Genomic DNA, 115,862 nt, shown 5'->3' with positions numbered 1-115,862 from the left:
ATAAATCAGGTCAGCTGCAGTTTTAAAATTTCCAAATGTCTCAGACCTTTGTTGTTGACATTAATTCTATTTAAATTTTAGCTACTGCTGTTTCCTAAAGTCATGGGAGAAACCCAGCTACCATGTGTGAGTTCAAACCATAGTGATATAACAGATAACATAATTACAGTGTATTTTCTACCAAGGCATTTATCAAAAGCATGAAGCCATGTTTCATAACTGATTTTCTTAGCCCAGCTGAAGAATCTGTCCTATCTCGGGACCTCTTCTTCTGCCCCTCCACCCCCACGAACAGGATACAGTTTTATGGTGACCTAGAATCCTATTTGCGACGTCTCTGACTCAAGGAATATTTCCAACACATCTCTGAACAACATACTAACCCACAGAGATCTTCCTACCAACACTACAAAAAGAGGGATTCTGGGTGGATTCCTCCTGAAGGTTGAAACAACAGACTGGACTTCTACATAGAGTGCTTCCGCCGACGTGCACGGGCTGAAATTGTGGAAAAGCAGCATCACTTGCACCACAACCTCAGCCGTGCAGAACACAATGCCATCCACAGCCACAGAAACAACTCTGACATCATAATCAAAAAGGCTGACAAAGGAGGTGCTGTCGTCATCATGAATAGGTCGGAATATGAACAAGAGGCTGCTAGGCAGCTCTCCAACACCGCTTTCTACAAGCCATTACCCTCTGACCCCACTGAGGGTTACCAAAAGAAACTACACCATCTGCTCAAGAAACTCCCTGAAAAAGCACAAGAACAAATCCGCACAGACACACCCCTGGAATCCCAACCAGGGGTATTCTATCTGCTACGCAAGATCCATAAACCTGGAAATCCTGGACGCCCCATCATCTCAGGCATTGGCACCCTGAGAGCAGGATTGTCTCGCTATGTAGACTCCCTCCTCAGGCCCTACGCTACCAGCACTCTCAGCTATCTTCGAGACACCACTGACTTCCTGAGGAAACTACAATCCATCGGTGATCTTCCTGAAAACACCATTCTGGCCACCATGGATGTAGAAGCCCTCTTCACCAACATTCCACACAAAGATGGACTACAAGCCATCAGGAACAGTATCCCCGATAATGTCACGGCAAACCTGGCGGCTGACCTGTGTGACTTTGTCCTCACCCATAACTATTTCACATTTGGGGACAATGTATACCTTCAAATCAGCGGCACTGCTATGGGTACCCGCATGGCCCCACAGTATGCCAACATTTTTATGGCTGACTTAGAACAACGCTTCCTCAGCTCTTGTCCCCTAATGCCCCTACTCTACTTGTGCTACACTGATGACATCTTCATCATCTGGACCCATGGAAAAGAAGCCCTTGAGGAATTCCACCATGATTTCACCAATTCCATCCCACCATCAACCTCAGCCTGGACCAGTTCATGCAAGAGATCCACTTTCTGGACACTATGGTGCTAATAAGCGATGGTCACATAAACACCACTCTATGCCGGAAATCTACTGACCACTATGCTTACCTACATGCCTCCAGCTTTCATCCAGACCAGACCACACCACACGATCCATTGTCTACAGCCAAGCTCTGCGATACAACCGCCTTTGCTCCAACCCCTCAGACAGAGACAAACACCTACAAGGCCTCTATCAAGCACTCTTACAACTACAATACTCGCCTGCTGAAGTGAAGAAACAGACTGACAGAGCCAGAAGAGTACCCAGAAGTCACCTACTACAGGACAGGCCCAACAAAGAAAATAACAGAACACCACTAGCCATCACCTTCAGCCCCCAACTAAAACCTCTCCAACACATCATCAAGGATCTACAACCTATCCTGAAGGACGATCCAATAATCTCACAGATCTTGGGAGACAGGCCAGTCCTTGCTTACAGACAGCCCCCCAGCAACCACACATCACACTACAAAAACACTAACCCAGGAACCTATCCTTGCAACAAAGCCCGTTGCCAACTGTGTCCACATATCTATTCAGGGGACACCATCATAGGGCCTAATCACATCAGCCACGATATCAGAGGCTCGATCACCTGCACATCTACCAATGTGATATATGTCATCATGTGCTAGCAATGCCCTCTACCATGTACATTGGCCAAACTGGACAGTCTCTACGTAAAAGAATAAATGGAAACAAATCAGACGTCAAGAATTATAACATTCAAAAACCAGTCGGAGAACACTTCAATCTCTTTCGTCACTCGATTACAGACCTAAAAATGGCAATTCTTCAACAAAAAAAAACTTCAGAAACAGACTGCAACGAGAGACTGCTGAATTGGAATTAATTTGCAAACTGGATACAATTAACTTAGGCTTGAATAAAGACTGGCAGTGGATGGGTCATTACACAAAGTAAAACTATTCCCCCCCCCCCCCCCCACTCTTCCTCAGATGTTCTTGTCAACTGCTGGAAATGGCCCACCTTGATTATCACTACAAAAAACTTCCCTCTCCCCCCCATCCCCGCTCTCCTGCTGGTAATAGCTCACCTTAAGTGATCACTCTCGTTACAGTGTGTATGGTAACACCCATTGTTTCATGTTCTCTGTGTATATAAAATCTCCCCACTGTATTTTCCACTGCATCCATCCAATGAAGTGAGCTGTAGCTCACTAAAGCTTATGCTCAAATAAATTTGTTAGTCTCTAAGGTGCCACAAGTACTCTTTCTTTTTGCGGATACAGACTAACGTGGCTGCTACTCTGAAACCTGATTTTATAACATAACAGTTTCATATGTTTCATAACACTGTTTCATAAGTGTGTCTGATGGATGCTGGTACAATGATGGTTGCTCACTGTTGCACTATCCAATATACTGACATTCTGACTAGCATAGAGATCACACCTGTTTACTTCGTTCAGTCACAGCAAGTCATCTCTGGAAAGTACAGTCTTTTAAAAACATATTGTGCATCTATGAATAAGCTGGTTTCTGAATGGTTGAAATTTTATTTTTAACCTTTTTGGGACTTAATGGTCAGTCACACAGCAATGTAAGTGGCTGACACAATTTTCGGGTGGTATAGCTGATTGTTACTTATTCATATTATGTGTGTTTGTTCCATTAATTAAAATATTAAATGTACCTTTTAACGTTCATTGAACTGATTTCAATAATACTGTGTACTATTTAATTATGTGTTTCCTTCAGACCTTTCACAAAATAAGCTGTTTTGTCAGAATCTCCATTCAGATATTTGAACTGTACAGTTTATGCAAATGATATATTCCTCTATAACAGAAGCAAACTTGTATGTAACATTGATATTTATTATGCAAAGCTTCTAAAAATCATCTATCACAGTCAAGGTAAATTACCATCAAAGTAGCCGATAGCTCACCAATGCTGTGGCCTTAAAATCAGCAGGTTCCTTAGCAAACGACTATGGGTTTGTACCATGCTCATAAATAAAGCTTTTCTCTGACTGTGCTCTTGATTTCAGTGAATTATTTTCCTAGTCCCTCTTTTGTTGTTAGAGCCAACTACTTACATGCGGTTCTTGAAATTGGCCTCACACATCTACAAATGGGCAATATTAAAAGGAGAATACTGGATTTTATTGCACAGCTTTCCAGGATAACCACATAGCTACCCTTGGCAGAATGTATTTCTCTATATAAAAATACAATTTCAGTGCATAAGACGGATATTTATTTTTAAACATTGGAGGGGATTTTCTATTTCCATTTGGTCAGTTGCACAGAAGTGCCCGCACTAGCCACACTCGTGCTCTCTTTCTCAGACGCTTTTATTGAGCGTGGGGGGGGGGGGGGCAGTGCGCGCAGAAGCGCGGCTTGGCGCGTAGAGCAAGCCCCCCACCCCGGTGTACAGGCAGAGAACAAACAGCGAGGCGCCTGCGTCCCTGGCCGGGCCGTTGAAACATGCGCGCGCTCCCAGTGGCAGTCGCCAGTGGCTTCCGTTAAAGCCGTTACTCGCTGCACGGGCTGGGGGGGGGGGGGGGGGGGGGCGCTGCACAGCTGCGCGCGGGGCTGCCTGAGAAGTAAGAACGGGGGGAATGGGCAGGCGCGAGCCTCCCAAGCCAGGAGTCACGTCCGACCCCATCAGCGCGAACCGAGCCCCCGCCAGCCTACTTTGCCACGTGCCTGCCCGCGCATCCTCCTCGCCTGCCCATCTGCCGCGCAGGCCAGTGCGGGGGGGGGGGGGGGGGTTAGGAGGCGCTCCGCTGCCGCAGGGAGGGGCGGACTTGAGTCCGGGAGCGGAGCGGGGCCGGGATCCAGCAGCAGCTGAAAATCCAAGGAGCACCTACCCCTTGAGCCGTGCAACGTAAGGGTGACGGTAACTGTGCTGCGGGGAGAGGGGTTCAGCCTCACACCTACACCCCAACCATATGCATCCCCGCAATCTACACCCCACTCAGACACACGTACACCCCAACCATATACAACCCCCCCACCTCCCACTCACCTACACCCCGTCTGCACCACAACCATCTATACACCTACACCCCAACCATATACAACCCCCCCATCTACACCCCACTCATACACACCAACCATATACAACCCCCGTGCACCCCACTCAGACACACCTACACCCTGTCCGCACCACAACCATCTATACACCTACACCCCAACCATATACATCCTCCCATCTACACCTCACCCAAACCAGATACCTCACCCCACCCATACACACCTAAACTCACCATCTACACCTACATCCCACCCATACACCTATATGTACCCCATACACATCTAACCCAATCTATACCCCACAAATACATACATCACACGACCCATACACAACGGCACCCCCATTTACACCTACACCCCACCCATACAACCCCCCCATCTACCCCAACCACATACAAATATCCTTTCAGAGAAGCTGTAGAGAAAGTAGATAACTCTCAGTCCCTTTATAGAAGTGTTTTTAGTTCTCATTTAAAGTAAAGTTAAGTAGTAGTAAATACTGTGCAAAAAATGGTCTGTATGAAAAGCACTTCAGTCAATACAACATTACAAATATAAATATATACTCAAATTAAATAAATCACTGTAAAACAATTGAGTCTTTATAACTCTTGGTTTGGTTGATTTATTTTTAGTCTCATTACCATTTCTTTACATTGATTTATATAAATCTATAGACTCCACATGCAAGTGCTTCCTTCAGCTGGAGGAGGTTCCTGCGGGTGGAGGTGAGTCCTGTCTGCCCTGTGCTCTTGGGAGCCCCAACGCTGAGGGCTTATAGCTGCTAGTCCCTGCCAACGGTGCATTCAGTCTTAGTATGCTGTGATTGACTGAAATCTTGCTGTTACTGTATAGTTGATTTTTTTTTAAAAAAGAGGAATCAGTAGGTTATGAGAGTGTCCCATGTTACCATACATGTAGGTTTATCCCACAACAAAACATTAACATTATATTTCAGCTACTTGTTTCTATTGATTTTATATTGTGAATGCGCTTATGGTAACTTTTACTATAAGTATTTTTGTTATAAACCACAGAAGCATCCTTCCAGAATGACAGAGAACCAGCCACACAGCAGTATTCAGATATCAGAACCAAGTACCAATGGCTTCCCTTGGAAAAAACTGTCCTCTATAGAAAAGCGAAAGTTTCCTGCAGAAGCCACTGTGACCTTTCACAACATCTGCTACAGAGTGAAAGTGAAGAGTGGCTTTTTATGTTGTCAAAAAGCTGTTACTAAAAAAATTTTGAAAGATATCAAGTATGTATTTAAAAAAAATATCTAGTGTACATTAATTTTCTTTTTCATACAACTTAGTCAACAACCTCATGTCAACGTCCATCAGATAGATTCAGGAATGACTGAAGAAATTACTGTAAGAAATACAGTTTTTGAATTCACACTTTGGATGTTAACTTTTGTATTTTATAAAAAATAATGTGATAGATACATTAATACATAAGAGGGTTACAACATCAGTTGTGTGTTATTTAATTTAAACTTAATTCTGTACAAATATATTACTAGTTGGATGCATTATTACTTTTATAAATGTTTTATGATAATTTGAAAAAAAAAGTTAATTATCTGAGCTGGTAGTTTAGAACCCTTATACAGAAGCATTGTTTGCAGCACAGCAAAGAAAAACCTCAGTTCAGTTAGAATTTGTGATTCATATTGAAACTCTGATGTATTTTTTTAAAAAAAAAAAAGTAGTACTTGTGGCACCTTAGAGACTAACAAATTTATTAGAGCATAAACTTTCGTGAGCTACAGCTCACTTCTTCGGATCCATACAGTGGAAAACCTTATGCTCTAATAAATTTGTTAGTCTCTAAGGTGCCACAAGTACTCCTTTTCTTTTTACAGATACAGACTAACATGGCTGCTACTCTGAAACCTGACGTATTTGAGAGTTTGAAAACCAGTTTGCAGGTGCTTAACTCAAGGCCCATCTTAGTTCTGATGGCAAATAGCTGCCTAGTCAGGTTTGTGTACAAGTCACCAGTTTGTAGGCACAACTGTAAGTTCGTAGGAAAAATGTGTAAATGTCCATACTAAAGTAGGTATGCAATTGGATCTGAACTTCGGGAGAAAAAGAGGAGCTTAATGTGGCTTAAAAAAAAAAAGCCTCTAAAATTGAAATATAATTTTGTATATTTGAAAACTAAAAAATTATAAAAAAAATTTTTTCTAGCAAGTAATTTTATTTCACATAGCTGAGGAACTTCACCAGTTCCCAAAGGATTTTGTTTTTACAACAACAGACAAACAAGGCTTTCAAATTAAATGAATTAGTCTACAAATAAAACAGTGACTTCAGGAAATGTTGCTTTTGTTTGCAGTGGGATTATGAGACCTGGCCTTAATGCAATTTTGGGACCCACTGGCAGTGGCAAATCTTCGTAAGTGTTGAAGCAATGAAAGGACTTATTTTACGTTATCTGTATTCCTCATGTTGAGAAACCATGCCAGACAGAAAATGTGCCTGCATACTTACAGTACAGATGATTAAGAACACAAGAGCCAAGTGTTCAAAGTGGCTTCAACCCAAACTCTTAATTAGTATGCCCCAAACTGTATCTTTATCACCCAAAAGATAACTCAGATTTCCATGCTCAAAAATAAGATATCTGGAGTTCAGCTACTTGATTTAGGTGTACAAACAAAATCTGTCATGTAAATCTAAGTTTTGGAAACTTTTCCAGCTGGCATAAATTACAACAGCTCATAGGCTGCTCAAACCTTTGCCAGGGCCAGCAAAAAGGCTCCCTAAAAATCAGGGAGCCCTAACCCTGACAGTTCCACCTCTGCTTATTGGGTGAGCAGATCTTGTCACAGGACACAAACTGAGCTTGCATTTCAGCATCAAAATTGCGTGTGCAACTCATTTTGTTAACTGGATTTGTATGCCAAATTTATCTTCCACCTACTCCACTGTTCAAAGATTTATTCTTCAGAACCCTTTTGGGAGCCTGATTTTTCTTTTTCTAGGCTATTGGATATCTTAGCTGCAAGGAAAGATCCTCACGGACTCTCTGGAGAGATTTTGATAAATGGAGCTCCTCGGCCTGCCAATTTTAAATGCATCTCTGGATATGTGGTACAGGTAAATGAGCCTGCAGTTACTACCTGCCTTTACTGTTTTAACCTCCCTCCAGAGAGAGAGAAACAGACAGACGCAATCTGGATTAAAAATAACCATTAATTGATTCATACAGACCCGTGATGAGAATTATGGTATAAAATTTACTGACAAAAGAACCTGATACAAAAATGTAGAAACCAGTGTAGTGTTTCTTACTCCTTTTCTAGTGTCCCAATTTTTGATGATTTTTTTCCTATTGTAACGAACACCTCATGTGATGTTCGGTAGTTTTTCCATTTTCTGCTACACTTTGGTTATTATATTGGATCACCCTGACTGAATTTCACCTGAATTTGAATTTGTTTTCATTGGCCTCAAAGACTACAAGAAGATTTTAAAAACAATGAAATCCTTCTCTTATTTTCAACCCAATTGTTATGTTTTTAATTGTTGCTGAAAATTTGCAGGAAAATGACCTGCAGCTGCTGATTGTTTCAGATGTGTCTCCTTTACATTTATTTCAATATTATTTTTATTACAGTATTGTCTTGAGGTGTCAGTCAGGGTAAGGGTCCAACTGTGTTAACTTTGTACAAAGTTATCTACATTATACATTTTTTTCATTTGTCCTGTTATTACTTTTGTATTCAGATTTCTGCTTTGCTCTTTTTGCCTCCAAGTGCAATATCCTAGAGAGAGCTTAGGGTATGTCCACGCTGCTACTGGGAACAAGCCTCCTAGCTAGCTTCACTCAAGTTAGTGTGCTAAAATAGCAGTGTGGATGTTGCAGCTCTGGACAAGATTCAGACTAGTCACTTCAGTTCAGACTGAGGGGGTCAGGTGATCTTGAAAGCCTGAGCTGCAATGTCCACACTACTATTTTTAGCACAGTAGTTTGAGCAGAGTTAGCTCTGTCTGTCTACCCTGACTGGGAAGCTCACTTCCAGCTGCAGTGTAGACATAGCTTTTCAGGTCTAGTTATGAGGAGAGGGAGTGTGACTTGTTGTAGGGACTGTCCAGAGTAGGGACCATATTGGAGTTATAGTTGACTAATTATTCCCAGTAAATTTGGCGGGGAAGGGGGGTGTGGAGGGCTGACGGGCTGGCTTGTGGAAGAGTAGTAGCAGATTATGGATCAGCCATTTATGACCAAAAAACTAGCTTTGGAAGCTTGTAAGTTATCTGAATTTTCTTATTTAAAAAAATTATTGATCTTAAAGAGACTTAAAATTCAGCAAACTCCTGGAGTCTTATTTGAGAGACCACCATTTAAAAAGACTTTGTCATATAGTTCAGGCTCCAACTGTTTGCTATCTTAAATCTGAACATTATCCTACCTAGCTAAAATACCATCTGGATACTACGTGCCAGATTGTGGGCCCAGATATAACGGTGTAAACCAGAGTAACTCCATTAAAATCCATGAAGTTATTTTGACCAAATGCTACAGCGATCAGAAAACATACTTTACCTTTTCTGAGAAATTACTCCTCCCAGAGTCAACATTAATGTGGGATCAGCACAAAACCAATGTTTTGTACCCCATCTTTCCTATGCTTCTCCACGTGGGGCTTGTTCCATGGACATTCCTCCATCTTTTCAGCTGATATCATTTGGTGCTAGCCAGCTGGCCTTTTCCATCTTTGGGGAGCTGCCACAGAGGACCACTCTCTCCCGCAATTCCAAACTAGGTACCATAATCTTTTAGGGAAAGACTACTGCCCTCCCCTCACTTTGCAGAGATTAGGTCCAGCTGGCAAACTGAGTCAGCTGGGCTCTGACTTTATAGGCAGAGCACAGGAAAACTCCATATCCAGTGGACATCATTTCCCTTCCCTGGTGAATCCATACCATGTATAGCCTTTGATTCATCAGCACAATGCATTCCCACTCTTGGGGGTGGCGCTTCCTATCCTGGAGAATACCTGCCAGACATGGTCTTGGATTCCCTAACGTGGTGAAACTCCATCCATTCAGAGGATGGACTTTCCCTGTCCTGGGGTTTCCCACATAAGAATGGCCATACTGGATGAGACCAAAGGTCCCTCTAGCCCAGTATCTGGTCTTCTGACAGTGGCCAATGCTAGGTGCTTCAAAGGGAATGAACAGAACAAGTAATCATCAAGTGATCCATCCCCTGTTGCCCATTCTCAGCTTCTGGAAGACAAGCTAGGGACACCATCCCTGCCCATCTTGGCTAACAGCCATTGATAGACCTATCCTCCATGAATTTATCTAGTTCTTTTTTGAACCCTCTTATAGTCTTGGCCTTCACAACATCCTCCGGCAAGGAGTTCCACAGGTTGATGGTGCGTTGTGTGAAAAAATACTTCCTTTTGTTTGTTTTAAACTTGCTGCCTATTAGTTTCATTTGCTGGCCCTAGTTCTTGTGTTATGAGAAGGAGTAAATAACACTTCCTTATTTATGTTCTCCACACCAGTCATGATTTTACAGACCGCTATCATATCCCCCCCACCCCAAACGTGGTTTTAGGTTATCTAGCACTGGGAATCCAATCCACTAAGGGTTTGGGCTTCTATTTCCTGAGAGATTCCCACAGACAGGCATTCTCCAGCACAAGGAAACAGACCACTAGATGTTGGGACTTCTCTGTGCTGGGGAATCTCCAGAGTTCATGGGCACGAAATCCCTCAGCACAGATAACACCGTGAGAAGTTAAACAATGTTAATAAGATTTCAAAAGTAAAAACAGCATTTAATTGTAAAGGATGAGGCATAAATCTGAAAAGACGTTGCTTGTTGATGGAAAAGCTCTGTTGGACTCTTGCATCACAGGTATCATATTTGTGAACTTTGGTCTTGTGTAGTTTTCCTTTCCTGCAGATGTTAATCCTTATTCGTTACAATAGTGTAGCATGGTATAAATAAAGGAAAATTTAAGCCTCACCTCAGTCCCTGGAAAAATCATGGAGCAGGTCCTCAAGGAATCAATTCTGAAGCACTTAGCGGAGAGGAAAGTGATCAGGAACAGTCAGCATGGATTCACCAAGGGCAAGTCATGCCTGACTAATCTAATTGCCTTCTGTGATGAGATAACTGGCTCTGTGGATGAGGGGAAAGTGGTGGATGTGTTTTTCCTTGACTTTAGCAAAGCTTTTGACATGGTCTCCCACAGTATTCTTGCCAGCAAGTTAAAGAAGTATGGGCTGGATGAATGGACTATAAGGTGGACAGAAAGTTGGCTAGATTGTCGGGCACAACGGGTAGCGATCAATGGCTCCATGCCTAGTTGGCAGCCGGTATCAAGTGGAGTGCCCCAAGGGTTGGTCCTCGGGCCGGTTTTGTTCAATATCTTCATAAATGATCTGGAGGATGGTGTGGATTGCACCCTCAGCAAGTTTGCAGATGACACTAAACTGGGAGGAGAGGTAGATACACTGGATGGTTGGGATAGGATACAGAGGGACCTAAACAAATTAGAGGATTGGGCCAAAAGAAATCTGATGAGGTTCAACAAGGACAAGTGCAGAGTCCTGCACTTAAGACTGAAGAATCCCATGCACCGCTACAGACTAGGGATTGAATGGCTAGGCAGCAGTTCTGCAGAAAAGGACCTAGGGGTTACAGTGGATGAGAAGCTGGATACGAGTCAACAGTGTGCCATTGTTGCCAAGAAGGCCAATGGCATTTTGGGATGTATAAGTAGGGGCATTGCCAGCAGATCGAGGGATGTGATCGTTCCTCTCTATTCGACATTGGTGAGGCCTCATCTGGAGTACTGTGTCCAGTTTTGGGCCTCACACTACAAGAAGGATGTGGAAAAATTGGAAAGAGTCCAGTGGAGGGCAACAAAAATGATGAGGGGACTGGAACACATGACTTATGAGGAGAGGCTGAGGGAACTGGGATTGTTTAGTCTGCGGAAGAGAAGAATGAGGGGGGATTTGATAGCTGCTTTCAACTAACTCAAAGGGGGTTTCAAAGAGGATGGATGTAGACTGTTCTCAGTGGTAGCAGATGACAGAACAAGGAGTAATGGTCTCAAGTTGCAGTGGGGGAGGTTTAGGTTGGATATTAGGAAAAACTCTTTCACATAGCAAGTCTCTGAGTGTGACCCCCCTTATAAATTAAAAACACTTTTTTATATATTTAACACCATTATAAATGCTGGAGGCAAAGCAGGGTTTGGGGTGGAGGCTGGCAGCTCGCGACCCCCCATGTAATAACCTCACGACGCTCTGAGGGGTCCTGACCCCTAGTTTGAGAACCCCTGCTGTAGAGACAGTGGTTGGCATGTACTGAAGCATGCAAGAAAGTACATAGGAAAACATGCAGAGGGACATCGTGACTACAGGGGTACTGGAACGGGGGGCTGAGAGCCATTGAACCAAACTGTAAAGCCTGTTTATGATGGAAACTGCTTCAAGCCAGGGGGTGCTCCCACACCCCTAGTTCCAGCACCTATGTTTGACCAGTACAGTTATGCCAGTAATTTAATAGATAGAGGGTTGAATCCTGCAGTTCTCACTCAGGCAGTCAGGCAAAATTCCTATTTAAGTTTTGATGAGATAAGGACTGCACATTTGACCCATAGATAATTAGGGCCCTAACTTTCAAACAAAAGTAATTTTACTCACGTAAGTAGTTAGTGGAAGTCCCCTTAGCACTAGGAGAGTGGTGAAACACCGGAATGCATTACCTAGGGAGGTGGTGGAATCTCCTTCCTTAGAAGTTTTTAAGGTCAGGCTTGACAAAGCCCTGGCTGGGATGATTTAGTTGGGGATTGGTCCTGCTTTGAGCATGGGGTTGGACTTATGACCTCCTGAGGTCCCTTCCAAATTCATATTCTATGATTCTGAAACTTGCGAATATTTTTGTGTCTTGTAAGAATGATGTGGTTATGGGGACCCTGACAGTGAGAGAAAATTTTGAGTTCTCAGCTGCACTCCGTTTGCCAAGTACTGTGGCTGAACAGGAAAAGAAGGAACGAGTGAACCAAATCATCAGGGAACTGGATTTGGCCAAAGTGGCAGATTCCAAGGTATCTACACATGGCATAGCATGACATGGTATTTAATATTACAAAAAGCTGAGGTATGAGAAAGTTAGCATTGTAATTACATAACATTTAACAAACAAACAAACCTCATTAGAATGTTGTAGTTACAATCAACAAACATTTGAAAAGCAGGAAATTCAGAGTTAAGACTACCTTTACGTATACATCTACTCTGAAAAGAAACTTGAAAAATGGCATTGTGATGTTCTATACATAGTATCTCAGTGATTTCTATATCAAATGTGTTCAATTTAAAAAGTGTTTTTTCTAACTTCCATCTCTGTAGTTAAACCCTGGGTTCTGTAAATGAGGCTGAGTTCTTTCTTTCGAGCACATTATCACCAATAATAAAGATACTGCATATCAAATGGTGCCTTTTGATACTTCTGTAATCTCATTCAGTGAATGGGGGATGTACAGATGTCACTGATTGGTTGAGCAAATGGAAGTTAATAAATAATTCTGTTAAAAGAACAGATGACATCTCAGTCTCTCTCATTGGAGTAAAAAGCAGTGCAAATTATTTTTGTCCTGAAAGTAGCCAGATATGACTTTGCATACATGCAGGGAGCAGATCTTTTGACTTAGAAGGTGCATTTTTACCTACTCACTTTTCACAATAGAACTGCACTTTGCTCCCCGACATCCCACCATTTGTGGCACCATTCACACGCTGTAAATATGGGTCTATATGTATTTTTTTAATCCTGAGGTGCTTAGAAGTCCTGGGGATTAACAGCATAGAGACAGATTTTTCTTGTTTTAAATTTACAGCCTTCTAATAAGGCGCTTTTTAAAAAGCTACCTCAATTTACAATCTTAACTTGATCTTAATGGATTTTTTTGTTAGAAAACTGGTTCATTTTTGAAGCATTGCTATAATTTCATCTCTTAATCATGTGAATGTTTTTGTTTCATGTAAATATTTCTGATTTAACACCTGAAGTTAGCCCTAATATTTTCCTGGATTTTGAGAAAGTTAATAAAAAATTAATTAATAAATAAAGAAATCTCCTTTTAAAGGTCTGATGCTTCTTTTGCACTAGGTTGGCACCCTGTTTATTCGTGGTGTATCTGGGGGAGAGAGAAAAAGGACCAATATTGGAATGGAACTCATTACTGACCCTGCAGTCTTGTTCTTAGATGAACCAACTACTGGATTAGATGCCAGCACTGCCAATGCTGTCTTGCTGCTCCTGAAAAGGTGACTGCAAGATAATCACTGGGAAAGAACTATCTGGTCTTTGATAGAAGTGTACTCTCTAAACATATCTTAATTGAAGATACAGTATATAAATAGTCACAGCCTGATGTATTGGTTTATGATTGGGTTATTCCCATGTAAGGAAAGGGAAACTGCAGGCTTCCACAAATGGAATTTCCTTCTAATTCTGCATTCAGCTACTGTAGTGCGTTAGCGGTCATCCGTCCCTCTCTGGCTCAGTGGGAGGCCACTCCGCCTCACCACATCACAGGGGCACTGCCCCATTTCAGGGAAGTTGTGATTCAAGCGGTGGGATCCAGGCCCATCTGGCAGGAGAGAGTAGGGCAAACAAACAGTCTCGGGGCTCCAGCCCTCAGCCAGGACAGAGGAATCAAATAGTCTTAGAGAGTTCAGGCCTTCAGGCAGCGTGGAACACCAAACAGTCTGTCATCCTCATGCAGGCAGACAAATACAGGCCCCTTGGCCCAAGGTGGGGAAGCTGTCCACCCTACTGCACCAGGTCCTAGCCCAGGGCCCTAACAGTGCAAATGGTTCCACCGAGTCAGGGGGGAATCCAGTCACAACACACTGACCTGGATTCAGGCAACAATGCAACCGGACCATAGCTGGCCATCCCTGGGCTACTTTCTGTTTGCCCATTATCATGTACCTGCAGCTCAGGATTGTCCCTGGCCTCTTCGGCATATGTGGTGAGTGGCAGTCCTGGCAGTTCTTTGCCTGGGTCCGTCTCCTCCAGTGGCAGGACATGGCAAGGCACAGTGCAGGTTTTGCTCCAGGGAGCTGCAGCAGCCAGGAGACATTTGCTCCCTTCTCTGGCTCAGACTCAACTGGGTTACAAGCTCTCCTTTTTATACTTCCTGCCCCACCCCTTAGCTTTCTGCAGGAGGGGGTGAGCCTAGTCTGGCTCCACCCACTAGGGATCACAGAGTGGCTCCTCTCCCTCTGACTCAGTGGGAGGCCATTCTGCCTCACTACAATGGGTCAGACTCTTGTCTCCTGTCCCACAACCCACACTGTGCCAAAAGGGGCAGGGAATTTGGACCAACAAACAAATCCTTTTGGAGGATCTGCCCAGGGAAAGAAACTTTGATATAGAAATCTCATGCATCCACAGTTACCTACCCTGCCAGGTCTCAATATCCCTGGGACAGCTCTCTGAACAGTGTGTCATGTGTTTGGAGTGGGTGAGGGAATGCCACGCCTCATGGAAGGAAGAGAATTGCTAGTTACTTTACACTTAAAAGCTTCTGCATTAACGTACATTACTTTGTCCTGTAGGTATGGGAGTTTAGAATCTGGCCAAGACTTGATGTTCCCTACTTTCTCTTTGTCCCACTTCCTAAGGGCCTTAGGATTTGGCCCTTTTAAACTTTCTTCTGCTTTGTTTGCTCCATTATATCTTGTAAAACAATATGCCACTTATCCCAAGAAGTTACAAATATTTGCACAAGAATTTATTTTCTATAAATTGTTTGTTGGAAAATATGTGGCCTTTCACCTCATTTCACATATCAAATCATCAAGAGAATAATGAATGCTTAGGTACACATCATGAGAATAATTCATTATAAGGGAATAATTTATGGATAGTGGGCCAAATTCTGAGGTCCGTATTCTTCTTTTACTCAGTTTTTACTTAAGCTACTACTGAAGTTAATGGGCACTTGCGTCAGTAAGGCTTGAGTAAAAATTGAGAGAGGACTCCAGGATTTGACCGGATATGCTTGTCATTACTTCAGATTGAGTGGCATTAGCCATTCACAGCAGAAAGAAAATATAAGAGAAAAGGAATAGTTGCAGATGTTTAATGCCTCTCCTATTTTGTGGTGTGGTTTTTTTTTTTTGCATTCAGGATGTCAAGTCAGGGGAAAACAATTATCTTTTCACTCCATCAGCCCCGGTACTCCATATTCAGATTGTTTGATAGCCTGACGTTACTGGCTGCAGGAAGCCTGTTGTACCACGGCCCTGCTCAGAATGCTCTGCAGTACTTCAAATCTATTGGTGAGCTTTCAAAGGGAGCTTTCAAAGTCACAGTGGTGGTCTTCCAGCACATTGTATTGATGTTGGCCTCTAGCCTCCCAGCATATTATACTGATTTTGACCCAGATTCTCAAAGGTAATTAGGCACCTAACTCCCATTGATCTCAGTGGAAGTTGGGCACCTAAATACTTTTGAGGATCTGGGCCCTACTGTATAAGTAAGGAATGAAATCTTGTTTAAAAATGCATTCAGTATTAAAACAAAGTAGCAAATATCGTTTATTTAAGACATGAGTCCCTGTCACTGTGGCCTCTGAGATGATGGACTATGATAAAAGCTTTATATCCCAAGACCAAAGTGGGCATATGTAATCATCAAGGTTCATTATCTTCCTGTAGCGCTTGCATCAAAAGTGGACTGTGAGATATAAACACTATTAAGATACAGCAATTTTTAATATTTTAAACCACCAAATGTTTTCTAACCACATATCCTAATTCAGAAGTCTTAGCAGTGTTGCGAAATAATGTGCTTAAAATGTTTATCTGAGTATTCTAATAGACTCTGTCAGAGCAATGGGGCAAGCATGTTCCAGAGTCAGTGGCAAACCACTAATAACATCCTGCCTGCAAATCCTGGATGTTTGTGTATAAGGACTTTTGAGCAAGAGCATCTCAGCCAATTGCAGCTGTTAAGAATGCACATAGAGAGAGACTTTGTTCATTAGGTAGCCAAGTCCCAAATCTTTGAGAATTTGATACATTACTGTTAGAGGGCTTATTCCTTCACCCACTTACTTCCCTGGTCCTTCTTGCATGAACAGAGAGCAACAATACCCGAAGTCCAAAGGTGCAAACAATTCAATGTTTATTGGGGTGAACTTCCAGCAAGCATGATTCCAGTTTCCTTCCTTAGTGTCCCCCTTCCCAGCTCTGACACCACAGAGCCTTACACCTGTGTCCCTGTTCCCATTCCTGCCCTTAGCCAAACATGATTCCAATTTCCCCAGCCCCATTCCCTGTTCCCATTTCCCCCTTTAGCAAAACATGATTCCAATTTCCCCACCCCCGTTCCCTGTTACCATTCCCGCCCCCCACACCCTCTCACTTCCTGAGTGACTGCAGACTATACAGTAAAACTTGAGTTCTGCTTAGCTATACCTTAACCAATCATTTTCCTGAAATTTAACTAACCAATCCTAACATATTGTAACATGATTATGATTACATAATTACACAATGTAACCCACCACCTTAATTAGGTTACACCCAGCAAAATTAATTATACAGCAGACAGAAACAATCACAGAACCAGACAGAGATTATACAGACAAACAATAGCAAAGTGGGAACTATAATGACAAAACAGTACAGAAGTCAGAATTTCACATCCCAGCTATTGATAAGTGAGTTCTTGCCAGACAGGATGCTATCAAACTAAGTTTCCTTTTACATTTTCTAGGCACTTCCCTTTCTCTGGAGGTGATAGGCACTATCAGGACAGGATTGTATTCCTAACAGTCCAACAGCACCTTCTTTCAATGTGACTAGTTTGGAATGTGAGGATGTGACCAGTCGCTTCCCAGCTTATGGCTGCCTCTGTTGCTTAGCCAAAGGCCTTACCCTGAGAACAGGGCCTGAGACTGTCACAGTAAGAGAAGGATCTTACACTGGCAGACAGTGATTTTGATTCTTTCTTTTATACCTCTATAACTAGCCAAGTGATAGGAATACACCTAAATTCTTAGAATACAGGCCTTTACCGACAGGCCTGAATATCTATATCCTAACAATTACTATCAATACCTTAATTGCATCCAGAAATGAACAGGAGGAAGCCTCTGCAGACCTTGGAGAACTGATCTAATGTTCTCTGTACAGCCTACGCTGCTAAATAAGTGAGCAGCTGCATTCTGAACAGAGTATAATTTCTGAATGGTCTTTATGGGTAGCCCCATGGGAAGCATATTTTAATAATTCCATAAGGAAATCACAAGGCATGGATAATTGTTATGAGATTCGTGAAAGAGAGAAATGTTCACAATCAAATGGAAAAAAGACACTTGAGGCTACTAATGCTTCCTGGGAATCCAGAAGGAGTCAGGGATCCAGCAGTACACCGATGTTGTGAAAATAGGGACCATCCCCTCCATATCCTTTAGATGCTTTATGCCACCCTAAATTTATCACTGTTTTGTCTGGATAGACTTCAGACAGCTCAGTTTCTCATTCAAGCCCCTATTTTGAAAGCACGATGATCATCCAAATCTGAACTGTGCCATTAATCCAATTTCCATAATGGAATGAACCAATAAAATTCTGGAACCAAACACATGTGAACTTTGTAGTTTTGGCCCATTCTATTTTTGTCTTTGGTGAAGCTGACTTGTTACATTAGATGGTACCTTTTGATGGTGGGCTATCTAATTGCTTTCCCTTTAAGACAGATTTAAGAATATTACCCTTAATATTGCAACATATTTCTCCCATCTATTGAATGACTTATTTTAGAGATCTGATATTATTTCTTTGCAGGTTATGAATGCGAGCCATACAACAATCCTGCTGATTTTTTTCTGGATATCATTAATGGAGACTCAACTGCTGTGACACTCAGCAAATCAGAATCTGTCAGTCAATGCAATTTATCAGGTATGGGAGCTAGAGGTCAAGTGATTGTCCACGCTGATCCCGCTCATGATGCACATGCACCCCATGTGTGCGAGATTGGATTCTTTTTGAATAGTATCTGTTATGGCCACACCTGAACCCCTAATGACCTCTTGGCTATTATAGGTGAAGGATAAGAGGTGGAGTGGCTGCAACCATTACTCTGTTCCTTCTTACTAACTGTGGTGCGAGCCGGAGCACCTGCAGCATGTGCCTCATGCAACATAGCTTCTCTTAACTCACTATGTGAGCTCGTTTAGCTTTTTAAGATTTAATTTATTAATTTTTAACTTTACTTTCTTTGCTTTGCCTGTTGGGAGGGGGACTTAAATAAGAGCTTTCTAACACCCCTCCTGTACACAAGGGTATTCCCACCTCATGCCAGATTCCAAGTCTCTGGGCTTCAAGACATGCCAGTTGTGCAGTTGTACCATGCCTATTAACAACAGGCACTCCAGATGTCTCATATGCCTGGGAGAGGAGTACATACTGGAGCATTGCTCCATATGACGCTTCTTGTCTAAAAGCGGAAAACTCTTTTGTTTCTAATTTTGTGCCTGCGGTTACTTGTGGGTAAGATTATGGCTAGATTGTGTGATTCAGCCTCCAAGATTTTAACATAGTTTTCTGCTTTACATTCTCAGGGAACTTCTTGGGGAGTTGCATTCAGAAAATACAAGCTCCCTGAGAACATGGAGAGAAAATTATGTTACAGTCTTGGCATCTGAACCACACAGTTTATTCTGGGACATGTTTGGTTTGCCATTAGATATTCTGGCCACCCTGGAAAAAAAGGTAGGAGGCAATAGATGTGGTTAAACTAGGCCACAACTGTATTCACTTAAAATACCCAGCAATAAATTGTACCCAGCAATAAATTGTACAGTGCATGTTATCATTTCCACAAACATTTCCACCTGGTCCACAAATTGGTCCTAGCTATCCCGTTGCTGGGATTCTCCTTTGTGCCCGATATGGAAATAAACTTGAGCTTTGAAGCTTGAATCCTGATCTGAATTGCGGTAACATTCTGTAGGTTTGGATGTGCGATTCTGGTTCAGTCTGATCTCTATTTATTTATGGTAAGAGATTTTGAGGATAAAATGTAGCCCTTTCGGGGGGGGATGGGGATGACTTCAGTATACCTAAACTGCCATGAACTAATTTGTGTCTTTAGCTTTCTACTGCTATTGCTCCTACAACAATATTTTTCTTTTTAATCTGAAGAAACCATTGAAGAGGTCGGTGGTGATAAGACTATTGCTGAGAAATTAGCGGAGCTGTTTTCCAGTTCCCCTTACTACAAAGAAACAAAAGCAGAATTAGAGAGGCTGTCTTTGGAAAATAAAAGGAAGATGAGTGCAGATTTCCAACAAATCACATACAGCACTTCCTTCTTTCATCAGCTAAAGTGGGTGTCCAGACGCACATTTAAAAACTTGATCTATAACCCACAAAGCTCCATGGCCCAGGTAATTGTAGTGAATCTTTAAAACATGAACAGTTATAGTCTGTTTCTTTCTGAAGATGAATTGGGTTGAAATATAAAATGTTGGCTTCTGATAACTAAGAAATGAGTGGAAAAACTTCCAATTGATTAGCTAACAATATGACTTTAAACAGTCTTTCACTGTGGAAATCACTGTGGAGATTTCAAGTGGAAATCTTTACATAGTCATAGATCATATTAACAGAGAAATCCATAGACCTTCATTCTTGTCCATGCTGCCCTTGGCATTTTTGCTAATTATCAAATACAGTAGAACCTCAAAGTTACGAACACCAGAGTTATGAACTGACCAGTCAACCACAGAACTCATTTGGAACCAGAAGTACACAAATCGTGAGCAGCAGAAACTAAAAAGAAAAAACAACAACAACCAAGTTCAGTAGACTACTGTGTTAAATGTAAACTACTAAAAATAATAAAGGGAAAGCAATATTTTTCTTTTACTTTTCAAAGCTGTATTAAGTCAATGTTCAGTTGTAAACTTTTAAAAGAACAACCAGAACGTTTTGTTCAGAGTTATGAACGTTTCAGAGTTATGAGCAACCTCCATTCCCCAGGTTTTAGTAACCATGGAAGTCTACTGTATGTGGTAAACAAAGGTTTTCTGCTACACAGTCCAACATCTCTTTATATTTCATCATTCAGTAATGTCAGAACGCTGTCTGTTTGATAACATTCATATCCAAAACAGAGGATTGTGTTTTCAGAAATAAATGAGATCTTGTAATCCTAACACAGACAAAATTCCTTTTGACTTTCGTGAAAATAGGATCAGACCCTTTGTGCCAGATCATGCCACCATTATTTACGTGGAATATCTTATATTCTGCATTTGGTCCCATTGATTTAAATGGGACAACTCACGGCGCAATGTACTACTCAGTATGAGTAAAGGTGGCACAGTCTGGCCACTAAATTGTCACCCTTGTAGAGCCTCTGTAGATTTATAGTATAATTGTCTTTGAATTGCAGTGATGATAAAGCAATATTATTTTACGTTTTCTTGATGTATTGACTATCATATTGTGGGTTCGAACTAGGATAGATCATATTGTTCCCTTTTCTTACCTTTGCTTCACATGTACACTTCTGGAGCAGCAAATGGAAGGATTGATAAACTATTTAGAATTGATAGATTAATAGCAACAAATAATATAAATGGTACGCACGGATATGCCCCACCCCTACAATGGTGTCCAGTGAAAAGACGGGAGCACAAGAAGCCTTCCCTCCCTCGCTTGGATAATCCATGTAAGGATCAGGCAGAATTGCTGCCCCGTAAAGTGGGGATTGCAGGGACTGCTCCCATATTACTCCCATTCCCAAAAGGGTGAGGAGGGGCAGATAGGAAGTGAGGCCATGACTCTGCCTTTTTTATGCACTGACCAATGTTGGACAGCCATACAGGGGAGTAGGCTTCGCCCTACAAAGCACTGAAGTACTGCATATGCAGAGTCCGCATGCCCAGGAGCTCCAGCACACATTCTATCTGAATGCCTTTTTGTGCTCTCATTGGCTCTGCACTGAACTATACTTAAATGACACAATCAAACCTTTGTGAGCGTTTTTCCAACAATGATGCAAAACTTTTCCAAAAAACTATGGTCACCAGCATACTGGAGAGCTGTTCAGTATCTCTCAAGTTAAAAGGTTTCTGGGTGTGTATCTGTATGTTGATATTATGGATATCCCTAATAATTGGTTTGTAAAAGCTTGACCTTGTGACAAGAATTATACTCTCAAGCTTTATAATACTCCAGGGTTAATGGTCCTGACTTTCATTCTCACAATCTTTTCTGTCTCCCAAACCTCATTAGGAATGGATTTCAAATAAATTCTATAAATGGTACACAGTTCACTAAGCCGTCTTTGCTAATCCTCTCCAAATTGGTCTTGATATGATCCTTGTTTTCCACTACAATTAGCTTAGTGGCTGAATTATCCCTGACATTTGGTCCTTTCAGCAGGTTCTTAGTGATACAGTACCACGTATGAAATGCTTTATAGTGTTAAGACTCATGCATCCCTCATGCTTAACCATGTCTGAACTGCCTGACACCATCATTTTTGCTGAGATTTTTTTTTGCTTCTACATATTAAGAAATAATCATGTACAAATTTTCATCATTCTGATTATGTCATTAAAGTCATTCATACTTTTTTATCTGTTGGAAAAATTCATGTTTCTGTTGACTTAAAACTAACAATAATTGGATTGTTCTGGAATCAACTAGGCTTTAAAAACCTTTCTATTGGGCTTTACTGTGAAATAAATTATTAATATGGTTCAATTCCCCTGCGCCCCCTAGATCCATTATTGAATAGACTTAAAAATACAACCCTTGTTACAAGCAAAAGGTTGCTACTTTAAAAAAATATTAAGTTTGAACCTAGCATTTGAAAGAAATAATAGTTTAGAAGTGATTTCTTTTCTGCTTTATTATTTCAGTACAAAAGGGAAGGAGGTTTCTCTTTACTTCAGCAATGTCTCTGTACCCTCCTCCGCACTTAGTTTACTAAAGATCCTTTTGCTATAGTTATTAAACTAGTTCTATTTTTGAATATATTTGTTTGAGCTGGAAATATTAGAAATACACATTTTGTAAAGCAAACTCTGAAGATATATTTGTTGTATAAAAGATGAGGTTTATTCTCACTTTGGTTTGTATTATGTTAGGAGTTTTTGGTTTTGTTACCATTGTTCCTCATCAGCAGAGCAGGGATGCTAGTTTTTATCTAGTACAAGAAAGCCTTTGTCAATCTTGAGTTCTCAGTTCTGGGCTCCTCAAATATGAAAATTCTCATGGTTTAGTGGCTGAATTATCACCCTTCAATCAGTCTGGTAGCTCCTAGAATTTCCCAAGTGCCAACTGTGTATTTAAACAAACATTTGAGGCTCTTTTAAAATAATATCAATAAATAAGACATTGAACAGGCAAGGGGCAACTTGTTTTTATAGGTATATTTCTAGAGGAGCTGCCCTCGTGCTTCTTTGGAAGCTAATGACTTTTGTGAAGAAATACATTTGACATGCTTTGGGGGAACTGACTGAAAAGTCCTATTGCCAGAGCAATAAAGGATTAAAAGATGGAAATATAAATAATGCCAATCAATATGCTTTTATCGAAAGTAGGTCTTGTAGAGGAATGTGATATCACGCTTTTAGACACTTTTGAGTTTGATTAGGCTGCTGCACAACCATTATGGATCAGCTTTTTTGTGGCTTTTTCCAACAGTTTCCTATGCTCAGGACCCGACCCTCTGGCCAGATTCTTTTAAAGTCCCATCCCTTCTGGGAGAGGACTTCTACCTATGCTCTCTTCTGGGCCTTTTTCCTCTGACTGCCCTGTACTCTTTCTTTTAATCTCTTCCCTCAACTTGATCACATCCTCCCCAGTTATTTTGTGGGGCGTTTTTACTGGGATTCTCCTGACATCAATTCTTGGTTCAACACTGTGCAAAAATGTTATTAATGACCTTAATTATTCATCATGAAGTTTGCAGATGACAAAAAGATTGGTCGAGTGCTAAATGATAATGAGAACAGGTCACTTATACAGAACAATGTGGATCACTTGGTAAGCTGGGCACAGTCAAGCAACATGCATTTTAACAGAGACAACTGCAGGATCTAGGAACAAAGAATGTAGTCTATACGTATAGGATGGAGAGCTGTGTCCAGGAAAGGCCCCTTAAAAGGACATACGGGTCATGAATGGAACCTCACAGTGCAGTGCTATAGTCCTCAACCATAACTATTTCACATTTGGGGACAATGTATACCTTCAAATCAGCGGCACTGCTATGGGTACCCGCATGGCCCCACGGTATGCCAACTTTTTTATGGCTGACTTAGAACAACGCTTCCTCAGCTCTCATCCCCAAATGCCCCCACTCTACTTGCGCTACATTGATGACATCTTCATTATCTGGACCCATGGAAAAGAAGCCCTTGAGGAATTCCACCATGATTTCAACAATTTCTGTCCTACCATCAACCTCAGCCTGGACCAGTACACACAAGAGATACACTTCCTGGACACTACGGTGCTAATAAGCGATGGTCACATAAACACCACCCTATACTGGAAACCTACTGACTGCTATTCCTACCTACACGCCTCCAGCTTTCACGCAGACCACACCACACGATCCATTGTCTACAGCCAAGCTCTACAATATAACCGCATTTGCTCCAACCCCTCAGACAAAGACAAACACCAACAAGACCTCTATCAAGTGTTCTTACAACTACAATACCCACCTGCTGAAGTGAAGAAACAGATTGACAGAGCCAGAAGAGTACCCAGAAGTCACCTACTACAGGACAGGCCCAACAAAGAAAATAACAGAACACCACTAGCCATCACCTTCAGCCACTAACTAAAACCTCTCCAGCGCATCATCAAGGATCTACAATCTATCCTGAAGGACGACCCATCACTCTCACAGATCTTGGGAGACAGGCCAGTCCTTGCTTACAGACAGCCCCCCAACCTGAAGCAAATACTCACCGGCAATCACACATCACACTACAAAAACACTACCCAGGAACCTATCCTTGAAACAAAGCCCGTTGCCAACTGTGTCCACATATCTATTCAGGGGACACCATCATAGGGCCTAATCACATCAGCCACGATATCAGAGGCTCGTTCACCTGCACATCTACCAATGTGATGTATGCCATCATGTGCCAGCAATGCCCCTCTGCCATGTACATTGGTCAAACTGGACAGTCTCTACGTAAAAGAATAAATGGACACAAATCAGACGTCAAGAATTATAACATTCAAAAACCAGTCGGAGAACATTTCAGTCTCTTTGGTCACTCGATTACAGACATAAAAGTTGCAATTCTTCTACAAAAAAACTTCAGAAACAGACTGCAACAAGAGACTGCTGAATTGGAATTAATTTGCAACCTGGATACAATTAACTTAGGCTTGAATAAAGATTGGGAGTGGATGTATCATTACACAAAGTAAAACTATTTCCCCCCCCCCCGCCCACTGTTCCTCACATGTTATTGTCAACTGCTGGAAATGGCCCACCTTGATTATCACTACAAAAGGTTGTCCTCCCCCTGCCCCTCCGCTCTCCTGCTGGTAATATCTCACCTTAAGTGATCACTCTCGTTACAGTGTATATGGTAACACCCATTGTTTCATGTTCTGTATGTATATAAATCTCCCCACTGTATTTTCCACTGAATGCATCCGATGAAGTGAGCTGTAGCTCACGAAAGCTTATGCTCAAATAAATTTGTTAGTCTCTAAGGTGCCACAAATACTCCTTTTCTTTTATAGTTAAAAGAGTTAATAAGAACCTTAAATTTATAAACAGGGCAATATGGAGTAGAAGAAAGGAGAAGATATTACCTCTGGAAATGGCATTGGTGGGTCCATCGCTGGAATGCTATCTCCACTTCTGGTGTTAAACATGCAGAATGTTTAGAGAAGAGCCACAAGAATGATTCAAAGTGTGAAGATACCTTATAGCTAAGAGTTTAAAGTGTTCAACATACTTAGTTATTGAAAAGAAGGTTAAGAGGTGACTTGAGCACAGACTGTAAGTACCTACTCAGGGAGAAGGTATCTACTACTTGTGATTGGAACAGATATCCAAGGAAAGTGGTAGATGTCACCGTGCCTCAATGGTTCACAGCTGAGAATACCAGATTCAAGACAAACGGCTGAGAAATAGGACAGAGTCACCCCCAGACTGGTGGTTATTCTTCCATAAAATATACCAAGCCAGTAACAAAAGTAAACTTCTGTGTCACCACACTGGTTAACAAGAAGTCAGAAATGCAATCTCCTTAGGCATTCCAGCCCTTCTGTCACCACCCAGACACCAGACTATATGATGAGTGGTTATTTAAAACCATTTTCATCACAGGGTTCTTCTAATCCCTTATAGCCAGGTCAATATATAACTCAGATCTTATCAAATAATCATGCTGTTGCCAATACTTTAGTATTTATATCTAAAGGTTTATTTCTAAGAGAAAAGAAAGAGGGGAGAGTTAAAATAGTCAAGGAAAACAAATACATACACTCATTGCAAAGTTCTTGGAGCAGGTTTGTAGCAGTGATGGAATAAACTGCTGGCTTGTAAAATCTCTGGTAACTTCCCAAAAGATTGGAAGGTCCTCAGCCCATTGTTTGGAATGCTCCTTTTAGTGTAAGTCCAGAGATCAGAGCAGGAAGGAGTCAAAATGGAGATGCTTCCAGGGCCTTTTATGCCTTCTCCCATGTGGAGGGAAAGCTCTCCGTCTTAATTTGTGGAAAAGTACAGGCACAAGATGGAGTCCAGGGTCACATGAGTTACTCACATGCCCTTTCATGCTTTGATGAGTCATAGGTGCAGTCATTACCCCATATTCTGGTTAAAATGTCATCAGGAAGGCACATCGAGTGGGGATAAGTTTTTTTTTTTCTGTGGCTCATTATATTAATTAATGGGCCATCAACTTGAATGGTTCATTCACAATGTGTTGGCTAGACTGAATGCCAGCTATCTTGCAGGTGTTACTCCAGGAGCAAACATATTTGTAATACAGGTATACAGTCAATATTCATAACTTGAGGTAAAAAGATACATGCATACAAACAGGATAATCATATTTGATAGATTGTAACTTTTCCATTGTTACTTTACATGGCATACCTGATATAAGATTTGTTACATTTGTGTAACAGTGAGAATGATATACGTGATCATATTTTAATCATACGTCACAATGAATTATTCATTACTTGTAATCTTTAAATCGAGATCGGATGCCTTTAAAAAAGTTACTGGGTTCGATGCAGGATTTGCTGGGTGATATTATATAGCTATGCAACGGGTCAAACTAAAAGATCATGATGGTCCCTTTTGGTCTTAAATTTATAAAACTATGAAACCGTTAACCATAGATATATAGAAAGCAAGTCTCCTTGTAATTTCCGTACTATATTCTGCTCTCTTTCTGATATAGAGGAAAGAATCACAACATAGACACTTGTCCTGACTGCAAATTCCCAAATAGATACAAATAACCATCAAAGACTATGTTAAATTCTTTATTTTCTTGATGAAGACATCCAGAAACCCTAGAGAGGAGTGACTTTTGAGCTGATATATAGACTTACTGATTTTTCTCAAAAAATGTTAAAGCTGGTTTTGTTCTATCTTGCTTATATGATCAGTTGACCTCTTAAAATGGTTGATGGCAAGCTTCTGATGTCATCCAAGAGAGCTCTCCAGGAAGACATAAATTGACAAATTTGAAATTATCTTCCTACGTCATCTTCTGTGCTGAATGTCACACTTTTTTTTTTCCTGGTCCACAGATGCACGTCAGTTTTTTGTAGATGCTATTCATGTTGCTTCATCTGCAAGATTCCAGAATGCCAACTATTTTCTCTCATTGCTGTCATAGTTTTCATTGCAGACCTGCTTTGGCTACTCTACAGATTAAGTGAATGAACCAGATGTTTATTTTCCAGTAGGGAGTATATCTCTAGATCTCTCTCATTAAATCAGTTTTAATATCTGTTTGAAGCAATCCTACCACCTTTGAGCTGTACAGTAGTTAGCCATACATCTTCTACCATTAAATTGTTTATAGAAATTGAACAAATAAAGTCTAAGAGTTTATTGAAATTTGTTTGAACAGTGACACAAATTCTGTGTTAATGTATAATTCTTGTTGGTTATAAAATCACATTACTCTTGTCAGAACTTTGAATGAAAATAGAATACAATAAAATACTGTAGAGTATTTTGTAAAAACATTTTTGTCACTTCACTAATGAGTAACTGCTGTTGCTGTTTAATTAGGTTATTACTGTAGTTATTATAATTTTCAATTATAATTATCTGTAATAAAATGCAAAATCTAACTTGATTTTTCTTTCAGCTGTGTATTACAACCGGTCTGGGAGTAGTTGTAGGAGCCATTTTCTCTGGAATAAAAAATGATTCCAGTGGCATTCAGAACAGGTTAGTAAACATGGGAACTGAACAATTTTAGTAGGGCATACACTGTAGTTCATTTTGTTTAGATTTTTACTTAGCCTCTGTTCTTGTGCTGAAGTAAGGAGACAGCTACGCACTGTAGAAAATAAATTACATTTTTAAGAAGTATCTGTGAGAGAGGAAAAACAGTGCTTGTTCGTATCATGGTAGCATCAAGAGACAGTTGAGGACCCCACTGTGCTTGGCACTGCACAGACACAAACAAAAAGACAGTCCCTACCCTGAGGAGTTTATAGGCTCCATAAGATTATGTTACATGGAGCAGTACCTAGGGTATATACAGTAAAGGTAGTTGATGGACTACATGGGAAGCAGCTTCCATCTGTCCTCAGCCAGAAGTTTGACTATTTTCTAACGTACGATCAAAAGGGAACTATTTCCACTAAACAATTTATTTGCTTCCTGCATCTGTATTCCATTTTCATGTAGTAATAGCATACCCATCTCCCTCTGATAAATTTTCTTCCTTCCTCATTAGCTAAAAAAGCTATTTGAGTAGCTAATTGTCTTGCTTTTGTTTGTTCTTTCCACAGAGTTGGTGCTTTATTCTTTTTGACCACCAATCAGTGTTTGAGCAGTGTTACAACTATTGAACTCTTTGTCACAGAAAAAAAGATATTTATGTAGGTAAATCCCTGTGTAATAGAAAGCTTTGAATGTTTTATTTGTTGCTGTATCAGTTTACCTTTAACTTATACACTAACTTCCCCATGTAGATAACCCCTTATCTATCCGTCATCATTAGGGTCTAGTGATGAATTTGTTACTGAAGGCACAGCTTAGCATTTGGTCCTAAGATAGATGTGAACTATCCCAGCTCTTTCTCTGTGGTATTAACTCAAAAGTTTAATGATAATGAGAATATGAGCATTGATAACTGACTGCTGATCATTTTAATAGAAAAACCCAACTATTCTGGAGCTGGAGGCAGAGCTTGAATAGATTACTACCACTTTGTCCTACTCAATGTTACCCCTGATTATTAGTCTCTCTCAATAGAAGTATAGCCCCCAAACCAGAAACTGGTTGTCATTGTTATACGTTTAATAGATACGGTCAAAAACTCTCCTGCCAGCTAGCATAAAAAGTCAGTTTTCACATCTGTGATGTCAGGTAATTGATTTTCACAGTTGAGAAATATGGCATTGTTAAAGTGTGAGAAACATAGAACAACATTTAAAGCTGTGGTGGTGTTCCTGTTTCTTGATTGAATAGGCAAAACACCTATCTTCAGGAAGAGGGATTGAAGAAAGTCACTGGGGCTATAAATCTTTCCTGGAGAAGTAGCAGTTTAAGGAGAAGCAGAATATAAACAGGATTAAGGGAGTTTTAGGAAATATTAATTTTTTTCACTTGGCCATTCAGGCCCTGTCACAGATACCATTTGAGAAGAGTGAGGCTACTATAAGATTTATTGGCTGGATGCAGAATTTAAATATAACTTTCTCTCGCCACAATCAGCAGCTCACATGTAAAATAAGCAAATGTTACAAAGTTTAGAGAAACTATTGCTTGATATTTTAAATAGGTGTTTCAGGAAATATTAATTTTTTTCACTTGGCCATTCAGGCCCTGTCACAGATACCATTTGAGAAGAGTGAGGCTACTATAAGATTTATTGGCTGGATGCAGAATTTAAATATAACTTTCTCTCGCCACAATCAGCAGCTCACATGTAAAATAAGCAAATGTTACAAAGTTTAGAGAAACTATTGCTTGATATTTTAAATAGGTGTTTCTTAGAAATGCTTATTCTGCGGCAGTGATTCTCAATCTTTCCAGACTACTGTACCCCTTTCAAGAGTCTGATTTGTCTTGAGTACTCCCACAAGTTTCACCTCATTTAAAAACTACTTGCTTATAAAATCAGACATAAAAATATAAAAGTGTTACAGCGTACTCTGAGGGCCGGATTAACTCTCCTGTGATTTTGTGGGGCCCCTGTATACAAGTCTTTTTCCTAATTTAAAACAAAATTATCACAATTATGGCATCGAGGCTATTAACGCTATACTAAACTTGCCTTTTAATAAACATAAAGCTGTTCTGTGGTTACATTTCCGTGTTAAAACATGTAGAATATAGTTAATTCAAAATGGCCTCCTTCTTAGCTTAGAACAGCTGTTATATTACTTTCTTTCTGGGAGGGAGTTTGGGTGAAGGAGGGGGCTCTGGGCTGGGGTGCCGGAGAGGGTGAAGGGCGCGGGCTCTGGGAGTAAGTTTGGTGCAGGTGGGGATTCTGACCTGGGGCAGGGGATTGGCCTGCAGGCTCTGGCCAGGAGGCACTTACCACAGGTGGCTCCTGGCCAGCGATGCAGCAGGGCTCAGGCAGGCTGCCTGCCTGCCTGCCATAGCCCCACGCCGTTCCTGGAAGCAGCCGGCTGCTGGGCACGTCTCTGCGTGCCCCTGGGGGGAGGGGGACAATGTGTCTCCATGCGCTGCCCGCGTTTGCAAGTGCCACCCCCTCAACTCCCATTGGCCAGTTCCTGGCCATTGGGAGCTGCAGGGATGGTGCTGGGGGTGAGGGTAGCACATGTAGCCGCCTCCCGCCCGCCAGGGGCTATAGAGATGTGCCAGCAGCTGGCCGCTTCCAGGAGCGGTGTGGAGCCACAGCAAGCAGGCAGCCTGCCTGAGTCCTGCTGCGCCGGGGCCCCCTTAGCCCGAGGCCCTGGGCTGCAGCCCCTAAAGCCCCTGCGTTAATCCGGCCCTGCGCACTATTACTGAAAAATTGCTTATTTTCTCATTTTTACCATATAATTATAAAATAAATAAATTAGAATATAAATATTATACTTACATTTCAGTGTATAGTATATAGCCTATATAAACAAGTCACTGTATGAAATTTTAGTGTGTACTGACTTTGCTTGTGCTTTTTATGTAGCCTGTTGTAAAACTAGGCAAATATCTAGTTGAGTGGATGTATCACTGCAAGACCTCTGTGTACCCCTGGTTAAGAACCACTGTTCTAGGGCACATGTAAGAAAGTCTGTGTCCACAGTACAGTCGGTGGGCTACCACCCTCAGTATTAACATTTCTGGGCTTTAGCCTATAGCCCAGGATGGGCCAACGAGCTCCCGTGTAAAGCGCTACCAACTTGCATAAGATGTTTCTGTTTGTGGACAGGAGCAACGCCCGAGTAACAGACCAAATTAACTCTGCAGCAAAGATAAGCCTAAACCGGCTTTTCTCCATTTAGTCCTAAATGAAACTCACAAGAGCTGGTCCAAGAAGTAACTATAACCAAACCACTACTAAGTCATAGTGACCACCAAAATAATTAAACCGAACATTTGTAGGAGAGAAATCATACCAAAAACTAGCACTGTGGCACTAAACTTGAGCAAGGAGGTGGGGGTTTTTTGAAAAATGAAGAAGATAATCAAAAAGACTCTAAAGTCAAAATTAAGGGATAGAAAACACTAGAATCAGCATGGAGCCTGCTTAAGCAGTTTATAATTCACAGAAGTGATGCATTTCCCTTTAACCAAAAGTAGTACCAGGAGGGCAAGAAAAAAGCAGTATGGTCAAATGGCAAAGTTCAAGAGGTTTTTCAGGCTAAGTAAGGTATGAATCAAAAAAATGAAAAGTGAAGTGAGTAAAGAGGAGCATACACTATGGAAGATAAAAATATAAGATATAAATAAGGAAGACTAAGAAGGGTTATGATGAGCAAATAGCTAAAGACACAAAATCAAAAAAGGAAATATGTAAGTATATCCTCAGAATCAACAAATCAACTAGACTGTCGGGGAAGTAAAGGGAACAATTAAGGAATATAAACACTGCAGAGAAGTTAAATGATTTCTTTGCATGTCTTCACCACAAAGGATGGAATATGGTGTTCAGTCCAGGTCATCCAATCTCAAAAAGGGTACAGCAGAAATTGAGTGGATTCAGAGAAGGTGATAACGATTTGAGGCACGGACAGAGTTTCATATGAAAATAGATTGAAGAAACTGGGATTGTTTAGATTAGAGGTGAGATGAATAATATAGTGCTTAATTAAACTATACAGAATAATGAACAACAAGAGAAGCTTAATCAGTACTCCAATGTACCCTGTATTATAAGGTTTCTGGAGCTCTTTAAAGTTAGTCACTATAGATGATGGCAGGGATTTAGGTGCCTAGATCCCATTAAAATTAATGGCGGTTGGGTGTCTAACTCCCTTAGGCTGCTTTGAAAATCCCAGTCTATATGGCTTCATTATTGAAATATAATCTATAATATACATATATTTTTCTGTGTTCTAGACATGAATATATCAGTGGTTACTACAGAGTATCTGCATATTTTTTCTCAAAGATAATAGCTGATCTAATACCCATGAGGACTTTACCAAGCATCATCTTCACCTCTATAAATTATTTCTTAATAGGCAAGTATCCTATAAAAGAAAGCTGCATCAAAATGAACTGTGGTCATTCACTCTTTCCTTTGGCAAATAATTCAGGTATCCATGGGTGGTCTGTTTGCACGTCTTCCCTATAGGGCTACGGTCCTTGTCCCCTTTTTTATTCCCCCCCCCTTTAGCATAAGCTCATAGAAAACCTTTATTCTGGGGGTAGGTTGGTAAATAGAATGTGTTGAAGCTACTTACTGTTAATACAAATCTGAAGTTAGCTTTGGTAAGCTTGTACACTGATTTATGCGTTCCTCCCAAATTCTGTGTGTGCCTTTTTATGATTTGTCTAATCTACTGCTCATGGAGCAAGAGACCCAAGGGTATTAATGAACTTGACTTTTCTACAAGTTAACTATGCTAACAAATTTATTGGACCAGATCTGCTGCTGAGGTAAATTGGCGTAGCTTCACTGACATTAATGGAGCTACACCAATTTACACCAGCTGAGGATCTGTCCAGTTATTACTGTTCATGATGATAAACAATATAGTACCATTGTACGGAGCCTAACAGAGATTAAAAACCCTGTCTTGACGAGATTACAGTCTAATACGATCAAATCAGTAGGACTGCTCGCCATGAGTGAAAGTAAAAAAAAAAAATTAAAAATCTTGCTCTAAATTAGGCAAACGTAGATCAGAAGGATATTAGAGAGTAAACCACATACAAATGAAAATATTATACAGTTGTTTATAGATTCTGATATTTTAAAGTATAGACCAGTAGAGTATATAGAGGAGCAGATAGCCTGAGAGTAAAAAATAAAGGGTGGAAAACAAGACAAAGGAAATGGTTTTTGAGGATGCATTTGAAAGAGGTTGTTGAGCGCGCAGGAAGGCAGATGACCCTACTACTCTTTCCCTGCAGCTGGACTACTTCTTTATTTGGCCTTTTAATTGACTCAGCTATAGGTGCAAAGTATATAGGTTTCCATTCTGAATTCCTGTTATAATCCAAGATATTCATTTTCTTTAAAGTGGTGTTCATGCAGTAGGACAGAACACTTTATGGTTGATGATACTCCCTTTCTGCAAATAAAAGCAAACTATGTACTGTGGCACTAAAAAGAGGTATGTGCATAGTATACACAAAAACCCTAATCTAGGAAAAGATACACTGAGACTTTTTTCCCCCCCATTTCTTAGGTTTCAAGCCAACAATTGGGGCCTTCTTTATCATGATGGTTACCCTTATACTAGTCGCCCACACAGCCAGTTCTATGGCTCTGGCTATAGCAACGGGACAAGATATTGTGACTGTCGCTAATCTCCTCATAAATATTTGCTTTGTTTTTATGATTGTGAGTGATACATTTTTCTGTTTTTTCCCCTTAAATTTTTGTTGTACAAAAGAAATGACAATGAAATGCCATGTGTAATTAATTTGTTTTTAAAAATCTATTTATATGTGCTTTGAAGCACATCAGCAGAGCCCTTTGGAATTTTAAGAATACTGTCTAATCCTTCCTCTTGATATCAGATCACATTATGAACACATCTCCTGTAAAGTGAGACAGCTCAAGTAAACACATGTAAAAAAAGCTAAACGGCCCAGAGCAGTGGGTTCCCCATTGCTTTGCAAGTGACTAGCGTTTGATAATCTGGGTAAGATTGGTCTCGGACTCCTTAGGTGTTATTACCTCTGCAGAATTACATGACTTAAATGGGACTATTTTGCATAGCCTTGGCAAGTATGGGTGTAACTGCCGGTAGTGTTGCAGGAGGGAGGAAAGCTTTTGGAAGATTCTATGGAATACACCAGAGCCAAGTCAAAGTCCTTGAACTCAGTGATTGTTTTTGTCCCCCTCCGATATGGATTATTCTTACCTATAAAGAGAATAATCTATTGGACTGCTCTTCCAGAGCAGATTACAGAGCTTTTCTTTTCCAGGGTGGTGGTGATTTCTGACAGCTTTGTTTATATTTTTTACCCCTTGCCTCTCTTGACCAGGATTTAGGCCTTTTAGTTCTATAATTAAGTCATGTCAGAGAATTGTTGCTGAGGAACTGCTGTATTTCCCCTCTTTTGAGTTCTTCCTATCTGAGGATGCCAAAGGTTAGAAAAGGAACGCTCCAACTATGATTTGAGGGAGATTCCAGGCTTTCCTACTGCTGGAGACCAGAGAAAGGCTCATGTTCCTTAGGACTCATATGCTTTAGGAGGAGGTTTAAGACCTGTGCTTCTGAGTGAAAATCCTGCCAAGAAACTAGTGATGGCCCAACAGGCCACTATTGCTCCAGGTAGAAAGAAACTGTCCTGTAAAGATTCTAAGTAAACTTCTGCCTCAAATACAACTCCATTGCATTTCGTCCCTTGCTGTCTGAGACCATGGAACAACTAAACATCTCGGGTAACAAAGGGCCTAATCCTATTCCTATTGACAGAGAGCAGGTAAGGCCTACGGAATCAGGCTCTGATTTAGGATTTTATACTCATCGTGCACGTGTACATTTAACATTAATGGGAATTATTTCTGTACACTGAATAAGACCTGGTCTGCACTAGAAACTTAGGTTGTTGCATGCAGGCTATGAAAAATCCAAACCCCAGAGCCATGTAGTTAAGATGATTTAAGTGCCTTCGTAGACAGTACCAACAGAAGAATTCTTCCGTTGACCTAGCTGCTGCCTTGGGGGGGGGGGGGTGCAAGGGAGGGAAGGATGTTTCAAGTGCACACAAGCCCTTAAGTGTGTCAAAATCTAAAGTGACTCAGGACTGCAAAATTCCCATGACATACTTTTGACTGTTTCTTTACTGTTTGTAGATTTTCTCTGGCTTGCTGGTAAATCTCACAAGCATCGAATCTTGGCTTGTCTGGTTGAACTATTTCAGCATCCCTCGCTACGGCCTGACAGTGAGTGCTACATTTTCTGTGCATTATGCTGGAAACATAATCTTGTTTGTCTAGTTCAAACAAGAATTAATTTAGGGAACTTCTGTGACCGGAGTATTTAGGTGGTCAGACTAGATGATCACAATGGTTCCTTCTGGCATTATAATTATGAAATTTAGTAGAGAATACACAGTCAATCTGATCAGTGTTTTGGGGCTGGTAGGGAGAAAAAAAAAGTGGCATGCCTCAGAGGCCTGTCATATAAAATAAAATAATCGAAAAAGCTGAAAGGAATAGATATTGTGGCTTATAGCATAAGAGAAATGAGCCAGTAGTATTATTTTAGTTCAAAGAGTCATTTTTGCTCTGTTTCAATGAATTTCCATCATGCAGGTCTCCTAATAGCAGTCTGTGCAGCAGCAGGCCCTGTGCCTATGGCAAAGACAATGTGTGCACTTACGTCACAAAGGGGGATATTTTCACAGTATTTTACCAATACTTTAAATGTGATTATCTGAAAATTAGACGAAACTGTTTTCATTGGAAGGATTTCTTCAACACTCTAGGAAAAAAAGCTTTGATTCCAGACAGTTTTTCAGATCTTGGCTTACAATTTTGATATACATTTTAAAGGAAACTTCTGTTGGTTTGTTTAGTATGTAGTAACTCATTAAACCTGCTTAGTGGCTCCCCCTTGACTACCTATTTTTGTTTTTATCTTTAAAGGCTTTGCAAATTAATGAATTTACAGGTCTAAACTTTTGCCAGAATGCCAATGTGACTGGGGTCAATGTAAGTTGCATCACTTCTAGTCCTTTTACAATGTAAGTATGCAGTTGTTATAAACAAGTTCTTGCAAGGAGCCCAAGTTCACTAAACTACAAATCTGAATGAGATTTTTTTGTTGTTTTCCTGGTGCCTCAGCTGCTAGAGGGTCTATGCTTTATAACTGAATACTTAGCTTCTGGAGCAGTCTCTGGTTTTCAAATATTTGCTGTTCATTTCAGATAAGTCATTTTAGACATTTTAAACTATTGAAAGTGCTAGAGAAGGTAGAGGGGACAATTTTTAAAGAAAGCGTTTGAGAGAACAGGTAGTGATCCTGGAGCAGTTTAAGATCTGTTTTTGAAAACCATTTCAGGACATGGCAAGTTTTCCTGTGTAGAAAAGGACCCAACAGACTATTTTTAATGTGTGCCTTATATTTGTAATATTAATTTCTTATTGCATATCTAAAATTGCACTTTGAAGAAGTTCTCAGTTTATTACCAAAGAATATTGAAGGGAAGAGAATTTTCCTTGGCCCTGGTACTCTCTGCTAGGTTCTGCTCAGTTATTCTCTTCAAATTTTTTTACAAAGACTTTTAAATTCAGATTTTTCTTCTCCACAGTATGCAACATGGTAACTTGCAAAATTTGCTAGCTTGAGGCCCTAAAAAGTATTACAGGTCCAAGGCCTCTTCAGAGTAGAGTAAGTATTTACGCAGGCTGATGCGCACTGAATAGCAAAGGTTCAAATTTAGTATTAGAGTTGAGGTTTGAATCTTTTTTTCCCCCTAACACAGGTTAATCTATCCTCAGTCACCATTCTGTTTGTTTGCATTGGACCAAAGCATTTTTCAGCAAAATTATGAAAACAGGGAAATTAAATATTCAGTTACAGATCTTTACAAAGGGTTAACTTCTTAAACTTTAATTTGTATTGACTAGCTGCACTGGAGAAGAATATTTGAAAATGCAAGGCATTGAAGTGTCTGCTTGGGGCATGTGGAGGAATTATGTGGCTCTTCTATGCATGACACTCATCTTCCTTACAATTGCATATTTGAAACTGCGCTTCCTGAAGAAGTTCTCATAATTCAGATGAGTTAACAAGCATCTAGTATAACACAATGCAATAGTGTTTGATAGTGAATGGACTAAAAATGTTTAACATTTTCAAAGATTAAAGATTTTGATAACTGATTTTGATAACTGTGTTCAGTTTTTACTAATACTGCTTGCTACTGAGCTATATCTTTTACAAAGGTCTCATGTGCATGAAGACAGCAGAGGATTGTTCTCAGCTTATAATTTAGGCCTGGGATTTCCAGGGACCACAGAATGCTGTAGAAGCCCCAGATCAGCAGTAAGGGAGATGTAAACAGAGAAGCATCTTTGACATCCTAAGGTGACAAAGGCTTAGTGTGCATTATTGATCGTGGCAGACAGCTAGCTGAAGAAAGCACTTGAAAAAAATATCTGAACAGGTTTACCTAGAAATGTAAATATATAGTTTAAAAACTATATAAAGTGAAGTTGGATGAGAATTTAGTTTTCTTATTTAATTAGCAGAGGCTTCTCCTTCATGCAGCAAGGCAGGGCAGTAAGTGAAACTGACTAGGCCTTCAGTTTCCTTTGGGTTCCACCAAACAGGAGCATCAGTGTGGTCCTGCAGCTGTATTTTTTTTTTTTTTAATTTTTAAAACAGTACAGGGCGATGGGAAGAAGCGGGAAGGGAGAAGCAACATGTCAAATACAGGACACTCACCATACGGAGACGGATTTAAATGCAGCCCATTTTTGTCCATAATTCTCATACACAGTGGTTTTCATATGTAAAATCTTTATTAGGAAGTAAAGTGCTCAGTATTATAGACCAATAAATCTTTGATAACTGTGGAAGACTTGCATAATTAACAGCTTCCTAATAAGACCAAATGTTAATGCAAAAACTTTACATTTACTTTGTATCGAGGGTAAAGGGTTTCTTCTATGTAACAGTTGCAGGAGAATCTAAACTTAAAATGAAACCATAATAAAAAATGTATAAACACATTTGTCTAGTTGCCATGTACTTATTGCATGACAAATTGTCAACACACATGGGTAGCCCATGAAAGCTTACTGCACTTCAAAATGAAGTTTGTTATTCAGTAACGACACGTTACAAATATACAGATGAACAAATATAGCTATGAATGCAAACATTTTGGTTTTCATAATTAACATACTAATAAAAGAAAAGCTTTGTTCGATATTAGTTTAGAAAAGGTACAATTTTAGGACACATTTAAAGCCACAATGATAGCTGTAGTGTCTTGAAAAGGCACAGCTTCACAAATGCAAATTTCCTTAGTTCTGCAGCATGATATTGCAGCAACATCCAACATGTCTTGTCTTTATAACAAAAGATCACTTTAACTGAGCGCTAGCAACCTCTTTCCTGTGAAGCCAAATCGTTTGGTCAGATGATTGGGTTTAAACTTTAACTACATGACATAAAATACTGTATCTGGCATTTTGGTATTCCTACGCCCCAACAGACCAAATGCTAATTTTTTAGAGCTTGCAAAAACAATCTTACCATATGTCAAACCATTAGCCAACTGACCCCTTGAAATATACCTCCTATGCAGTAATGTAACGGAAGGTTTTGTATACTATTAAGGCTTAGATTCTGTCACAGAAGTCCAGGAGTCCATGACTTTCAGAGACCTCCATGACACTTTCCATTTCAGCCCCATGGGGGCAGGGCTGAAGCTGTCAGGGAAGCTGGTGCTCTGAGCCGCTGTGGGCATAGGGCCCCCCCCCCCCCACAGCTTCCAGCTTCTGCAGGCAGCAGGGGGACCCCAGAGCTGTGAGCCACAATGGCAGCAGGTGCTAGACCCCTGCTACAGCAGGGCTCAGGCTTTCATCCCCCCATCAGCCCCATTTTGTCAGTTATTTTTAGTAAACGTCAGGGACAAGTCACAGGCTTCAGTGAATTTTTGTTTATTGCCAGTGACCTGTCCCTGCCTTTTGCTAAAAATAACTGTGATAAAATCTTAGTCTTAACTATTATGATGTAAATTCATTTGGATTAATTTCTTGTCCACTTGGCAGTGGTGGAGCTTGACCCATAGTCTATTGGGAAATTTCAGCTCTCAATAGGGGAGAAGTCCCTTCATCTAAGACTGAACATGCACTTTCTTGTAACTTTAACATATGAACAGTTTTGTTTTTATCAAGGGTAAGTGCTTTGATCATATGGAATGTGTCTTGGATGACACCGTAACAGGACAACAAGTGCTGGTATATATAGATATGGGGAAACTCTGCAATATTTGGAGGTGTATTTGATCCAATACCAAACAAAAAATACTAACACAAGAATATAAGGTTCTTAAGGTTAATTACAGGAAGCAATTCCTATAATAGGCACAACATGAAAGCCACCAGCATCAATAAAAAGGCTTCTTATCCTTTGGCATGGACATTTTCCTTCTTACATCCTACAAATCTATGCACTTAGAATACTGTGTACTTCATCTGAATATTAAGTTTTCCATTCCCCTTTAAACCTACAATAAGTCTTAAGGCAACTGTCATCTAAATATATACTACTATCAAAAATTGTACATATTTGCCTCTAATTTTCTGTATAGCAAACTCAAATCACTGTCAGTGCTGTTGCTGCTTCAAAGCTCTACCGCAATCTCAAATCCAACAAGTCTTGTACTAAAAAGTGCTGGTTATCATAAAGACTACAATTTCAAGTTGCAGTGAAGTTCCCTACAGAAAAAAGTGTACATGCAGAAATATACCTCCAATTGCTCATGCAGGTCAGGTAAGTGCATACATAAGAAGCTAATTAGGCCCCTGCCTTTGAATTGGAATGAATACTTGCTAGAGCTAGTCAGAAACGTTCAAAATGTCAGTTTCTCTCTACCCCTGCTTCCCCCAAGGTTCACTGATGTTTTTCACAACTTATCTAATGTTTACCTAATTTCTGCATGTAATTGTAGAAAGGGTAGGTTCAGTTTTGGACACGGAGCTCAGAGAACTTCCTATTTGGAAATTTGACCCTAAAAGCCAGCTATGGACAGACACAAAGACAACAGTGATCACATTAGTTAAGTGTAAACAGAAATTGATCCAATAAAAGATATTACCATACCCACCTTGTCTCTCATGTGTAAAGAAGTTCCCAAAGAACTACTTTTAAAACACTAAAAGTACGATGTCACTTGCATATGCTTCTACTTCATAATAAAAATGAACTAAACACGACCTTCTGTCAGAGAAAAAAGGCTCTAGTGCACTGATACATAGGGAATGTTACTTTAAAATTAATTCAAAAAAATCTTAGCACACTAAAGGAAAACTCCAGAAGAAGAAAGAGATTGTGTTACTTGTTTGTAAGTGGTGTCAAATATAATTAACGGGAATAACTATATAGGAAGTCACCTTATTAATATATTTTAGAATAGGAATTTAAGAATAATATTTCCCATTATAAAGCACTGGAAATCTAAGCATTTGAGTTGAGAAGTTAAATGCATTTTTGGCTAACTATTAATCCAAACTTTTAGAAGAGACTTACTTCAACAACTTTGAAACTAATTTCCAACATTACATAATGGGAAAGTAGATTCTTACAGTCCTATTTTACATAACCAAAATGAGCTCCTGCTGCATAGCAAGCATTAAGCTTTAAGGTGGGAGTACTTAGAAAAAAAAACAGCTGCATTTACTGAATGAAGACAGGGAAACTGTAAAATCCTCTGGGCACAGATCCTATAAGTGCAGCCACTTTAAGCAATGCTACTGGTGGATTATGATCCTAAAGCCAGTGTAGGTAGCAATGGGAATATCACCCTATTTAGTGGGGTAGGTAGGTAATGCCAACTCTACATCTGTCAGCTGCTGACACAGTGGTTGTAGATTAGATGTCCCTATGGCCTACTGATCAATCCCCAGGTGGGGACACTGGTAGCTTTAACATTCATCACTGTTTTTGGAAAACAAATAGTAAATAGCGTATTTGCTGTTATAATACAGGACTGAAATTTTAAAACAACCCATTGACAAATAATATTACACATGGATGTTGCTCCCGCCATTCCCTCCTCCACTTCCATCAATGCCTTCTATTGACTGAGAGGAGGATGGACGGGAATTCCTAGAACGAGGCTGGCTATTCAGTCCAAGTGGTGTTCCCAAGCGGTGGCTCATTTGGGAAGCTGTGTCATCCGATTCCCAACGCTCCAGTTCCTCTCGTACTAACCTCTCCATTTGTTCCCTGTGGATTTCATTGTCACGTCCCAGTCTTTCATCCTAAATACAAAGAAAGACAAACTCACAGTATAATCTTCCAGATTTGATTGTGAACAAAATCTGGAAGAAGGTATAAAATATTCTAAAAGACATCTCAGATGAATTCATACCATAGTATGGCTTTGGACTAAACCCAGCACTGTATCTTCTGAACAAGAGGTAAAGGTACTGTTGTAGCAGCTGCAGAATAGCAACAAGAAGTTTTTATACTGTGCCCATTACCATGGTATGACAGAGCTTTCACACAGGGATGTGTTAATTCACTATGATAACTAGTCACTGGCTGGACTTTGATCAAGTGCTTGTAAATAAACCCAAAATGGAGTCTGATAGTCACCAGCTTAACATTGCTAAGGTGTCTACCTCAGTTATCACAATCCTATGTGTGAAGTAGTAGAAAAGCAAAGTAGAAACAAATGAGCTCATCATCTTACATGGAAAACAGCTCTTTAGTTGATGAGCAGTCAACTGACTGCTCAAGTCAGACTGGGGGTTTCCTACCTCTGTAACTCCATCCAGCAGTCTTCCCAACACATCTCTCCTTTTTAGTTTGGCCCGCTCCATTGCCTCAAGCTTTACAATAACAGCATCAATTTTGGAAACAATACTGCCTATGGAATGTTCCATGCGATCCACTCGTCTCACCAACCTGAAGGCAACAGATATTTGCTAATTTTTATGTTACTGACATTTTCAAGTTATTAATTTGATTTTAGCTAATCGACGTGTAGGAAGTGGAAAGTTCATCAGATGACATTTGTACCGTTTTTATTAACCCTGCAAACCAAAATGACAATGGAATAATTTGTAATTTTCTCAGCAAGGGAGAAGGGCAATAGCAAGTGTAAAACTCCTAAATTATTTCCTCTGATTTCCTTCTCTTTGGGGGATATCCTGTCATATAAACTGTACAGGAATGGCAGGCCGGGTGGGGCTCATCCAAGAGCTGGTCAGTACCACTTGTGGGGTTTGCTACAGATTGTACAAGAGGCACTCCGCTTTCCACAGAGAAGAGAGCGCTACTTCCATAGCATCCTGGGTGGAAGATTTTTGGCCCAGAAATGAATCCCAGCAAACTGTCACTAGAACACACTCAGTTCTGCAACACTTTGAGAGAGAAGAAAAAAATAAGTAGAACCGTTGGTACTTCTTAAGAGAGACATGCATTCCCATGGCGAACGAAGGGTTCCATATTCTGGTCTGTATGTACTCTAACTGAGCTAGGTGTTTACAGGCTTGCATAACGCTTTATTTGTGTGTGTGTGTGTGTGTGTGTGTGTGTGTGTGTGTGTGTGTGTGTGTGTGTGTGTGTGTGTGTGTGTGTGTGTGTGTGTAAAAAAAATACAATCATTTTCTAAGATAATTTTCATCTTTGATGATGATTTAAGAGCTACTGATTATGAAGCCTATGTGGTCTACAGAAATACAGCATCTAGGTTTATTTATTTATCCCTAGACCTAGTTACCTAACTACTCACCCACCCTTCCTGTCAAACAAGTTTCATATAAAAACTAGTGAACATAGCAGACAACCTTAAAGTTAACGGAATGTTTTAAAAAAAAAGGAGGACTTGTGGCACCTTCAAGACTAACAAATTTGAGCATAAGCTTTCGGGAGCTACAGCTCACTTCATCGGATGCAAGAATGTTTACAAGTGAAGGGGATTTAGAAAGCAAGTGTTAATTTTGCTGTAATATGTCTAATGGAGTTAATCCCATCCCAAGCAAAATAACTGATATGTTCTACATCCTATATGGGGATAAAGAAAATACATCTGACACACAGGCATTTGATTGCAGACATATTAACTGGTAGTACAGTTTGGGATCATTACACACAGTTACTACTGAACAAGGAAGATGGTCAATCAGGTTCTAGCTACCCTAAGTCATATCCACTTCATTCATCCTTGCTGTGACTGGGGCCTACAGAGAGAGACCATTTCAGCCAAATATACAAACATAAGTAATACCAATTCCTGCCAATCCTTTAATTCTATTTGAATGTACAATAACCTCGATTTTTGTCTGATGAAAGAACAGCAGAGTAGACTTTTAGAATTACTCTAACATTGACAATGTTTCTTTCAGGTTGTCAGCCATTGTATGGGCATGGATGAAATTCTTCCACAAACACCTGAGAGCAGAGGTGTTAACTTGGACTCTGGTATGATATGGCTCATTCTTACTGTAATTACACCAAAGAGACTCAGGGCTTATCTACACAACGATTTAGTGTGTGGCAAGCCAGGATGTGAATCTACAATGCACAGCGTCCTGTACATTAACTGGATGCCAGTTAATGCACTGTAGAATCATGGCAGGGCTTGCTGCACACTAAATTGCCATACAGACATGCCCTCATTAGACACCAACCAAATTAAAGTAGGAAAAATCCATATTTCTTTGATTGTTCTTTGCATATTCCTACTTTTGGGCTGTGCCAATCGGTGCTGCACTGAATATGCAGAGTCCATCCTGAAGATCCTCAGTTACAGGTAAGTGACCTTCATTGTGAACCATTTTTTTTTTTTAGTTGCTTATTTATTTAAATCTGGGAGCTACTATTTCTTTTGTTTCCATTTTCATCCAGGATCCTCTAACAACTTAAAATGCAGAGAACAGATTTCAAGTGATAAACAGCTATTTACAGTTAGCTTTGTAACACATTTCTTAGATTTCATTTGGTTTATATCCAGAAATATATATTTAAAAAAAAACAACCCCACACACTGCAGCACTGCTTGCACTTACACTTGGAACTCTTCATATGAAACCCCACTAGAGCTGCTACCTCTTCTTCTAGAGCTGTGTCCACTGTCCTCATCATCGTCTTCTTCAGAGTCATCCAGACTGCGAGGAAAGCTTCGACCACTCATTGGACGTGGTAGAGAGCTCCTGTCCAGATCCAGATCCTCCTTCATGAAAAACAAACATGTTATCCATAGACTCTCACCTGTGTGCTGAAGGTCAAGGCTGCATGACCTCATTCACTGAGCTACCTCTCACCCTTTTATAGTTTTGTTGGGAGTGAATGTTAAACATAACAGATTAGTAAGTCTAAAACTAATGCAAATGAGAATTGGTGCTTAGGAACTCCAAGGACCCCACTGATGGTGTTCAAGGTCTTCCAATTGCCCTAAAGCACGACTTACCCTCTCTTTCTCTAGATCATCTCTCATTTGCTGATGTTCATGTTCTGTCAATTCCTGGTCCCCATCCTGGTCATACTTCGTAAATATTGCTTCAATCTCTGCATCTGTGTGACCCTTCCTGAAAAGAAGATAAAATGGACCCCCCGCCTTTTTTTTTTTTTTTTTTTTTGATGTTTTGCCAAAAATGTTGCGGAGAAGAAACAAAAAAGTCTTAACTACAGCAAATTCTCTAAAAGCCAAAGAACATGCTTAATTCAGTGTTGCCTACAAGCTTGCCCATCACAAATCCAAGTCCACTAATCATGCTGACAAAGCTTGGGTACATATCACCAACAGTCTTGGCCCCAGCCCATTGCTTTAGAGGTTTTTTCCCTGCCTAACAGCATCACTCTCTCTTCACTGGATTGCATTTAAGACAGTTTCCTCTTACCCACATCCCTAATTGTGACTAGCACTGAGAAAACAAAGAGAATGCAGTATCTCTGTATGATCAACAGGAGCTCTAGTCCTAACTATCATCTGTATAAAGGTGGCTCTGCAGACCAAAACATTTCATGAACTTTCCCAGATTCTGCTTAACAGGATAGGTGACATAATGAAACTTTACAGGACCCCATTTAGAAGAGCACTTGATGGAGGAAAGGTTCTTCATTTGCCTGTCTTTGGTGTCAATGAGAGAGGAACACATCTACTATGAGACAACCCCCTTCCATCCTCATGAAATCCTGCAGGCAAGTCACACTCAAAGGTTATTGAGACATCTGAAAAAAAAAAATCAGCTTGCATCCACCCCTGAAAAGATTGTTCTCTATGGATTTTAATATCACCTTCATACACACATATGCCTAAAACCCCTTGTCAGAATGGAGAACACATATTGAATCAAAAATGCAACTGAGTTGCTCAAATGCCAACTTCTAAGCCTTCCAAAAATAAGAGGAGGCTAGAAAGAGGGCAATAGTTGGTAAGCCTTTTGAGCAGGGTCCTACTTAAATGCAACCACCATCTTTCTCTCCATGAATTGTTACCAATCCTCTTCAATAATGGTGCCAAAACTTCTCCGCTGATCCTCACACACCATGAAGCAGAAGGGTCCAACTTATAGGTAGTACGATGCAACTAGCCAAGAAAAGTTAGTTACCTCACTCCAGCTCACACCATTAGCCATTATTTCTCTCTTCCTGCACCCCTCATTTTTTGGGAGGTTTGTTTCTGCAATGCCCTTGGACTTTCCTGAAACTCTGCAGATTTTCCAGCACCCTATTATTTACATAAAAACCCTTCTGTTCGCTACAAAAGGAAGTATAAGCTTTATTAGCAACCCACCAGACATGGAAGCATTCCTACATATTGTTTTTATTTGCATTAATGTACCTTAACAAGGACTTCCCTCCGCCTCACACCCTGCAGGCCTTGAGGAAATCAGACAGATGCTTTGCATCACAAGTCCCTTGGGAATATTGTTTAAGATACAAAATACTGGTTTCCTTACCCCTTGAGATCCTGTCGTAGTTCATCAAAGTTTAACTTGCCCCCACCTTGTTGCAAGTTCTCTGAAATGTCATCAACAGTAGTTTTTTTCAATTTAAGTTTAATCATGGCTTTATTGTATCCCTATCAGAGAAAATAAAATGAGAGAAAATAAAAATCTTTACTTCTAATGGCATACTTAATTTTGTTTTGCTTGTTATTTCATGTAAAGAAGATTGCCTGCATTCCTGAATGAAGCCAAACCTCATTTAATATTTTCTGACAAGCACTGGAGGAATCATATAATCATAGGAGTGGAAGGGACCTCGAGACATCATCTAGTCCAATCCCCTGCACTCATGGCAGGATTAAGTATAATCTTCTAGACCAGGACTTCTCAAACTTCATTGCACCGCAATCCCATAACAAAATTATATGACCCAGGAAGGGGAACCGAAGCCTGAACCTGCCCAAGTCTTACCGCCCTGGGCGGAGGGCAAAGCCGAAGCCCAAGGGCTTCAGCCCCAAGAAGGGGGCCTGTAACTTGAGCCCTGAAGTCCTTGGGCTTCAGTTTCAGCCCCAGGTGGTGGGGCTTGGGCTTCGGCAAGTCTAAGCCAGCCCAGGCAACCCCATTAAAATGGGGTGGCAACCCTCTTTGGGGTTGTGACCCACAGTTTGAGAACTGCTGTTCTAGACCATCCCTGACAGGTGTTTGTCTAACCCACTCTTAAAAATCTCCAATGACAGAGATTCCACAACCTCCCTAGGCTATTTAGCTCAGTGCTTAACTTCCCTGACAGGAAGTTTTTCAATCTAAACCTCCCTTGCTGCAATTTAAGCCCATTGCTTCTTGTCCTATCAGAGGTTAACGAGAACAATCATCCTCCCTTCCTCCTTTTAACAACCTTTGATGTACTTGAAAACGATCATGTCCCTCTCAGCCTTCTCTTCTCTAGACTAAACAAACCCAATTTTTTCAATCTTCCCTCATAGGTCATATTTTCTAGACCTTTAATCATTTTTGTTCCTCTTCTCTGGACTTTCTCCAATTTGTCCACATCTTTCCTGAAACGTGGTGCCCCAAATGGGACACAATACTCCAGCTGAGGCCTAATCAGTGCGAAGTAGAGCAGAAGAATTACTTGTGTCTTGCTTACAGCGCTCCTGCTAATACATCCCAGAATGTTTGCCTTTTTTTTTTTTTTTTTGCAATAGTGTTACACTGTTGACTCATACTTAGCTTGTGATCCAGTATGACCCCCAGATCCTTTTCTGCAGTACTCCTTCCTAGGCAGTCATTTCCCATTTTGTATGTGTGCAACTGATTGTTCCTTCCTAAATGGAGTATTTTGCATTTGCCATTATTTAATTTCATCCTATTTACTTCAGACCATTTCTCCAGTTTGTCCAGATCATTTTGAATTTTAATCCTATCCTCCAAAGCACTTGCAACCCCTCCCAGCTTGTATCATCCACAAACTTTATAAGTGTTCTCTCTCTGCCATTATCTGAAATCATTGATGAAGATATTGAACAGAACCGGACCCAGAACTGATCCCTGGAGGGCCTCACTCGATGTGCCCTTCCAGCTTGACTGTGAATCACTGATAACTATTCTCTAGGAATGGTTTCCCAACCAGTTATGCACCCACCTTATAGTAGTTGCATTTAGGTTGCATTTCCCTAGTTTGTCACGCAAGACAGTATCAAAAGGCTTACTAAAGGCAAGATATATCACATCTACCGCTTCTCCCCATTCACAGCTTGTTACACTGTCAAAGAAAGCTATTAGGTTGATTTGACATGATTTGTTCTTGACAAATCCATGCCGACTGTTTACTTATTATCCTCTAGGTGTTTGCAAATTGATTGCTTAATTATTTGTTCCATTATCTTTCCGGGTACTGAAGTTAAGCTGACTGGTCTGTAATTCCCCGGATTGTCTTTATTTGACTTTTTATAGATGGGCACCTGCGGAATCTCTCCTGTCTTCCATGACTTTTAGAAGATAAATAGCTAATGGCTCAGGTATCAGCTCAGTCAACTCCTTGAGTATTTCAGGATGTATTTCATCAGGCCCTCATGGCCCTGAATGGACAAGATAACCCAGTACATCTTTTTCATCTCATTTCCCTGTTTCTACGAATTATGGTAGGCATACTTGCACCAGTGGCTAGGATTCCAAAGGACCTAAGGGATTCAGATGCCCAACTCCCACTGAAGTCAATGGGAGTTGAGCTTTTAACTATGTTAGGCACCTTTGAAAATTCCTGCCAGTAGTTCTGGGTGCAAAACAACATATTTAGTTTATTCATTTTGTAAATCACTATCTAATTTTGAAACAAATTCTGGGGATGCAATTTTGTACCACTTCATTCCAACAACAACACAACACTTAGTTTTCTCCTCTACTTCAATAACCACATTCAAAACTTTGAAGTATGTTGGCTACAAATTTAGCCATTTTCTATATAGGACACAAATAAACAAACCTTGGTCTAGATATAAATCTCTCTCTACGTATTCACGCGCGCGCGCACACACACACAAGTAGGTACCTAACTTTAGGAGCCTAAACAGTGGCTGCAATCAGCAACTCCCAATATAGAGTAAAAGCTGTTTTATCCGGCATGTTGGGGAAATGAGGGGTGCCGGTAAGTGAAAAATTCCGGTTAATTAAGAGGGAGGGAGTTTGGGTGTGGGAGCGGGGCTGGAGGTTGGGGCGCAGGCTCTGGGAGGGAGCCTGGTGTAGCAGGGGGCTCACGGCAGCAGGTTGGGGCACAGGAGAGTGTGTGGGGTGCTGGATCCGGGGTGGGGGTGGGGGAGGGGAAGGGGTCACCTAAGGCAGCTCCCCGCAAGCAGTGACCTGTCCTGGGTGCTCTTAGGCGGAGGCGCGGCCGGTGGCTCCGAGCACGCTGCCCCCACCTGGCTCTGAGGGTTAGCTCCACAGCTCCCATTGGCTGAGCCACCTACCGTGCCGTGGTCTAGGAGCGGCTCAACCCCCGCCACGCCCTAACCCCCTGCCAGCCCCACGCCAACCGGACTATAAACTGGAATTTCACTGAAGATCAGAAATGCTGGTTTATAGAGCTTTCCGGTTGATGAAGTGCAGGATAAAACAGCTTTTACTGTACATATGAATGTGTGATACCCTGCATGTATGGTTGTGCAGTGAAAGGTTCTGCAAGTCAGAATTCAAAATAATTAGAAATAGAATAAAGTAAGCAAATTAAACCCTGGCAGATTTAGAGGTTTAGTCTAATCCAATTCCACATCAGAAATCTTTATCAATGCCGATTCAGCTACTCCAGTATATCACATTCAAGGAGATTGGATTCAGTGTTCCAAGTCCCAGGTTACTAGAAACCAACATGAAGTTACATAATTCATTTTAAATTTGTACTTAATTCTGACTGACTTGCCTTTACTGCCCACTGGGTTTTTTGCTTTATTCAGCAGTAGATTGGTTTGACTCAGTGTTGCCCATACAGCAGTTTAGTATTTTATACAGTAAACCAGGCAGAAATGAGTCTGGAATCTGGCCAATACGAAGTCAGTATTTGTAACAAAACTGTTTTACCTTTTTGATAAGATCGGACAGTTCCATTTCCGCCTTCTGCTGGGCCATATCGGATTTGACCTCTGAATAAGTATCATTGATAATGGCCAAAAACATGTTCTGTTTAAAAAGTCAAATTAAAAATTCAGCTTAAAAAATACAATTCTAGAATTTGACAGTATACCTGACCATTACTATTACTACACCACCATTGTTGTAGCAATCTCACAAATACCCTACGAAGTCCAGTCTATGGATTTACTTTTTTTTTTTTAAAAAGGGAGGGGTGACCTCAGTTAGAAAGTAATATTAAACAGCCAAGATATTGAAAGGTAAGGTTCTGCACCCACAACAATATTTAACTGAATGTAACCAATGAACAACATGGTTAATTGATTACTAATTATTATTCCAATAGTTGTGGCAGTTAATAGGCTGCTGGCAAGGTAGAACACTATCTAGGCACTCATATCTTCCTGTTACAGTTTGTCACACTTTTGTTGTACTGTTAATGGGACCCCAATCCTGCCCATGTCACTTGCTTGACCATTCTTTGCTGTGGTACGACATCTCAGAGGGTAATGTCCCACGAGATGCTAGTTCTCTTCTGCGTTACATGCCCTCCTGTCCCAACTATCCCCTGCTGAGATGGTTTCAAACAGCTGCCCAGATTTTCCCAGCAGGCCATTATACATGAATTTAGACTGCATGACATATGCACTACAAACATAGCTGTATTATGCTAAAAGCTTGTGTGTGGACACAACTGTTCTGTTTTAACCAGGTCAGATGACAGTGTAACTACCTGATTACAAACACAGTTGTATTTTTAGTATAGAGCAGGTCTAAAAAACTATCCACTACTGTGCACATATAAATTTCCTGAATATGAAATTTGATAAGAATTTAATTGCTATATAAATGATATCAGGAATTAAAAGTCAACCATTTCAAACTGCTACATGTGTCAAATATTTAATTTGCCAGACATACACTAACTACTTGAAAGAAGCCATACCAAAAAGAGTAAATATATGTATCAAAATACCAATAAGGCACATTTATGCCCAATAAGTGTCTTTGCACAAGTCTACATGATAGGCATTCCTAGGACTACTCTGAAATAAGCGTTGCATTCCCATGCAAAAAGCATCTATGTTTTCAGTACATTTTCTCTGGAAGGAAATTTTAAAAATGTACATCCATATATCACTGTGCACCACAGCCAAAGGCCAGGACAATTAAAAAGAAAGGCTGGAGCCCCATCCTTGACTTATGCTCATTTTGCCTTCAATTCACAACAGCAAGATTTAAGAATGCTGCTGTTTTTGATGCATCTTTCCTAGTTTTGTATCACAATGCTCTACAGGAGCTCTCAACACAATTCCATTCAATCCTTCTGACAATACCCGAAAATGGGAATGAACACACAAAATATGGTGTAGTACTGCAAGTTCCCTGACAGGCTGTAACATTATAACAAGATAGCAGCCACGAAGTAAGAGGCTCACTCTACTACTTAACATAACAAAAGAAGTAGGCCACATCCATCAGTGATGCTGTGACTTACTCTAATTAAAAGGGTTTTTTCCTCCTGTAAAATACCATCCTCCATTTGCTTAACTTTCTGAGATGTTTCACAACGGATTTCAAACCTGCTTAACGTCCCTCCTAAGTTCAAGTGTGCCATGTTGCGTTTGCTAGCTCACTCTTCCTTGGACCAGTTAAATTTTTAACAAACTTCTTAATCTCATAATTATAACAGAATAGATGCACTCAACACTTATCACACACAAACAAGGTAACATCCAAACACTATATTAGATAAGAGACAGCATGAAATAATGTAGAAGGTTGTTTCAGACAATAGTACTTTAATTAACCACAGAATCAATGTCAGAAAAATGGTGTCCTAATAGGTTATCAGCAGTATACCAAATCACCATGTGGGAGCTCCAGATTTGGGAATAACTTTGAGATTTCCACTCCATATTGGTGGTATCATTAGGGTGATGGTTAAGGCTAAGATTGTGTCACGGATAGTTTTAGTAAAAGTCACGGCTGGCAGGGGACCCTGCAGTTCCCAGCAAAGGCTGGCTGAAGTCACAGAGGTCTTTGGAAGTCATGGAATCCGTGACTAAATCGCAGCCTTAGTGATGGTATTTGAAAGCAGTAGTAATTAATGGAGAAGTATATAAAGGTAGTGGGAATGGTCTTCGAAATTGCTCTCATCACCCAATGTGATTGGTCTGTGGATGAAGCATGCCAAGGGAAAGTTACTACTCCTATTAAAAGATAGTTTTTTTTAAAAAAGCTGGAATAGAATTTTCAAAAGCACTGAAGTCCCTAAATCACTTAAGTCCCATTTTCAAAAGTGACTGGCATTTAGCAGCTTAATTTTCACTGAAAGACAAAAAAAATCAAGGTGACTTTGGCTCCTAAGTCCCTTTGAAAATTTTTACCTCTGCTCTCTCTCCACACTAGCCTTGTAGATTTTCCTTCTCAGGGCTAGGTTGCTACACAAGAGCCCCAATTTGCTCTAAAATCATTAACACCCCGGTCAAAACAAGTTAGGTACCATCTTTTCTCTATATCTTATTCAAGAAAGTATACCACTGCTGCATAAATGTTTTAAAATATTTTAACAAATATAGTGTTGTTGGACACATCCAGCAGTTGGAAGAGGAGATTAGAAAGACACTGACTTGTGGACAAGCTTATTTTCAAGGTGGACATACCACCACCAAAATGAATGCCTTCAATGACTCTGCAAATTGCTCCAATCTTGCAAAAATTTGCCTGTCAGACCACCAGCAATTGCACCACAGAGTCAAAACAACTTTCAAGAGGTTGTGAACGGTTCTAATCTCAAGAATATTGCATCTAACAATGAAAAATGTTTTGTGGGGGCGTAAGAGTGTTTTTCTTCCACTCCCAACCCCTTAATTCATTAAAATAACATGATACGTATTCAGTACCAGTGATAACTGGTAGTGAACAGACTTGCTTAATGGTAGTCTAACATTTCAATTGCTTCGTCAGATTACAGCAACATCCAGCCCCAAACATGAGCACTGTTTATAAATAAAGATGCAGCATGTACAGTGGAGTACTACAGTTCCTCACCATAATGCTGTTGATCTACTTGTGAAGAGCTTATATAGCAAGTCACTGGTTAGATTTCAGAAGAAAAAATATTCTTGTATCAGGAAAACATTTGAAAGGCTGTGGCGGGGGGGCAAGGAAATGCAATGCAACTTTATTTTGAAAAAGACAAATAAGAGTGTAGAGACGGGCATCTGTTAAAGGGTAAATTTCCAGTTGTGTTATAAGCTTACTGTCACCCAAAAATAATAGGAGTCAGAGATGTAAAGATGAAAGTAACTGAAAACACCTGTCCCCCTCCATAAACAAAGGCTTACATACCAAAAGAATGAAGAACATAAAGAACACAAATGTAGTGAAATAAATTGGTCCCAAAACTCTGTTAGCTTCTTCAACCTCTGTAAAGTTAAAGTCTCCCAAAATGATGCGGAACTGAGTAAAGCTTTAAAAACAAAACAAAAACATGTCCAGCTGTTAAAACATTTTTGAATTCTGGCAGCAAATTTGTGACATTTCATTCTATTTTGAGCTAAGCATTTTCATTATGGAGTGGGATGGAGGGGAGAGGAAGTGTGGTAGGGAGAACTATATTTTTTTGAATGTTAGTCAGTTACTGTGCTAATTAAATTTTCATGCCCATCACTAATGTCCTCACGGTCACAGTGGAGTAGAACCTAACTGAACTAAATCCAACCTCTCTTTACACATTATAAGACTTTTTAAAATCACCATTATGCTGTACAACTTGGAATAGTTACCATCTAGTAAGCAATTAGTCACACGTAGTTAACGGGATGTTCTGCAGTTTTTAGGGTACTATGCAATCACTCAGTAACTAAATGTAGATCACTACTGCAATGTAAAGTAACGTAACAGTCAGTGATACATTCTCAAAACCCTATGACTTCCATCTATTTGAAAGAGTTGCCCATCTCTTCAAATGTTAAGAAAGAAGTAGAAGTCTTTAGGTTTAATATAATTTTTGTCAGGACATACTTGAAGTTTTTAGAAAAATGATTTAGTTTATTATGTGTAACTGTCATATTTAGTATTGTAGAGTGACTATTTTTTTTTCCTCAACAAAGTATACTGAAACAGTTTCTAAAAAGTGTAACAGAAATCCCATATACCTACAAAAACAGTCAGCTCTCTAGAACTTTTATATTTATCTGGGATCTATAATAAAACCTTCTGTCTTCAATGAGGTAGCGGAGATCATTTGTTGATGTACCGAAGAACTGTTTTTTATTATTATACTCACACACACTCCTGGAAAGTACTGAAGTCATCAACTTGAGTGCCAAACACAAGATAAGCCAGCTGAGCATATGCTAAGAAAATAATGAAAAACATAATAGCAAAGCCAATGACATCTTTGGCACAGCGAGACATGGTGGTGGATAACTGGCTCATTGTTCTGTTGAAGCTGACAAATTTGAAGAGCTGTTAAAAAAAGAGAAATAGATGTAAAAACAAGACAGACAACTACTAATGAATGAGCAATGTTCCAACCCCTCACACTCAAAGTGTATTCAAATCTCACAGCACTTAATACTGAAGATACAGAAAATCAATCTACTTTTATTTTTAGAAATATCCCTTCTATCAAAACACTCATACTAGAAATCAGAGGAAAATTCATTGAGGGAGAACCAAATTTCCAATCCTGCTCCATTATTTGCGCACGCTGGTTTTACTGCAGAGTTATTCCAGTGTTGGACTACCAATATTAGAACTATTTTGAAGGGGGGAAAATATTGAAGCATGCCTTTTTAAGAAACCTCCCTACAGGCTTGTTGGGTTTTTTGTTTTTTATTTAAACATGAAGCAGAAGACAGTCAGGAATTTTCAATTTATATTTGTTAACATTCACCATCTCTTTAAGTGTAAAAACGGCACATAGTTATGCTTTGTTTTATACTTTATATCATAGTGGTAGAATACACAAGTCACTTGGTAGATTAAGAATGAATTTGTGTTACTTCCTAAAGCGTACAGAGGGAATTCTCTCTCCATTGATCTAATGCTAAGATGCCCATGCATTAGATAGCTTCACCAGTTCATTAACAAAAAAGTTTCCTTCTAGAACTCATTACATCTAGAGGACGGAAAACAAAGACGGACATGGACAGAAAACTATCATGGGGGAGCTATTCGAATGCCAAGATTTGGATTTGCCAGCGCACTTTAAATAGTCCCATGTAATATATGCATTCATATCTCAAGGTTCCCTTCTCCACATCAAGATACACTGAGTTACTATCAACTTCATTTCCAGAAATTAATAGATCACTAAAAAATTTTGGATGCATAAAATGAGATCATAGGAGAGCCAGAGGAAATTTTAAATATACATTAGAACCTACTTCTTGCAAGGTGGAGAAGCTGTACGAGAAGTATCCTACAGCGAGGGGCAATGGAAATCTGTCAAAATAGGGTCTTCCTTCACATTTGCTAGACTTTCTCAAAACAGAAAAGGAGTACTTGTGGCATCTTAGAGACTAACCAATTTATTTGAGCATAAGCTTTCGTGAGCTACAGCTCACTTCGTCGGACGCATACTGTAGAAAGTGTAGAAGATCTTTTTATACACACAAAGCATGAAAAAATACCTCCCCCCGCCCCACTCTCCTGCTGGTAATAGCTTATCTAAAGTGATCACTCTCCTTACAATGTGTATGATAATCAAGGTGGGCCATTTCCAGCACAAATCCAGGGTTTAACAAGAACGACTGGGGGGGGGGGGGGGGGGGGAGGAAAAAACAAGGGGAAATAGGTTACCTTGCATAATACTACTAATAATAATAATAGGTTGCCTTGTGCTGGAAATGGCCCAACTTGATTATCATACACATTGTAAGGAGAGTGATCACTTTAGATAAGCTATTACCAGCAGGAGAGTGGGGTGGGGGGAGAGAAAACCTTTTGTAGTGGTAAACACTCATTTTTTCATGGTTTGTGTGTATAAAAAGATCTTCTGTACTTTCCACAGTATGCATCCGATGAAGTGAGCTGTAGCTCACGAAAGCTTATGCTCAAATAAATTGATTAGTCTCTAAGGTGCCACAAGTACTCCTTATCTTTTTTCTTGTAAACCAAGCACACATGATGTGGAAATCACTGAAACACATGGAACCCCATGGTGTCATTATTACAGTCTATCCCCATTTTTAAAAAGTTTCTAGGCCTGTCAGTTGTGAAAATAGTTTCAGCATTGAAAACTGCCAATATCATCTAGCCTTTATCTAGAGAAATTAAAACAGCACAGGCCAAGGTATGAACTTGCTCCATTTTAAAGCTTAGTTATTAAATGGCTACACCTTTAAGCACATCCATAATAACTACTGGTTCAATGAAGCTAGTCTTCTTATCCTAATATTCCCTTCATCTGAATGGACAGGCCATAGAAATGGTCTGACAGAAAACACAGTTTTAAACCAGCTGCCCTAGTTTAAAGTCTTTGCTGCTGGTATAATGTCAGTTTTGACTAAACCATAAAAAGCCATATAAAGGGAAGAACACAAAAAAAGTGAAAGACAGCAAGGAAGACTCCAGGAAAGCAAAAGTATTATCATATTAAAACACTAATGAGTATGTAGCTTCAACACAGCAGTCATGGAATCCATGTGTTTTAGAAACTATCCACGTCTTAACATTATAGGACTTTTGTATACGAGTCAATTGATGAAATGTCAACAGCTGCATCAGGCTGGGAGAGAACAGGAACTAATTAGGGCTAGTGACTTGTCACTGGGTCAAGGAACGACAAGACTAGACTGATTTTTTCACACAATTTACTATGAGCACTATTAGCATTAGCACTATTACTGATTCTTTTTTTCTAAAATTAGGTTTCAAGATTATAACCCTGTTTTCACTCGCACATAGTTTCACTTACACGTTTTTGGTCTGAAATTTTCCATGGTTAGCCTCAGCAGAAATGTGAGCAAGCTTGGAATGTAGTTGGTTGTTTCCAAGGTGCAGAAACAAATCAAAGATATTTCTTACAGTTACATTAGCATATGTGTTAAAGAGCTTCATTCCAATCTGAAGTATTATGATTTACCTTAATCCAGACAAAAAACACAGTGACGGCAGCAATGTTGTTGAATTGTATTTGCCAATATGCCAAAGGTTCAAAATTGGGGAAAGCGTTTTGATCTTCCAGCTGCTTCTTCAGTAACATGTCCACTGTTGACCTTCTATATATGTTAATTCCTATAGCTGCTACGGATAACTGAGTAGAAAAGAAACAAACAATAAGAAACACTTGACTGAATAGGTTTTAAACGCCACTACATAAATAGATTTTTTTAAAAAAAGGAAAAGGCTGGTGTGGCAATCAGTGCCTACAGACTAGATCTAGCCCACAAGATGTTTATCTTAAATGAAAGCTTTGATTCTGAATGTCATGCAGACCACAATAAAGTTTCTAGCCCTCATGTGTGCTGAATACTTTCTAAACACGAGCATAATTTAAATCGATGCACTAATGTCTGCCTGAAGCTGCAGACAGCCTGAAACAACGACTCAGATCAACTACCCTCTCCCTGTATTGATCATTTTAGCGGATGGACTGGACAACGGTTTCAGGAGTGAACCCCATGGGGTCTGGAAAATGGGAGTTGCTGAAGGGAAGGAAATGCAGAGAAGAGAAAAGAGAATAAAAGAGAGGAGATTCACAAAGACCGGGGAGAGAAAGAAGAGGAAGAGAAATTAAGGGCAGGAATAATGATGGCCTAAAGAGGGAGCAACTTTTCTCACTGATGAAGGGCCAATAATGCACAGAACAAACAATAACTGCATGTTTAGCTACTACCACAATGGTCAACTTCCACCCTTGATCATCACCAAAATCTTTTAATGACATCAGTGAACATGGCACTGTGCATTGTGGGGAGTATATAGTCCTGAATTTGTACCCTGGCCCATGGACCATAAGTACACACAGAACTCAGCCCTCTCCTCTGAATTAGTTTGACAACCCGATTTAAATATATGGTACATTCTGACTATAGCAATGAAATTTCTCATTTTTCCCCACTTAATGCTTTAGAGGCATATAGTTCAAGTGATAATTCAAACTCTTCAGTCACAAATTCCCGATAGGGAGGTGGTATTCCCCATGTTACAGATAGGAATATTAAAGCAGAGATGTTAAAGTGACTTGCCCAAGGCTAGAGAACACTAATCAGAGTCTAGAATAAAAATGTAGAAGCTGCTGGCTCCTGGTACCATGCATATTTCAATCGTTACATTATTGGTAAATGTATTTGTATAAAGCAAAGTTGGCAAAACCCCACCACAGGGGTCTACATCATGGATTACACAGGAGCCTGAAGTTCAAAGGTAAATTTTTCACTCCGTACAAAGAGAACATTCGGTCTACTTTATCAGGAAGCCAAACTTGACTTGTACTATATGGAAAACATGCTGGTGCAGGCTGTGCAGTGCAATCAACTACACTCTCTGGCACTTGGGTCTGGTTGGCGAGTCATAAGCAATGTCATTCAAAACTTGTTATTAGCTGGCTAAATATCTGAATAAAAACACTAAGATTTGTTAGTATTACTTTGCAAATACCCACCCACGCTCTCAAAATTCCCAAAAGTGTTGGCTTTAAAGCAGAGAACGTTGTCACTGGAATGCCAATCAAAAAATCATTGCATTTGCTGGTATTTGAGATGTGGAAGTATGGGAGAGCCACGATAAAGCAGAAATTGTTATAGTTTCCTCTCCTCATGGCTGTCCCCGCAGCTTCAAGAATCACTGGAAGAAAATTATTTCAAAATAGCTTTGTACAGAGGGAAGGAGGTTAAAAACCTGAGAAATGCTAAAAATCCCTGTGTACACAGTAGAATCCTTTCAGATCCTCTCCTAAAGATGCCACTGAATAGGAGAATCAAGGAAATTCAGCAAAATATACATAATCTAAATCGTGATACCCTTTCTCACACTGAATAGTACCTTCTGCCATCAGTAATCTCACTGAAGTCATGTAATTAGAATGTGGTTACTGTCCCCTTCAGCACACATTTGTGCCCTATACCCATGCCACTAGTGCTGAGTGCACTGAACACTTCCAGGAAAACTCTTCAAAGAAAGCAATACTAGAATATCATAAAGATTCATATCCATAAGCCATTACCCACCACAATGATAAGGATATCAAGACAATTCCAGAGACTCCTGAAGTAATGCAGTTTATGGATGCGAATTTCCAAGATCTCTTCTACAATATAATAAAGGGTGAAGAGACAAAAGGCCATTTCACAGGCTGCCAGGAAGAAATCAAAACTAGAAATGTAATGGATAAGCTTCACTGGCTGAAACTGCCAAGATGTAATGAGGCCGCCTGTTGCTGGAAACTCCACTAATAACCTGCATTTTAAAAAGAAAACAAAAATATTATGTTTTAGACACAGACTCTGAAAATTACTTCAACATAAGCCTAGACTTTTAAAATTTGTCAGCAGGAAATTTTACAAAAATCTAAGAGTAGTAGAAAAACATTTTCATGAGTTTTAATTATTAAAAATTTTAGCTCTAAAATTTTTTAACAAGGATGGGAGTTGTTTGACTTTAAAATTTTGTCCATACAGGAATTTCTAAGTATGTGCACAATTTTGCACTCAGGTGACACATACACAAGACATCGTATAAAGCAAGACTGTATGTATACAAATCCCTAATTTGCACAGACATCTTCTGTTGCACTCACACTTTAAACTTTGGTCCCTACTGTCTGCAACCTGAGTACCAGGATTTGAAGTTTGTCTGTCTAGTTTCACTTTTCAGACTAAAAAAACGTCAACCAGCAATTAAAAAAAATGGCGGCCTTTTCATAATTGTAGGTGCTGTTAATAATATATGTAAGGATTTTGTGTGTGTGTGATTATTTTAAGACTCAGCACCGTCCTTTGGAACAGAGTCACTGATTTCAGATCGTTTCGGTAACTGCATTTAGAAATATAATTTAAAACAAATATTGGAATTTTTTAAAGTCACAGAAGAATCCTGATTTTTACAAAGCATAGTTATGTAGTGCATCTTTCAGAATATAAACTTCCCATTCCATGTAGCTACATGGTTCCTTAACTCATTTAGGATAAATCATCCTCAACATCAAAAAGATGCTTTCATAATCTGACCCAGGCTCAACTGCTTTCAGCTAATCTCTTTCAAATGTACCAAGTTTTCCTATATTTGGTAGTGATAGCGGACAGAAATTCTGAACACTACGAGAAATTCACACTTTTCCCCCCCAGGTAACTCCTGTTTGAGAAGAAACACCTTAAAAAATTGGACTCATTTCAAAATTGTCAATTAGAAGGAAGCAGTACACAAGAGAAAGGTGGCTAAGCTCTGTGGACATGCTGGACAGGATACTCAGGTGTCTTCTCTAGTGACTCCTCAAGGGCCGTAGATGCTAACCAACTAACTCCAAGGGCTATCCAAATGTAAGCATTTGGGGTGGAAATCATTAGCAATACAAATAACTCTTCCTCTTGCTGAAAAGTTCCAAGAGGCTCTCACTTCACTACATAGTAAGATTCAGTGCATATTGATCAATTCCCATGATACAAAATAAAGCAAATCCCATATCTACTGTTTGTGCAATGTCATTTGAGAGAACATAAACTTTATCCAAAGTTTTATAAATACCTGACAATACAGAATAGATTGATGTTCGCATTGTACACAGAGAAATCAATAAAGGCTGCTCTTGTCCCTCTATCCAGCCACAAGTATTTCTTAAGGTTAGCAATCTGTGTGGCTGTCTCCTCTCTGCTTCGTGACAGATCTTGATAATAACCAGCCCCACTGTATGAGGCAATCAACCCCCAGTGGCTGCTCCCATTCAAATCTTGTTCATTGGTGTAAGTCCAACTGGTTTAAGACAGCAAGAGAAAGAATACATTACTCACTCTTTTCATGTGTAACAGCATATACACTAGCTGGATCACACACAAAAAAAACCCCAATTGCAATAATTTACAAGAGATATTAATAAGATGTGGTATCTGTAACCTGGAAAGATGCACTAGAGGGTCTCTTGATATTAACAGACAAAATTAATAGTAAAGATAGATAATGACAAGTCACAGTAAATTAACTATGTCTTGACAACAGAATACCCTCAATTGGCACAGGGAGTTGTATTCTCTTAGTGAAACAAAAAGTAGCATATAATACTTTACAACACCACTGTGAGGGAGACAAGTAGTATTTCCACTTTGTGCATGGGGAAGACAATTTAACCAAAGACACTCAGTGAGTAAGCAGTAAAATCCAGAATTAGAAGTTGAGACTTCTGGCTTCAACTGTGATGCTTAGATCCCATTGCATTTCTAGGCAATGGACATACCCGTTGGTGGCAGACTTGGATGTATCTAAACCAGTAAGGCCAAGAACAGAACTAATAGACTGATTTCATACAGGTGGAAGAAACTAATTTAGAGTTGACAACTGTTTTAGATTTAACTGTAAAGGAAGAGTTTACATGCAGAACACGCAATAATTAAGATGTTGCTTTTGGCAGGTACCAGATATCAATGGAGAATCAGCTAAAAACGCCCACAGAATTGCAGAACGCACACTTGGCTATGTGGATGAGAGAGAAATACATACGCTGTTCCATTTCGGAGCCCAAAAGGAGCAGTATCTTCATTAGCAACAGAATAAACGTCATAGCACTCTTTAATTTCATCTTTTAAGTCCTCAGGTATCGAGCATGTCCCATTTCTCACTTTCAGCTGCCGAACACGAGGCACCCCCAAAAGCAGATTCTCATAATAAATGAAACTTTTGTTTTCTGCCATGGTTTTATTGTTGTACCACATCTCCCAGTACAGCCCATCCAGCAAAGGGCCTTCTGTAAACTGCGGAGTAAGAAAGAATTTTAGGGATGCTAAATTCATTCAGAGCCAACACTGCGTATTTTTATACACCTCCACTCCTGCCAAGGATGTGTTCAATATTGTAATTGTTAGTTTTTGTCTATCAACAGAAAAAGTTCTTGCTACATAAAGTTACTTAGCAAAAACTCCTCTGGACAACTAAGTATTGATGGGTTCCAAGGGAATTTCTCCAACCCACCATGATCAGAAGTATGATAACTATGCTACGTCCACTGGGCAAAGGATTAGAGAGAGAAAGAATGACGGATTCTGAGTTTTTAGAAATGGAGAGATCCTCTGTGGCCATGTCTGCATTAGGGAAAACATTCTCAGTAAAGCTACCATGAATTCAGCTACATGCAGCTCTCTTCTCTGCTCGCATTTATGCTCTTTGCAGTTGAGAGTTATTAAAGCCCTGTTTTGTATGATTGATTCTATGTGGCTGCTTGAGTTATTAAAGCCCTGTTTTGTATGATTGAATCTATGTGGCTGCTTGAGTTACAAAAATAAGAAATATGAACCTTAAAATATATCAAATTGACTTATGAAAAATTATTAGTAGGCTAAAATAGGTAAAAATTTCAGAAGTGCCGAAATGACATAGGAGCTTGTCTTTTTTCAAAATTGACTTTGGCACTTAGGACCCTAAGTGTCTTTAAAAGTCAATGGGACTTGGAGCTGAAATGCAAAAGCCATCTTAAAATTTTTTACTCAGTCTATAGACTAGTGTGTTTTCTGGGAGATGGGAGGAATAAAAAATAATTTTGGTATACTGAAAACATTCTAATTATTTTTAGTACATTAACTGCTCCTGAATAGTCATAGCAACACCATGTACTCATTCTTGCACTGTGTCGTGCTTGGGCAGACTGCTACAGCAACACCCTGCACAATGGAAGAATACTGCAACCGGCACATCGCAGGACCAGGACTGATAATGGCTCATAAGGAGTGAAAGGTCAATGATCAGCAAACAAAGGCCTAAATGCCGCAAACAATGATGCATGTAGTTAGCTTGAAACGCAAGTAGTACAGGAGAACCTCAGAGTTACAAACATCGTGGGAATGGAGGCTGTTTGTAATTCTGAACAAAACGTTCTGGTTGTTCTTTCAAAAGTTTACAACTGAACATTGACTTAATACAGCTTTGGAACTTTACTATGCAGAAGAAAAATGCTTTTAACATCTTAATTTAAATGAAATAAGCACAGAAACAATTTCCTTATCTTGTCAAATCTTTTTTTAAAAACTCTTTTTAGCACCTACATCTAACAGTACTGTACTGTATTTGCTTTTTTTCTTTTTTGTCTCTGCTGCTGCCTGATTGTGTACTTCTGGTTCCAAATGAGGCGTGTGGTTGACCGGTCAGTTCATAACTCTTGAGGTTCTACAGTACCAATGAAATCAACAGGACTCCTAACAACAACACTTGATGTAACACACCTCAGCAACTCGACAGGTGTGTCATCTATTAGGTCAGTAATGTCCAGGCCTGATAAGTAACTGTATTAGTATATCAGAACCAAATATATTCTCTCCTGTGACCTGAACTAAGATTTAAATCCAGATTCTAAAAGTGTATCTAACAAGTGTTAATCCATTGTGACATCTAGATTCCTAAATTCAACACTTGTAATGAATTGCATTTAGTAACTCTGGCCTTGTCTACACTACAAAGATTTGCCGGTTTAGTATACCAGCAAACCCTCCTAGTGCAAAATGCAGCTTATAGTGACAAAAGAATATTTTTGCTTATATAGCTTATTCCAGTTTGCTGAACAAAATAACCTACAGTGGCAAAGCACTTAATTGCCAGTATAACTGTGTCTACACTAGAGCTTTTGCCAGAATAAAAATGTAGTTACAAAAAACAAATTTACATTCCCAGGCAACATTACTGTATCGGCAAAAGTGTAGACCAGACCTAAGAGCATTTGTTGATTATGATGGAGAATTTAAAAGATATTTACAGATGGTTGTGAGTCCAGAGGGGGAAAAATAACAAATTTACAGTGACAATAAGATACATTTTTTTCCCTTCACCTTCCAGAAGTCCTCCATGGTGGATAAGGTTTTGAAATTGGTTTTCTCCATTTTCGATAAAGGTGTTTCCAGGAAGAGCTGTGACATTACCCTAGTGTAGTAGTACATACTGGAACTCACCATCCCATAAGTCACTGCAGGAGACATTTTTTGGTAGGGAGGAGAGAAAGAGGGAACCAAGTTTTAAAAGCTTATTTCAAAAACATCTGATTGTATTTTACACAGAAATGTTAACATTTTTAAATAGGATAAAATGCAAGGCAAGCTTTTCCCTATCACCAAGCCCCCAATAATCACCATTAATCACTCTGAGGTGATTTTATGCTATGTTTACACAGCAATTAAAAACCCGTGGCTGGCCGTGCCAGCTGAATTGGGCTCATGGGGCTTGGGCTAAGGGGCTGTTTATCTGAGATGTAGACAGTGGGGCTCAGGTTGGAGCCCGGAATTTAGGACCCTGAGAGGTGGGAGGGTCCCAGAGCTGTCTGCAACCCAAGCCAGCTGGTGGCTAACTGCAGTGTAGACCTACCCTGAGTGTAAAAGGAATACAGAATAGAAGTGTCAATCAGCTTTCAAATATTCAATGTTCCAATTCCACTTTCTTTAGTTAGCTTATTATTTATAATTACAGGTATTTATTATTAAACTTTTAAAATAATAATTGGTAAGAAACAGGATATGTGCAGTAACTTTAAAAGATCTTTTAATTAGAAAACGCTGAATACGATTTACATTTTGCTCCTATTGGGCCAAGTCCTTGGCTGAGAACCATACAGCACAAGTTATAGAGGGATGGAAAGATTACTTTGGTTTCTTTGATCATGGGGTCACTGAGTGCAGTGCCAATCCCCAGTCAGAAGTTAGAGCAGCCCACAGCAGGGATAGAAGTGGCATAGGATTCTCTAAATCAGACCTAGAATAATACCCTTTGAACCAGACTAATCCTTCCAATGCTGGATATGGTAGCTCAGTCAGATTCTGCTACTAGTCTAGCACAGAGCAGCTGAAAAAGACTGCCCAACGTCTTAAGCGACGGCAGGAGCAGTGTTCCACCACCTTCGAACATCTGAAGTTTCCCAGTAGTAAGGCTGTGCCTGTGCTGTGGCTCCCGCCCATCGCATTTCTCCACTAGCCAAGTGATATCAATGTGACCTGAGTCAGTTTTACCCTCTACTTCTACAAGCATACTGGAGATGCTACGCATAGCAGGAGATGCAGCGTTCTCTAACACTGCAGACTATTCACAGAGGATAGCACTGGCTGCTCGTAGACATACTGCTTCCCCTGTGCACCATTAGGAACGGACATTGAAAATGACCAAATTCCTGATTCAACCATGTATTTAGGCATTTAAGTAATCTCATCCCTATTCAGCAAAGCACTTGAGCACATGCTTACTCATGCAATTATGTGCTTTGCTGCATAGGGACACGATTACTCATACACAAAATTAAGCACACTTAAATGCACTGCTGCATCAGGGCCTAAGACTGTATCAGTTGCTTCTCCTTACTCCTTTAAAACTGGGCCATGTGCACAAGCAGCAGCATAGATGCCATTCTGGAGGGATGAGGCAGGTGGAAGGGTGAGGCAAGGAAGGCCAAAAAAAACCCAGAAAAGCTCAAATGAGGAGAAGGCAGAGGAAAGGGACAGAATATCTAATAGCAGGGCGTATCAGGAAAGGTAGGATTTGGCCCCTCGCTTATAGAATAATAGCATCTTTCCAGTTGGAGTGAACAGGGCACAGCCACCAGAAAAGACTGACACAACAGAGAATTAGGCCCCCAACTTAAAGACTGCATCTACACTACAACTGTAAGCATAACAACATTGAGAGATCCAGTTATAGCACAGTTAAAGTCGCCGGGTGGACAGTACCTAAACTGGTTCCAGGGACACTGTTAAAACCCTGAAAAGTCCAATACCACAGCCCACTTTGAGGGATGGAATTAGGTGCAGGCTATATACCAATTTTTAATCTTGTTGTGGTGACAGAGTCCTTTGACTATTCTATAGTATAAACAGAGTTAAGGAAAGTTAAACTCCCCTATAAATAAGACTGATATTTATTTTCTTTCGATAAAGAACAAGAACTATGTCTTCAAGCTTTTCTTCTATGTTGTATGGTGAGTGTATGAATTGCTAATGCAGTACACTGACCTTCAGTCAATTTATTAATTTAAAAATACTAGTACATACGAAATTGTCTTTTCTTGTACTGAAAAATGACTATCCAAATTATGCCAAATAACCACCGCAGAACATACTGAACTGTGAAAACTCAAGAGCAAACTGCTTGAAAAAATAAAAGACAAATGTTTAAAATGCCTTTTTAACTGAAACAAAGGGCTATACTAATTTTCAGAATACTGTAGTTCCCTTCTCCCTCATTAAAAAAAATGATTTGAAAGGAAAATTGTGCATGAAACATTTCTAGTAAAATGTTTTTGCCCGCAGACCATTTAATGTGAATTTGCATCAAGTTATTCAGCTGACGGGTGTTAACATTTGTATCTTCCAGCAGTGCTAAAACTCTGCAGGGGAATAAACTGTAAATCTACATCAAGGCCTTCTTATATATCCTAGCTGCTGCTTTTTTTTTTTTCTTCCTTCTTCCCCTTTCTTCTCTTTAATAATCTCTTACTGTTGCATTTCCACTGGTGCTAGTATTGACAGTCCACTGGGCTTTTTACCACTGTACCATCTAGGCTAGTTCTGAGTAGGGTTAGATGATACAATAACACAAATGCTGGTACCACGGTTACACTATTTCACCTGACATAGTGACGGTATGGTACTAATGGTACTAAAAATTTAAGGAAAATATCAGAGTAGATAAAGAAATCATACTTGCTCTCAAAGCTACAACTTTATATTTTAGTTTAAAATTCATTGGCATTTTGAGGCACTGAAAATATTAAGTTGTGGATTTATTGCCAGTGCTAAAAATAAAGAGCATAAAAAAATAAGACAGCTTTCCAGAATTATATTAACCAGCAGCAAGTAATTGTTTTACTAGGCAAGTAAAAGATTTGTTTTATCACCACCACCACCATGAGGAAAGTCGGTGAATAGATTTTATGTTTAGGTTGGTAAATTTTCATGATTGTTTTACAAGGCTGAAGTCTGGAGCAGAATAAAGACCCCCCCGTTTCCCTACATTATGTTTGAACCACTAGACCATATGAAAACTTAAGTATCTGTTTTAGCCATTGCACATGCTATATTTGATTGAGCTACTTTGTGTGTTACAGTATTACAAATGAAACTCTAAAAAGATTATTTGAGAGGTTTTATTTAAAAAAAAAGTATATTCAGACCTCTAATAATTCCAAGCACTATGTAATACCACACTTATTTTATTTCCCACAATCTTGGTCAGCTGCCTAAGTATGTGGCAGGAAAGTGCGAAAATCCTTTAAGAAGTTATTTTGCCTCAATAAGAGGAATCTGTATTTAAGTTTATTCTACAAACTAGATCATGGTGTATTAATAAAAACCTAGAATACTTTTGTTAAAAGTTAAAAAGAAAAATCTTTAACTCTTTCAGTGTTTAGATAAAGGAATGTCTTTACTTCTGATGCTTCCATTGTAAAAGCAGAATATGCTAACAGCACAAACTCTAATGTAGAAGACCTCCCAGTATATATTATGTATATGGTTCTAGGGTTCTAAAATATCCTACATTGCACACACAAAAAAAAGGTACTCAGTCTTCCCCCAAGGGATAACCACTACAAGGAAATATATATGAGAGAGAGAGAGTGTGAGAGAGAGAGATATTATGTGCAGTATTGTTATAGCCATGTGTGATGAAGAGGGAATTTCTCATAGTACTTTGGATGCTGCATGTTTAACCAGGTGGTGGGGAAAGAGTGATTACTATTTGCAGCGATCCCGGTGTGACTGTTGCCTAGCTGCCTGGGCCCCATGCCCATAGAGAACCCAGAAGACACTGACGTGGACATCTGGGTGTCTAGCAAATAATGAACATGGACTGCTGTCCACTCCCTCTGCAGGAAGCCAGACAGTTCAGACCAGCTGGAGAACAAAGAGCTAAGGTGGATGGTCAGGTGACGATGTCTGCCTGGGAGGAAGAACAAAGGACTGAGGAGGAGCAGGTTGGATTAGTTAGGTGTGATCTGCTGGAAGTAGGGGTACTTGTAGACTGGGGGCTGGAAGAGGGCCCTGGGCTCTAGTCAGACCCAGTTGGACTTGGCTGCAACTTTTCCACTCTCTGTGTTAACTGAAGAACTGCCTACACTGTGTTCCAGAAATTTAACAAATCCTTCCATTTTACAGTGCTGTCTGAGAGTCACTCTAGACTAAAGAGGTCGGGGTTGCATGTCTCCCTTTGGTTGTGCAAGTCTGCCCCAGGGTCAGTTCAAGTGGATTCACTGAGGGGAGCTCAAAGAGCGAGGCAGACATACTGAACGCTCAGAAGGGCGGTCCTAGGAGGCACTGAAGCCAAGGGGGTTACCCCAGTTAGAGAGTGTAAATCAAAGGAGGGTTAACACTCTAAAAAGTTCCTCCCAGGGACTGTTACAGAGCCGTGCGAAAGCACCAGACCTGTGGTAACTGTGACACCATGTTGGTTCCAAAAAAGAGAGAGACAAGCTGGGTGGAGTAATATCGTTTACTGCACCAACTTCTATTGGTGAGAAAGAAGTTTTCACAGAGCTGAACAGGACCTGAAGAACAGCTTTTTGTAAGTTCAAAAGCTTGCCTCTCTCACCAACGGAAGTTGCCCCAACATTATCTCACCCACCTTGTCCATCATGTATTAGAAATTCCAGTATCTGCCTCTTTGGATTTCTTTACCTTTTTATGTAAAAGTAAAGATAAAAGACAGCCACAAAGATATAGTAATTCCTAATGTTTGTGTTGAAATCACTTTACAATGACCTATTGTGAAGTTAAATTTTATTCTACACAAGCTTATTCATTCTTATACAGTATATAACAGCATGTTGCTTTGACAATTATTAATTTAAAAAAAAAAAGCTAAAATAAAAATGGCCAAGGGCCTCAAGCTCCAAAGAAAGGAAATCAGATTGAGGCTGGGGCTGTTAACGAGGTCCATTATACCTCAGGTTGAGAAAAGCAGGCCAGAAATTTGTATGCTGCTGTGTAGGACCTTTGCCAAGCTTCCCATAGAGTCAGTGCTCCAACACCATTCAGCAACCTGACACACAGTCAGCTGGGGATCTTCAAACATCTTCACACTACATCTAAGTTACCCAAAGGCTTAATTCAAGACTATTGTAGTAGCAATATTTTTGATTGTGTCTGCATGGTTCTGGCTGCTTTGGTTATAGGTAAAATGCACAATAATTTTATTAAAAAGAAAAGGAGTACTTGTGGCACCTTAGAGACTAACAAATTTATTTGAGCGTAAGCTTTCACGAGCTACAGCTCACTTCATCGGATGCATTCTGTAACTCACAAAAGCTTATGCTCAAATAAATTTGTTAGTCTCTAAGGTGCCACAAGTACTCATTTTCTTTTTGCGAATACAGACTAACACGGATGCTACTCTGAAACCAATAATTTTACTGAGTGTGCCAGACATGTTTGGTAGGTAGGACCTTACCAAGCAATTATAGTCACATCTTCAATTATTTTACAAACAGCATTACAACTCAAAGTAATGGTCCTAGCAACAGGGGATATCTCAGCCCCCTAATAAGCCCCCCTTAAAGGAGAAGGGGTTGGAGTTTGCAAACCTCACTCCCCGGTAGTTGGGAGTTGGTAGGCAAGACTGTAAATTCGTCTCCTCAGGGACCACGTTGTTTTATGCATTTGTATGCACAATGGGGCCGCCAATCCTGACTGGGCTCTTTGGATGCGACCACAAATAATAAATAGTAACAAAATTAAAGCCATTTCCGTGGTTCAAGCATCTACTCACTATCTCATGCCAATGTTTAGTACCACACACTTTACCCAAGATTTACTTCTGTGTATTAGCATACATGAGGCTGCAAGCCTGTTTAGCACCCTCAATGTTATGTGCACATGTAGAGAGTCAAAAAATGTTTAAGAGGCTACCACCGCTAGTCTTTCAACCACTACAGAAACTTTTTTGCTTAAGGATATCTGGTTTTGACTTAGTTGATAAAAATCATACCTTTTCAGACACTTTCTGAACCTTAATTTTTGACTGATCAATAGCTCATGCCTTTCACTATTCGATGGCATCAGATACACAGAATTTGTGCCATGCACCAGCTTTTAAACAGTCCCTTGGAGGAACCCTTTCAGCATGCCAGAACCTGAAAGGGGTACCAATTCTTCCACAAGGGTAGGCCACATGGCCTCAACGCCTTTAGGACTGAGCGAAGGTCAACATTTAAAATGCTGCATCGGCAGAACACTGGCACAGCTGTACTGATGCAGCTGCGCCACTGTAGCACTTTAATGAAGACACTGTAGGAAGGAGGAGAGCGGTCACGCATCAGCTCAGTTGATCCACCTCCACAAGATGTGGTAGTTATGTCGGTGGAAGCACCTCTCCTGCTGACACTGGAGCTCAGGTTGGTATAACGACATCACTCAAGGGTGTGGATTTTTCACACCCCTAACCGACCTAGTTATACCAAAGTAATTCTATAGCGTAGACCTGCCCTGAGCCTCCAGAACTCCTATTTCACACCATGAGACAGACTCCTGTTCAGAGACTTTTTGCCCTCCTCAGGGATCAATACACCTCAGCAAGTATTTGCAGTGACATCAGCCAGCCTTTTCAAAACAGGGTAGGGTTTATTAGTCAACTGAAATATAGCAGTGAGAAGTCCTTCGTTAGCACAGAGAAGCAATGGTTAAGACATAATCCATACTGGCCAAACCAGGGTTCCTGTGAACCATGCTGCTGTCTGCTTCTATCCCTGTCTCAGTCCCAGATGAGAGCTGCTGTTTCTCTCCCAAAGGCCTGCTCCTACCCTAACCTCCTGTCACCTTTTGGTGCATAGTTGTCCTTCTGCAGATGCAGGCTGAGTTCACATGTTCTGCCCAACAGAGTTTCCTGTGGATAAGTAACAACTGTTCAGTCCTTGGGGTTCCCATTGTCTTTCTGGATCCTCCATTGACATCGGTCAGTTTCAGTCAGTCCTTTAAGGACGCATTCATGACAGCCCAGTTACATGACCCAACGCCCCATGTCTCCTGCACTGTCTCAAGAGCAGCTTTTTAACCCTTTACATTCCATGTAGCAATACAAAACAGGGGGAAACTGAGGCACACACAGGAATCATAACTATTACCAAAGTCCCCACTTTTTAAAAGGAAGGTATTATTCTATTTTGAAGGTGGGAAAATTGAAGCAAACAGTTTAAATGATTTTTTCCAAGCTCACACAAGAAGCCAATGGCAGAATTAGAAACAGAACCCAAGTATCCTAAATACCAGCCTCATGGCCTAATCACGAGACAACAGTCCTACCATCCTGGGGTAAAAACCCTCACTGTTCACTCTTGGGTCACACAGCACAGACAATTAGTATAGAAATCTGAAAATTAATGGAAAATGGTACTTACAGACACACAAGACCACAAGGAAAATCACATATGTGATTAGTTCTCGTAAAACACTTTTCAGGTATCTCTCTCTGCTAGTGTTTTCTTCCATCAATCTTGTACCCCACAGACCTTTAAAGAGAAATATTTACATAAATGCACATAAGGCATCACATATTAGCCACATTACTGATATAACTGAGGCAGAGTGTGCATCAGTTTTGTCGTGACACAAACCATGACACAATTTTTGCTGCATATTCTTCTATAAGATTTTAAACTGGAGAAATGTGGATTCAGTAGTGGATAAGTGGATACATAATTGGTTAAACAAGGGCAAACAAAGTAACTATTAATGGAATGATGTCAGATTGGAAGGAGGTGTCAAGTGGGGTTCCACTGGGATCTGTTCTGGATCCAGTGTAATTTAACATCTTTATTAATGACCTGGATATTGGAATAGAGAGCATACTGATCAAATGTGCAGATAACACAAAGCTAGGGGGGTTGCAAACACTTTTGAAGGATTGAACTAAAATTCAAAGGGATCTTGACAAATTGGAGAACTGGACCATAGACAACAAAATAAAATTCAGCAAAGACAAATGTAACGTGCTACACTTAGGGAAGAAAAGTCAAATGCACAAATAGAAAATGGGGGATAACTGGCTTGGCAGCAGCACTGCTGAAAAGAATCTGGGAGTTGTGGTGGATCACAAACTCAGCATGAGTCAACAATGCAATGTTGTTGCAAAAAAAAAAAAAAAAAAAACCCAAATGCAGTTTTGGGCTGCATTAACAGAAATATAGCATGCAAGTCATGGGAGGCGATAGTACCGCTCTACTCGGCACTGATGAGGCCTCAGCTGGAGTACAGTAACTCCTCACTTAACGTTGTTGTTATGTTCCTGAAGAATGCGACTTTAAGCGACACGATGTGAAGCGAATCCAATTTCCCCATCAGAATTAATGTAAATGGGGGGGTTAGGTTCCAGGGAAATTTTTTTTTGCCAGACAAAAGGCATCATATACATTTTAAACAATGTTAAACAAGCAATTTAATACAGGTATTAAACAGGCTGGCAGCCCCCCATCAGTTCCCCTGCCTGCCCCCCCAACCACCTCCCACCCCCCCAGCGGATCCCGTGGATCAGTGCCTCCCCCCTCCTTCCCCTGCCTCCTGCGCGCGGCAAACAGCTGGTTTGCGGCCTTTAGGAGGCAGGGGAGGGAGGGGGAGCCTGTGTGCCGCGTCCTTGCTCCTCCCCACTTCTCCCAGCCTCCTGAACGCCGCAAACCAGCTGGAGGCAGGGGAGCAGGGGGAAGGCACTGATCTGCAGGGTCTACCAGCAAGCAGGAGACACTGGGGGAGGGGAGATGTAGGGGAGCTGACAGGGGGGCTGCCAGCCTTGGACAAAGCAGGCGGCCAAAAGACGTTCTAGCGAAGCATTGCACAACTTTAAACGAGCATGTTCTGTAATGGAGCAGGGACACAAGATCAAAACAACATTAAGTGAGAGGACCTTAAGTGGGAAGTTACTGTACTGTGTCCAATTTTGGTCACCGCTATATAGAAAGGATGTAGAGAAACTGGAAAGCCGGTGTAAGGGGGCGTGTGAAGAAAAAAGTTTGGGGAACACTGCAGTAGAGGCTTTAATAAGGCTTTCTACATTTCTTATTTTTCAGTGCAAGAAGGAACTGTAATTAGGACATCCATTAATGTTTTACACCCTGTCGTTCCACTTTTCCAGAGCCAAAAATCTTCTCCATATCTACAGTTTCCATGGGAATCTGGGCATTTTACTAGCTGAAGAATCGAGGTCCAATATTGGGTTTATGACACTAGTTTGCCCGAGAAGCTTCAGCATTCCATGCAAGAGCCCCTAACTGAGGGCTAGTCTACACTGGCAACTCGGCAGCGCTTTAACATGGCTTGGGTGGTCGCTTTTTTAGAGAGCTCCCCCAGCACTCTAAAAAACCCACCTCCACGAAGGGCGCGGCTCCCAGCGCTGGTGCACTGTCTACACTGGCGCTTTACAGCGCTGAAACTTGCTGCGCTCAGGGGGGTGTTTTTTCACACCTCTGAGTGAGAAAGTTGCAGTGCTGTAAATTGCCAGTGTAGACAAGCCCTCAGCCTTGCTATACTGTCCCAAAGGGGATCAGAAAATAAAGGAAATTTTAAAAAAAAGTGTCACCAAAAGGTCAATTGTTGAACGTTATCAGGATAGAATGCATTAGCAATCATATTAACAACAGGAATGCAATAAGGAACAGAGAGAAGCTTGGACCAGCTGTTGATGTTCAATTCAGAATTGTTACCTCCACCCAACTGTTGTTTAACCTAAAATCAAGCCAATATGACCTAAGTGTAAAGGAGGACAGAGAGAAAAAGATGGGGGAAAAAAAACAACCCAATTTATTCCTGCAAAGCCAAACTGTCATCACTCTCAGTTTTCAGGTATTTTAAGCAACCAGCCTTAAAAATTCCCTTTAGATCACTAGTGGATGTAAATAAAATTATCTGAAAATCCCTGAGAAAAAAAATTAATGTTCGAGATATCACAGTAATTTGGAGTCAAATTTAACAGCAACAATGGAAAATTAAAACAAATGTAAACTGGACTATGAAGCAAAAATGTAATCCCAGCTGTTGCAAAGAATAAAATCTGAAAGATCCAGCTGTTGAATGGGAGCTTCACCCAACGAAGAGAAAGACGATAAAAGCTACAATCTTCCATCTGCACGCAATGCTAAGGTTCATTCCAAAAGCATTAACAGAGCAAATATTTTTAGAAACCATTAAAGCACACCAATTCAAGACATTACTTAGCCACAAAGCCAGCACAGGGAGTAATAACTTTAGCATAAGCTTTCCTCTCAGTTTTCAGTCTTTAACAACCCTTCATTAATATACATTAATAAAAGGGTGGAATTAGTTCTACCATGAGGAAACTAGGTTTTTGGTTTTGTTTTTTACTTTGTTCTTCAAAGCCAAGGCTGAAAAATTTACAGATAAGTGCTGTTGCAGTTTACCATATAAAACGCCCAAGAATGCTAAGTACTAGTTGTCAGTACATTAGTCACCAATAAGAAATGTAGCAAGCAAAATATTTGCTAACTGAAATTCTGTCATATTAGAGAATTATTGTAAATCAGCATGGAGCGGAAAATTACAGCTTTGAAAAATACAGCTCAGAAGTTCACGGAGTAGGCTTACCAATAAAGTAAATCCAGATTCTATTGGCCATTATATTTCTTTTCCGGCCTGAAATGTTAGGACTGATGTAGCCACTTTACCATTTTACTAGTATATTATTTTAAATCAGTGTTTCTCAAACTTTTTGTGCTGGCGACCCACTTTGGACTTACAAAAAAAATTGTGACCCCCTCGCACTAGAAAAAATTGCAACTCCCGTCCCTACCTTAAGCTCAGGGCTGAAACATGTAAGTTAATTTTGCAGGGCCGCAGGCAATTGGCCTGCTTCCTACCTCCTAACGCTGGCCCTGCTTGCGACCCCCCCTAAACTTGTCCCTCAACCACCCCCAGGTTGAGAAACATTATTCTAGATAATCAAGAATACTGCAGGTTCAAGGAGTCATTTTAATGTAAAGATTTGATTGGAATCATCTCCGAACCATCAAAATTATCTCAATTCTAGCTATAATTTACCATTTTCAGCATCCCATTACTAACATATAAAGTTATTCATGAACTTTTGATCCATGCTGAAGTGACCTCCATTCGCTTTATCAAATGTTTATCAAATCCATAAACTAACATTTCTCTTTCCTTCTCTCTTTTATTGCCTGAAAGGCATATCCTTAGATTACACGAATTCAGATGAGGTGTCACACTGTAGTGATTAAAGGGAACTTCAAAACAAAGGAAACTTCATCTCATAGTAAAAATCTCTCCACAGAACACATTTAATTTGTTTGAGCCACACAGGTTTTGCTACATTTCCTTTCATTTTTAAATAGCTTATATACATTTGGATTTATAAACAAAAAGGTACCTCCAAAGCTGTAAGTGCCCTTAAGATGTTTTAAAACAATTAAAAAAACAAAACAAGCCAAAAGCAAGCTTATAATATATAGCAGCAAACAGTTAAGCTATACAGCAAATCAGAAACATAAAACCTCACCCTCCCTAAATTTGCCATCCTCAAGCATCACCTCCTCCCAAAACAAACATAAAAGAGGAACCTTATACATGTCCTGAAGTTCACATTGCTTAGTGAAGCATCAACTTCATGACTACTGTGACCCAATAAGTGTCAAATGTAGCAGGCTCCTTGTTTAAAAAAAAAAAAAAAAAAAAAAAGATTAAGAATGTGAAATTCAAATAAGAATAACATTAAAAGGAAAATGCTAGGTAGATGCATTTAGTATTCATGAAAGCAACAGAAAAACAGCAATGACTGAAGCAAGGTCTAGCGCAGAAGAGGAAGATTGTGATCTTCCCAACCTGGCTCTACAAATATACCTCAGTGCTAACCAGCAAAATATCTCCTTACTCAATATTGGCCCTCTCTGTAACAGACAACTGCCGTCATGCAAAGATCATGTGGTGGTTTGTAATACAAAGATCAGGATAAATTCAAAATACTTTGTTTTGACTCAAGTTCAGCCCTGGGCAGCGGGGCTCAGGCTTCAGCTTCAGCCCTGGGTGGTGGGGCTCAGGCTACAGGCCTCCCGCTTGGGACTGAAGCCTTTGGGCTTCAGCTTTTCCCCCCTACATCCTCCCCTGCCCCGGGCTCGGGTTTCTGCCACCCTACCCAGGGTCATGTAGTAATTTTTTTTTTTGGTCAGAACGGGGTCGGGGTGCAATGAAGTTTGAGAACCCCTGGCCTAGACAAATCATTGGTTTGAGCCAGCATGGCCATTATGTTCTTAATCCATTATGACTACTACTTATCATTAGGGCCCTACCAAATTCACGGTCCACTTTGGTCAATTTCATGATTTCAGCTTTTTAAATCTGAATTTTCATGGTGTTGTAATTGTAGGGGTCCTGACCCATAAAGGAGTTGGGGAGGGGGGTACAAGGTATTGCCACCCTTACTTCTGTACTGCTGCTGGCAGGGCGCTGCCTTCAGAGCTGGGTGCCTAGCCAACAGCCTCCGCTCTTCACCCAGCTCTGAAGTCAACACAGAAGTAAGGGTGGCAATTCCATGGCCCCCTAAAATAACCTTGTGACCCTCCTGCAACTTCCTATTGGGTCAGGACCCCCGATTTGAGAAACGCTGGTCTTCCCCATGAAATTTGTATAGTATTGGATAAAAGAACACAAAAGACCAGATTTCATAGGGTGAGCCACCAGATTTTACAGCCCATGATGCGTTTTTCATGGCCGTGAATTTGGTAGGGCCCTATTCATCACCTTCTGTGCTTCCAGTTACCAGTTTATTTACTCTAACAATTCACCAGTTACTGCAGAGAATCTTCTCAATCTAATTCTCTGGTTTGCCTGTTCCAACACTTAAAACATACTGTTAAGGCTTTTGCTGCATAACTGACTTCATATTTAAACATATCTTGTGTTAAAAGATTTTGTAAGTACCATATTTTCCATTCTTCAGTGACATCCCTGTTCTCCATGAAACATCAAAAATGAGCGTTTCCAATTCTAGATTGAATAGTTCCTTAAGTTATGCTACAATGAATTTCACTAGGCCTTGATATAAAGGTGTTCAGTTTATCTGTAGTAAGCATCCTTCAATCTGTACCTTAACATTTCAGACTTGGAACCTCTCTCTTTCATTACTTACCCTATATCCACTATCCTCTTTAGAGAAGATTGTTGTTATAGATGGTGCTAGGAAAGGACACTAGTCTGTCCATAACTGCTTGCAAAAATAAGTGCTATCTCTAAACTCTGAGAATTTATAGTGTATAGTAGTAATATCTTTTCTTCATTCAGAAACTGAAGAGAGGCTTCTGTAGTAACTTTAGCTATACTTACATGTGATTCACACCATTTAAATATTGGGCTGAAGTCAGTGGGAGTTGAGGGCGCTAAGCATCTAGCATATACAAGCCTAATATTAGTCAAACTATTTTTCTTCCAGAAGGGACCCATACATTCAAGTAAAATATATCTGAATACGCAGAATGCCCCAAGCAACTAGAGGACATTAGTAATTTAAAATTTTATTTTCTTGTCTTGCAAAACCATAAAATGTAGGCCCACCAGTTTCCACAAAGCATGCACTTTACTAGTGACATCCCACCCAATAGCATAAAGAGAACTAAATCAGTCACCAATAGATTGCATGCTGGAACATCATACCAAGAGGATCTGGTGATTCAACATGGGCCTGCACCACAAAAAAAGGTACATTTTCAATGACCGATGTGCACCACCTTCCAAATTGCTTATTTTGCCTGAGAAATTTGTGTTAGACTGATCTCCCTGACTGACAGAACCATACCTTGCAATTTATTCTCCTGGCAACATCTTCCTCTCAGATGCTAATTCCACTTCAGGCCCAGCTCCCTGTTCTTCAAGTCAGTGGAAGAACTTGTCCAAAAAAATATTCCCACTTGTTCTAAAACCAGTTCAACTGTAGTACAGTAGGATCATTGTGTATTTTAAAAAACAGATTTCCTGAGGACATACACTGACAAAGTTTGAACTGTACAGCAGGCAATGTCTTCCTACCCCAGCGTGGAGTGGCCAATCATTAAAAAATTATATTAAGGTAACTGGATAGTTCAGAGGACTAGCAGAGGAATAAAATGTCTTTTTCAGCTAGTTGGGGACAAAAGCTGGATCTACACTAAAAGATTAACTGCTGCTGAAAGTGGTGTTTTGTACAGTCAATCATCTATATCAACAGGTTCCACAAACCAGTATTGAAAACTGTTCTAATGCTAGCACTGATCATATTAGTGTAGTCATGATTGTTTTCAATACTGTTTCACAAACCACAATTGATCCAATAGTATTAAATTAGATAACACTGCGATCATCACAAAGTCATGGTCAGTATTGTGCCATCTAATTCAAGTACTTGTAGTCATGTTCAGACTATTTTTTAAATGTAGAAAAACATGGCAAAGTATATCGGAAGGGGAATATGGGAAACTTATTCTAGAGTTCTATGCCTAGACTGTACCTGTTTCTTGGTTAAAAAAAAAGGACTTCACTTTCTACATCTGTCAAGCCAGCTCCTTTTCCAAGCACTAGCTATACACACAGATAACATTCAAGGAACAATGCTAAAGGCCATAAATCCATCAAACAACAATAATTATTTTTATATACTATAATCAATCAGTACTGTCCACTTTTCAATCTCACACCACAAAACAGGAACTTATTTCATTGTGCAATCTTTCACAAAAATTGATGCAGAGCATGCATGCTGCATACCTGAAACAGTGCACTTTTGACTTTCACATCCAAATAAATAAATAAATAAATAAATAAATACAGGGCATTTTGTTTTGACATGAGATGGCTCAATTCACAGAATATTTTTATATCAAACATTTTTGGGGGATGTCATTAATAAATGGACAAGCAACTGTCCGATTTGCAAACCTCAGGCCTGAAACTGAATGCAGTTTGATAGATCTGTTCACTTTGTGTCACCTAATATTTGCCAGCTTGCACCAGTTCAGATTATCTATCTAGTTGCAAATTTTATGGAAAAAGTGGTTCACTCCATTCACCATTCACTTTTACAGTTACAAAGATTTTCTTTGAAATGAAGAAAAATCCTGAGTCTAAAATACAGAAGCCTTTTAATTTTTATGAATATTGATGTTATGCAACTATAAAAAACAAAACAGAAAAACACTGTGGTGCTTTTGCCCATGACTTCTCCCCCACGAAACTGAACCCCAGCTGACTTCCTACCTCCCAGTGAGCTACTCTGCAATGTCAAAAAAAAAGGAGTACTGGTGGTAAAAAATCCATTACAATCTACATACCACAGACTATTTAAATTGGTTAGTCTCTAAGGTGCCACAAGTACTCCTTTTCTTTTTGCGAATACAGACTAACACGGCTGTTACTCTGAAACGTGGCACCTTAGAGACTAACCAATTTATTTGAGCATAAGCTTTCGTGAGCTACAGCTCACTTCATCGGCTGCTACTCTGAAATCTGCAATGTCAATTTTGCTTAGCAATAGGACTACAGTGGGCCACCGAGACTACTGCAACAAATAGATGATGTATGTAAGCTTTTCACTTTGGCAGCTAATGACAACGCTTGGAAGCTAGGCAGCACTTCAAAGCACTGTACAAAATGGTAATTAATCCCAACATCACCTCTGTGTGGGAAGTACCCATCAATCTGATTACATAGAGAGGGAGCCTGCGGCAGAAAGATGAAAAAACTTGGCCCAAGGTCACTCAGAGATTTGGTGTCAGGCTCGAGGGCCCCGTGCCTCCAGAAAAAGGTCACAAACAGTGTTGCACATTCTGGATGCAGCCTGACCTACCTTTTCTCAGTGTGCTCTCTTCCCTACAAAGCATCCCCTGCAACTGACACCCTGGGAGAAGCAGCACAAGCAAGAAAGGCTTGGGGCAGTTTAAAACAAGGGGCCGAGGTTGTGAACAGATGTGTGTGGGGGAGGGGGGGTAGCCAACGTGGGGGTGAAAGGATCTAAAAGAGGCAAGAGCTACAGCGCTTGCGGGAATGGAGTACTAGGTCCAAATGGCGAACACAAGGGGCAAGGGCTGAAAGCATGGGGGGGTGGGGGTGACTAGGTGAGAGGGCTCCAGGGACTGAATGTGAGGGAAGCTGGGGGGGGGTCTCAGCCCATGGGGCGGGGGGGGGCAAAACACGGGGAGCAGCCCATGGGGCAGGAAAAGGGGGGCACAACACGGGAGGGGGCAGGACCCGGGGCGTCCCAGCCCATGGGGCAGGTCGTAGAGCGGGGCTGGCTCCTACCTCGCAGGCGGCGCGCCAGCCGCTTGGCCCAGGCGGTTCGATGGGGCGCAGGGACCCCATCCGGGGGCAGGTGCGGGGCCAGCGGGTCCCCCCCGGTGGGGCTGGGACACGGAGCCGCCCCCACGCCGCGTTCCCCCCGCCGGCGCCGCCGCCGGCCGCTGTCAGGCTCCCCGGCCGGGCCCCGGGCGCTGCTGGCGCCGGGGGAGGGGGAGGAGGCGGCCCCGCGGCTGCCCCACTCCACGTCCATCTCCATCCGCAGCACCGGCCCCGCCGCCGCCGCCGCCGCCTCCTCCGGCTCGAAGCCCGGGTTGTCCCGACTCCAGGCCTGCCGCGAGCAGGAGGAGGGCGGCGGCGAGTAGGGCCCGCTTGCGGGTCCCTGAATCCGCCCCAGCTCCAGCCCCAGCGGTCCCCCGCCGCCCGGGGAGGAGAGCGCGGCCCTGGCGCCCCCGGTCCCCGCCATCAGCCCGCTGCAGCCGCCCAGACGCCGCAGCCGCGGGGCGGGACCGCGCGCAGAGCTGCAGCCCCGGGCCCCCCCAGAACCCGCCCCCACCCGCGAGCCCCGCCCCGGGCCCGGACAGCCCCCCGCCCCCAGAACCCGCCCCGGGCCCGGACAGCCTCCCCGCCCCCACCCGCGAGCCCCGCCCCCAGAACCCGCCCCGGGCCCGGACAGCCTCCCCGCCCCCACCCGCGAGCCCCGCCCCCAGAACCCGCCCCGGGCCCGGACAGCCCCCCGCCCCCACCCGCGAGCCCCGCCCCCAGAACCCGCCCCGGGCCCGGACAGCCCCCCCGCCCCCACCCACGAGCCCCGCCCCCAGAACCCGCCCCGGGCCCGGACAGCCCCCCCGCCCCCACCCGCGAGCCCCGCCCCCAGAACCCGCCCCGGGCCCGGACAGCCCCCCGCCCCCACCCGCGAGCCCCGCCCCGACCGGTCCCCAGAGCCTCCCGCCCACCATTCTTCGCGGCCCCGGGTGGACGCAGGGAGGAGAGAGAAACGTCCCTCCCGCCTCAAATCCAGGCGGAACCGCGGCTGCGGAGCCAGCGCGCAGCCCCACACACCCACTGCTGGCCATCCACCGCCTCCTCCCTTCCCGCGGCCAGCCCTGACCCATTCCCTCCCCATACACCCCTTTACACACCGACATCCTCCCTCCACAGCCAAGTGCCCCCCATCTACCTTTTTACCCTCGCATCCTCCTAACCCCCCCTGCACCCGCATCCATCCAGCCCCTGTGTGCACCCCCGTGCAATGCACACGCACACAGACACATTCATCGACCCCAAACACACACATACAAGAAACCTACACACACCAAAAATCATCCCTGGCCAGCGCAGGGTCACTGCCATTTCAGTGACCCTGTACTGTAGATCTTCTGTCAGTCGCTAATAATAAATCAAGATGATGATTTGCTTTGTCTGCCAGTATTTCTGTGAGAGCTCCACCCAAAGCCACTCTTAGCATTTGGGGTGAGCCGACAATACAATTCTTTATCACAGTTCAAAGGTGCAGACGGACTCCTGGTCATTATGATCACATACACAGGGCCAGCCTGAGGGTTTGGGGAAAGGTTAGTGTGCTTATTCATTGGCATATACCCCAAATTGAACTGGCTCTTTCACTCACTTCCTCCACCCCACCAAAGCTTTAGTCTGTGCGTGTGTGTGCCTGTCCCCTCTTCTCCCACAACTGTCTTTGCATTTTTTTTCCATGCTGCCCTTAGGCATGGACAGGGCCCTACCAAATTCACAACCAAGAAAAATGCGTCATGGACTGTGAAATCTGGTCTCCACCCATGAAATCTGGTCTTTTCTGTGCTTGTATAGATTTCATAGGGGAGACTAGCGTTTCTCAAATTGCGGGTCCTGACTCAAAAGGGAGTTGGAGGGGGTCATGGTATTGCCACCCATACTTCTGTGCTGACTTCAGAGTTGGGTGGCCGGAGGGCAGTGGCTATGGGCCAGGCAACCACTTCTGAAGGCAGCACCATACCATAGAATCATAGAATCATAGAATATCAGGGTTGGAAGGGACCCCAGAAGGTCATCTAGTCCAACCCCCTGCTCGAAGCAGGACCAAGTCCCAGTTAAATCATCCCAGCCAGGGCTTTGTCAAGCCTGACCTTAAAAACCTCTAAGGAAGGAGATTCTACCACCTCCCTAGGTAACGCATTCCAGTGTTTCACCACCCTCTTAGTGAAAAAGTTTTTCCTAATATCCAATCTAAACCTCCCCCATTGCAACTTGAGACCATTACTCCTCGTTCTGTCATCTGCTACCATTGAGAACAGTCTAGAGCCATCCTCTTTGGAACCCCCTTTCAGGTAGTTGAAAGCAGCTATCAAATCCCCCCTCATTCTTCTCTTCTGCAGACTAAACAATCCCAGCTCCCTCAGCCTCTCCTCATAAGTCATGTGCTCTAGACCCCTAATCATTTTTGTTGCCCTTCGCTGGACTCTCTCCAATTTATCCACATCCTTCTTGTAGTGTGGGGCCCAAAACTGGACACAGTACTCCAGATGAGGCCTCACCAGTGTCGAATAGAGGGGAACGATTACGTCCCTCGATCTGCTCGCTATGCCCCTACTTATACATCCCAAAATGCCATTGGCCTTCTTGGCAACAAGGGCACACTGCTGACTCATATCCAGCTTCTCGTCCACTGTCACCCCTAGGTCCTTTTCCGCAGAACTGCTGCCTAGCCATTCGGTCCCTAGTCTGTAGCGGTGCATTGGATTCTTCCGTCCTAAGTGCAGGACCCTGCACTTATCCTTGTTGAACCTCATCAGATTTCTTTTGGCCCAATCCTCCAATTTGTCTAGGTCCTTCTGTATCCTATCCCTCCCCTCCAGCGTATCTACCACTCCTCCCAGTTTAGTATCATCCGCAAATTTGCTGAGAGTGCAATCCACACCATCCTCCAGATCATTTATGAAGACATTGAACAAAACTGGCCCCAGGACCGACCCCTGGGGCACTCCACTTGACACCGGCTGCCAACTAGACATGGAGCCATTGATCACTACCCGTTGAGCCCGACAATCTAGCCAGCTTTCTACCCACCTTATAGTGCATTCATCCATCCCATACTTCCTAAACTTGCTGACAAGAATACTGTGGGAGACCGTGTCAAAAGCTTTGCTAAAGTCAAGAAACAATACATCCACTGCTTTCCCTTCATCCACAGAACCAGTAATCTCATCATAAAAGGCGATTAGATTAGTCAGGCATGACCTTCCCTTGGTGAATCCATGCTGACTGTTCCTGATCACTTTCCTCTCATGTAAGTGCTTCAGGATTGATTCTTTGAGGACCTGCTCCATGATTTTTCCAGGGACTGAGGTGAGGCTGACTGGCCTGTAGTTCCCAGGATCCTCCTTCTTCCCTTTTTTAAAGATTGGCACTACATTAGCCTTTTTCCAGTCATCCGGGACTTCCCCCGTTCACCACGAGTTTTCAAAGATAATGGCCAAGGGCTCTGCAATCACAGCCGCCAATTCCTTCAGCACTCTCGGATGCAACTCGTCCGGCCCCATGGACTTGTGCACGTCCAGCTTTTCTAAATAGTCCCTAACCACCTCTATCTCCACAGAGGGCTGGCCATCTCTTCCCCATTTTGTGATGCCCAGCGCAGCAGTCTGGGAGCTGACCTTGTTAGTGAAAACAGAGGCAAAAAAGCATTGAGTACATTAGCTTTTTCCACATCCTCTGTCACTAGGTTGCCTCCCTCATTCAGTAAGGGGCCCACACTTTCCTTGGCTTTCTTCTTGTTGCCAACATACCTGAAGAAACCCTTCTTGTTACTCTTGACATCTCTTGCTAGCTGCAGCTCCAGGTGCGATTTGGCCCTCCTGATATCTTTCCTACATGCCCGAGCAATATTTTTATACTTTTCCCTGGTCATATGTCCAACCTTCCACTTCTTGTAAGCTTCTTTTTTATGTTTAAGATCCGCTAGCCCCATGCTACCCCTACTTTTTTGGGTGAGGACCCCTACAATTACAGTACTGTGAAATTTCAGATTTAAATAGCTGAAATTATGAAATTTACAATTTTTAAAATCCTATGACCGTGAAATTGACCAAAATGGACCAGGAATTTGGCAAGGCCCTCTGCATGGAACACCCTTGCTAAACAAATCTCTCTTCACAACTAATTTCTATGGTGATGCCTACAAGAAATGAGCCAAGTTAGGGAATAGTTAATCTGTAACTGACACCATTGTTGCTGTGAGTGGTGTTATACAGCGGCCTCATGCTACATGTACCACCTGTGTGGAGGCAAGCGCTGTAAGCATGCTGAGCCCTAAATTCTATGCGATCTACCTCTCAATGAGTTCCCATAAACACTATCATACTTTGTGTAACTGAGGACTCTTTTAGTTGGGCTGCTGGAGTCAAAAGGTGCAAATATCCTAGGCCACACTAGTAAACGACTCCCCAACCCACCCAGCCCTTAGGGTTACGAAGGCCGTCCAGGTCAAGATCATGAAGATAGCAGAGTGTCGTTGTAAACCCTGTGCAACTTCCCAGTATTGCCTTGGCCTCCTGCAGCAAATGCCAAAGTCACCTTATTCAATTATATTGGGCAACGTTAACAGTCACACACACTGCAGCTGGGGAGGGGGCATTAAAAAATCAAAAGACTGACTAAAAACACAGCCTACTATTTTCTTAGAAAAAAAAAATCTCATGATATTTTTGGGTCTGACCTGTGGGGGTAGCAATACTGCTGTGCTCCTGCCTACTGCTGGCTGCTATTAGCTACCTACCAAGAGCAAGAGCTCTACCTGCCTCTTTGCCACTTGTTGCCCAGCTGTCTCTCCCGCAGCCCAGTCAGGCTGCTGTTCTGGCTCTCAGGAAGCCTGTGGCTTTGTCCCAAGCATAATAATCCCCTTTGATCTGAGAATATTATTTCCTTTTTTCTGCAGACTGGCGACTGGACAGGGCAACACAGTGTTCTACAGTCTCCACTGCTTTCCCCCCAGCTCAGCAGAGAGCAAGGGGGGGGAAATCTAGGAATGAGCCAGCACGTTTATTTAATTACAGGTCTTTATAGTAAAAACAAACATTTTTGTGAGCATAGTTCCTATGCTTTTGCCTTTTATTATAAGGTTTTTTTCCCCTTCTCCCCCATTCTTCATGTGTTGTTTTCATTTTAGACTTTGTTTCTCTAGACCAGTGGTCTCCAACCTTTTTACGCACAGGATCACTTTTTGAATTTAAGTGGAAGCCAGGACCTACCCTGTCCCTTCCCTGAGGCCCCACCCCTTCTCCAAGGCCCCGCCGTGCTCATTCCATTCCCCCCCCCCTCCATCACTCACTGTCCCCCACCCTCACTCACTTTCACCAGGCTGGGGCGGGGGTGGGGATGAGGGCTCTGGGCTGGGGCCTAGGCGTTCAGAGTGTGGGAGGGGGCTCCAGGCTGAGTCTGGGGCAGAGGTGCAGGAGGGGGTCAAGCTGTGAGAGGGAGTTTGAGTGCAGGTGGGGGCTCCGGGCTGGGGCAGAGTGTTGGGGTGTAGGGTGTAGGCTCTGGGAGGGAGTTTGGGTGCAGGAGGGAGCTCTGGGCTGGGGCAGAAGGGCTTCTGGGAGCAGCATGTGGCCAGGGCAGGCAGGGAGCCTGCCTTAGCCCCATTGCACCGCTGGACTTTTAGCAGCCGGAGATCATGATCAACTGGCAGAGGGTCCAGGATCGACCAGTCGATCGTGATCAACCAGTTGGTGACCTCTGCTCTAGACTATGATTTAAAAGTTTTAGAACATGTAGAGAATGTCATTTTCTTGTCACAGAGTAAATATTCCATATGGACACAAATTCTTTTAGCAGTTGATTAAATGTACTCCATAATTGGATTAAATTTACTCATTCTGTACTTTTTTCAAAACTGAGATTCACCACAGAAGTAATTTTCACTGTATTGCTATTGGCAAGACATGCACATAAGAGAAATTAACATTTTTTAGCTTTAGAATCATGCCACTAGAGGTAATACTCGCAAGCTACTGATTTAGTTAAAAAATTCAAATACTTGTCAGACTTTTAAGTTTAAAATGTGAAATGCAAAACAAAAACAAGGCCCTTTTGAAATCACTAAAGTGAAAATTTATTGCAGCTTCATGGAGAGTTTTTAGATCCAAAAATCTCTTCTGTCTTTCATATTCTGTCCTGGTTTAGCCATTGTTACAAAGCAAAAATATGTCGGATTGTTGTTTAATGGCTGCTGAATACAAAAGGAGAATACTAGTATGTGGATCCAGAATGTGAATTTTACAAAGTCCTTGTATAAATAGGGACAGTTTGAGAAAATCTTTGGGGGAACACATTTGTTTGTTTGCGTTACTAGGTAACGTTACACATGACAAACTCCTTTTTGGATTTCTATCAGGAGGTGGAGACTGCCACATAAATCACCAATCACTGTCTTGGGTGGGATTAAAACCGGAGTAACTCACTACTTTGGCAACTGAAATGCCGCAGTTTAGCATGCAAGACCAAAAAAGTAGAAATGGAAGTTTAAATATAGAAGGGATAGACAGAAGGAAAGAGCTTGATTGTGCTCCCACTGAAGCAGATGAAAGTTTTTGATAGTGCATTCTTTGGGAGCAGAACTGGGCCCATAGTGGGCAGCATGGTATTTAATTTTAACAATATGTTAAATAATATTTTGAGGGTACAGTTAAATTATTTTGCAGTCAATTTGTGTGTGTATTGTGGGGACGGGATAAATCTGAAGTCGTGACAATAGCAGCCAATGTGAGTGTAAATAAATAGTGATGATAAGATTCCATTTTTTTAAAAGAACAATTTGTTGTTAAAGTAAGGATAACTCTTTGTGATAATGGAAGAAGTCCCTGTTAATTTTGAATGCATTTGTATACTCCTAAAACTTTTGTGACTAAATATCGTTCATATTTTAGGAAATTAAAGTGGTAATGTTCATCAAAACAAATAGCTCATTTTTTCTGAGCAAGAATTGGTGAGATCAGTATGATGTGTAGTCTCCATTGATTACATTGACACTAAGTACAGGGTTTTGTAGTTTTACTGAACTCACAAAATACAACAAAATATACACTGGAATTCTAAAACCATTAAAGTACAGTATCATAACAGGTAACATTTGCTCTGTGTGTAAAACTATATTTGTCTTGCTTCTCTATATTTCTCTTCATAACAGAATCACAAACACATAACAGAATCACATAACAGAAGCACAGTAAAATACGCAGTAGAAGGGCTTACATTTCTGTAATGGAAAGGAGAGCTAATACAACATACTTGAGTCTGCCTGGTTAATAAAGTTGCCACTAACCACTGCTACAGCTAGAGATCAAAATCACAATGTGTTTACGTTTGCAAACAATTCTTGAAATGAATGTTTCCCCTTAACTAAAAAAAAAAGATTTTTTTTTTTTCTGTTTTAAAGAATGACTTCATTGTCTTCAATGCTGCTATGGTCTTGTGTGTCTTCAGTGCTCTCAGCAGTTTGATTGCTGTCATTGACTTCAGGGACAACATCAACCTGCTGCAGGTCCTCAGTTTGGGCCTGCTGCTGTTCTGTGCTTTCATTGCTCATGTGACTGTCTTCTGTGACATCAGGTTTGCTGTTGTCGCTGTCTGCCTCCACACTGTCAAGCTGCTGTTGGCTGCCATTTTCCATACTCTTATCATGTGACCTCCTGTTGACTTCACTGATGTCCTGAATGTTACTTCTGTCATCCCATTCCATGCTCATGTCAAATTTCCCTGGAAAGTGGCATGCAGCACACGGTGCTTTGGAGGAATCCACCTGCTGGCTTTCTGCATCTGGTGTGCTGTCATCCTCCTCTGTGACATCATGTACGATGAACTGTGCCAAACATAAAGGTAAAGCATAATTAACAGGCATCCTAGATTATGAGGAGCCAATGAATCACTGAACACTGCAATACTTCACTGAAACAGGGCATGCCTTTTGAGTTAAAAAAAGGAAAAGGAGTACTTGTGGCACCTTAGAGACTAACAGGTGATCTTCAAAACCTATAGGTTTCAGAGTAACAGCCATCTTAGTCTGTATTCGCAAAAAGAAAAGGAGTACTTGTGGCACCTTAGAGACTAACCAATTTATTTGAGCATAAGCTTTCGTGAGTGAGCTGTAGCTCACGAAAGCTTATGCTCAAATAAATTGGTTTGTCTCTAAGGTGCCACAAGTCCTCCTTTTCTTTTTGCAAAACCTATAGGTTATTGGATGGAGGGCATGAGATCGGAGGGGGAGCAAGGGGAGGTACTGACACTTGGCTGAGGGCAGCCTGCTCCAGGCTGGGAAGGAGGGTCCTGGGGGTTCCTACCTCCTCTTGGGCACATTCCACCCCTCCCATTTCCTGCTCCCCATCCTGATTCCAGCCCCTCTTCCTCCTGCTTTCACCACTGCACCGCCCCCACACACACCCACTCACAAGATGTGCATAAGTTTAGGCAGTGGTCAAGTTCCCACAATATTTCCATTGCGAGGGCACTTGCCCTCCTGGTTCCACTGCCCCCGAGGTTATACATGCTCTTCAAAGCACCGTGTACATTTACAGAGCTATAACAAATGTTTTATAGTACTATACGAAACATCAGTTCAGTACTGGCCTCAGGTCTCACACATGATATACGACGTGGCTGCTGGCCATCTGGAACAGTGGGACTATTTTCCTGTCGCAGTGCATATAGGAATATAATACTTATTAACTTTAATGAGTTATGTATCCATAACAAGTGGAAATACACCCCTCTAATTTTGCCTGTGACTTGTCAATCCCCTCCACAGCTAATGCCCACAAAGAAATTTCCGTTTTGAACATCATCCTCCATTTATGGTAACCCAGGAACCATTGCCAAATGGTATTTACCTTTCCCAAAGCTTTGTAGAGCTTGCTAGACTTCTCCTTATGGTATATGTCTACCAACTTTGCTTTTGCCCTCATTCTATAAGCCACACTGTCTCCTCTGCCTGAATTATCTCCTCTTGTGGGGACGGCAGGAGTTAAAGGCGTAGTTACTGGGGCTTCAGTGGGAAAGTAGGTGACAATATCCTCATCTGATTCATCGGTATCATTGGAATCATTATCATCATGATCACCATCATCTTCGTTACTTACACTTGCTGGTTTGGGAAGGCTCTGAAAAGCATAGAAACAATTTAATAGTGCAGCATGCTATTGTGTTGTTATAGATGTGAGGTTATTACAGTGTCTCTTTGCGGCTCCCTCAAAGTGTATGACACTGTTGTACATTCTAAAGCTGAGGCAGGCAGATAAGATCCTACCATGGCATGGTAAATGTGGTAGCAGCTCCATGCTACTCCCAAGATGAGACACATTCCTTGAGCAAAGAGACTATGATTTATCCTAAGGTTTGTCCTTCAGGTTTATGTATGTTTGAGTAGGTTTGTTCATTAATTGAGGTTTTGTCATAAATGGTTTCACTACAGATGCAGAATTTGTTTAGAGGCTGACGTCCATCAAATACGCACTTGTGGATCCCTCTGGTTTAACACTATGTAGATTGTTTGGGGATCTACTATGCTGATTTCTTCAATATAATTGTTATTCAGATCTCATTCTCCCAACCCTTCAGTGGGAGCTAATTACATTTTGCAGCAGGAGAATAGAGCCACAGGTTCTGTAAGCTGCTTTGCAAATTTTAGAAACCTGGTTGCTTTACGTTTCATTGATCCTGCCAGGAGTTCTGTTTTACTTAGAAACAGATGTCTGAGGAACTAGTTTGGAGGAGGCTGTTGTTAGAAAAAATAGATATTGTGTTAGGGTTGCTGCTGTGCTGTACACAATAAGGCTTGAGGTGTCAATGAAAACTTACCTGCTGCTCTGTGTTCTCAACACTTTCTTCTGAAGAAAAATGGCTCTGAAAAAGAATATGAAAAGTACATGTAAATGTGGAGAAACATACCTAATACAGCTGGTAAAAAAAAATTATGACAAGTTTCCCACAAAAATTGTGGAAACAATTCAAATTTTTTCGACTTTGAGAAATTTTGACCAGCTGGTCTAAAAATGGCAACAACAAAAATTGTGACGCATTTTTGTAGGAAATTAGAAAAATTCCACCTGCTCTAATTTTAACCTTCTTCTAGGTCTGTTATTCTGGGAGATGATAGAAGCTCCACGCTTGCATTAGTTACCATTGTGGCTATCAGTAAGGGTCTTATATGCTACCTTTCTTACTGTAGCAAATTTTCCTACCAAAGCAGGGTTTCTATAAATTTCTCTTCTAACCATTTCTGCAGGTAGCTGTATAGTGTGGCTTTAGATACCTGCTGAGGTGGCACCAGAAGTTCTTGTGTTTTTGCTGGTCTCACACGTGATTGTGTATGCACCTGCTGGTGGTGATGTCTGTGAGAATGATGGCTCCTGGAATCCTGGAAAATAATAAGAACCAAGGTCACAATTCAAGATGAAACATATAGGAGCATATGACTTGAGGAGAACGCAAATGGTGAATCTGCTTTAATCAGAGGAACTCATTTTCACACAGATATGGTATGTGAAATACCTGCTCCCTTTGGAGCTCATTTGTTTTTAATCATTTACTAAGATGGGAATAAAGTGCAGAATAAGTCAACAATCCAAATATACATTTCGATGTGAAAGGACATAATATTAGAGGTGTGCCTGTACCAAACTCCTGGAGGTAAACATTCCTGAACCTTGTGAAGGTTCAGATCAGAATTTTGCAGCTGGTTCCTGTGTCAGTAATAGTCAGAACACTCTCTCCTCCACCCGCAGAACCAAACACCTCCTAGTTTTGGGGAAGTTTGGATCTGGATCCAAATGTTGTGGGTTGCACCACTCTCTACATAAAATACATATAATCAAATAAAGGGCTTAATTCTCCTCTCATTTACACTGACATAAATCAAAGTTTCAGAGTAGCAGCCGTGTTAGTTTGTATTCGCAAAAAGAAAAGGAGTACTTGTGGCACCTTAGAGACTAACCAATTTATTTGAGCATAAGCTTTTGTGAGCTACAGTTCACTTCATCGGATGCATACTTTCCACTTTATGCATCCGATGAAGTGAGCTGTAGCTCATGAAAGCTTATGCTCAAATAATTTGGTTAGTCTCTAAGGTGCCCACAAGTACTTCTTTTCTTTTTATAAATCAAAGTAACTCCATTGAAGTCAATGTAGTTACAGCAGTGTAAAACCAATGTAAATGAGAAGAGAATCAGGTCCAGTGCCTTTATTAGCTTACTCATTGCAACCCTGCAGGCATGCTATCACTATTGCAGTCATTGGTCTGAGCCTGTATTGGTGTGTGACCTGATTACCTGTGGTTACTGGGCAATCATTGTATGTGAGGCACAAGGGTTAAGCATTAACTGGCACCTGGACCAATGATGTCATTTATTTTCTAAAGAAAAAAACAGAAGAGTCCCTTGCCCAAACAGGGTTTCTCTCTCAAGGTAAGAAACGAGAATGTCACTGACTGATATAGCTCTAAGAAAGGAGCTGTGTGGAGTGGCAATGTCCCAGTGTGATCATTAGGAGGCATAATCTCCTTCAGGGTATGTCTACACAGCAAAGAAAAACCTACAGCTGGCCTGTGCCAGGGCTCACAGGGAATGAGCTGAAGGGCTGTTTCACTGCGTTTGGGCTCAGGCTGGAGCGCAGGGATCCAGGGTGCAGGGTGAGCATGCTTTCTGCCATACCACATAAGGGGTGCCACATACTCCCCATTGGGCACCTGCGGAGCTGCATGGAGGGAGAGAAATTATGTGCCCACTTCCTCATTACCACTCTGTGCTCATTTGGGGTGGCCAATGCTTCAGATGCAGTAGGAGGGAGCCCTTACTATGCAAGGACCGTGATTACCCTGGCTTCTTCCCCTCTTTGAACACCTCTGCTGTGGCTAGTCATTTTCTGGCCTGTCGGAGCCCAACTCTCTCTTGACTAACATATCTGGTAGCGTCTCAGTGACTTCACTGGGGCGGCACAGAGTATAAGGGCAAAGTGTGGTGTGTGCTCGTTAAATCAGCAGTATGTGATTTAGAACTATTTAACAAATACATGCAGGCACACACATCCAAATACACCATAAATTAACCTTTCCTTTGACACTATCCTACGTTGTGCAGAGCACCTCCTGTCAGGTACTGAGCGCCTTCGAATCCATTCGAGCTGAGGAGGTGGAGTACTTCACAGGATCAGGCCTTTGGATAGTGGGCTGTTCTATACATTTATCAGAGTGTTCTGTCCATGCATTTAATGCGGATCTATCTATTTTTGAATATGAAACTCCTCCTTAAATATATTGTGACTTTTGCAAAATATTCTGCAATACATTTAATAGCATCCTGTGGAGTAGTGCATATAAATATACAAGTGAAACGTATCAAAACAAGTTTGTGTTATAATGAGGTGTCCTTGATTTTTAAATCTCATTAGTTCCACTTCTATGGTAACTTGTGAGATTTGGGGGTGAGCTTACAGCACCGGATTCTGATACCCTTATTGACCTTGAGTAGTACCATACCCGGAGAACAGTCCCATTGAAATTAATGGGTCCATTCATGAGTAATGTGCTACTCAAGATGAATAAAAGTATCAGAATCTGGCTCACAGTGATTGGTGTGAATCATCAAGACTATGCCATACTGTAACTCCTTTAAAAAAAAAAAAAGCAAAAAAAAAAAAAAAGCTTGAGTTTAAAAGTTTGTGATTAAACAAGTGGATCTGTAAAGATACGCAAGGGCACGTCTTTTAAAGGTATTAGGCCAGATACCCAGATGGTGTAAATTGGCACAGTTCCACAGAAGTCAATGAAGCTACACTGATTTACACTAGATGAGAATCTGGCCATAAAATTCAAGTTAGGTAAAGTTTTGTGAACAGCTATAGTTACAATGAATCAGAAAGTGCAATTTAACATAGCTGACGTGGTGATGATTAAATAAGTAGTAAGTGAATGATAGAGAAGATGAACTGTAAAAAAAGCTTACATGGTTGTCTTCAGAGCTCTCTGAGATGGCATGATGCTTTGATTTACTCACCTTGCGGGGAGAAGAGAGGAAAGAAATTTTCAGTATACATTCACTATTAATATTTGAAGGAAATATACAACTTTTTTCTTGTTGTTACATGTCTGATATACTTACTGGTAATGCAAAGGCAATGCTGATGAGGCACAAACAAAGCACTGCAATCTTCATTGTGATATTATACCTGGAAAAGATATTGTCACTGTGAGCTGACAATATGAAAAAATTGCAAACATTCTATAGGCTTTTTGATTCTCTCTTTGTGTTTCACTGTGCTCAGCTGAAATTTCCACTGAGGATTTAAACTCTCCATGCCAACCTCTCTCTCTCTCTGTCTCTACACCCTCTGCCCCGTTCTGCAGCTAATCAGAGGAGGGGAGCAGAATCTCAATAATCCCACACCAGAAGAGGTGTAAAGAATTTAAAACCTGACACTTCAAAGTGCTAAGCTAGGAGCTGACGATGTTCAGTTCCTCACAAAATGTAGTCCTGCAATCTGGTGATTTGAGCTAATGAGGGAAAAGCATTAGGAATAAAAGAAAAATGCTGATAAAGGACAGATTTAGTTTCATACAAACAGAGAAAGCAAGACAAATTATTTTTTGTCCCCCTTACAGTTAGTATAGATCTAGTTTTCAGAACAGAATTTGAATTAAAGTTGCAATAAAATGAATACAAAAATCAATTCATATGGACAAAAGCTGCTTTTTGGTAGATCAAGTCTTTCCAGAAACTTGAAGCCAAGAGGCCATGTATCTGATTAGGTATTGAAGGACAAATTAAAAAAACAAAACAGAACATGAAACCAAAACAAAAAACAAAAAAGCCCATGCAGAGTCTATGAGAATCGGAAGTTTGAGGCAGAGATATTTTTTTTTAAGTAAAGAATACATTAGGTGTCCCTAAATCTCTCACTGCGAGAAGGTGGGACTGGACAACGGCGGGTGGATCACTCAATAAATGTCCTGTTTTGTTCATCCCTCTGAAGCATCTGGTACCTGCCACTATACTGAGCTAGATGGACCATTGGTCTGAACCACTTATGACTGTTCTTATGTTCTAAACAATGCATTAAACAGATACTGTATAGAAGTAATGAAATTTCAATTGTTATAAAAGAAAAGTAAAATATCCCATCCAGGGCGCTCATTCAAAGCCCTGCAAGTCTGCCAGAAGAGAGTGGCATGTGACATGACAATGATTACATTTTGGCAGTACACTCTTTTGTTTTCAAATGGCAGCTTCAAATTTCCAGCACTTGACTCAGTGGCAGGAATTTAAACCACCTCTTTCCTCCATCCCTAAATGTACGAACAGATCTAAAATCGTAATTTAACGAAGTGTGCTGCAGCCCTCTTTAAGACAACTTTACGGCTCTGACGGTTCACCCTTCAGCAGAGGAACTAGAATGTTTTTAAAGCTGAACTAAAAACTAGACTATTCAAAACTCTACTGCCTGAGGTTCATGTGAATAAAAACTTAATGCAGCACCAAATGGTAGGTAATGAAATGTGCATTTACCTTTCGTGGTGTCTGGATCAGAAGGGTAGAATCTAACAGGCTTGTTGTTAGCTTTCAGTGTGCAGCAGCTCAAGCCAATTTGCTCTGAAAGGATTCAGACTTCCCTTTCTCTCCTCTTCTACTGCTTGACATCACAGCCTTCTGGAATTTAAATGCTGTTCCAGACATCAGCCAGCCAATCCCCTGGAGGTGGAAAGGATGAGGTCATGAGGTTTCTTGCCACTGTCCTGCCCACATTCTCCTACACTTCCTCTTTGGTTTTGTGGCTTTCAAAGCAAACAAAAGCTACTCCATGATTAAAATGTTACTTATGTTCAATATCATTTAGTTCAGTACAGTTAGAATACACAGCATTCAGTATCACGTAGGAGGACTTCAGAGCACATACGTGTTCTACTTTTGTTTAAGGTAGAATCAACAGCTGTCCAGAAGTCTTTCATTCCTCCTTCCAAGCTTGGGAGAGAAAAGCTCTTAGTTAATGTGTCACGGAGGATAAAAAACTGCCCTTAAAAAAGAATGGGTCAACTTCTGCTCTCAGTGATGTGTGTGTGTTACCCTGTTGGTTTCAATGGGATTGCACATTGGGCACTGGGAGCAGAACAGGCCCACTAGCTTTTGCATATAAATGATTAAGATGTTGATTTTTATGCAAATCTCCCAGTCGGTGTTCTGCTTCCAGAAAGCAAGGTTGGCCATAGAGTCACTGGAGCCCCAGGTAAAAACAAGATTTTGCCTTATCTCCCATATTTCGCCCTGTTCTCTTCTAGCCACTCCTCTGGCTCCTTCCCAGTTTCATTTCTGCCTTCAGGGATGTTTCCTGATGTCAATTCAATCATTTACATTGGGTACCTTTGGTGCCAAATACACCCCAGAGTACTTTGATGTAGTTAAGTTTTAAAGCAGGTGCAGTCAGATTCTTGGACACGTTTAGGACTAAAGGCTCAAGAGTGAACTATAGTAGTGGTGGCCTTTGGAAGTGAGGGACAGCGTGGATTGAAACTCCATAGTTGTAAAAGAGTGAAGTGGTACAAGCCAGTTGATGGTCTCAATACTATTCCAGCAAAGCCTTCCGTAAATGTATTGCCCTAGACAGACCAGGCTTAGTTTGTTGGGTGTTGAAGAATCGCTAAGCACCCACCTTGATTTCCTCAACACAATAACTAACTTTAATTTGACACAGAAAGAAAAGTCCAAGTAGTATTTTAGAAAGCAAAACAGCATTCTAACTTCTAACCTGTTGGGAAAAGGGCATCTTTCTCTTTCTCTCTGATCTCAGACAAGGCCAGATTGCTTAATTAAACATAGGTGCATACTAGAACATCAGTTGTGACAGGTATCATCTTTTGTCTGTTACCCAGCACTTCTAGTTAATAGGAATTTAACAGGCACCATTATTCTAATCTAGTTAGCCCATGTACACTAGGCTGGAGATAATGAACTCTTCTGTCGGATGATTAGAAATACTGTGCAAAGCACAGTTTGAACATCAGGGAGGGATTTTCAAAAATACTCAGCGCTAGCCTAACTCTAATCACTGACCTTAGTAGGAAAAACGTTAGATCAATGCAGAGAGCTTTTGAAAATCCCACACCGAATTTATGCATATGGCTGCTGCTGATAGCAATATATGGACCTTTGAAATATTGCTGTAGATTCCTAATTCACAAGGATGTTGTGAAAATTAATTCTTGTTTGTAAAGTGCTTTGATATCCATGGAGGAAAGATGCATTATAAGCGTGACCTAAGTGTTACCTGAGTAATAGTTCTAAAAGTGTATAATCAAACTCTGAACCTATATGTCTAGAATGAATCATTTAAACGCTTTGTAAGAATCTCCACTTTTGAAGTCAAGTTGCTGTAGTTTATTACTAATGTTTTCAATTCTGTGCATTCATGAACTCTTTAGTATAAGTACCTAAAAATATAAATGAAGGATTACACGTAAAAAAGAAGTAAAGGGAACTATATTGTTTAGTCCGAGATTTTCAAAAATAGGAGCCTAAAGTTAGGCTCTGAGGGGCCTGGTTTTCAAAAATGCTGATCACTTTGTGTCTCCCGGTGATTTAGGACTTTTGAAAACCAGCCCAGTTATTTAGGTACTTAAATGTGGATTTAGGAGTCGAACTTTAGATACTAATTTTTGAAAGTTTTGGCCTGAATATTAATTATAGTGATGCTGGAAAAACTAAATATTTATAAATAATAATTAATATTTCTTTGCACTTAGGGACTGATCCAAAGACCACTGTGGTCAATAGAAATACTCCCATTGACTTCATTGGACCTTTAGTGGGTCAGGCCCTTAAATAGCATAGCACCTTTAGTCCAAGAATATCAAAACTCTCTAGGCAAGTATTACCTCTATTTGAACAGAGCGAGAAACTGAGGCACAGAGAGATTAAGTGACTTGCACATAATGCAGAGCAAATCAACGTGTAATCCTGTTTTAACCACTAGTACGCTGCCTTCCATACTGAGCTCAGTGAAACCCACATTTTCTAGCTCATGCATTAATCAAGCACTGGAGAAATGAATACTACATTGCATAGAAAAAATAAATCATGATGTTTTGTCCTTCAAAACATACATTTTCCCCTTTGTGAGAGCCAATCTTTGACCTAAGGGGTACCACCTTATTATGCAAATTGCTTCAATATCTCTAAGTGCACGAACTAACTTTTAACCATGCTAAACGCATTGTTATTTCGGTGATTATCAATGATTTTATTTATTTCTCTGAAAGATCTGCTCTAGGAATGATTCTGGGGAAGTTCTCTGGCCTGTGCTATATGGGAGGTCAGAACAGATCATCACAGTGTCCCTTCTGGCCTTGGAACCTTTGAATTTCACAAGCACAACAGCATAAATTGTTTGGTGAAGCTCAGACACTTTACAACTTTATTCACACTACAGTTTATTCAGTAACCCCCCTTATGCATAAAGGATGATTTGGTTACTTATAGGTAATGATTTCTGGGGTATTTGTTAGAACCCTATCTTCCAAGGGTTAACCCTATGACCCCCTGGTAGGGTACTCATAGTAAGCAGGTTATATTTCCAAACTACCACCAGAGGGCAGTGCTTCTGAACACTGCTGTGACGGCTGACCAGGCTGCCTGTTTCTGTTGTTTATGCAGTGCTCGGGGTTATAGAAGTATTGATTTCATAAGAGCTAAGGATTGACAGTGATGTTTTGCTATAATTCAGGGACAGGACGTAAAGTGACTGTCAGTAAACTGCTATATATTTTCATGCAACATCAGCTGATGTAAATTTAGCACTTGTCTCATGTCTGTCAGCTGTGGTTACCCACCAGCAAGAAACATTGTACAGTAATAGTGAAGGTCTCCCTCCTACGGATGGTGCTGTGTAGTAGGTGGGGTGCTTACCGAAAGCCGAAGCAAACTGGCTGATAGAATGGAACGGAAGGATCAGTGTGCTATTTTTATTTACCATTTTAAAATGCTTAAATCTGGAGAGCATGAGAGGGTATACACGGGGCAACATAAATAGCTCTCTGGAATCTGCATAGGGTGGACTTTCCACAAAGAAACTGGGACTATGCAAAATGCATTTGTGTAGGGATGTAATTCATTGCATGCAGGCATCTGCTATTCACTTGTCTTGACACATGATCTTTTAACAACACTTAGTTCCATTTTGGATAACATCAGGAATGTGGTGTTAGACTGTTAAAACATGGTTATTTTTCATTGTAGAAATCCACTACCAATGCTTCAAAATGCAACCTGCTATCTTTTTCTAAAATCATGGGCTAGGTCTTCCGTATAGCGACAGGAGCTGACAATAGTTCCTCTGACCTCTGTAGGAAATTCCAATCTGCCTATACATGTGGCCATTATCCGTCTTCCCTTCCACCTCCCCTCCTCCCCCCCCCCTCCCCCCGCATCTTCCTCTCTCCTGCTGTAGCATGACTTCCTTCTTTCGATGGAGTATTTCCCATCAGAACTTTGTCTTAGCTGTTGTAGGTGGCTTGTCTGATACTGTATTGTGCAGATGCTCTGACTATGGCTTGGAGTAGTAATCGGTGTTAGCATCAATGTCATTCTTTTTTATATACCATTAAACTAGACATGAGCCTGAACCAAAACCTGAGAGCCAAATACACTCAGACTCTGGGTAGGTTTAGATCTAGATCTTGAGCTGAACATTTCATCTTGAGCCGAACTTTTCATCTTGAGCCCATCTCTCCTTGGGGTGGCTTTTATGTACATTGAAGCCTCTCTGAAATGACTATTCCTAGAAGCGACCACATGTGGTTGTTTAGTGGAAGTCATCTCCTAATAAAGCTGGAGCAGAACTTATTCACTAGGTTTGGGGTCACTTTGCAGTGGTCTCTGAAGGTAGGAGGTTGCCTCATGATGATTTTTTGGTGTAGGTTTCACTGTACTTCCATCACATAAACACACAGCACATCTCCAGACTCAGTCTGGACACCTTTACTATCCGATAGTCCCCACACAGGCCAATTCCCATTAACTCAGTGGGAGTTTGCTTGTATGAGGACTATAAGATCACACCCCTAATGTTCTTATGATGTCAGTAAAAGGTATCACTTGTAGTGAAAGTTTCTGGTTGTTAGTTTAGGGGGACAGCTCCAAATTTTCCACACTATAAACTATTATAAACTAGCCATCTGAGATAAAGATAATAGAAATCAGTTCTTCTTGCTTCCAGGTGCAAGTTCATCCCCCAGGAGGCTCAGGAGTGATTCTTCTGTCCTTTGTAAATTATTGCATTTGTTTGTAAGTGCCATGTGGTTTGTTTTCCTCTGAGGCATCAGCTACTGGCAACTGAAAGAGACAAGACACCACATCAGATGGACCAGCAGTCTGATTGTATATGGCATACCCTTTAATTTCTACGATGCCATCTAATAATTTTAAAATTAAAGCTCTGTTAACCAAAAGTAAAACTACAGCCATTGTTACTTCATGATCCTGGTTGTGCTACTGCCTGGGGGAAATCACCCAGCCACCAGAGGGTGCTAAATTTAACTAGCAAAGCCACGTCCAGACACCGCACTGACTTCATTGGTGACATCTTCACTTGCTGGTAGACAAGATAACAACAGAACAAAAACAATGTGAAGCCCTGTTGGCTTGTGCCCCATAATAAAGAGGAGGTGGGAGGGATAGGGATCAATGTCTTCCATGTGGAAAAAGGACAAAACTGGGAAGGGCAGACATGTTATCTCCAAGTTTCTAAGAACACAAATGAAAAACTATTAAAAAAAAAACAAACCACTTGGCAGTGCTCCTGTAAATAACATCTTTGAGGTCAGAACTTCCCAAATAAAAGCAGGCTTAGTAGTAAATAGCGGTTTATATGAAAAACAACCAAAAGCCAAAACATTTTTGCACTGCTTCTTGGCACGAAATGTTGCTGAAAAGTGCCTCATAAAATGGACTTTTTAGCCTTAATTTAATTTAATTTAGCCCAAATACCCCCGAATTTCCTAGCTAACAAAAGCCCCAGAGCAGGAGACATGTTCATAGTTACAGTTCACATTTTTACCTTTGCACCGACAACATATGTCTCGCTATACTGTAACATCTGCTTCCATTTCCTGAAGGGCACTCTTTCTACTTAGTTTAATTACATCCATGGTGGAGAGGGAAAAATTGTCTGCAGAACACTTTGGAAAAGAAACTGCACCAGTGATCCTTGTGTCTGAAAACACAAAAGCTTATTACATTCAAAGGTCAGAATTTTCTAATGTAGGTGCACACAGTTAAACGCACAACCCCATATGCGGGCACCTAAATAGGGTGCTTAACTTTAGGTACCTAATGTTGGCCCCAGAAGTTCTTCTTTCTTTATATGCAACATGTCAATAAGTCTCATGATCCAGAATTTGGGTGTTATTTTGACTCTCATGGTGACTGTCATGGTAGAAGCATGAACCTGATGCACATTTACACTAAAGTCCCTTTACACCATATAATTTACATCTTCTTTAAGGTCCTTCTATACTGCCAGAGCAGTAGGGGCCTTAGTGTAAATGAGAACTAAGGCCCATATTGCTAGCATTACAAAGACCTTTTACTATCTGTGCAATAGACTATTAGAAGTCAATATTTATATGATGGTAGCACCAGGGTTGCCAATTTTGGTTGGATGTATTCCTGGAGGTTTCCTTTCATGATATTAATCTTCAATTCAAGACTAGTCTTTAATTCCTGGAGACTCCAGGACAATACTGGAGGGTTGGCAACCCTGGATAGCACCCAAAGGCCTCCGTCAGGATTGGGCTCTATAATGCTGGGTGCTGCACAAACATAAAGCAAAAACCAATCCTTGTCCGAAAGCGTTTGTAGCCTATGGGCATGCCTGCACTGGAGCTGGAGGTGTACTCTCCAGCTAGGGTACTCATACCCATGCTGGTTTTGATCGAGCTCATACACTAAGAATAGAAGCATAGCTGCAGCTGCACAGGTGGTGGCAGGGCCCTAGGTACACACTCGGGGCAGCTAGCCCCTCCCACTGCCCTGGCACTAGCTCAATCAAAGCTACCCCTTCTAGCATAGGAACAAATAGATAAAGGGATACTATGGACAAGAAAATGATTATTTCACCTAATTTATACCTAGATCATTCTTCTTTCTTTTCCTTCAGACTTGCTCTGTATGTACCTGGTTACCTGCAGGCTGGATTAATACAATGGTCTCCCAAATGTCTCAAGAGCTCATAATGATGTTACAAGCAGGGCCAGATTTAGGGGCCAGCAAGCCAGGCAAGCATCTGGGGTGCTGGGCTTGGGGGAGAGGGGGTGTTTTTGGTGTTAGCATGAATAACTACAGATCCTATCGTGCAAATTTATCATCTTATATAACAGGGATAAATCACACCTGCAAACCATGCATCAAAGTCATGAAATTGGCTACACATGCAATAAAAAAATAAGGTATTCAAAAGTTTAACAAATAGAGGGAGGGCACCGAAGATGCTCCTCTCCTGGGGTGCCGTTTGATCTAGGGCTGGCCCTGGTTACAAGGCTGTCTCACTCTCAGGCATCAGAATGACCTTTATTAATGCAAAATAACCACCACCAAGTTATGGCTAATCCTAAATGTTCAATTCAAGTGGACTTTATACTGTCTTTGGAGTCATTTGTGGTGGTGTTAATATCCTGTTTTTATTTACAAGCCACCTAGGATCATGGACTCTCTCATGTGCATGATCCATCATGCTGCTCTATTCTTACTAGTAAGAAGCAATCCTCAAAAGGTTCCAAGGTTCAGTTCAGAGAAGCAGCCAAAAATTAAGGGAAAGGGTTCTCAAATTTTGTAGCTGTGTGAACATCCTCCATCCCCATTCACTGTACTTTCTGAATCCCTAACTCAGGCTAAGATCAAAGGGGTGTTCAAGGTTCCATGCAAATGCTTTGCACAAACTCTAAATATTTGTTTCCTAAGTAACCTTAAAAGCATTAAATAAAGAGAAAAAAAAAAAAAAAGATCAGGAAGAAGCTGGTTTCCTCCAAAGGAAAATATTGTGTGGATTTAGAGGCAGTTCCATAACAATATGGGTGTCTGTTACTTTCCCAGTCACTCCCTCCACCATTCCAAGCATGACTGTGTGTCAGGCTAAACAACCTGTGCACACAGCAGGTTTTGTTTCACACTTATTCAGTGAATGAGACTGATTGCAATACATTTTCCAGAGCCTGCCTTTGCATTTTTGGGAAGGTCTGCTGGTTACAGCACTATGCACAGACGCTGCCCAAAGATCTTAGGAGATGATTATTTGGGAGACAACCCAAATTTAACTGGTTTCAGAGTAGCAGCCGTGTTAGTCTGTATCCACAAAAAGAAAAAGGAGGACTTGTGGCACCTTAGAGACTAACCAGTTTATTTGAGCGTAAGCTTTCGTGAGCTACAGCTCAGTTCATTGGATGCATGCAGTGGAAAATACTTATACACACACAGAGATCATGAAACAATGGGTGTTACCATACACACTGTAATGAGAGTGACCAGGTAAGGTGAGCTATTACCAGCAGGAAAGTGGGGCAAAAAAGCCTTTTGTAGTGATAATCAAGGTGGGCCATTTCCAGCAGTTGACAAGAATGTGTGAGGAACAGTGCGGGGGCAGTTGGCAACGGGCTTTGTTGCAAGGATAGGTTCCTGGGTTAGTGGTTCTGTTGTGTGGTTGCAGGTGAGTATGTGCTTTAGGTTGGGGGGCTGTCTGTAAGCAAGGACTGGCCTGTCTCCCAAGATCTGTGAGAGTGATGGGTTGTCCTTCAGGATAGGTTGTAGATCCTTGATGATGCGTTGGAGAGGTTTTAGTTGGGGGCTGAAGGTGACGGCTAGTGGCGTTCTGTTATTTTCTTTGTTGGACCTGTCCTGTAGTAGGTGACTTCTGGGTACTCTTCTGGCTCTGTTAATCTGTTTCTTCACTTCAGCAGGTGGGTATTGTAGTTAATTGTAGTTTTGAATACTATTGTATTCAATTGTAGTTGTAAGAACGCTTGATAGAGATCTTTTAGGTGTTTGTTGTCACATAAACACCACCCTATACCAGAAACCTACTGATTGCTATGCCTACCTACATGCCTCCAGACCACACCACACAATCCATTGTCTACAGCCAAGCTCTACCATACAACTGCATTTGCTCCAATCCCTCAGACAGAGAAAAAACCCGTTGCCAAGTGTGTCCTCATATCTATTCAGGGGACACCATCATAGGGCCTAATCACATCAGCCATGCTATCAGAGGCTCGTTCACCTGCACATCTACCAATGTGATATATGCCATCATGTGCCAGCAATGCCCCTCTACCGTGTACATTGGCCAAACCGGATAGTCTCTACGTAAAAGAATAAATGGAAACAAATCAGACGTCAAGAATTATAACATTCAAAAACCAGTCGGAGAACACTTCAATCTCTTTGGTCACTCGATTACAGACCTAAAAGTGGCAATTCTTCAACAAAAAAAAGTTCAAAAACAGACTCCAATGAGAAACTGCTGAATTGGAATTAATTTGCAAACTGGATACAATTAACTTAGGCTTGAATAGAGACTGGGAGTGGATGGGTCATTACACAAAGTAAAACTATTTCTCCATGTTTATTCTCCCCCGTCCTCCCCTACCCCCCACTGTTCCTCAGACGTTCTTGTCAAGTACTGGAAATGGCCCAGCTTAATTATCACTACAAAAGGTTCCCCCCCCCACCCCTTGCTGGTAATAGCTCACCTTACCTGATCACTCTCATTACAGTATGTATGGTAACACCCATTGTTTCATGTTCTCTGTGTATACAAGTCTCCCCACTGTATTTTCCACTGAATGCATCCGATGAAGTGAGCTGTAGCTCACGAAAGCTTATGCTCAAATAAATTTGTTAGTCTCTAAGGTGCCACAAGTTCTCCTTTTCTTTTTCCAAATTTAACTGAGTTGTTTTGCATTAGAAGTGTCTGCACATCCCTGCCCCGACTACAGAAACTGAGCCAAGCTGCTTGCTCCTTCCAAGCCTGAAGATCAGTTTACATTTTCAAACTTCTTTTTAAGAGAAAAGGTTTGGAAACTTTTCAGAATTTGAGAGCTGAGATTTTCTCTTGTACATTTCTAGCTCCACAAACCGGAGGTGCTGTGAACTAAAAGTAGGTCCTGGGTTTTGTAGGGCCCAAAGGCTGGCTCTGACACTGGCAGATATAGAATCAAGATGTCTGTGGTTTACTGAAATTTAATCCTGCTAAACTATTGTCCTTTGACATTTAATGCCAGCTACAAAAGTCCATGCAAGATATTTCTCCAATTCTTATTCCCCATTGACATATTTAATACTGCCATCTATGGAGTAACAGCTCAGAGATGAATTTGACTCAGAAATGTCAGGTTATTTTCAAGTCACTTCAATCACTAGTGTGAAAAGTGAGTCACCATATATTTCAATATCTAATATAAGCTTTAAAATAACTGAAAAATATCTACATATATTTGTTTTCCCATCAAAAACAAAAATAGGCAAAAATGTTCAAACCTGGATGACTGAAGTTAGTCTGAAAATCAGGCAGTTTTCATTTAGGAGTCCAGCTTGGGTGCCAAGTTTAAACGTGTTGACTTTATACATGAATTTGGAATCTGGTTCTAGTTTGCACTAGTATTATATATGAACTAGAATAGAAAACATGTCCCTGTTACCTACAGGAAATTCCACGTTCCAGTGGGGCAATATGCTGTTAGGGGCTCTCTCGGTATTGGATACCATTCGGGTCAAGTGTTTGAGAGCCAAATAAAGGGTGTAATCCTGCAGCATACTGAGCAGTTCCAGGAAGGTGCTGAGTGCCACCAGCGCCCACTGAAGTGAGCTTCGAAACTACCCTTCTGATTAATCCCAAAGCCTCAGCACCACTGCAGATCTAATTCTCCAGAATTAAGGAAAGGCAATGGGTCCTGTGCTCCTCAATCCTTTCTTTAGGTGCTTTGGAGAATCTCCCGTTAAATGAAGTCAGTGGGATTTGAGGACACTTAGCATCTTGCCAGAAGTGGCCCTAATTCCAAAGAAAACTGAAGCTGGTTGAAAGTGCTGGGAGTTTACTTTGAGTTGTTTTTTTCAGGGTGGGGAGAAAATGCTGGTGACATAAAAATGGTCCCCCCCCCCTTTCTTGAATTCATTTATTTTCCTCTTTTCGGTCCTTATAATGACATTTTCTCTTTCCACCAAGCACAAAATGGGGAATGATGGAATTTTTTGCAGCTGCAGAAGTGGAAGGGAGGAAAGGGGTTTTTTCTTGGTCTTGTGCAACTGGAAAGTCACAAGATGTCTGTTTCACCAACTGCAGGAAACTTGTTAGCAGAGCACGATGGAAATGACTATCTGGGGCTACAGTGTGCCCACCTCATCTGTACTCATCACTGCTGCCACAGCATGAAGGAAACCTCCAGCCCTCACACAGCCAGGAAAACAGGAGGGAGAAAAGGTAACAGGAGAGCATGGCAAAGAGCAGGTGTAAGCGAAGGACTAGGGGCCAACTTCTGTTCTCGGTTACACTGATGTAAAGCCACTGAGAGCACATAGATGATGGCCCACGTTCTGAAGCTGTTGATTAATGAAACGATCCTTTTCAATCAACTACAACTAGTGTAGCTGAAAGCAGGGTGCTGCTCTGTGTTTATTTTTAAATTCCAGAGCTATGATACAAGAAGTCAAGGGTGAGCAAGTCTACACAGTGTGCTAGGTACACGTGTGCATTTGACCCTTTTCAAGGCAGCGGGTGAGATACATTTGTATCCGCCCTCCTTTAGCACATTGCATACATTCTACTAAGGCTGTAGAAGCATAGACCACAAGGGTCATCTAGTCTAACCTGCAGGCCTACACTTAGGCAGGGTGTAGAGTACAGGTACTACATGTGTAGCTGCTTGCTGCCGGGAATGGTTCCAGCAGGGGGGAGGCACCAGGACACTGCAGTCGGAGGTGCTGCTTGGGCACGTAGGGAGCCCACGTAGGCTATACACCCTTGGGAGCTGTGCTTCACTGCTATTTATACCCAGGTTAGCTGGACAGGCGACATCTGTACTCTCCACACCACTGTAAGTGTAGACATACCCTACGTTGATACCCTTGTGCTGTATGGCAACTTCAGAGTTCAGTGACAAACTCGAGATTGCTCAATCTAGCTAGTCCACACTGAAGTCCGCCGTGCTGCAGCTTCACTTCATCAGTACCCAAACTAGCTATGATAAAGTAGCTCGGACACATCTACACGTGCTGCAGTTAGGCCCCTGGATTGGGGAGTGAGCACACACTGAGTGTGGGGAAGAGCTAGTCTGCAAGATGGTGCCACAAATCCCCTGAGGCAGACTTGTTCAAATCTTTTTAAATGTCCACTTCCCTGGTAACAGTTGGAGCTGGGAATCTGGAAAATTGCCCAGTGATATGTAATTAATCCCTTGAACCCTAGGCCACATATCTGTGGTTATCTGTACAGGAGACCCTTTGTCTGCCATCCTTTCTGACCTTTACACTATCTCTACAAGCTCCTGGGGTGGATTAAGGTAGGGGCATTGTGATAGGTTCAGGCTTGCTTGAATGGTTTGTGGTCTTTCCAATTAGCCCAGTCTAAGTTCCAAGTCTGGTTACAAACCCAGTAACCAAGTGACTGTTGTGTGGTTTCAGGTTTTGCCCAGCTCCAGATCCCAGCCTAGTGTTGTCTGAGGTGAACTGATGTAGCAGTGAGTCAGAAAAACACCAATAATCCATTACGGGATGTGTGCGTGCATGTGTGGGGGAAGGAGGTTCATGGTGAAGGGGCAGAGAGGAAAAAAAAAAAGCCAATTGTAGGACTGGGGGAGGAAGATTCAAAAGCTAGGCTAGAATTGAGAGGGAGTATCTTGGCCAGGGAACTGGTCTGATTTTGTGGTGGAACCAGAGCTCATTGAATGAGTCCTTGATTTCACCCCATCCCATCCCCCTGACTCACAAGCAGATTCTCTAATTTTTTTTTTTAAAGCTTAATGGTAAAGGGATTATTTTGGATTGAAAAAGACCCAGTGAGAGGTACTGCAGGATTAAGCTTCAGTACTGAAGCTTGTTGTTTTAATACTGGAGCTGAAGAAACAAGACAGAGTTGATGTATTGGTGGAAGTGTGCATGACCATATTTTGGTTCTGTAGATTTTAAGTCAGGTAGGGTAACCAGATTAGATACAGTGAGAACTGTCCCAAACTCATATCTGACTATGTTTTGTACTGGGATTTAGGGAAGTGTTTAGTTAACTTTTTACATTTTTTTAAAATTTGCACGCATTTCTTTTTTTAGGACAGGGCTGGAAGTAGAAATACAGACATGGCCTGAAGGTATTTTATTGGTAATATTTTGCCCAGTACACACGTCCCAGGAACTAGGTGTTAACTGAAACCAATGTACGTTAAGCCAAAATGAGATTCGCAGTAGAGCTGGCCAGGAAATGGATTTTTTGTTCCATGACAAATCCTGAAGTTAAAAAAAGTGCCTCAAACTGGGATGAAGAGTGAAAATTTTTCACAGGACTAGAATGCTGAAATATTTCATTTTGGAAGCACTGTAAAAGGTCCCATTGCCTGGGCTGTCCAGGTACCCAGGCATTGGGAACTAGGCAGCAGGTAAGATGGGAAGCCCAGGTAGCCAGGAGCCCAGCAGTCTACCAGGCAGGCAGCTGGGGAGTAGGGGTAGGAACCAGACAGCCTGTCAATCAATCATTGCCCTGTTCAGTTCATTTCCCCGAAGCATCTGGCACCACACTGGCCCCCATCAGCAGGCAGGATACTGGGCTAGGTGGACCATTGGTGTGACCCAGTATGGCCGTTCTTAGGGTCCTTCAGGGAGCTGGGCAATCCACCAAGCAGGGAGCCTGGGTTCTTGGGGAGCTGGGTGGACTGGTAGGAAACCTGCCTCCCACAGCCTGCTTAGTTTCTGTAGAAAGTTTAGACAATCAATGCATTTCCACAAAAATGCATTAATTCCATCAAATCAGCACTTCCCCCACAAAACTATTCCGCTGGAAATATTTCAACCAGCTCTACCTGTGTGCAATATATTGCTATGGAGGCCCCACCTTCCTCGCAACTACTCTTCACAGGGGAAATCTTAGAGGAGAGTTTGTTTTGGGATGTAAAATTCTAAGATAATAGCATCCAGATTTAAGGAGAACATTTTGCATGTAATTTCATGCTAGCTCTACAGAAAGATTATTGGTTGAGCATGTAAATATAAATTTGGCAGAGCAAATGGCAAACTGTGGTTGGCACATGTACACAGAAGGAAAACGATTAGTAGACAGACATTAAGGAGAGGAAAGGAACATCTCGAGTCACCAGGCTCTAAAGCAAACCATGAGAGAGGCAGCCATGTATTGGGAAGCATTCAGTATCTGGGAACAGATCACTGGGAGGCATGAAGTCAGTGCTGCTGGCTGTTCATAGAATCTTATTTAGCACACTGAAGTCAACTGACTTCTCTTCACCCCTGGAAAAATGTGACTAGGGATGGTGACAGGCAGTTTAGGAAAGAGGTCACTTCCCAAAAAGGGAGAAACTTGTTCTGTTGAACCAAAAATAAAAAGATGACCTAATTGGCATCTAAACAATTCGTTAGACAATGCAGAGCAGTAAGTGTTTTTGTTGTTAGAGCTGTGTTGGTCCTATCTCAGCCAGCAGAACAATAAGAATCCAGAGAGGGGGGAGCTAGTCTTAAAATACCACCGTATTAAACAGGTTATAAAAGGGAAAAAGATGGATCATCAACTCAGCATCCCTTCTTGAATAGTAGAGGCATAAGGCCTAGTCGTATCTTTTATTGGACCAACTTCTATTGGTGAGACAAGCTTTTGAGCCTCACAGCGCTCTTCTTCAGGTCAGAAGACTGTTCCTCCTATATGATGGAGCTGAAGAAGGGCAGCATTCAAACTCTGACATGCTCCCAAGTGCGAACCCTACACTCTGTATTTGCTCTCTGGCCACACTAGCTTTGCAGGTAGGGTCTGTCCTCCCCTTTCACACTGTGGGGGTGATGGTCTCGGCCCTGGCCTCCTATAGGCAGGTATGGAAGGGGCACTGATGGTGGGCTGGGGGAGTGTCTGGATTGCAGCTCTGTTGTGGGATAGTTTGTTCACCTGCAGAGAGCCCAGTTGCTTGCGTAGTACCTGCAAGTGAAACGAAGCACCCTGCCATTTGCTCACATACGCAAAGACTGCTGGAAATTCCTTGGTCAAAAAGTTGGGGGCCAGGACTCTGTCATGGGCTGGGAATCTCCTTAAAAGGGCCTTTCTTACAAGCACCCCCAGGTTTTGGCCAAGTCAAATAGACCTTTCTTGTAGTATTTTAGCACTTCCAGCTCCAACTGGGACCAGAAGTGGGAGTGCAGAGCCCTGTGGAAATGACAGGTCCCACTGACTCTAAAAGGAGCACCATCAAGTCTAAAGTTCACCATACTTTTTCCAAACTTCAGAAGAGGGTCTTAGCATACATTGGTTTAGCTCCACTGAAGAAAATGAAGCTATGCTGACTTATAGCAGCTGAGCATATAGCCTCCTAGAGAGTTTTTGGTGAAGTTTCAGGCTGTTTCTTCTTTCATCCAAACTGATTCACTCAGCCCTAGTGACAATACAGGTGTGCCTACTGTACATGAAAGGTTGGAACATAATATAATGTAACCAGCTATGTAGAACCTACTGCAAAAATTACAGAGGTGTTGGAAACAGTGAGACGATACTGTAAAATTACACAGAGGATAAGAGTTTGAAGGATCACTCATGACCCAGCGGTCTCATTATCCACACTCTTCTTTTTTTTACGTCACAAGTTGATCGAAGTTTTCTGATTGCATATTTTATCCATGTTGTCCAAAACCTTTTGAGGTGGAGATATTATTGCAGTGCCTTACCAATGGCTTGTTCCTAGGGTGACCAGACAGCAAATGTGAAAAATCCAGATGGGGAGGGGGGGTAATAGGAGCCTATATAAGAAGACCACCCCAAAATTGGGATTGTCCCTATAAAATCGGGACATCTGGTCACCTTACCTATTCCTAGGCGGATACAGGAATGAGACAGAAGAGTGCATTAGTGGCAGTAGTACTCATGTCATAAGCGGAAAGGGTTGGATGAATTATTCCAAATGAATTACCGTATATACTCGTTTATTAGCCTGTTTGTTTCTAAGCCGACTCCAAGATAGATAGGTAAAAATAGTAAAAACTGTATGACACTTTCATAAGCTGATGCTATATTTCAGGGGTTGCAAACTTTGGCTCCTGGCCCATCAGGGTAAGCCGCTGGTGGGTCGGGACTTTTGTTCTTCACATGCTCTAACCTCTGTGCAGCTGAGTCATTTTTGGGGGGCCAATATTTTTCATGTAAAACAGCTGCAAGTCAAACTTAAACTGCAAGGATTTTTTTTTGGGGTAGAATAAATTTATCGCTTGATCATAAATATAAATTAGATATAAAACAAAGCAGTGTTGGTGTGTCAAATGGATCTCAGTACAGTGATAGATATGTCTGAATTTTTATATATAATGTGTGTGTGTGTATTCTATTTAGAAGTTAACTTAATAGATAAAATACTTATAGCCTACCTGAGATGTCCTTAGATGTAAAGGAAATGCTTAGGCATGTATGTTCACAGCTAGACAGAGTAATTGAAGTCACTCAGTATTTGTCATCTAACAAGCCTCAGTGGATTCACCTCCCCCAAATTGATTTTGTTACTTTCTCAGACCCTGTGATTAGCATGCAGGGATTTTTTTGGCATGAAGGCCAGTACTTTTAATTTGTTTGCAGTGGGGCTGAGAGACAGCAGTTTCTGATTCTCCTCTGCTGCAGGGGAATAGCAAGGTGGTGGCTGAGGGGGGACAGGCCCATCCTTTGGCCATACACTGCACCCAAATTCCATACTTTGCAGAACCCTGGGCCAGCAACTTCTCAAGCTGCCTCCTCCTCCTCCTCCCGGGTCCATTCCAGGCTGTCTAGTGAGGACATACTTATGCTGCATGGCAATGCAATAGGTAGGGAACCCCATGCAGGTGTGCGCCTTTGGAACACAATGCATGCATAAAGCAGGCTCCCATCAAATGGAAACCCCTGCTACTTGGCAGGTAACTTGGGCCCCTTCCCCCTTATAAAAATTCTGGTTGTGCCCCTGCTCCCAGGAACACTAGTTTTATATCACACTAACTATTGACCTCAGTGGAGTTATTCCCAATTTACACTGATGCAAGTAGGAGGAAAATTAGGCCAAGTATCTTGGAAACAACACAAAGAGCGATATTTTGGGTCAGAGAGAAACTGGTAGTACTGTCTGTAGATGCTGAAGCACAGGGTTTGTCTAAACTGCAGGTGGGAATGGTGCCTCCCAGCCTGGACAGACACACGCTAATTCTGCTCAAGCTAGCTCACTAAAAATAGCAATGGGGATAGTGTGGCCCAGGCAGCAGCTCAGGCTAGCCTTCCAAGTACAAGCCCACCTGACTCCTGGGCCTGAGCACAGGCGGGTAGTCTGTTCTGCCACAATGTCCACACTGCTATTTTTAGTGCATTAACTCATGCTGAGCTAGCATGAGTCTACCTGAACTGAGAGGCATGCTCCCAGCTGCAAGGTAGACATACTGTCATAAATATAAAGGGAAGGGTAAACACCTTTAAAATCCCTCCTGGCCAGAAGAAAAACTCTTTCACCTGTAAAGGGTTAAGAAGCTAGGATAACCTCGCTGGCACCTGACCACAATGACCAATGATAGTAAGTAATCTAGCTAGATATGCATTAGATTCTGTTTTGTTTAAATGGCTGAGAAAATAAGTTGTGCTGAATGGAATGGATATTCCTGTTTTTGTGTCTTTTTGTAACTTAAGGTTTTGCCTAGAGGGATTCTCTATGTTTTGAATCCGATTACCCTGTAAGGTATTTACCATCCTGATTTTACAGAGGTGATTCTTTTACTTTTAATTCTATTAAAATTCTTCTTCTAAGAAGCTGATTGCTTTTTCATTGCTCTTAAGATCCAAGGGTTTGGGTCAGTGTTCACCTATGCAAATTGGTGAGGATTTTTATCAAGCCTTCCCCAGGAAAGGGGGTGTAGGGCTTGAAGAGGATTTTGGTCAGGAAAGACGTTTCCAAGCATTCTCTTTCCCTATTATATATATTTGTTAGATGCTTGGTGGTAGCAATAAAGTCCAAGGGCAAACGGTAAAATAGTTTGTACCTTGGGGAAGTTTTAACTTAAGCTGGTAAAAATAAGCTTAGGGGGTTTTCATGCAGGTCCCCACATCTGTACCCTAGAGTTCAGAGTGGGGAAGGAACCTTGACACACACCCACCACTGCATTCTAAAAGTGATGTTATACTTGCGACATGCACATTTTGCAGCTGCTTGTGCAATTACTCCAGGTAATAACAAAGACTATGATTGTAATTCCTCTCTCTCCCAACAAAGACAGCTCCCTCCGAAATCTAAACTTCTTGACTGCTCGGGGCTGGGACGTATTTGTGCAGGGCCTAGTGCAATGAGGTTCTGATCATGACAGGCTTCTATATTAATAGAAATAAATAATAAATAATGTTCCTTATGGGCTGATCAAGCTGATCTATTTTAGATAATCCTAAAGCCTCAATCACCATGGTATTTAAGCAATGGGATTGTTGGGTTACCCTGTGTTCTATGGTAGGTGCATTTCTCCCCCCCCCCCCCACCAATGATTTGACCTTTCAAATTAGTTATGTCCTTGAGCTGGTCATTTTGTCTGTAGACAAAAGACACTCCACTCCGCACTATCATACCAAAATTAAAACCCCACCTAATTGTTTTGAAAAATAAAAAATTATGAAAATTGTGGGAAATTTTCCCTCCCAACCAGTCCTGTTACATAGGGTAACAAGACCCGTTGCGTACCAGCAGGTCATTCAAATCAGCTGAAGCCAAACTGACATTTATCATAGTTCTGTATTACAATTATTACTCAGGGAGTGTCCCTGAGTCAGTGAGAGTTTTGCCTATGTAAGCAGTCAAATGTTTGGCCCTAGGTGGTGACTATTAATATAAGAAAGTCCACTAAGAGCTCGTCGTGAATGTCCATGGAATAACCATTTGACCATTCCTTGGTACAAAGGCTAACCAGATTCTGACTAAGGATGGTCTGCAAAACAGACAAGGCATAAATATCTACTTGGGACAAGCCAACCTCAAATGCAGCATAGCATTATATTTTAACATCCCCCCCTCCTGTTATACTAACTTACCATCATCATGGATACTGAAAGCAAAGCATGCACACAGGGACAAGATAAATACAAGTAACCTGGCTGTGTAAATGAATCCCACCCCAAATAGGTTTTAATTATCTTCCCTTTTACTGGAAGTCCTGTCGACGTAAGTGGGAAAATGAGATGCACACATCCATGCAGATTGCACGCTGGAGATACGGGAACCAAGAGCTGTTTATAATGTGGCTATGCAGACATTACTAATTGAGGCATAGGATAGCAATTGTCCTAGGGTTATGTTGGTTTCACCAATACATCACCTTCCTGACAATTGTCTGTCCACTTTGCTTTGTGCTGGTTTGCCTCCCATCCCTAACTCATCCACCCACAGTAACAGGAAAAAAGGAAGAGAATGACTGTGCACTGAGTTGCTGCACACTGGACTAGCTGCTATACAAAAGGCAGAGGGCTACACATGTGACAAGCTTTTCAAGAGCGTTGTTCTCAGGCTGAATTAGCAGTGCTGGAGGACTGAACTAGTAAATCTCACACACACATATATATAAAATATATGCTGCTTTTTAAATAGTGCTTTCATATAGTCATCAATTTTAAAGGCCGTAAGAGATCATCTAATCTGACATGTTGTCTATCACAGGGCATTGAATTTCATGCCATTACTCCCTATATTAAGCCCAATTACTTGTTTTTGGCCAAAACACATCTTCCACAAAGGCACCGAGTATTGATTTGAAGATTTAAAGAGACAGAATCTACCACTTCCCTTGGTAGTCTGTGTCCATGGCTAATCGGTCTCCTTTCTAAAAAAGGAGTGCTTTATCTCTAACTGGAAGTGGTCTGGCTTCCAGCCATTGGTTCTTGTTATGCCTTTCTCCATTACTTAAAGGTGACCTATAATACCTGGTATTTTCTTCCTGTGAAGGTAATTATACACTGTAATCAAATCACCTCTTGATCTTTTTGAGGAGCTAAATCAGCTTCTTAAATCTTTTACTAGAAGATATTTTCCAACCCATCAAATATTTTGGTGACTCTCTTCCACAGCCTCTCAACATCCTTTTTAAAATGTTGACACCAGAATCAAATGCAGGACTCCAGTATGGGTCTCACCAATGCCACACACAGAGGTAAGATCACCTCCCTCTTCTTACTCACTACTCCCCTGTTTATACCTCCAAAGATCACGTTATTACCCTCCCTGCCAACAGCAACACTAGCAGTTCAAGTGAAGTTGTTTGTCCACTGTGACCTTTAAATCTTTTTCGGGGTGGCTTCTTTCCAGATACCGTGCCCCATTCAGCAGGTGTGGCCTGCATTCTTTGTTCACATTATTGATAAAACTATTGACTAGCCTGGGCTGTAATACTGCCTCTGTGGAGTGCCACAACACACACAGCCATTTGCTGAGGATTCCCCATTGATAACTGCTTCTTGAGATCCATCACTTAGCTAGTTCTTAATTTAAGATACGCTTTATTGATACAATATGGTGTTAATTTTTTTTTTTATGTCGTTTGGTACTAAGTCAAACTCCTTACAAAAGTATAAGCATATTACAACTATGCAGTTACCTTTATCAATCACACAATCTCATCAAAAATGAAATCAGCTGAGTTTGACAAGAGCTATTTTCAATAAAACCATGTTGATTCACATTAATTATATTCCCATCCTTTAATAATCAAATTCTGTATAAACTTTTCCATTATTTTGCCAATAGCGGAGACAATTATGGAGTAAGTTCCTATTCAGCATGAGTAAGGGTGGCATATTCTGGCTCATTGAAATCAATTGGTCAGATTTTGATCTCAGTTATCTCAGTGGTGTAAAGCTGGAGTAACTCCACTGAATTCAGAATCTGGCCTAATGGGGACAACCCATGGAGAAATGTCCTATTCAAAGTGAGTAAGAGGTAGCAGATTATGGTGTTTGTTTCTCCCTCTGGACCTTCACTATTCCAGGAGGGAGATATTCCTTACCTCCCAGGGTGATTAAAAACAAAACAAAACAAAAACCCACCATGTGGCACACAGGACAAAATTGACAACTGCTATCAGAGGGTGCAACATTCTTCCACAGGAAGGCAAAGGGGACAGATAGAGGACTTCCAGCTCGGACAATTCTTTTCCCATCAGGTCCCAGTGCTACTCCACCTGCAGATAGGAAGGCTAGGACCCCCAATAAATTCCCCAGCCAGGTACCAGCTTTTCCTGTCGCTCCCACTTCAGCAGGCTGGAGAATTTAAGTCCTCAATTCTCTAGGCAGTGAAAGAGGCAGGAGGAGGCGAGCTCCCAGAAGCCAGGAGAGGGAAAGGAAGGAGAACAGTTCCCCTGCTTCCATGGTCTCCTTTTACTCTGACTCCTGCTCACAAAGGGTGGGGTGCGTGTCAGACAGTACGCCACTCTGTGACTCCCTCCCTTCTTCTGGCCTGTGGAGCTAACAGGTCATTCCTCCAGGAAACTGGCTTCACCCCTTAAAGGAATATAGCAGTTTGTCCATTGCCTCACTCACTGAGGAGTAGAACAGGCTGAAAAATGCAATTTCAAGTATTATGAAAAATCTTGGTGGTTTTTTTTGGGAGAGGAAAGGTTCTGAAATATTCCATTTTGGATCTCCTAAAGTGGAATTTGTGGCTTGTTCCAA

The 115,862-nt window shown here is 41.3% G+C and overlaps 3 protein-coding genes across 5 annotated transcripts; 1 reads left to right on the top strand and 2 right to left on the bottom strand.

The window, feature by feature from the left end:
• Positions 1-4,321: 4,321 nt before the first annotated feature.
• On the top strand, positions 4,322-38,545 carry LOC102935257 (broad substrate specificity ATP-binding cassette transporter ABCG2-like). The gene is made up of 15 exons (XM_007066641.3): positions 4,322-5,715; positions 6,801-6,860; positions 7,450-7,564; positions 12,394-12,546; positions 13,611-13,768; positions 15,642-15,793; positions 18,308-18,424; positions 19,670-19,914; positions 27,862-27,944; positions 28,514-28,603; positions 32,238-32,362; positions 33,536-33,690; positions 35,155-35,244; positions 35,950-36,047; positions 36,934-38,545. The coding sequence occupies exons 1-15, from the start codon at positions 5,345-5,347 to the stop codon at positions 37,079-37,081; spliced, it is 2,160 nt and encodes a 719-aa protein (XP_007066703.2). The 5' UTR covers positions 4,322-5,344; the 3' UTR covers positions 37,082-38,545.
• On the bottom strand, positions 37,812-80,472 carry PKD2 (polycystin 2, transient receptor potential cation channel). Of its 2 annotated transcripts, XM_037896848.2 has the most exons (16): positions 79,953-80,472; positions 71,069-71,179; positions 63,534-63,667; positions 61,222-61,472; positions 60,256-60,480; positions 58,743-58,971; positions 56,657-56,827; positions 53,852-54,033; positions 52,912-53,032; positions 49,507-49,605; positions 45,949-46,070; positions 44,457-44,574; positions 44,056-44,219; positions 41,803-41,950; positions 41,412-41,481; positions 41,160-41,301 (listed from the first exon to the last, which is right to left on the bottom strand). In XM_037896848.2, the coding sequence occupies exons 1-16, from the start codon at positions 80,410-80,412 to the stop codon at positions 41,297-41,299; spliced, it is 2,610 nt and encodes an 869-aa protein (XP_037752776.1). In that variant the 5' UTR covers positions 80,413-80,472; the 3' UTR covers positions 41,160-41,296. The 2 variants fall into 2 exon arrangements, with proteins under 2 accessions (XP_037752775.1, XP_037752776.1); XM_037896847.2 differs by lacking the exon at positions 41,412-41,481 and having other exon boundaries at positions 37,812-41,301; positions 79,953-80,468.
• Positions 80,473-86,973: 6,501 nt separating this feature from the next.
• SPP1 (secreted phosphoprotein 1) lies at positions 86,974-94,637 on the bottom strand. 2 transcript variants are annotated; one of them, XM_007066639.4, is made up of 7 exons: positions 94,490-94,637; positions 93,086-93,152; positions 92,930-92,980; positions 90,244-90,348; positions 89,790-89,834; positions 88,823-89,092; positions 86,974-87,798 (listed from the first exon to the last, which is right to left on the bottom strand). In XM_007066639.4, the coding sequence occupies exons 2-7, from the start codon at positions 93,137-93,139 to the stop codon at positions 87,370-87,372; spliced, it is 954 nt and encodes a 317-aa protein (XP_007066701.1). In that variant the 5' UTR covers positions 93,140-93,152; positions 94,490-94,637; the 3' UTR covers positions 86,974-87,369. The 2 variants fall into 2 exon arrangements, with proteins under 2 accessions (XP_007066701.1, XP_037752774.1); XM_037896846.2 differs by having other exon boundaries at positions 89,790-89,838; positions 90,251-90,348.
• Positions 94,638-115,862: the final 21,225 nt, after the last annotated feature.

Source organism: Chelonia mydas, chromosome 4, assembly GCF_015237465.2.
Source record: "Chelonia mydas isolate rCheMyd1 chromosome 4, rCheMyd1.pri.v2, whole genome shotgun sequence".
Classification (NCBI taxonomy): Eukaryota; Metazoa; Chordata; order Testudines; family Cheloniidae; genus Chelonia; species Chelonia mydas.
The sequence above is the reverse complement of the archived record's forward strand: the minus strand, read 5'-3'. Positions and strand labels throughout refer to the sequence as shown.

Coding starts and splice junctions, on each gene's coding strand:
- SPP1 (XM_007066639.4), bottom strand. CDS start 93,139: ATGAAGATTGCAGTGCTTTGTTTGTGCCTCATCAGCATTGCCTTTGCA. Junction 92,981..93,085: donor GCATTGCCTTTGCATTACCA/GTAAGTATATCA, acceptor TCTCCCCGCAAG/GTGAGTAAATCAAAGCATCA. Junction 90,349..92,929: donor AGAGCTCTGAAGACAACCAT/GTAAGCTTTTTT, acceptor ATTATTTTCCAG/GATTCCAGGAGCCATCATTC.
- LOC102935257 (XM_007066641.3), top strand. CDS start 5,345: ATGAGAGTGTCCCATGTTACCATACATGTAGGTTTATCCCACAACAAA. Junction 7,565..12,393: donor TCTCTGGATATGTGGTACAG/GTAAATGAGCCT, acceptor GTGTCTTGTAAG/AATGATGTGGTTATGGGGAC. Junction 27,945..28,513: donor TCCAGTGGCATTCAGAACAG/GTTAGTAAACAT, acceptor TTCTTTCCACAG/AGTTGGTGCTTTATTCTTTT.
- PKD2 (XM_037896847.2), bottom strand. CDS start 80,412: ATGGCGGGGACCGGGGGCGCCAGGGCCGCGCTCTCCTCCCCGGGCGGC. Junction 71,180..79,952: donor GCTGGCGCGCCGCCTGCGAG/GTAGGAGCCAGC, acceptor TTCTCTTTAAAG/GTCTGTGGGGTACAAGATTG. Junction 58,972..60,255: donor AATCTATTCTGTATTGTCAG/GTATTTATAAAA, acceptor TTTAAAATGCAG/GTTATTAGTGGAGTTTCCAG.